The following is a 144,179-nucleotide window of genomic DNA, read 5'->3' as shown; positions in this document are numbered from 1 at the left end:
TACAGGGTGAAATACCACAGTGTTCCATCACAGCAGCAAGATTTGTGACCTGTTGCCACAAGAAAAGGTCAACCAGTGAAGAACAAACACCATTGTAAATACAACCCATAATTGTTTATTTATTTTCCCTTATGTTCTTTAACTATTTGCACATCGTTACAACACTGAATATAGACATAATATGACATTTGAAATGTCTTTATTCCTTTGGAACCTTTGTTTACTGTTAATTTGTATTGTTTATTTCACTTTTGTTTATTATCTATTTCACTTTGGCAATGTCAACATATGTTTCCCATTACAATAAACCCCTTTGAATTGAATGGTGTACCAGCAGCAGGGCTACAGTACCAGCAAGGCTACAGTACCAGCAGGGCTACAGTACCAGCAGGGCTACCAGCAAGGCTACAGTACCAGCAGGGCTACAGTACCAGCAAGGCTACAGTACCAGCAGGGCTACAGTACCAGCAGGGCTACCAGCAGGGCTACAGTACCAGCAGGGCTACCAGCAGGGCTACAGTACCAGCAGGGCTACCAGCAGGGCTACAGTACCAGCAGGGCTACCAGCAGGGCTACAGTACCAGCAAGGCTACAGTACCAGCAGGGCTACAGTACCAGCAGGGCTACCAGCAGGGCTACAGTACCAGCAGGGCTACCAGCAGGGCTACAGTACCAGCAGGACTACAGTACCAGCAGGGCTACAGTACCAGCAGGGCTACCAGCAGGGCTACCAGCAGGGCTACAGTACCAGCAGGGCTACAGTACCAGCAGGGCTACCAGCAGGGCTACAGTACCAGCAGGGCTACCAGCAGGGCTACAGTACCAGCAGGGCTACCAGCAGGGCTACCGTACCAGCAGGGCTACCAGCAGGGCTACCAGCAGGGCTACAGTACCAGCAGGACTACAGTACCAGCAGGGCTACAGTACCAGCAGGGCTACAGTACCAGCAGGGCTACCAGCAGGGCTACAGTACCAGCAGGGCTACCGTACCAGCAGGGCTACCGTACCAGCAGGGCTACCGTACCAGCAGGACTACAGTACCAGCAGGGCTACCAGCAGGGCTACAGTACCAGCAGGGCTACCAGCAGGGCTACAGTGCCAGCAGGGCTACCAGCAGGGCTACCAGCAGTGCTACCAGCAGGGCTACAGTACCAGCAGGGCTACCAGCAGGGCTACAGTACGAGCAGGGCTACCAGCAGGGCTACAGTACCAGCAGGGCTACCAGCAAGGCTACCAGTAAGGCTACAGTACCAGCAGGACTACCAGCAGGGCTACAATACCAGCAGGGCTACAGTACCAGCAGGGCTACCAGCAGGGCTACCGTACCAGCAGGGCTGCAGTACCAGCAGGGCTGCAGTACCAGCAGGGCTACCAGCAGGGCAACCAGCAGGGCTACAATACCATCAGGGCTACCAGCAGGGCTACAGTACCAGCAGGGCTACAGTACCAGCAGGGCTACAGTACCAGCAGGGCTACCAGCAGGGCTGCCAGCAGGGCTACAGTACCAGCAAGGCTACAGTACTAGCAGGGCTACAGTACCAGCAGGGCTACCAACAGGGCTACAGTACCAGCAGGGCTAGAGTACCAGCAGGGCTACCAGCAGGGCTACCAGCAGGGCTAAAGTACCATCAGGGCTACCAGCAGAGCTACAGTACCAGCAGGGCTACAGTACCAGCAGGGCTACAGTACCAGCAGGGCTACCAGCAGGGCTACAGTACCAGCAGGGCTACAGTACTAGCAGGGTTACAGTACCAGCAGGGCTACCAGCAGGGCTACAGTACCAGCAGGGCTACAGTACTAGCAGGGCTACAGTACCAGCAGGGCTACCAGTAGGGCTACAGTACCAGCAGGGCTACCAGCAGGGCTACAGTACCAGCAGGGCTACAGTACTAGCAGGGTTACAGTACCAGCAGGGCTACAAGCAGGGCTACCGTACCAGCAGGGCTACAGTACCAGCAGGGCTACAGTACCAGCAGGGCTACCAGCAGGGCTACAGTATGAGCAGGGCTACCAGCAGGGCTACAGTACCAGCAGGGCTACCAGCAAGGCTACAGTACCAGCAGGGCTACCAGCAGGGCTACAGTACCTGCAGGGCTACCAGCAGGACTACCAGCAGGGCTACAGTACCAGCAGGGCTACAGTACCAGCAGGGCTACCAGCAGGGCTACAGTACTAGCAGGGCTACCAGCAGGGCTACCAGCAGGGCTACCGTACCAGCAGGGCTACCGTACCAGCAGGGCTGCAGTACCAGCAGGGCTACAGTACCAGCAGGGCTACCAGCAGGGCTACCAGCAGGGCAACCAGCAGGGCTACCAGCAGGGCTACAGTACCAGCAGGGCTACCGTACCAGCAGGGCTACCGTACCAGCAGGGCTACCGTACCAGCAGGGCTACCGTAAGAGCAGGGCTACCAGCAGGGCTACAGTACCAGCAGGGCTACCAGCAGGGCTACAGTACCAGCAGGGCTACCAGCAGGGCTACAGTACCAGCAGGGCTACCAGCAGGTCTACAGTACCAGCAGGGCTACCAGCAAAGCTACAGTACCAGCAGGGCTACCAGCAGGGCTACTGTACCAGCAAGGCTACAGTACTAGCAGAGCTACAGTACCAGCAGGGCTACCAACAGGGCTACAGTACCAGCAGGGCTACAGTACCAGCAGGGCTACCAGCAGGGCTACCAGCAGGGCTACCAGCAGGGCTACAGTACCATCAGGGCTACCAGCAGAGCTACAGTACCAGCAGGGCTACAGTACCAGCAGGGCTACCAGCAGGGCTACCAGCAGGGCTACAGTACCATCAGGGCTACCAGCAAGGCTACAGTACCAGCAGGGCTACCAGCACGGCTACAGTACCAGCAGGGCTACCAGCAGGGCTACCAGCAGGGCTACATTACCAGCAGGGCTACAGTACTAGCAGGGCTACAGTACCAGCAGGGCTACCAACAGGGCTACAGTACCAGCAGGGCTACAGTACCAGCAGGGCTATAGTACCAGCAGGGCTACAGTACCAGCAGGGCTACCAGCAGGGCTACCAGCAGGGCTACAGTACCAGCAGGGCTACAGTACTAGCAGGGCTACAGTACCAGCAGGGCTACCAGCAGGGCTACAGTACCAGCAGGGCTACCAGCAGGGCTACCAGCAGGGCTACCAGCAGGGCTACAGTACCATCAGGGCTACCAGCAGAGCTACAGTACCAGCAGGGCTACAGTACCAGCAGGGCTACAGTACCAGCAGGGCTACCAGCAGGGCTACAGTACCAGCAGGGCTACCAGCAGGGCTACAGTACCAGCAGGGCTACCAGCAGAGCTACAGTACCAGCTGGGCTACCAGCAGGGCTACCAGCAGGGCTACAGTACCAGCAAGGCTACCAACAGGGCTACAGTACCAGCAGGGCTACAGTACCAGCAGGGCTACCAGCAGGGCTACAGTACCATCAGGGCTACCAGCAGAGCTACAGTACCAGCAGGGCTACAGTACCAGCAGGGCTACAGTACCAGCAGGGCTACAGTACCAGCAGGGCTACAGTACCACCAGGGCTACCAGCAGGGCTACAGTACCAGCAGGGCTACCAGCAGGGCTACAGTACCAGCAGGGCTACCAGCAGGGCTACCAGCAGGGCTACCTGCAGGGCTACAGTACCAGCAGGGCTACAGTACTAGCAGGGCTACAGTACCAGCAGGGCTACCAACAGGGCTACAGTACCAGCAGGGCTACAGTACCAGCAGGGCTACCAGCAGGGCTACCAGCAGGGCTACCAGCAGGGCTACAGTACCAGCAGGGCTACAGTACTAGCAGGGCTACAGTACCAGCAGGGCTACCAGCAGGGCTACAGTACAAGCAGGGCTACCAGCAGGGCTACCAGCAGGGCTACAGTACCATCAGGGCTACCAGCAGGGCTACAGTACCAGCAGGGCTACAAGCAGGGCTACCGTACCAGCAGGGCTACCGTACCAGCAGGGCTACAGTACCAGCAGGGCTACCAGCAGGGCTACCAGTAGGGCTACCAGCAGGGCTACATTACCAGCAGGGCTACCAGCAGGGCTACCAGCAGGGCTACAGTACCAGCAGGGCTACAGTACCAGCAGGGCTACCAGCAGGGCTACAGTACCAGCAGGGCTACAAGCAGGGCTACAGTACCAGCAGGGCTACAGTACCAGCAGGGCTACAGTACTAGCAGGGCTACAGTACCAGCAGGGCTACCAGCAGGGCTACAGTACGAGCAGGGCTACCAGCAGGGCTACCAGCAGGGCTACAGTACCAGCAAGGCTACCAGCAAGGCTACCAGTAAGGCTACAGTACCAGCAGGGCTACCAGCAGGGCTACAGTACCAGCAGGGCTACCAGCAGGGCTACCAGCAAGGCTACAGTACCAGCAAGGCTACCAGCAGGGCTACAGTACCAGCAAGGCTACCAACACAGCTATAGTACCAGCAGGGCTACCAGTAGGGCTACCAGCAGGGCTACAGTACCAGCAGGGCTACCAGCAGGGCTACCAGTAGGGCTACCAGTAGGGCTACAGTACCAGCAGGGCTACCAGCAGGGTGATGGAGGATACGCTGGCATGCCCCGGGGTGACAAGCTATTTCAGGATGATTGGTAGATGTGACAGGCAGGTTCAGGATGATTGGTAGATGTGCCTGTCTCTCCTCCGCTGATTACCCACCCAGCCTGCCTGTCTAACGTCCTCATCCACAGCCCGTCTCCCCTCCGCTGATTACCCACCCAGCGTGCCTGTCTAACGTCCTCATCCACAGCCCGTCTCCCCTCCGCTGATTACCCAGCCTGCCTGTCTATCGTTCTTACGTGACATGACCCACTTCCTGCCCTCTCCACCCCCTGGTGTATTGTGCTTCCTGGTAATTACTGTGGCTGGGAGAGCTAGTGGCCAATCAGACGGCCTAATGGAGGGAGGGTAAAGCACAGGCTGGTGGAGAACCTAATGCATTCAAACAGACAGCACAGGTTACAATAAATTACACCAGAAACCATTTGTGGTAGCTGGGACAAAGGTGGTGAATCAGGCAGCCTGGTAGAGGGAGATTTGTGGGTGCTGGGACTGGGACGGCACGAGGGACCAAGCAGTACAGGATACAATAAATTACACCAGAAACCATTTGTGGATGCTGGGACTGGGATGGCAAGAGGCACCAAGCAGTACAGGATACAATAAATGACAACACCACAGCAACTAGCACAGCTACAGCTAAAGCGATTACCCATCTTACACATGGCAGAAGAAGAATACATGATGACCAGAAAAAGACAAAGGAGATGGACTGTATATGACAGAGTTTAGTTACAGTTGAAGTCGGAAGTTTACATACATGAAGGGACGTCGCGTGCGCCATCCGTATGGTTAGTGAGAAAATCCATGTTGCAAATGTACCCTCCCTTACTAGACGTCCGACCACGTCCGATAAATCCGCGGACGGCGTCGGGCCGCTCGCGGGGGCCGGATCTTCCAGGAAGTCATCGAACGGAGTCTCTCGGACCTTCGGTTTCCGTTTAATTAAATTTTCAAATTTTGGTCATTTCCTTGCAGTCCCGGATTATTCCACGAGAGGGCGTATGGAATCATATTGCAAATGTAACATATATCACCAATCGCGACACGGCTTTTTCTCCTAAACGGAAGATAATTCGAAGACGAAACTCGGTCTGCGTGGGTTTGGCATAATGGGCAGTTGGCCCCGAACAGGATGGAGTCGAGGCCTCGACGCTTTTCGAGTTAAGGCTATTTTTCTGGGATTGAAAGTCAAAGAGGAAAATAGAGTGCTGATTTGACCGCTTCACATCAAACTACATGAGCCTACGGTGTCAGGAGAAAAGGAACCATGCATTTACCAATGTTCATTTCAGAGAAATTGTACAATGACACATTGGTGATATTCAACAACAAGAGGTTTTTTTTTCAAAAAAGTTACATATCCAGTTGCAGCGTGTTCAGATGAGTCCGTTAAGGCAGGTTTCGGAGCTCTGCGAGATTTCTGTGATTTTCTGTGATTTTCTGAAACAACACACACTTGTTCAACCCTCTGTAAATAAGTCAGTTCTTAACAGAAACACTTAAAACTCAATATTCTATAAGAGCCTAACGTTCAGATTCCTGTGTCAACCAGAAATGCCTTATAATGGTGTCATAGGGGCTGTTTTGAAGGGTTAAAAAGGTCAGATCTTTCCACAACTTCATATGTGTGACTAGGCAACCCTCATGAACTGTAAATCAGTCATTTATCCCATCAGATGTCAAAGAAAAGCTCTCTCAAACACACACACAGAGAGGACGGAGTGACACAGTGCGGTGCTTAAAGACACAAAGAGCCTGCAATGGCATTACCATTATCTCTAGGCTGAGACGAGTTCAATGAGACGCCCCGCTTGACCGTAGCTTGCTCGGTATGAGCGCAGCGACCGTGAGAAAACTAGGCCCAAAATGAGGCCTGCACCAATATGTCAAGTGCTTATGGGTGACAGTGAGAGAACCATTAGGGTTAGAAGCACAATTCAACCTCAGGAGCGTTCCTGAGGTCCTCCCGATCTGTGCAAGCCTAACCTTGACCCTGTGGCATTAACCCTTCACAGTGAAAAGAAGGTGTTTAGATCAAACTGTGTGCAATGACTTCTCTCCCCATAGGAATACATTGACAATTCTCCTAAATTCAACCTGAAGTCTATGTGGGTTATGAATGCCTTATGAACCTGTCTTCTATAACAATCCATCAGGCTACTGTGAGGTCTACCTGTGTCGATTCTAAGGTTCCTGGAGCAACCGGAAAATGTTAAAATCACCCTAGAGCTATTGTCATATAAGCAACCTGCAGATAGTGAAAATCACGCAACTCAACCATCTGTCATTCAGTCAATTCTTAAGGTAGAGACTTCATATTCAGGATTCTGTTTATGTCTACCCCAAAGACAACGTGTGTGAAGTAAGAGCTTCCTGTGACAACCGGAAGTTGTTAAAAACAGCCAAGAGCTATTGTCATATGGTCAACCTGCATATGGTGAAAATCACGCAACTCAACCATCTGTTATTCAGTCAATTCTTAAGGTAGAGACTTCATATTCAGGATTCTGTTTATGTCTAACCCAAAGACAACGTGTGTTGAGTAAGAGCTTCCTGTGACAACCGGAAGTGGTTAAAAACAGCCAAGAGCTATTGTCATATAACCTGCACATAGTGAAAATCACGCAACTCAACCCTATGTCATCCAGCCAATTCTTTAGGTAGAGACTTCATATTGAGGATTCTGTATATGCCTACCCCAAAGACAACGTGTGTCTATTCTTTTTGCAAAAAAAACAAAAACACACACACACAATTTGGCCATAGGGACATAGTGTGGGGCTTAGAGTCTTATACCGCCTTCAATAGTTACTTTCGTTCAAACGATTCAAGAACCGTCAGACCTAGAGCTCCGAAATTTTAGAAACCTGTTCTAGAGCTCAAGTCGATAGTGCACAGTGATTTATGGGGCTCTAGAAGGTTCTCTGACCGAGAAACCGCCTCGTACATTTGCAATATTTTCAATTCATTTTGAATATCACGTACATGGCGTCATGTAGAAATGTCCCAGAGTCACAAGACTAGGTGCATTGAAACCGCCTCGGCCCATAGAGGCGGACCCCAATGTCTCTGTCCGATAGCTCATTCAGGGACCCCGTAGTAACGCCCTGAAAAAGTGGATTTTCAGCACCAATTAAGGCCATTGCTCGAGCACCGAATGACCTATCGAGCCGAAACTTGGGATTCGGGGTCGCCTCACATAGGCCTACACATAATGTCAGAGCTGGACCCGCAGCTATAACGTAACTATGTGTTTTATGTTTTTTTATGGTTAAAATTGAAAGCACTGTGAATTATGGGCCTTCTCTGACATATGTGATAGTTGGCTTCTATACGAGTTGGAAAAAGTGGATTTGGTGTCAGATGCTATCAGTTTGGTGTCAGAATGACAACTAATTGACTGATGGACGCTGACTGCTGGGTGACGAGCAATGGAGATTAACCACAGTCACTGCCCGGCCATCCCGAGTTCATCGGGCCAGTCAATTATGCATTTCTGCAGGATTTTTGAGCATGCCTAAATTTGTAATGCTAAATGCCCATTAAATCATATTGCAAACGTAACGCGCTATATTGCAAACGTAACGTGCGTTTGCAATATGATTCAACAGCAGAAAATATCACCAAAGTTGACATGATGAAATCAACACAATGAGCGACAGAGAGGAACCACAGTCACTGCCCGGCCATCCCGAGTTCATCAGACCAGTCAATTATGCATTTCTGCAGTATTTTTGAGCATGCCTAAATTTGTGATGCTAAATGCCCATTAAATCATATTGCAAACGTAACGCGCTATATTGCAAACGTAACGTGCGTTTGCAATATGACTCAACAGCAAAAAATATCACCAATGTTGACATGATGAAATCAACACAATGAGCGATAGAGAGGAACCACAGTCACTGCCCGGCCATCCCCAGTTCATCGGGACAGTCAATTTTGCATATCTTTAGTGTTTTTGAGCATGCCAAATTCGTGATGTTGAGGCCCGTTGAATCATATTGCAAATGCGCATCCGTGCACATGGTGACCCGAAATGGGTTACCAGGAGTAATTTTTTAGAAGGGTTTTAAATGCCTTTAGGGTGGTGCAAGGGGTGCACGGTTGGGTAGGGAGCACCTTCCATCAGTGCCCATCCAGTATAAGGCGCCCCTAGTCATTTTGGACATTTTTCAAAAAATCGCTAAAAATCGACAGTCCCACTTCTCTCATGTCACCATCAAGCCATGGAGAGGAACCACAGTCACTGCCCGGCCATTCCCAGTTCATCGGGACAGTCAATTTTGCATATCTTTAGTGTTTTTGAGCATGCCAAATTCGTGATGTTGAGGCCCATTGAATCATATTGCAAATGCGCATCCGTGCACATGGTGACCCGAAATGGGTTACCAGGAGTAATTTTTTAGAATGGTTTTAAATGCCTTTAGGGTGGTGCAAGGGGTGCACGGTTGGGTAGGGAGAACCTTCTATCAGTGCACATCCAGTATGGGGCGCCCTTAGTCATTTTGGACATTTTTTTTTTTTAAATCGCTAAAAAACGACAATCCCACTTGTCTCATGTCACCATCAAGCCATGGAGAGGAACCACAGTCACTGCCCGGCCATCACCAGTTCATCGGGACAGTTAATTTTGCCTTTCTGCAGTGTTTTTGAGCATGCCAAATTCGTGATGTTGAGGCCCATTGAATCATATTGCAAATGCGCATCAGTGCACATGGTGACCCGAAATGGGTTACCAGGAGTAATTTTTTAGAAGGCTTTTAAATGCCTTTAGGGTGGTGCAAGGGGTCCACGGTTGGGTAGGGAGAACCTTCCATCAGTGCCCATCCAGTATGGGGCGCACCAAGTCATTTTGGACATTTTTCAAAAAAATCGCTAAAAAACGACAATCCCACTTGTCTCATGTCACCATCAAGCCATGGAGAGGAACCACAGTCACTGCCCGGCCATCACCAGTTCATCGGGACAGTTAATTTTGCATTTCTGCAGTGTTTTTGAGCATGCCAAATTCGTGATGTTGAGGCCCATTGAATCATATTGCAAATGCGCATCAGTGCACATGGTGACCCGAAATGGGTTACCAGGAGTAATTTTTTAGAAGGGTTTTAAATGCCTTTAGGGTGGTGCAAGGGGTCTACGGTTGGGTAGGGAGCACCTTCCATCAGTGCCCATCCAGTATGGGGCGCACCTAGTCATTTTGGACATTTTTCAAAAAATCTCAAAAAAAACTCACCATCAAGCCATGGAGAGGAACCACAGTCACTGCACAGCCATCCCCAGTTCATCGGGACAGTCAATTATGCATTTCTGCAGTGGTTTTGAGCATGCTAAAGTTGTGATGCTAAATGCCCATTGAATCATATTGCAAACGTAACACGCAATATTGCAAATGTAACGCGCATTTGCAACATGATTCAACAGCAAAAAATATCACCAAAGTTGACATGATGAAATCAACACAACGAGCGATCGAGAGGAACCACAGTCACTGCACGGCCATCCCCAGTTCATCGGGACAGTCAATTATGCATTTCTGCAGTGGTTTTGAGCATGCCACATTTGTGATGCTAAATGCCCATTGAATCATATTGCAAACGTAACATGGAATATTGCAAATGTAACGCGCATTTGCAACATGATTCAACAGCAAAAAACATCACCAAAGTTGACATGATGAAATCAACACAACGAGCGATGGAGAGGAACCACAGTCACTGCACGGCCATCCCCAGTTCATCGGGACAGTCAATTATGCATTTCTGCAGTGGTTTTGAGCATGCCAAAGTTGTGATGCTAAATGCCAATTGAATCATATTGCAAATGCGCATCCGTGTATTTGCAATATGATTCAACAGCAAAAAATATCAGCAAAGGTGACATGATGAAATCAACACAACGAGCGATGGAGAGGAACCAGGAGCGTTCCTGAGGTCCTCCCGATCTGTGCAAGCCAACCTTGACCCTGTGGCATTAACCCTTCACAGTGAAAAGAAGGTGTTTAGATCAAACTGTGTGCAATGACTTCTCTCCCCATAGGAACACATAGACTATTCTACAAAATTCAACCAGAAGCCTATGTGGGTTATGAATGCCTTATGAACCTGTCTTCTACAACAATCCATCAGGCTACTGTGAGGTCTACCTGTGTCGATTCTAAGGTTCCTGTGACAACTGGAAGTGGTTAAAAACACCCAAGAGCTATCGTCATATAACCTGCACATAGTGAAAATCACGCAACTCAACCATCTGTTACTCAGTCAATTCTTAAGGTAGAGACTTCATATTCAGGATTCTGTTTATGTCTACCCCAAAGACAACGTGTGTGAAGTAAGAGCTTCCTGTGACAACCGGAAGTTGTTAAAAACAGCCAAGAGCTATTGTCATATGGTCAACCTGCAGATAGTGAAAATCACGCAACTCAACCATCTGTTATTCAGTCAATTCTTAAGGTAGAGACTTCATATTCAGGATTCTGTTTATGTCTAACCCAAAGACAACGTGTGTTGAGTAAGAGCTTCCTGTGACAACCGGAAGTTGTTAAAAACAGCCAAGAGCTATTGTCATATGGTCAACCTGCAGATAGTGAAAATCACGCAACTCAACCATCTGTTATTCAGTCAATTCTTAAGGTAGAGACTTCATATTCAGGATTCCGTTTATGTCTACCCCAAAGACAACGTGTGTGAAGCAAGAGCTTCCTGTGACAACCGGAAGTGGTTAAAATCACCCAAGTGCTATTGTCATATTACGTGCGCATAGTGAAAATCATGCAACTCAACCATCTGTTACTCAGTCAATTCTTAAGGTAGAGACTTCTTATTCAGGATTCCGTTTATGTCTACCCCAAAGACAACGTGTGTGAAGCAAGAGCTTCCTGTGACAACCGGAAGTGGTTAAAATCACCCAAGTGCTATTGTCATATTACGTGCGCATAGTGAAAATCATGCAACTCAACCATCTGTTTCTCAGTCAATTCTTAAGGTAGAGACTTCTTATTCAGGATTCTGTTTATGTCTACCCCAAAGACAACGTGTGTTGAGTAAGAACTTCCTGTGACAACGGGAAGTGGTTAAAACAGCCTAGAGCTATTGTCATATTAAGTGCGCATAGTGAAAATTACGCAACTGAACCATCTCTTACTCAGTCAATTCTTAAGGTAGAGACTTCTTATTCAGGATTCTGTTTATGTCTACCCCAAAGACAACGTGTGTGAAGCAACAGCTTCCTGTGACAACCGGAAGTGGTTAAAAACACCCAAGAGCTATTGTCATATTGCCACCTGCAGATAGTGAAAATCACGCAACTCAACCATCTGTTTCTCAGTCAATTCTTAAGGTAGAGACTTCTTATTCAGGATTCTGTTTATGTCTACCCCAAAGACAACGTGTGTGAAGCAAGAGCTTCCTGTGACAACCGGAAGTGGTTAAAATCACCCACGAGCTATTGTCATATTACGTGCGCATAGTGAAAATCACGCAACTCAACCATCTGTTACTCAGTCAATTCTTAAGGTAGAGACTTCTTATTCAGGATTCTGTTTATGTATACCCCAAAGACAACGTGTGTGAAGCAAGAGCTTCCTGTGACAACCGGAAGTGTTTGAAATCACCCAAGAGCTATTGTCATATTACGTGCGCATAGTGAAAATCACGCAACTCAACCATCTGTTTCTCAGTCAATTCTTAAGGTAGAGACTTCTTATTCAGGATTCTGTTTATGTCTACCCCAAAGACAACGTGTGTGAAGCAAGAGCTTCCTGTGACAACCGGAAGTGGTTAAAAACACCCAAGAGCTATTGTCATATTGCCACCTGCAGATAGTGAAAATCACGCAACTCAACCATCTGTTATTCAGTCAATTCTTAAGGTAGAGACTTCTTATTCAGGATTCTGTTTATGTCTACCCCAAAGACAACGTGTGTTGAGTAAGAACTTCCTGTGACAAGGGGAAGTGGTTAAAACAGCCTAGAGCTATTGTCATATGGTCAACCTGCATATAGTGAAAATCACGCAACTCAACCATCTGTTACTCAGTCAATTCTTAAGGTAGAGACTTCTTATTCAGGATTCTGTTTATGTCTACCCCAAAGACAACGTGTGTGAAGCAAGAACTTCCTGTGACAACCGGAAGTGGGTAAAATCACCCAAGAGCTATTGTCATATTAAGTGCGCATAGTGAAAATCACGCAACTCAACCATCTGTTTCTCAGTCAATTCTTAAGGTAGAGACTTCTTATTCAGGATTCTGTTTATGTCTACCCCAAAGACAACGTGTGTGAAGCAACAGCTTCCTGTGAAAACCGGAAGTGGTTAAAAACACCCAAGAGCTATTGTCATATTGCCACCTGCAGATAGTGAAAATCACGCAACTCAACCATCTGTTACTCAGTCAATTTTTAAGGTAGAGACTTCTTATTCAGGATTATGTTTATGTCTACCCCAAAGACAACGTGTGTGAAGCAAGAACTTCCTGTGACAACCGGAAGTGGGTAAAATCACCCAAGAGCTATTGTCATATTAAGTGCGCATAGTGAAAATCACGCAACTCAACCATCTGTTTCTCAGTCAATTCTTAAGGTAGAGACTTCTTATTCAGGATTCTGTTTATGTCTACCCCAAAGACAACATGTGTGAAGCAACAGCTTCCTGTGACAACCGGAAGTGGTTAAAAACACCCAAGAGCTATTGTCATATTGCCACCTGCAGATAGTGAAAATCACGCAACTCAACCATCTGTTACTCAGTCAATTTTTAAGGTAGAGACTTCTTATTCAGGATTATGTTTATGTCTACCCCAAAGACAACGTGTGTGAAGCAAGAGCTTCCTGTGACAACCGGAAGTGGTTAAAAACACCCAAGAGCTATTGTCATATTACGTGCGCATAGTGAAAATCACGCAACTCAACCATCTGTTTCTCAGTCAATTCTTAAGGTAGAGACTTCTTATTCAGGATTCTGTTTATGTCTACCCCAAAGACAACGTGTGTTGAGTAAGAACTTCCTGTGACAACGGGAAGTGGTTAAAACAGCCTAGAGCTATTGTCATATGGACAACCTGCATATAGTGAAAATCACGCAACTCAACCATCTGTCATTCAGTCAATTCTTAAGGTAGAGACTTCTTATTCAGGATTCTGTTTATGTCTACCCCAAAGACAACGTGTGTTGAGTAAGAACTTCCTGTGACAAAGGGAAGTGGTTAAAACAGCCTAGAGCTATTGTCATATGGTCAACCTGCATATAGTGAAAATCACGCAACTCAACCATCTGTTACTCAGTCAATTCTTAAGGTAGAGACTTCTTATTCAGGATTCTGTTTATGTCTACCCCAAAGACAACGTGTGTGAAGCAAGAACTTCCTGTGACAACCGGAAGTGGGTAAAATCACCCAAGAGCTATTGTCATATTAAGTGCGCATAGTGAAAATCACGCAACTCAACCATCTGTTATTCAGTCAATTCTTAAGGTAGAGACTTCTTATTCAGGATTCTGTTTATGTCTACCCCAAAGACAACGTGTGTTGAGTAAGAACTACCTGTGACAAAGGGAAGTGGTTAAAACAGCCTAGAGCTATTGTCATATGGTCAACCTGCATATAGTGAAAATCACGCAACTCAACCATCTGTTACTCAGTCAATTCTTAAGGTAGAGACTTCTTATTCAGGATTCTGTTTATGTCTACCCCAAAGACAACGTGTGTGAAGCAAGAACTTCCTGTGACAACCGGAAGTGGGTAAAATCACCCAAGAGCTATTGTCATATTAATTGCGCATAGTGAAAATCACGCAACTCAACCATCTGTTTCTCAGTCAATTCTTAAGGTAGAGACTTCTTATTCAGGATTCTGTTTATGTCTACCCCAAAGACAACATGTGTGAAGCAACAGCTTCCTGTGACAACCGGAAGTGGTTAAAAACACCCAAGAGCTATTGTCATATTGCCACCTGCAGATAGTGAAAATCACGCAACTCAACCATCTGTTACTCAGTCAATTTTTAAGGTAGAGACTTCTTATTCAGGATTATGTTTATGTCTACCCCAAAGACAACGTGTGTGAAGCAAGAACTTCCTGTGACAACCGGAAGTGGGTAAAATCACCCAAGAGCTATTGTCATATTAATTGCGCATAGTGAAAATCACGCAACTCAACCATCTGTTTCTCAGTCAATTCTTAAGGTAGAGACTTCTTATTCAGGATTCTGTTTATGTCTACCCCAAAGACAACATGTGTGAAGCAACAGCTTCCTGTGACAACCGGAAGTGGTTAAAAACACCCAAGAGCTATTGTCATATTGCCACCTGCAGATAGTGAAAATCACGCAACTCAACCATCTGTTACTCAGTCAATTTTTAAGGTAGAGACTTCTTATTCAGGATTATGTTTATGTCTACCCCAAAGACAACGTGTGTGAAGCAAGAACTTCCTGTGACAACCGGAAGTGGGTAAAATCACCCAAGAGCTATTGTCATATTAAGTGCGCATAGTGAAAATCACGCAACTCAACCATCTGTTTCTCAGTCAATTCTTAAGGTAGAGACTTCTTATTCAGGATTCTGTTTATGTCTACCCCAAAGACAACATGTGTGAAGCAACAGCTTCCTGTGACAACCGGAAGTGGTTAAAAACACCCAAGAGCTATTGTCATATTGCCACCTGCAGATAGTGAAAATCACGCAACTCAACCATCTGTTACTCAGTCAATTTTTAAGGTAGAGACTTCTTATTCAGGATTATGTTTATGTCTACCCCAAAGACAACGTGTGTGAAGCAAGAGCTTCCTGTGACAACCGGAAGTGGTTAAAAACACCCAAGAGCTATTGTCATATTACGTGCGCATAGTGAAAATCAAGCAACTCAACCATCTGTTTCTCAGTCAATTCTTAAGGTAGAGACTTCTTATTCAGGATTCTGTTTATGTCTACCCCAAAGACAACGTGTGTTGAGTAAGAACTTCCTGTGACAACGGGAAGTGGTTAAAACAGCCTAGAGCTATTGTCATATGGACAACCTGCATATAGTGAAAATCACGCAACTCAACCATCTGTCATTCAGTCAATTCTTAAGGTAGAGACTTCTTATTCAGGATTCCGTTTATGTCTACCCCAAAGACAACGTGTGTGAAGCAAGAGCTTCCTGTGACAACGGGAAGTGGTTAAAATCACCCAAGAGCTATTGTCATATTACGTGCACATAGTGAAAATCACGCAACTCAACCATCTGTTTCTCAGTCAATTCTTAAGGTAGAGACTTCTTATTCAGGATTCCGTTTATGTCTACCCCAAAGACAACGTGTGTGAAGCAAGAGCTTCCTGTGACAACCGGAAGTGGTTAAAAATAGCCTAGAGCTATTGTCATATTGCCACCTGCAGATAGTGAAAATCACGCAACTCAACCATCTGTTATTCAGTCAATTCTTAAGGTAGAGACTTCTTATTCAGGATTCTGTTTATGTCTACCCCAAAGACAACGTGTGTGAAGCAACAGCTTCCTGTGACAACCGGAAGTGGTTAAAAACACCCAAGAGCTATTGTCATATTGCCACCTGCAGATAGTGAAAATCACGCAACTCAACCATCTGTTTCTCAGTCAATTCTTAAGGTAGAGACTTCTTATTCAGGATTCTGTTTATGTCTACCCCAAAGACAACGTGTGTGAAGCAAGAGCTTCCTGTGACAACCGGAAGTGGTTAAAATCACCCACGAGCTATTGTCATATTACGTGCGCATAGTGAAAATCACGCAACTCAACCATCTGTTACTCAGTCAATTCTTAAGGTAGAGACTTCTTATTCAGGATTCTGTTTATGTATACCCCAAAGACAACGTGTGTGAAGCAAGAGCTTCCTGTGACAACCGGAAGTGTTTGAAATCACCCAAGAGCTATTGTCATATTACGTGCGCATAGTGAAAATCACGCAACTCAACCATCTGTTTCTCAGTCAATTCTTAAGGTAGAGACTTCTTATTCAGGATTCTGTTTATGTCTACCCCAAAGACAACGTGTGTGAAGCAAGAGCTTCCTGTGACAACCGGAAGTGGTTAAAAACACCCAAGAGCTATTGTCATATTGCCACCTGCAGATAGTGAAAATCACGCAACTCAACCATCTGTTATTCAGTCAATTCTTAAGGTAGAGACTTCTTATTCAGGATTCTGTTTATGTCTACCCCAAAGACAACGTGTGTTGAGTAAGAACTTCCTGTGACAAAGGGAAGTGGTTAAAACAGCCTAGAGCTATTGTCATATGGTCAACCTGCATATAGTGAAAATCACGCAACTCAACCATCTGTTACTCAGTCAATTCTTAAGGTAGAGACTTCTTATTCAGGATTCTGTTTATGTCTACCCCAAAGACAACGTGTGTGAAGCAAGAACTTCCTGTGACAACCGGAAGTGGGTAAAATCACCCAAGAGCTATTGTCATATTAAGTGCGCATAGTGAAAATCACGCAACTCAACCATCTGTTTCTCAGTCAATTCTTAAGGTAGAGACTTCTTATTCAGGATTCTGTTTATGTCTACCCCAAAGACAACATGTGTGAAGCAACAGCTTCCTGTGACAACCGGAAGTGGTTAAAAACACCCAAGAGCTATTGTCATATTGCCACCTGCAGATAGTGAAAATCACGCAACTCAACCATCTGTTACTCAGTCAATTTTTAAGGTAGAGACTTCTTATTCAGGATTATGTTTATGTCTACCCCAAAGACAACGTGTGTGAAGCAAGAACTTCCTGTGACAACCAGAAGTGGGTAAAATCACCCAAGAGCTATTGTCATATTAAGTGCGCATAGTGAAAATCACGCAACTCAACCATCTGTTTCTCAGTCAATTCTTAAGGTAGAGACTTCTTATTCAGGATTCTGTTTATGTCTACCCCAAAGACAACATGTGTGAAGCAACAGCTTCCTGTGACAACCGGAAGTGGTTAAAAACACCCAAGAGCTATTGTCATATTGCCACCTGCAGATAGTGAAAATCACGCAACTCAACCATCTGTTACTCAGTCAATTTTTAAGGTAGAGACTTCTTATTCAGGATTATGTTTATGTATACCCCAAAGACAACGTGTGTGAAGCAAGAGCTTCCTGTGACAACCGGAAGTGGTTAAAAACACCCAAGAGCTATTGTCATATTACGTGCGCATAGTGAAAATCACGCAACTCAACCATCTGTTTCTCAGTCAATTCTTAAGGTAGAGACTTCTTATTCAGGATTCTGTTTATGTCTACCCCAAAGACAACGTGTGTTGAGTAAGAACTTCCTGTGACAACGGGAAGTGGTTAAAACAGCCTAGAGCTATTGTCATATGGACAACCTGCATATAGTGAAAATCACGCAACTCAACCATCTGTCATTCAGTCAATTCTTAAGGTAGAGACTTCTTATTCAGGATTCTGTTTATGTCTACCCCAAAGACAACGTGTGTTGAGTAAGAACTTCCTGTGACAAAGGGAAGTGGTTAAAACAGCCTAGAGCTATTGTCATATGGTCAACCTGCATATAGTGAAAATCACGCAACTCAACCATCTGTTTCTCAGTCAATTCTTAAGGTAGAGACTTCTTATTCAGGATTCTGTTTATGTCTACCCCAAAGACAACGTGTGTGAAGCAAGAACTTCCTGTGACAACCGGAAGTGGGTAAAATCACCCAAGAGCTATTGTCATATTAAGTGCGCATAGTGAAAATCACGCAACTCAACCATCTGTTATTCAGTCAATTCTTAAGGTAGAGACTTCTTATTCAGGATTCTGTTTATGTCTACCCCAAAGACAACGTGTGTTGAGTAAGAACTTCCTGTGACAAAGGGAAGTGGTTAAAACAGCCTAGAGCTATTGTCATATGGTCAACCTGCATATAGTGAAAATCACGCAACTCAACCATCTGTTTCTCAGTCAATTCTTAAGGTAGAGACTTCTTATTCAGGATTCTGTTTATGTCTACCCCAAAGACAACATGTGTGAAGCAACAGCTTCCTGTGACAACCGGAAGTGGTTAAAAACACCCAAGAGCTATTGTCATATTGCCACCTGCAGATAGTGAAAATCACGCAACTCAACCATCTGTTACTCAGTCAATTTTTAAGGTAGAGACTTCTTATTCAGGATTATGTTTATGTCTACCCCAAAGACAACGTGTGTGAAGCAAGAACTTCCTGTGACAACCGGAAGTGGGTAAAATCACCCAAGAGCTATTGTCATATTAAGTGCGCATAGTGAAAATCACGCAACTCAACCATCTGTTTCTCAGTCAATTCTTAAGGTAGAGACTTCTTATTCAGGATTCTGTTTATGTCTACCCCAAAGACAAAATGTGTGAAGCAAGAGCTTCCTGTGACAACCGGAAGTGGTTAAAAATAGCCTAGAGCTATTGTCATATTGCCACCTGCAGATAGTGAAAATCACGCAACTCAACCATCTGTTATTCAGTCAATTCTTAAGGTAGAGACTTCTTATTCAGGATTATGTTTATGTCTACCCCAAAGACAACGTGTGTGAAGCAAAAGCTTCCTGTGACAACCGGAAGTGGTTAAAATCACCCAAGAGCTATTGTCATATTACGTGCGCATAGTGAAATTCACGCAACTCAACCATCTGTTTCTCAGTCAATTCTTAAGGTAGAGACTTCTTATTCAGGATTCTGTTTATGTCTACCCCAAAGACAACGTGTGTGAAGCAAGAGCTTCCTGTGACAACCGGAAGTGGTTAAAAACACCCAAGAGCTATTGTCATATTACGTGCGCATAGTGAAAATCACGCAACTCAACCATCTGTTTCTCAGTCAATTCTTAAGGTAGAGACTTCTTATTCAGGATTCTGTTTATGTCTACCCCAAAGACAACGTGTGTGAAGCAAGAGCTTCCTGTGACAACCGGAAGTGGTTAAAAACACCCAAGAGCTATTGTCATATTGCCACCTGCAGATAGTGAAAATCACGCAACTCAACCATCTGTTACTCAGTCAATTCTTAAGGTAGAGACTTCATATTCAGGATTCTGTATATGCCTACCCCAAAGACAACGTGTGTCTATTCTGTTTGCAAAAAAAACAAAAGGTACATGGCCATAGGTACATAGTGTGGGGCTTAGAGGCTTATACCGCCTTCAATAGTTACTTTCGTTCAAACGATTCAAGAACCGTCAGACCTAGAGCTCCGAAATTTTAGAAACCTGTTCTAGAGCTCAGGTCGATAGTGCACGGTGATTTATGGGGCTCTAGAAGGTTCTCTGACCGAGAAACCGCCTCGTACATTTGCAATATTTTCAATTCATTTTGAATATCACGGACATGGCGACATGTAGAAATGTCCCAGAGTCGCAAGACTAGGTGCATTGAAACCGCCTCGGCCCATAGAGACGGACCCCAATGTCTCTGTCCGATAGCTCATTCAGGGACCCCGTAGTAACGCCCTGAAAAAGTGGATTTTCAGCACCAATTAGGCCATTGCTCGGGCACCGAATGACCTATCGAGCCGAAACTTGGGATTCGGGGTCGCCTCACATAGGCCTACACATAATGTCAGAGCTGGACCCGCAGCTATAACGTAACTATGTGTTTTAGGTTTTTTTATGGTTAAAATTGAAAGCACTGTGAATTATGGGCCTTCTCTGACATATGTGATAGTTGGCTTCTATACGAGTTGGAAAAAGTGGATTTGGTGTCAGATGCTATCAGTTTGGTGTCAAAATGACATCTAATTGACTGATGGACGCTGACTGCTGGGTGACGAGCAATGGAGAGGAACCACAGTCACTGCCCGGCCATCCCGAGTTCATCGAGCCAGTCAATAATGCATTTCTGCAGTATTTTTGAGCATGCCTAAATTTGTGATGCTAAATGCCCATTGAATCATATTGCAAACGTAACGCGCAATATTGCAAATGTAACGCGCATTTGCAAGATGATTCAACAGCAAAAAATATCACCAAAGTTGACATGATGAAATCAACACAACGAGCGATGGAGAGGAACCACAGTCACTGCACGGCCATCCCGAGATCATCGGGCCAGTCAATTATGCATTCTGAGCATGTCAAATTCGTTAAAAATGTTAAAAGCAACAGAGTCCCACTTCTCCCTCATCATACATGACAAGTAGACCATCTGCGTTGATTGATGGCTCAACATAGGGATATATATCATTTGGGCAGTATAAATGCCATTTGGACCATGGTTCACTGACTTTTGGGTTTGGAAACCGACTTCCTATGATCGTACATGGCAAACGGACAAACATACTGATTTGGCACATTCAATACTTTCATACATGTATAATTGACAAAAAAAGAATTGGACATTTCATTTGCACATTTCTAATGGCATTTGGCAAAAAATATAAATTTGTCACTTTTGACTTCCTATGAAATCATATTCCAAATGCACAAATCATATGCCTTATGCACAAGCAAATATGTCACTTTTGACTTCCTATGAAATCATATTCCAAATGCACAAAACATATGCCTTATGCACAAGCAAAAACAACCCAAAAAATTATGTCAATAAAATATGTCAAAAGTATGTCCATACAGCTCTTATACATGTGTAATTGACATAAAAATCAAAAAAATTTCGAAAAACGGTCCAGAAACCACTTTTTTAGGGTTGAAAAGTTTTCAAAAAATATGTCATTTTTTCAAAATTTGACACTTGGGACTTGAATTGTGTTACATTTGCAATATGAAAATTCACTGCGGAGAGCTCTAGCTATCTTTTGGATATTTGCTGTAATTTGGCACTTGCAATACTTCCACAAGTGACAAAAAAAAGCATTGGATATGTCATTTTGCAAAAAAAATGAAAAAAAAAAATGTCACTTTTTTCCTATGAAATCATATTCAAAATGCACAAATCATATGCCTTGCGCACAAGCAAAAGCAACCCAAAAAACGACATCAATAAAAAACGTCAGAAGCATGTTCATACAGCTCTTATACATGTGTAATTGACATAACAATCGAAAAAAAATCGAAAAACGGTCCAGAAACCACTTTTTTACAAGATGCTAAGTTTTCAAAAAAAATATCATTTTATCAAAATCTGAGACTTGGGTAAGAATTGGGTATCATTTGCTGTATGAAAAACCAAGGTGGAGCACGCTCGCCATCTAAAGGAAATTTGGGGTGTTACAATTGGCAATTGCCATCGGAAAATTGCCATATGATTGGCCCGGAGATGGGCCGCTTTGGGTGGTTTTTGCAATCGTGTGTATGATTCGTGCTATGCCAATATGTTGCCATGTTATTTTGTCCAAATCAGGGGGGTATTCCCTTACATACACTTAGGTTGGAGTCATTAAAACTTGTTTTTTAACCACCACAAATTTCTTGTTAACAAACTAGATTTTTGTCAAGTCGGTTAGGACATCTACTTTGTGCATGACACAAGTCATTTTTCCAACAATTGTTTACAGACAGATTATTTCACTGTATCACAATTCCAGTCGGTTTTACATATAATAAATTGACTGTGCCTTTAAACAGCTTGGAAAATTCCAGAAAATGATGTCATGGCTTTAGGAGCTTCTGATAGGCTTAGTGACATCATTTCAGTCAATTAGAGGTGTAGCTGTGGGTATTTCAAGGCCTACCTTCAAACTCAGTGCCTCTTTGCTTGACATCATGGGAAAATCAAAAGAAATCAGCCAAGACCTCAAAAAAAAATTGTAGACCTCCACAAGTCTGATTCATTCTTGGGAGCAATTTCCAAACGCCTGAAGGTACCACGTTCATCTGTATAAACAATAGTACACAAGTATACTGCTAAAAAAAATAAAGGGAACACAAACAAAATAATGTAACTCCAAGTCAATCACACTTCTGTGAAATCAAACTGTCCACTTAGGAAGCAACACTGATTGACAATAAATTTCACATGCTGTTGTGCAAAAGGAATAGACAACAGGTGGAAATTATAGGCAATTAGCAAGACACCCCCAATAAAGGAGTGGTTCTGCAGGTGGTAACCATAGACCACTTCTCAGTTCCTATGCTTCCTGGCTGATGTTTTGGTCACTTTTGAATGCTGGCGGTGCTTTCACTCTAGTGGTAGCATGAGACGGAGTCTACAACCCACACAAGTGGCTCAGGTAGTGTAGCTCATCCAGGATGGCACATCAATGCGAGCTGTGGCAAGAAGGTTTGCTGTGTCTGTCAGCGTAGTGTCCAGAGCATGGAGGCGCTATCAGGAGACAGGCCAGTACATCAGGAGACGTGGAGGAGGCCATAGGAGGGCAACAACCCAGCAGCAGGACAGCTACCTCCGCCTTTGTGCAAGGAGAAGCACTGCCAGAGCCCTGCAAAATGACCTCCTCCAGGCCACAAATGTGCATGTGTCTGCTCAAACGGTCAGGAACAGACTCCATGAGGGTGGTATGAGGGCCCGACGTCCACAGGTGGGGGTTGTGCTTACAGCCCAACACCGTGCAGGACGTTTGGCATTTGCCAGAGAACACCAAGATTGGAAAATTCGCCACTGGCGCCCTGTGCTCTTCACAGATGAAAGCAGGTTCACACTGAGCACGTGACAGACGTGACAGAGTCTGGAGACGCCGTGGAGAACGTTCTGCTGCCTGCAACATCCTCCAGCATGACCGGTTTGGCGGTGGGTCAGTCATGGTGTGGGGTGGCATTTCTTTGGGGGGCCGCACAGCCCTCCATGTGCTCGCCAGAGGTAGCCTGACTGCCATTAGGTACCGAGATGAGATCCTCAGACCCCTTGTGAGACCATATGCTGGTGCGGTTGGCCCTGGGTTCCTCCCAATGCAAGACAATGCTAGACCTCATGTGGCTGGAGTGTGTCAGCAGTTCCTGCAAGAGGAAGGCATTGATGCTATAGACTTGCCCCCCGTTCCCCAGACCTGAATCCAATTGAGCACATCTGGGACATCATGTCTCGCTCCATCCACCAACGCCACGTTGCACCACAGACTGTCCAGGAGTTGGAGGATGCTTTAGTCCAGGTCTGGGAGGAGACCCCTCAGGAGACCATCCACCACCTCATCAGGAGCATGCCCAGACGTTGTAGGGAGGTCATATAGGCATGTGGAGGCCACACACACTACTGAGCCTCATTTTGACTTGTTTTAAGGACATTACATCAAAGTTGGATCAGCCTGTAGTGTGGTTTTCCACTTTAATTTTGAGTGTAACTCCAAATCCAGACCTCCATGGGTTGATAAATTGGATTTCCATTGATTATTTTTGTGTGATTTTGTTGTCAGCACATTCAACTATGTAAAGATCAAAGTATTTAATAAGATTATTTCATTCATTCAGATCTAGGATGTGTTATTTTAGTGTTTTGAGCAGTGTATAAACACCATGGGACCACGCAGCCGTCATACCGCTCAGGAAGGAGACGCGTTCTGTCTCCTAGAGATTAACGTACTTTGGTGCGAAAAGTGCAAATCAATCCCAGAACAACAGCAAAAGACCTTGTGAAGATGCTGGAGGAAACAGGTACAAAAGTATCTATATCCACAGTAAAACCAGTCCTATATCGACATAACCTGAAAGGCCGCTCAGCAAGGAAGAAGCCACCGCTCAAAAACAGCCATCAAAAAGCCAGACTATGGTTTGCAACTGCACATGGGGACAAAGATCATACTTTTTGGAGAAATGTCCTCTGGTCTGATGAAACAAAAATATAACTGTTTGGCCATAATGACCATTGTTATGTTTGGAGCAAAAAGGGGGAGGCTTGCAAGCCGAACACCATCCCAACCGTGAAGCACGGGGGTGGCAGCATCATGTTGTGGGGGTGCTTTGCTGCAGGAGGGACTGGTGCACTTCACAAAATAGATGGCATCATGAGGGAGGAGAATTATGTGGATATATTGAAGCAACATCTCAAGACACAGTCAGGATGTTAAAGCTTGGTTGCAAATGGGTCTTCCAAATGGACAATGACCCCAAGCATACTTCCAAAGTTGTGGCAAAATGCCTTAAGGACAACAAAGTCAAGGTATTGGAGTGGCCATCACAAAGCCCTGACCTCAAACCTATAGAAAATTTGTGGGCAGAACTGAAAAAGCGTGTGCGAGTAAGGAGGCCTACAAACCTGACTCAGTTACACCAGCTCTGTCAGGAGGAATGGGCCAAAATTCACCCAACTGATTGTGGGAAGCTTGTGGAAGGCTACCCGAAATGTTTGTCCCAAGTTAAACAATTTAAAGGCAATGCTACCAAATACTAATTGAGTGTATGTAAACTTCTGACCCACTGGGAATGTGATGAAATAAATAAAAGCTGAAACAAATCATTCTCTCTACTATTATTCTGACATTTCACACTCTTATAATACAGTGGTGATCCTAACTGACCTAAGACAGGGAATTGTTACTAGGATTAAATGTCAGGAATTGTGAAAAACTGAGTTTAAATGTATTTGGCTGAGGTGTATGTCAACTTCCGACTTCAACTGTACCTTATTATCTATCCTGATGCCTAGTCACTACACCCTGCCTTCATGTACATATCTACCTCAAATGATATAGCTCCACATTGATCTGGCACTTCCCGTATATAGCTCCACATTGATCTGGCACTTCCTGTATATAGCTCCACATTGATCTGGTACTACCTGTATATAGCTCCACATTGATCTGGTACTTCCTGTATATAGCTCCACATTGATCTGGCACTTCCTGTATATAGCTCCACATTGATCTGGCACTTCCTGTATATAGCTCCACATTGATCTGGCACTTCCTGTATATAGCTCCACATTGATCTGGCACTTCCTGTATATAGCTCCACATTGATCTGGTACTTCCTGTATATAGCTCCACATTGATCTGGCACTTCCTGTATATAGCTCCACATACATACCACAAACACATTAGTTGGGGGAGGGGTATTATTTTATTGTAACATACAGTATTGATATTTACATTGAATAATAACATCTCAGGCTGTGAAGAAGACATCAGGAGGAATGTCACATTTTGTACCCACTTCATTACACACATTCTTTGTATATCGTTGAATTTTACATTTTTGAGACTGTCCCATCGAACAAGCTACAACAAAGATTCCTAAAATGCAAGGTTGGCATTATATATATAACTATTGTTAACTAAATGGTAACTATTGGTAACTCTAACACTGTGGTGGAGGTTAGGAGGGAGGGGTGGATGTACTTGTAAGGGTCTACCCAGGGATGGCTCTAGCCTTTTGAAAGCCCTAAGCGAGATTTGGTTGCCCCACCCTCGCAGGCAAAACATTTTGGTGCCCCCCCCTCCGCTCCCGACGGCGGAGAGAAAAACATACGTTTTAAAGTGAATTTCCTTAATTTCTACACATTTTGCCATGACTTACACTACCTGGTAATTCAAAGGTTTTTCTTTATTTTTACTATTTTCTACATTGTAGAATAATAGTGGAGACATCAAAACTATGAAATAACACATATGGAATCATGTAGTAACCATAAAAGTGTCAAACAAATCAAATAGCCACCCTTTGCCTTGATGACAGCTTTGCACACTCTTGGCATTCTCTCAACCAGCTCCATGAGGTAGTCACCTGGAATACATTTCAATTGACAGGTTCATTTGTGGAATTTGTTTCCTTCTTAATGTGTTTGAACCAATCAGTTGTGTTGTGACAAGGTAGGGGGAGTGTACAGAAGGTAGCCTTATTTGGTAAAATACCAAGTCCATATTATGGCAAGAACAGCTCAAATAAGCAAAGAGAAATGACAGTCCATCATTACTTTAAGACATGAAGGTCAGTCAATACAGAACATATCAAGAACTTTAAAAGTTTCTTCAAGTGCAGTCGCAAAAACCATCAAGCGCAATGATGAAACTGGCTCTCAGGAGGACCGCCACAGGAAAGGAAGACCCAGAGTTACCTCTGCTGCAGAGGATAAGTTCATTAGAGTTACCAGCCTCAGAAATTGCAGCCCAAATAAATGCTTCACAGAGTTCAAGTAACAGACACATCTCAACATCAACTGTTCAGAGGAGACTGTGTGAATCAGGCCTTTGTGGTCGAATTGCTGCAAAGAAACCACTACTAAAGGACACCAATAATAAGAAGAGACTTGCTTGGGCCAAGAAACACGAGCAATGAACATTAGACCGGTCGAAATTTGAGCTTTGGTCTGGAGTCCAAATTGGAGATTTTTGGTTCCAACCGCCGTGTCTTTGTGGGACGCAGTGTGGGTAAACCGATGATCTCCGCATCTGTATTTCCCACCGTGAAGCATGGAGGAGGTGGTGTTATGGTGTGGGGGTGCTTTGCTGGTGACACTGTCTGTGATTAATTTATAATTCAAGGCACACTTAACCAGCATGGCTACCCCAGCATTATGCAGTGATACGCCATCCTTCCTGGTTTGGGCTTAGGTGGACTATCATTTGTTTTTCAACAGGACAATGACCCAACACACCTCCAGGCTGTGTAAGGGCTATTTGACCAAGGAGAGTGATGGAGTGCTGCATCGGATGACCTGGCCTCCACAATCCCCCGACCTCAACCAAATTGAGATGGTTTGGGATGAGTCAGACCGGAGAGTGAAGGAAAAGCAGCCAACAAGTGCTCAGCATATGTGGGAAGTCCTAAGTGCTCAGCATATGTGGGAAGTCCTTCAAGACTGTTGGAAAAGCATTCCAGGTGAAGCTGGTTGAGAGAATGCCAAGAGTGTGCAAAGCTGTCATCAAGTCAAAGGGTGGCTATTTGAAGAATCTCAAATATAAAATATATTTGGATTTGTTTAACACTTTTTTGCTACTACACGATTCCATATGTGTTATCTCATAGTTTAGATGTCTTCACTACTATTCTACAATGTCGAAAATAGTACAAATAAAGAAAAACCCTTGAATGAGTAGGTGTTCTAAAACGTTTGACCGGTAGTGTATTATGCCATGTTAATGATATCTAAGTAAGAGTGACTAACAAAATCAATGGTCGATATTTGAACATGATTACTACAAGCTGGCTAGACTAACTTACCATTCTAAAAGTTGTTAGCTGACGGCTAATTGAGTGACTATCAGTGACTGACAAGAGAAAAACTGCTGATGCACAGCCACGTCTCTAACTTGCACCTGGTGTTACTATTCTAACTCTCCTTGTTGAGACCCTGACTGAGTTTATGTCACTTTATGCCTGGAGCCGGCCCTGGGTCTACCAGACAGATAGGGGTCTGATAGATCGATAGCAGATTAGTTATGGAGGGAGGGGGTCAACAATAGATCAATCCATCGATAGGAGACTAGTAATGGAGGGTAGAGATAAATCCATCGATAGGAGACTAGTTATGGAGGGTAGAGATCAATAATAGATCCATCCATCGATAGGAGACTAGTTATGGAGGGTAGAGATCAATAATAGATCAATCCATCGATAGGAGACTAGTAATGGAGGGTAGAGATCAATAATAGATCAATCCATCGATAGGAGACTAGTTATGGAGGGTAGAGATCAATAATAGATCCATCCATCGATAGGAGACTAGTAATGGAGGGTAGAGATAAATCCATCGATAGGAGACTAGTTATGGAGGGTAGAGATCAATAATAGATCCATCCATCGATAGGAGACTAGTAATGGAGGGTAGAGATAAATCCATCGATAGGAGACTAGTTATGGAGGGTAGAGATCAATAATAGATCCATCCATCGATAGGAGACTAGTTATGGAGGGTAGAGATCAATAATAGATCAATCCATCGATAGGAGACTAGTAATGGAGGGTAGAGATCAATAATAGATCAATCCATCGATAGGAGACTAGTTATGGAGGGTAGAGATCAATAATAGATCAATCCATCGATAGGAGACTAGTAATGGAGGGTAGAGATCAATAATAGATCAATCCATCGATAGGAGACTAGTTATGGAGGGTAGAGATCAACAATAGATCAATCCATCGATAGGAGACTAGTTATGGAGGGTAGAGATCAATAATAGCAGGAGGTATTGGGTAGGTTGATGAGGTGATGGTGTAACACACACAATAGTCTCTACACACTCATCATTGTCATCAACAACGATAAACAACCACTATGGGGTGGAAATGGGGGACTGAACCCTTCCATGTTAATAAAACAACCACTATGGGGTGGAAATGGGGACTGAACCCTTCCATGTTAATGAAACAACCACTATGGGGTGGAAATGGGGGACTGAACCCTTCCATGCAAATAAAACAACCACTATGGGGTGGAAATGGGGACTGAACCCTTCCATGTAAATAAAACAACCACTATGGGGTGGAAATGGGGACTGAACCCTTCCATGCAAACCACTATGGGGTGGAAATGGGGGACTGAACCCTTCCATGCAAATAAAACAACCACTATGGGGTGGAAATGGGGGACTGAACCCTTCCATGCAAATAAAACAACCACTATGGGGTGGAAATGGGGGACTGAACCCTTCCATGCAAATAAAACAACCACTATGGGGTGGAAATGGGGGACTGAACCCTTCCATGCAAATAAAACAACCACTATGGGGTGGAAATGGGGACTGAACCCTTCCATGTTAATAAAACAACCACTATGGGGTGGAAATGGGGGACTGAACCCTTCCATGCAAATAAAACAACCACTATGGGGTGGAAATGGGGGACTGAACCCTTCCATGCAAATAAAACAACCACTATGGGGTGGAAATGGGGACTGAACCCTTCCATGCAAATAAAACAACCACTATGGGGTGGAAATGGGGACTGAACCCTTCCATGTAAATAAAACAACCACTATGGGGTGGAAATGGGGACTGAACCCTTCCATGCAAACCACTATGGGGTGGAAATGGGGGACTGAACCCTTCCATGCAAATAAAACAACCACTATGGGGTGGAAATGGGGACTGAACCCTTCCATGCAAATAAAACAACCACTATGGGGTGGAAATGGGGGACTGAACCCTTCCATGCAAATAAAACAACCACTATGGGGTGGAAATGGGGACTGAACCCTTCCATGCAAATAAAACAACCACTATGGGGTGGAAATGGGGGACTGAACCCTTCCATGTTAATAAAACAACCACTATGGGGTGGAAATGGGGACTGAACCCTTCCATGCAAATAAAACAACCACTATGGGGTGGAAATGGGGGACTGAACCCTTCCATGTTAATAAAACAACCACTATGGGGTGGAAATGGGGACTGAACCCTTCCATGCAAATAAAACAACCACTATGGGGTGGAAATGGGGACTGAACCCTTCCATGCAAACCACTATGGGGTGGAAATGGGGACTGAACCCTTCCATGTTAATGAAACAACCACTATGGGGTGGAAATGGGGACTGAACCCTTCCATGCAAATAAAACAACCACTATGGGGTGGAAATGGGGACTGAACCCTTCCATGCAAACCACTATGGGGTGGAAATGGGGACTGAACCCTTCCATGCAAACCACTATGGGGTGGAAATGGGGACTGAACCCTTCCATGCAAATAAAAAGGAAAAGAGAATACGGATGGATCACTGAGTGTACTGCTGAGTGTACTACTAAGTGTACTACTGAGTGTACTACTGAGTGCATTACTAAGTGTACAAACTAAGTGTACTGCTGAGTGTAATGCTAAGTGTACTGCTAAGTGTACTGCTAAATGTACTACTAAGTGTACTACTAACTGTACTACTGAGTGTACTACTGAGTGTACTACTGAGTGTACTACTGAGTGTAATATGAAGTGTCCTCTATTCTCGAAGGAGCATGACAGATTCTGACAGGGAAAAACTGCCACTATGAATAAACAGTGTGATAGATAGAACACATTAGACTCTAATATGGATCTTCTCTGTGAGGGACTAGGTCCAGGCTTTGGTGTTGTCTGGATAACCCAAGCAGACCTGGGTTCAAATAGTATTTGTTTTCTTTACAAAAAAAGACAAGCTCAGGTCAAGCTCTCTTCTGATCCAAGGATGACCTAAAGCCAACTGCACCTCTGGGAATCATCACGAGCAACAACAATACCACCATGGGTGAAGGTAAACATGGATTAAAACAGGTTTTTGGGTCAACATGCTGTATGATCCATAGGCTATAGGAGAGAAGAGCACCACGCTAGCCTCACCGTGCCATTTAAAGACCCCACATTTTAATCATGAAAGCAACAACACGTTAATGACAAAGTCTTTTCAGAAATATTTAGTGCAGTGGTATCATGCAGGGTTGGTTCTGATCATAGGACAATATGAGGAAGAGGAGGGGTTGGTTCTGATCCTAGGACAATATGAGGAAGAGGAGGGGTTGGTTCTGATCCTAGGACAATATGAGGAAGAGGAGGGGTTGGTTCTGATCCTAGGACAATATCAGGAGGAGGGGTTTCGGGTTGGTTCAGATCCTAGGACAATATGAGGAGGAGGGAAAGTCCATCAGAAACACGTACTTAAGGTGGCAAAAAACGTTGGTCTTTCTGCAGGGCTGAGATGTAGAGGGGTCTATAAAGACTGGTCTTTCTGCAGGGCTGAGAAGTGGAGGTGTCTAGAAGGACTGGTCTTTCTGCAGGGCTGAGATGTGGAGGGGTCTAAAAGGACTGGTCTTTCTGCAGGGCTGAGATGTGGAGGGGTCTATAAGGTCTGGTCTTTCTGCAGGGCTGAGATGTGGAGGTGTCTATAAGGTCTGGTCTTTCTGCAGGGCTGAGATGTGGAGGGGTCTAGATCTGGTCTTTCTGCAGGGCTGAGATGTGGAGGGTTCTATAAGGACTGGTCTTTCTGCAGGGCTGAGATGTGGAGGGGTCTATAAGGACTGGTCTTTCTGCAGGGCTGAGATGTGGAGGGGTCTAGAAGGACTGGTCTTTCTGCAGGGCTGAGATGTGGAGGGGTCTAGAAGGACTGGTCTTTCTGCAGGGCTGAGATGTGGAGGGGTCTATAAGGTCTGGTCTTTCTGCAGGGCTGAGATGTGGAGGTGTCTATAAGGTCTGGTCTTTCTGCAGGGCTGAGATGTGGAGGGGTCTAGATCTGGTCTTTCTGCAGGGCTGAGATGTGGAGGGTTCTATAAGGACTGGTCTTTCTGCAGGGCTGAGATGTGGAGGGGTCTAGAAGGACTGGTCTTTCTGCAGGGCTGAGATGTGGAGGGGTCTATAAGGACTGGTCTTTCTGCAGGGCTGAGATGTGGAGGGGTCTATAAGGACTGGTCTTTCTGCAGGGCTGAGATGTGGAGGGGTCTATAAGGTCTGGTCTTTCTGCAGGGCTGAGATATGGAGAGGTGGAGGTGCTCGTCCACTCCACTCCCTCAGCTGTCCATCCTTGAAGATGAGGTTGAGAGCGGGCAGCGGAACACCAGACTCGGCCGGGGGCTGGCTGAGAGGACCAGACACTCCACTGTCAGGGTCGGGCTGACCCTGGCTGCCATCCTAAAGGACACACAGGTCAGGGGTCAAAGGTCATTTGTGTATAATACAGTACAGGGTCGTGTTCATTAGGCACCAAGCGGAAGAAAATGGATTGAAAGGGCAGGAATTGTCCAATACGAAATTCTAATTTAAATTTACAGTTGGGAAACATTTAATAACCTTTTCTGTTGTGTACCCAGGTACTTTGATGTTTATTTTTATATTGTTTTATTTAACATTTATTTAACTTGGCAAGTCAGTTAAGAACAAATTCTTAATTACAATGATGGCCTACCAAAAGGCAAAAGGCCTCCTGCAGGGACGGGGGCTGGGATTTAAAAAAAAGGACAAAACACACATCACGACAAGAGAGACAACACTACATAAAGAGAGACCTAAGACAACAACATAGCATGGCAGCAACACATGACAACGCAGCATGGTAGCAACACAACATGGTAGAAACACAACATGGTAGCAACACAACATGGTAGCAACACAACATGGTAGCAACACAACATGGTAGCAACACAACATGGTAGCAACACAACATGGTAGCAGCACAACATGGTAGCAACACAACATGGTAGCAACGCAGCATGGTAGCAGCACAACATGGTAGAAACACAACATGGTAGCAGAACAACATGGTAGCAACACAACATGGTAGAAACACAACATGGTAGCAACACAACATGGTAGCAGCACAACATGGTAGCAACACAACATGGTAGAAACACAACATGGTAGCAACACAACATGGTAGAAACACAACATGGTAGCAACACAACATGGTAGCAGCACAACATGGTAGCAACACAACATGGTAGCAGCACAACATGGTAGCAACACAACATGGTAGGAGAACAACATGGTAGCAACACAACATGGTAGCAGCACAACATGGTAGAAGAACAACATGGTAGCAACACAACATGGTAGCATGGTAGCAGCACAACATGGTAGCAACACAACATGGTAGCAACACAACATGGTAGCAACACAACATGGTAGCAACACAACATGGTAGCAACACAACATGGTAGAAACACAACATGGTAGCAACACAACATGGTAGCAACGCAGCATGGTAGCAGCACAACATGGTAGAAACACAACATGGTAGCAGAACAACATGGTAGCAACACAACATGGTAGAAACACAACATGGTAGCAACACAACATGGTAGCAGCACAACATGGTAGCAACACAACATGGTAGAAACACAACATGGTAGCAACACAACATGGTAGAAACACAACATGGTAGCAACACAACATGGTAGCAGCACAACATGGTAGCAGCACAACATGGTAGCAGCACAACATGGTAGCAACACAACATGGTAGGAGAACAACATGGTAGCAACACAACATGGTAGCAGCACAACATGGTAGAAGAACAACATGGTAGCAACACAACATGGTAGCAGCACAACATGGTAGAAGAACAACAGCACAAAGGGCAAGAAGGTAGAGACAACAATACATAACGTGAAGCAGCCACAACTGTCAGTAAGTGTCCATGATTGAGTCTTTGAATGAAGAGATGGAGATAAAACTGTCCAGTTTGAGTGTTTGTTGCAGCTCGTTCCAGTCGCTAGCTGCAGTGATCTGAAAAGAGGAGCGACCCAGGGATGTGTGCGCTTTGGGGACCTTTAACAGAATGTGACTGGCAGAACGGGTGTTGTATGTGAAGGATGAGGGCTGCAGTAGATATCTCAGATAGGGGGGAGTGAACGGGTGCTGTATGTGGAGGATGAGGGCTGCAGTAGATATCTCAGATATGGGGGAGTGAGGCCTAAGAGGGTTTTATAAATAAGCATCAACCAGTGGGTCTTGCGACGGGTATACAGAGACGGCCAGTTTACAGAGGAGTACAGAGTGCAGTGATGTGTCCTATAAGGAGCATTGGTGGCAAAGGTTAAGGGCAGAGAAAGCCTGTTGGACACTAAGAAACCTTTGTTGTAGAGCGTTTAACACAAAATCCGGGGAGGGGCCAGCTGAGTATAAAACTGTATCATCTGCATATAAATGGATGAGAGAGCTTCCTACTGCCTGAGCTATGTTGTTGATGTAAATTGAGAAGAGCGAGGGGCCTAGGATCGAGCCTTGGGGTACTCCCTTGGTGACAGGCAGTGGCTGAGACAGCAGATTTTCTGAATTTATACACTGCACTCTTTGAGAGAGGTAGTTAGCAAACCAGGCCAAAGACCCCTCAGAGACACCAATACTCCTTAGCCGGCCCACAAGAATGGAATGGTCTACCGTATCAAAAGCTTTGGCCAAGTCAATAAAAATAACAGCACAACATTGCTTAGAATCAAGGGCAATGGTGACATCATTGAGGACCTTTAAGGTTGCAGTGACACATCCAAAACCTGAGCGGAAACCAGATTGCATACAGAGAGAATACTATAGACATCAAGAAAGCCAGTCAGTTGATTATTGACAAGATTTTCCAACACTTTTGATAAACAGGGCAAAATAGAAATAGGCCTATAACAGTTAGTATCAGCTTGATCTCCCTCTTTAAATGAAGGATGAACCGTGGCTGCCTTCCAAGCAATGGGAACCTCCCCAGAGAGGAGAGACAGGTTAAAAAGCTCAGAGATAGGCTTGGCAAAGATAGGAGCAGCAACCTTAAAGAAGAAAGTGTATGTTTTCTACTTTATTTTGTTTGTTTATTAAAACCTCTTAAATGTAAAGTCTGCATATTTGGGCTCCCTATTTTTATTTATTTATCTGAGTATCTTGGCTGTTGATCTCAGACATACAGGGGACAACACCGACCTCTCTACAACATTATGGTGGTGTTGGGAGACATACAGGGGACAACACCAACCTCTCTACAACATTGTGGTGGTGTTGGGAGAACAGGGGACAACACCAACCTCTCTACAACATTATGGTGGTGTTGGGAAACATACAGGGGACAACACCAACCTCTCTACAACATTGTGGTGGTGTTGGGAGAACAGGGGACAACACCAACCTCTCTACAACATTGTGGTGGTGTTGGGAGAACAGGGGACAACACCAACCTCTCTACAACATTATGGTGGTGTTGGGAGACATACAGGGGACAACACCAACCTCTCTACAACATTGTGGTGGTGTTGGGAGAACAGGGGACAACACCAACCGCTCTACAACATTGTGGTGGTGTTGGGAGAAAAGTTACTTGTCATGCACAAAGTAGGTGTCCTAACCGACTTGCCAAAACTATAGTTTGTTAACAAGACATTTGTGGAGTGGTTGAAAAACAAGTTTTAATGACTCCAACCTAAGTGTAAGTAAACTTCTGACTTCAACTGTATGTCTCCTGACACCACCACAATGTTGTAGAGAGGTCGGTGTTGTCCCCTGTTCTCCCAACACCACCACAATGTTGTAGAGGTTGGTGTTGTCCCCTGTATGTCCCCCAACACCCCCACAATGTTGTAGAGAGGTTGGTGTTGTCCCCTGTTCTCCCAACACCACCACAATGTTGTAGAGAGGTTGGTGTTGTCCCCTGTTCTCCCAACACCACCACAATGTTGTAGAGAGGTTGGTGTTGTCCCCTGTATGTCTCCCAACACCACCACAATGTTGTAGAGAGGTTGGTGTTGTCCCCTGTTCTCCCAACACCCCCACAATGTTGTAGAGAGGTTGGTGTTGTCCCCTGTTCTCCCAACACAATGTTGTAGAGAGGTCGGTGTTGTCCCCTGTTCTCCCAACACCACCACAATGTTGTAGAGAGGTTGGTGTTGTCCCCTGTATGTCTCCCAACACCCCCACAATGTTGTAGAGAGGTTGGTGTTGTCCCCTGTTCTCCCAACACAATGTTGTAGAGAGGTTGGTGTTGTCCCCTGTATGTCTCCCAACACCACCACAATGTTGTAGAGAGGTTGGTGTTGTCCCCTGTATGTCTCCCAACACCACCACAATGTTGTAGAGAGGTTGGTGTTGTCCCCTGTTCTCCCAACACAATGTTGTAGAGAGGTTGGTGTGGTAGAAATTGTTTTTATGCTGAACAAATAGCATCTAGGGACGGCAAATATATAATAGCACTGGAATTATTTCATTTACAGACATCTGCCACTTTGGAGAGGTTTAGGGACACTTGGAAACGTCCCGTGACCACACCTGACACCACTTACTACAATATCTGCCCATTTCTAGTTGTTAGGTCTATCGGTCCCATTTCTAGTTGTTAGGTCTATCAATCCCATTTCTAGTTGTTAGGTCTATCAATCCCATTTCTAGTTGTCAGGTCTATCAATCCCATTTCTAGTTGTCAGGTCTATCAATCCCATTTCTAGTTGCTAGGTCTATCAATCCCATTTCTAGTTGTTAAGTCTATCGATCCCATTTCTAGTTGTTAGGTCTATCGATCCCATTTCTAGTTGTCAGGTCTATCAATCCCATTTCTAGTTGTCAGGTCTATCAATCCCATTTCTAGTTGTCAGGTCTATCGATCCCATTTCTAGTTGTCAGGTCTATCAATCCCATTTCTAGTTGTTAGGTCTATCAGTCCCATTTCTAGTTGTTAGGTCTATCAGTCCCATTTCTAGTTGTTAGGTCTATCAATACCATTTCTAGTTGTTAGGTCTATCAGTCCCATTTCTAGTTGTTAGGTCTATCAATCCCATTTCTAGTTGTTAGGTCTATCAATCCCATTTCTAGTTGTTAGGTCTATCAGTCCCATTTTCCCCCTGATATAGTTCACATGGTGTGGAAGCCATCTGATGTGTTTACAGTTCTAGACATCAATAATTCACTTATAACTTTTCAATGAAAGACGGCTTTCAAAATATAAAATACAGAAACTGTTATTTTGTGTGTGCTTGATCTTGTGTATTCTGAACTATGTAATTCCTATCAATCTTCTGATCATTTCCTCATAATCTCTTCTTTCCAAATATACCAAGTGTTTGCATGTCAGAATCATGTAATTGCACATGAACAGCAGTTACTTTGGAGTATGTCTGTTTAGACGGAAATCTACATTTTGCCATTAAATGTAATGTTAAGGTAGTATCCCTAATGGCACCCTATTTCCTAAATAGTGCACTACCTTGAACAGGCACCCTATTCCCTATATAGTGCACTACCTTGACCAGGCACCCTATTCCCTATATATAGTGCACTACCTTGACCAGGCACCCTATTCCCTATATAGTGCACTACCTTGACCAGGCACCCTATTCCCTATATATAGTGCACTACCTTGACCAGGCATCCTATTCCCTATATAGTGCACTACCTTGACTAGACACCCTATTCCCTACGTATATAGTGCACTACCTTGACCAGGCACACTATTCCCTATATAGTGCACTACCTTGACCAGGCACCCTATTCCCTATATATAGTGCACTACCTTGACCAGGCATCCTATTCCCTATATAGTGCACTACCTTGACTAGACACCCTATTCCCTACGTATATAGTGCACTACCTTGACTAGACACCCTATTCCCTACGTATATAGTGCACTACCTTTGAGCAGGGCCCATAGGGTGCCGTTAGGACAGCAGCCTATCAGGGCCCATAGGGTGCCGTTAGGACAGCAGCCTATCAGGGCCCATAGGGTGCCATTAGGACAGCAGCCTATGAATCTCATGTCTCTGGAATGGTTCCTATCTATCCTTCATATTAATACAGACCAGTCATATCATTACAGATCACTCTGATGGCCAGGACCGAATACAGACCAGTCATATCATTACAGATCACTCTGATGGCCAGGACCGAATACAGACCAGTCATATCATTACAGATCACTCTGATGGCCAGGCCCTAATACAGACCAGTCATATCATTACAGATCACTCTGATGGCCAGGCCCTAATACAGACCAGTCATATTAGGGTTATTGGCTGGGTGAGGTACAGAACATGGAAGTAATGAAACCAGCAATACTTTTTTTTTAATGTGAGGGATGTCTGTCTAGACTTGAGTGTTATTTCAAAGGGAAACAAAGTGTTCTGATTGTCATTATGCGACTGGCTGGTTTTGATAGGAGCGCTCTTCAAGTGGCAATGAGGCAGAATACAATAGTACAGAACACACAGAGAGACTTTTTACCTGGAATGACTGAACAAAACTCAGAACCTTTAACGATAGTTTCCGGCTGGAATGAAGTAAGTCTTGAAGGCTGAAACAACAAAGAATTACACCGTCAACTTACGTTCTTAAAACATAATAATACTAGTAAATAATAATAAAATATATGCCATTTAGCAGGCGGTTTTATCTTTAGCGACTTACAGTCGTGCGTGCATGTATTTTACGTATGAGTGGTCCAGGGAATCAAACCCACTACCCTGAAGTTAACATCACCATACTATACCAACTGAGCTACAAAGGACCGCTTATAAATGCTTATAAAACACTTTTTCCCTTTCCCACCCAAGACATAAAAACAAACTCAGTACCTGTCTTTGCTACAGAGGCCGTGAGAGGCGATCTTTCGGCATATTTTGCGGTTGAGCTCGGAGCTAAAGAGGGGCATCCCAAAGCACAGCTCTAGAGGGACCCACTCATCTTCTGTCAACGGCGCTGCAAGGGGGGGGGGGGTACAAAACATGACATCATCAAACGGGCAAGGGGAGCATAATGACGTCATCAAACGGGGACACAGAGGAGAGAGAAGTCATATAGAATGGAAAGCGAGAGAATAATAATATTTCAAATACAGCTTTATGGTCTATGCTAAGGATGGGAATCCCCATTTGACATAACCTCACAGTAACAGACGAGTGTGCAGTCGTGCTCTGCCCCATTTAAAAGAAATGGAATGGTGTCAGGAATAGGTTGGAAACTCCCTCCAGCCAAACTTGCATTAATCCAAGGCTTTTAAATGCACGAGTGCACACTTCTGGAGAAGGGTAGAGAATCAGAACACAGTCAAAATCTCTTCCAAAGAGACTAATATCCTCCTATCATAATACTCAGAATGGGGTATCCACACTATCATAGTACTCAGAATGGGGTATCCACACTATCACACTACTCAGAATAGGGTATCCACACTATCACACTACTCAGAATGGGGTATCCACACTATCACACTACTCAGAATAGGGTATCCACACTACCACTATCATACTACTCAGAATGGGGTATCAACACTATCATACTACTCAGAATGGGGTATCAACACTATCACTATCACACTACTCAGAATGGGGTATCCACACTATCACACTACTCAGAATGGGGTATCAACACTATCACACTACTCAGAATGGGGTATCCACACTATCACACTACTCAGAATGGGGTATCAACACTATCATACTACTCAGAATGGGGTATCAACACTATCACTATCACACTACTCAGAATGGGGTATCCACACTATCACACTACTCAGAATGGGGTATCAACACTATCACACTACTCAGAATGGGGTATCCACACTATCACACTACTCAGAATGGGGTATCAACACTATCACACTACTCAGAATAGGGTATCCACACTATCACACTACTCAGAATGGGGTATCCACACTACCACTATCACACTACTCAGAATGGGGTATCCACACTATCACACTACTCAGAATGGGGTATCCACACTACCACTATCACACTACTCAGAATGGGGTATCCACACTATCACACTACTCAGAATGGGGTATCCACACTATCACACTACTCAGAATGGGGTATCAACACTATCATACTACTCAGAATGGGGTATCCACACTATCACACTACTCAGAATGGGGTATCAACACTATCACACTACTCAGAATGGGGTATCATCACTATCACACTACTCAGAATGGGGTATCGACACTATCACACTACTCAGAATGGGGTATCAACACTATCACTATCACACTACTCAGAATGGGGTATCCACACTATCACACTACTCAGAATGGGGTATCGACACTATCACACTACTCAGAATGGGGTATCAACACTATCATACTACTCAGAATGGGGTATCCACACTATCATACTACTCAGAATGGGGTATCAACACTATCACACTACTCAGAATGGGGTATCATCACTATCATACTACTCAGAATGGGGTATCAACACTATCACTATCATACTACTCAGAATGGGGTATCATCACTATCACTATCATACTACTCAGAATGGGGTATCATCACTATCACTATCATACTACTCAGAATGGGGTATCAACACTATCACACTACTCAGAATGGGGTATCAACACTATCACTATCATACTACTCAGAATGGGGTATCAACACTATCACTATCATACTACTCAGAATGGGGTATCAACACTATCACACTACTCAGAATGGGGTATCAACACTATCACTATCATACTACTCAGAATGGGGTATCAACACTATCACTATCACACTACTCAGAATGGGGTATCAACACTATCATACTACTCAGAATGGGGTATCCACACTATCATACTACTCAGAATGGGGTATCAACACTATCATACTACTCAGAATGGGGTATCCACACTATCACACTACTCCGAATGGGGTATCAACACTATCACTATCATACTACTCCGAATGGGGTATCCACACTATCACTATCACACTACTCCGAATGGGGTATCAACACTATCACTATCACACTACTCCGAATGGGGTATCAACACTATCACTATCACACTACTCAGAATGGGGTATCCACACTATCACACTACTCAGAATGGGGTATCCACACTATCACACTACTCAGAATGGGGTATCCACACTATCACACAGAATGGGGTATCCAGCTAGCATACTACTCAGAATGGGGTATCAACACCATCACTATCATACTACTCAGAATGGGGTATCAACACTATCACACTACTCAGAATGGGGTATCAACACCATCACTATCATACTAAGAATGGGGTATCCACACTATCATACTACTCAGAATGGGGTATCCACGCTATCACACTACTCAGAATGGGGTATCCACACTATCACACTACTCAGAATGGGGTATCAACACTATCACACTACTCAGAATGGGGTATCCACACTACCACTATCACACTACTCAGAATAGGGTATCCACACTATCACTATCACACTACTCAGAATGGGGTATCCACACTATCACTATCACACTACTCAGAATGGGGTATCCACACTATCACACTACTCAGAATGGGGTATCCACACTATCACTATCATACTACTCAGAATGGGGTATCCACACTATCATACTACTCAGAATGGGGTATCATCACTATCATACTACTCAGAATGGGGTATCAACACTATCACACTACTCAGAATGGGGTATCCACACTATCACTATCACACTACTCAGAATGGGGTATCCACACTATCACTATCACACTACTCAGAATGGGGTATCCACACTATCACACTACTCAGAATGGGGTATCCACACTATCACACTACTCAGAATGGGGTATCCACACTATCACACTACTCAGAATGGGGTATCCACACTATCACACTACTCAGAATGGGGTATCCACACTATCACACTACTCAGAATGGGGTATCCACACTATCATACTACTCAGAATGGGGTATCCACACTATCACACTACTCAGAATGGGGTATCCACACTATCACACTACTCAGAATGGGGTATCAACACTATCACTATCACACTACTCAGAATGGGGTATCCACACTATCACACTACTCAGAATGGGGTATCCACACTATCATACTACTCAGAATGGGGTATCCACACTATCACTATCACACTACTCAGAATGGGGTATCCACACTATCACACTACTCAGAATAGGGTATTCACACTACCATATTACTCAGAGTGAGGCAATGGCTGAATCTCAGATGGCACCCTATTCCATACACTTGTGAATAGGCCTCTACGGGCCCTGTTCAAAGGTAGTGTCCTATGTAGGGAATATGTAGTGTCATTTGGAATACTGCCAAGTATTAGACCTGCATTCATAGTGGTATGCTAGCAGTATGAACGTTGGAACATAGATTTAAGGTGTTTCTCAGTATGCATACTACCGTGCTCCACTCTCTCATGCTCTGAGTGCATTCTCCCTCTACTGTATTACCTCACGCTGAGCAGTACTCCCCCTACTGTATTACCTCACGCTGAGCAGCACTCCCCCTACTGTATTACCTCACGCTGAGCAGTACTCCCCCTACTGTATTACCTCACGCTGAGCAGCACTCCCCGTACTGTATTACCTCACGCTGAGCAGCACTCCCCCTACTGTATTACCTCACGCTGAGCAGCACTCCCCCTACTGTATTACCTCACGCTGAGCAGCACTCCCCCTACTGCATTACCTCACGCTGAGCAGCACTCCCCCTACTGCATTACCTCACGCTGAGCAGCACTCCCCCTACTGTATTACCTCACGCTGAGCAGCACTCCCCCTACTGTATTACCTCACGCTGAGCAGCACTCCCCCTACTGTATTACCTCACGCTGAGCAGCACTCCCCCTACTGCATTGCCTCACGCTGAGCAGCACTCCCCCTACTGTATTACCTCACGCTGAGCAGCACTCCCCTTACTGTATTACCTCACGCTGAGCAGCACTCCCCCTACTGTATTACCTCACGCTGAGCAGCACTCCCCCTACTGTACTACCTCACGCTGAGCAGCACTCCCCCTACTGTATTACCTCACGCTGAGCAGTACTCCCCCTACTGTATTACCTCACGCTGAGCAGCACTCCCCCTACTGTATTACCTCACGCTGAGCAGCACTCCCCCTACTGTATTACCTCACGCTGAGCAGTACTCCCCTACTGTATTACCTCACGCTGAGCAGCACTCCCCCTACTGTATTACCTTACGCTGAGCAGCACTCCCCCTACTGTATTACCTCACGCTGAGCAGCACTCCCTCTACTGTATTACCTCACGCTGAGCAGCACCTCCCCCTACTGTATTACCTCACGCTGAGCAGCACTCCCCCTACTGCATTACCTCACGCTGAGCAGCACTCCCCCTACTGTATTACCTCACGCTGAGCAGCACTCCCCCTACTGTATTACCTCACGCTGAGCAGCACTCCCCCTACTGTATTACCTCACGCTGAGCAGCACTCCCCCTACTGTATTACCTCACGCTGAGCAGCACTCCCCCTACTGCATTACCTCACGCTGAGCAGCACTCCCCCTACTGTATTACCTCACGCTGAGCAGCACTCCCTCTACTGTATTACCTCACGCTGAGCAGCACTCCCCCTACTGTATTACCTCACGCTGAGCAGCACTCCCCCTACTGTATTACCTCACGCTGAGCAGCACTCCCCCTACTGTATTACCTCACGCTGAGCAGCACTCCCCCTACTGTATTACCTCACGCTGAGCAGCACTCCCTCTACTGTATTACCTCACGCTGAGCAGCACTCCCTCTACTGTATTACCTCACGCTGAGCAGCACTCCCTCTACTGTATTACCTCACGCTGAGCAGCACTCCCTCTACTGTATTACCTCACGCTGAGCAGCACTCCCCCTACTGTATTACCTCACGCTGAGCAGCACTCCCCTTACTGTATTACCTCACGCTGAGCAGCACTCCCTCTACTGTATTACCTCACGCTGAGCAGCACTCCCCCCTACTGTATTACCTCACGCTGAGCAGCACTCCCCCTACTGTATTACCTCACGCTGAGCAGCACTCCCCCTACTGTATTACCTCACGCCGAGCAGCACTCCCCCTACTGTATTACCTCACGCTGAGCAGCACTCCCCCCTACTGTATTACCTCACGCCGAGCAGCACTCCCCCCTACTGTATTACCTCATGCCGAGCAGCACTCCCCCTACTGTATTACCTCACGCTGAGCAGCACTCCCCCTACTGTATTACCTCACGCTGAGCAGCACTCCCCCTACTGTATTACCTCACGCTGAGCAGCACTCCCCTACTGTATTACCTCACGCTGAGCAGCACTCCCCCCTACTGTATTACCTCACGCTGAGCAGCACTCCCCCTACTGTATTACCTCACGCTGAGCAGCACTCCCCCTACTGTATTACCTCACGCTGAGCAGCACTCCCCCTACTGTATTACCTCACGCTGAGCAGCACTCCCCCTACTGTATTACCTCACGCTGAGCAGCACTCCCCCTACTGTATTACCTCACGCTGAGCAGCACTCCCCCTACTGTATTACCTCACGCTGAGCAGCACTCCCCCTACTGTATTACCTCCCGCTGCACCTCCCCATTCACTGACCCTTCTTCCAGCCAGGACAATGGCAACAATAAAGACGCAAAAAGATAAACACAAAGCAACCGTTTTACTTCATAACTATCAGCTAGATATATGTGAATCGTAATAATGTAGCTAACTAGATAGTTTAACAGGCAAAAATGACTTAACACTAATGTTAATGAAGGTAGATGTCAATTATTCGTGGGTAGCTAGCTGGAAATTCTTTGTGGCTATCTAGATGGCTAACAGTAGTAGCTAGCCAGTTAGCCCTATTGACTTACTGTGGGATTGCGATTTACGCACATTACTGTGGGTATTGTAGGCAGATAAACATAACAAAATTAACACAGCCTGTATTTATTAACGTATCAGGATAAAATATTGTAGACAGGCAACATACGTGATGTGAAAGGGCAAAATCGAATTCTTTAGTTGGACTTGATTTTTTTCTAGCTTCAGCTGAAATAATGGTGACCATTGGTTTCAATACATTTTGCATCGTTTTTTTACGCGGTTACGTCATATTTCTGTTCATACTTTCCGTTGAAGCTTTTCATTGATGCTTAAAAATATGTACTAACGGAGTACGCGTCCGTTTAATACACTCCGACCCTCCTGTGCTCCACTTTGCGTGCTCGGAGAACCGTAGCACGCATTTTGAGAAACACCCCTATTGTAATGTCCCTTCTGCTTCTTGCTTACCTTCACCTTCTCCAAAAGTAGTGCACTACATAGACAATAGGGTGCTAAATAGGGTGCTATTTCAGATCCTAGTTTGAGCAGGCTGTACTATACCTTCCGCTGTTTGCTTTCCTCCATTGTTGTCCTCTGTGACCAGCTCAAAGGACTCCGTGCTGCTGTTGGCCTCCAATCCACCACCCAGATGACTGTCTCCTGTATAGACAATAACAAATCATTATACACTGAGTCTACAAAACATTAGGAACACCTGGTCTTTCATGACATGGACAGACCAGGTGAATCCAGGTGAAGGCTACGATCCCTTATTGATGTCACCTGTTAAATCCACTATATTTAAGTGTCTTTGAACGAGTTATGGTAGTAGTGCTGCTGGGTTTTTCACGCTCAACAGTTTCCCGTGTGTATTAACAATGATCCAACGCCCTGGGCAGTCCCTAAACACACCCATTGTCACTTCCTGGTTTGAGTGGCAATAGGAAGCGGGTGTGTCCGAGGAGGGGCGTTTTGACAGGAGAGAGGTGGGAAAATAAAATGTTTGTTAGTTGGAAAGCCTAGTTTTCTTTGATACTGGACAGGTGAGACTTGAGTTACTAAGAAGAGGTTTACCTTCCTGTGTCTGACACCAGGAAAGAACAACGTTTTGGAAGGCTATTTCAACGGCCTGTTGATTCTTTTTGGGGTCTTTGGCTTCATGGATTTCCTTTGGATAAGACCTATCCATATTTCCCTTGGATAAGACCTATCCATATTTCCCTTGGATAAGACCTATCCATATTTCCCTTGGATAAGACCTATCCATATTTCCTTTGGATAAGACCTATCCATATTTCCTTTGGATAAGACCTATCCATATTTCCCTTTGGATAAGACCTATCCATATTTCCTTTGGATAAGACCTATCCATATTTTCCTTGGATAAGACCTATCCATATTTCCTTTGGATAAGACCTATCCATATTTCCCTTGGATAAGACCTATCCATATTTCCCTTGGATAAAACCTATCCATATTTCCTTTGGATAAGACCTATCCATATTTCCCTTGGATAAGACCTATCCATATTTCCCTTGGATAAGACCTATCCATATTTCCTTTGGATAAGACCTATCCATATTTCCCTTGGATAAGACCTATCCATATTCCCTTTGGATAAGACCTATCCATATTTCCTTTGGATAAGACCCATATTTTATAAATTTGGATTGTTTGGACTTCTTCCTTGGATTCAGAACTGAACTGAGTATTGACTTTTCTTTTTGAAGGCTAGAGACTTGGTCGGCTGTCTAACGTTGAGCTTTTCATTTGTGTTGGGGGGGTTGGTTTGATTTTGTATGCCATCTGTATGCCATCATGAAATACATGCCTCGTAGGGATCCAGTCAGAGATGCCACTGACAGTCTGAGCACACCATCTTGAAGAACATGCTTCTAATATAGAAAGCAGCTCTGACAATGTAGCGAATTCAAGGGGTAGCCCCAACCGAGAACTTGAACACGGGTAAAAAGCGTCTGTCAATAAAGAAGTGGCCAGTTCAGGCCCAGCTGAGGCTAGTTCAACCACAGAGACAGAAGGAAGTGATCCTCCTATCCCAAAAGGGGGAAGACACCCTGGCTTTAATGGCAGCCTTGTATGATTGCTATGACGACCTAGCGACAAGAACGACTTGTGTGGAGAATGACCTTGAGGCCTGTAAGGCCATCACTGATGATGATCTGAAAATCAAAATGGCTGCCATGTAACAATGACTCAATGGCTTCAGCTGTCACAGACATCAAGACACTTGATGCAAATGCCAAAAAAAAGTTACGCTACCAATTTGACAAGGCTTTGTCCAGACTTAAGGAGGATTTAGAGACTTCTATCAAGGATCTTGGTCAATCCATGGAGGACTGTCTGAAACGTAGAGACACCAGGTGGGAAGAAAAGCTGAAAGTTGCCAGGCTTCCTGGGAAAAACCTGTCCTTTTTTTACCATAGTACATCGCTGGATTTGAGTTTTAAAAAAGGGCGGTCTACAACTTCAAACCTCTTGCCAACCTTGAATTTCCATGTTTTGGAGACCAGGACAGTGAGTTAGACCCCCATCTGTTACATTGAGAAGTTTATTGCTGATGCTAGGGGTGAATTCCATGTTGACAGAGACTGCCAAGGTGGAAGGCAGAGCGCAAACATGTGAGGAGTTGGAAGCAGTTCAAGTCTGTCTTCATTAAATCATTCCTTTATGAAGACAATGAAGCTTAAGCTGAGAAGCGTATTCGAGAGAGGAAGCAAGGCCCTCAGGAAAGCTTCAGGGATTTCACTTTTCAACTCAGAGCTGTCTGTCTGTGGTGGCAATCTGAAGTACCAGGGAAGACCATACTCCAACACATCCTCAGAAATTGCAACCCAAGGTTGGCATGCCATCTTAGAAGAACATTACATACAGTGGATGAGCTGGTCAGAGTGAGAACTTTCATAGAAAGGGACTTGCAGGCCTCCAAGACATACTGGTCCCCAGCTAATAAGACTGAGCAGCAGAAGTATATTCCTCCCTCTTTCCCTCATTTAGGAGGGAGGAAGAAAGGCTCCAGGGAACATTAGCATTGTTCATCCTGCCAATGAAGGGACTGCGCTCTCCAATCCAATCACGCTTCCATTTCTGTTGAGGTCATTCCATTGCCATGCTCTCCTTGATATCGGATGTACGTAGTCCCTTGTACAGGAATCGTTGTGGAGACAGGTAAGACAGCCCAAAGAGTTGAAACCAGGCCTTGACTGTTCTTTTGTGTTAGCGAATTGCCAAGCCATGCAGAGATGGACTGTTCTCTCCATGGACAGCAATGTCCATGTCATGAGGGATGATCACCTGGTCTTTCTAGTTATTGTTGGGCTTGACTTTCTGTCGATGACTGGCCTCAGTCTTGACCTCAACAACTCATGTTATGTTCTATCATTAGCCACAAGACTTTCCTTCTTCCCTTTCTACCAGCAGGAATAACCAGCCAGCAGCCCACAGACCATGCATATGTACAGCGCATTCGGAAAGTATTCAGACCCCTTGATTTTTACATTACAGCCTTACTCTAAAATGGATGTTACCATTGTTTACCCCATAATGACAAAGCAAAAACGCTTTAAAAAAAATATTGTTTACAAATGTATAAAAAAAATATATGAATATCACATTTACATAAGTATTCAGACCCTTTACTCAGGACTTTGTTGAAGCAACTTTGGCAGTGATTACAGCCTCGAGTCTTCTTGGGTATGACACTACAAGCTTGGCACAGCTGTATTTGCAGAGTTTCTCCTGTTCTTCTCTGCAGATCCTCTCAAGCCCTGTCAGGTTGGATGGGGAGCGTTGCTGCACAGCTATTTTCAGGTCTCTCCAGAGATGTTCGAATGGGTTCAAGTCCGGGCTCTGGCTGGGCCACTCAAGGATATTCAGAGACTTGTCCCGAAGCCACTACTACATTGTCTTGGCTGTGTGCTTAGGGTCGTTGTCCTGTTGGAAGGTGAACCTTTGCTCCAGTCTGAGGTCCTGAGCGCTCTGGAGCAGGTTTTCATCAAGGATCTCTCTGTACTTTGCTCCGTTCATCTTTCCCTCGATCCTGACTAGTCTCTTAGTCTCTGCCGCTGAAAAACATCCCCACAGCATGATGTTGCCACCACCATGCTTCACCGTAGGGATGGTGCCAGGTTTCCTCCAGAAGTGACGCTTGGCATTCAGGCCAAAGAGTTCAATCATGGTTTCATCAGACCAGAGAACCTGTTTTTGCTTTGTCATTATGGGGTATTGTGTGTAGATATGCTGTTTTATTTTATTTAATCAATTTTAGAATAAGGCTGTAACGTGACAAAACGCGGAAAAAGGGAAGGGGTCTGAATACTATCCGAAGGCACTGTATGTGGCCATGCCAACACCATCGGGTAGTGCAGCTAAGGCTCTCTTAGGGGATCCAGAGAAGGAGACCAATGTCTCCTCCAACCCTAATACAGCAGCTGGTTAGTAGGGCGGACACAAGTCGCAGCTTGACAGCATGTTGCATGAGTGGTCCACTATTTGCACATATTCTGTTGGATGCACTACTCCTGCATCATAACAACTGATGAGGTCACCATAAAGAAGAAGGCTTCCCGAGTATGTTTGCCAAAGCAGGAGCTCATAGACGGACAGGTCAAAGACACGTTGAGCGACGGCAAGGTCAGACGATCTACATCCCCCTGGGCCTCAACTGTGGCGCTTGTGAAGAAAAAGGATGGAGGAACAAGGTTTTGCGTTGATTACAGAGTCTTCAATGCGAAGACCCCTCTTGACGACTACCCCATGCCTCAAATTGAGGAAATACTGGAGTCCTTACAACAGTGTTCAGCACTATCAACCTCAAGAGTGGATACTGTCCAGTGGCATGGACCCTGCCAGCGTCCTGAAGACACCATTTATTACTCCAGGGGCCTTATTGGAGTTTCTCATTCTTCACTTCGGTTTGAAAAATGCTGGAACATCGTTCCAAAGGCTCATGGGAATAGCCCTTGAAAATGTGAAGGGGGAGTGTTGCTTTGTGTACATTGATGACATTGTGGTGTACTCCTGCTCAAAGCAACAACACCTGGAAAACCTGACAGCTGTGTTCAGCAGGTTGCACAAAGCTCACGGTGAACCTGAAGAAGTGTAACCAGAGGAGCATTTCCTTCTTAGGCCATGTGGTGTCCACTGAGGGCATCGTGACACAGGTAAAAAAAAGGTTGAGGCTGTCCAGTATTTTCCAACACCTCAGTCAGTCAAGGACGTGGAGACGTTTGTAGGTATGACAGGATGGTATCATTGTTTCATCCCTCACTACGCAGACCACTCTGCTCCCCTCAATACTCTGAAGAAGAATGATGTGTCCTGGGCATCAGAATGCCAGAAGGCTTGAGGACTTGAAGGAGGGTTAGGGTTTGGGTTAAGCACCAGTGCTCCTCTCCCCCTAGACTTCTACCTGGCCTTTAAAGTACGAACAGATTCCAGTGACATCGGACTTGGTGCTGTTTTGACACAAGAGATTAATGGCGGTGAGTGAGTTAACGCCTCTGGATCAAGACTGCTGAACTATGCTGAGAAGAATTACTCTGTCTCTGAGCGAGAGTGCCTTGCAGGTAATTTGGGCGATGGAAAAGTGGCTGTCTTCCCTTGAAGGGAGGACGTTCGAGGTCATTACTGAACACTAAGCCCTGGTCTGGGTGTTCAACCATCCAATTCAAGACTGGTAAAATGGATGATCAGACTACAGGAGTATGACTTCCATATCACCGACAGAAAAGGACAGTGCAACACTGTTCCGGATGAGCTCTCCCGCACCCTGGTTGGGATACAGAAGCAAGCCACGGTCTACATCAACCAAGCATCCAGCAGTCACAAATGCTCACTCCCCGTGGACTGGTCTGACATAGCTTCAACTCAGCAGTACGATCCTGAGGTGTAGACCATAATGGAGGAAGTCCAGGGCGGAGGGCCAAGACATGGACGCATCAACTACAGCATTGAAAATGGGTATCTATACCGGGTCATCCCTGTTGGATAGGGAGGTCAGACGTCACCCTGCCCAATCCTTTGGATAGAGCCCCTCTCACCAATAACCACCATTAAATCTTAGCTACAGTATAATGACAAACTATAATGACTCGTCATCCTCTCCTAATCTGGCCACAACTCTGATTCATTTTACAGCAGGTTTGCAAGTCACAAAAATAAATACAATTAAAAGGTGCAAAATGCAGAAATCGCTCCTCAATTTCCTGGTTGTTAAAATTCGAATAGTTCGCCTAATTTCAGTTTGTGCGACAAGACAAGCTGTCATTGTGTAGAGAATCATTGTACCATCTAAACCGCTATGAAATATCATGACCGTAAACAATGTATTTGTATTGTCAGCTGTTTGAAGCTGGTGTACAAAACCTACAGTAAAAAAAACACAAAATCTAAACGGGAAGCATAGAAATTGAGCACATAAAACAAGTATACCGCTTCTTAAACTCGCTTTCCATGAGAATGACAGATCTATAACTCAACATTTCTATGTGAATTTTGTCGGGTCACCCAAAAAGTTACATATTGCAGCTTTAAATCCTTCATTCTCTCTCCCAAGCCAAACCCATCCCTCTCCACCTCCCCTCACAGTTTTCTCCCCCTTAACCCCACCCCAGCCAAGCTTGTCCCTACCTCCCATCCTTGTCCACCCTTACCCACTGGAGACAAGCTTGTCCCAACCTCCCATCCTTGCCCACCCCAGCCAAGCTTGTCCCAACCTCCCATCCTTGTCCACCCGTACCCACCGGAGCCAAGCTTGTCCCAACCTCCCATCCCTGCCCACCCCAGCCAAGCTTGTCCCAACCTCCCACCCTTGTCCACCCGTACCCACCCCAGCCAAGCTTGTCCCAACCTCCCACCCTTACCCACCCCAGCCAAGCTTGTCCCAACCTCCCATCCTTGCCCACTGGAGCCAAGCTTGTCCCTACCTCCCATCCTTGCCCACCCGTACCCACTAGAGCCAATCTTGTCCCAACCTCCCATCCTTGCCCAACAGAGCCAAGCCTGTCCCAACCTTGCCCACCCTCACCCACTGGAGCCAAGCTTGTCCCAACCTCCCATGTTTTCCTACCCTCCCTACCTCTCAGACACACTTCCATCCATCCATCGACTTTCTCATCCATTCCCGCCCATCATATACCCTACGCATCCACACACCCATTCTCTCCCACCCTACTACACATATTCACCATCCTTCACTCTTCCCTCACACTCCCATTCATATACACTCCCACACAAAAAGCTGGTCCTTTTGTGGCAGGGCTGAAATGCAGTGGAAATGTTTTTTTGGGGGATTCAGTTCATTTGCATGGCAAAGAGGGACTTTGCAATTCATTGCAATTCATCTGAACACTCTTCATAACATTCTGGAGTATATGCAAATTGCCATCATACAAACTGAGGCAGCAGACTGTGAAAATTAATATTTGTGTCATTCTCAAAACCTTTGGCCAAGACTGTAGTGCGCACATCATTGTTTCCTACTTCATCCTCTTCTCAGAGCATGGGGTTCTCCTCCTTCAACAGGGAAGATTTACTACTTCATCCTCTTCTCAAATCAGGGGGTTCTCCTTCAACAGGAAAGGTTTCTTGTAGCTTGATTAGAGCTTCATCGACACTTATGAATTACATCATGTGCGTTACCTTCCATACCCACAGCACTGCCGGGAAGCGGAGTTGAGACTTAATTCCTTTTTCCACCAGTGAATGTCTGATTGGAATGTATTCTTTGTGTCCCTCTCTCAGTTTAGCAGACAGGTCCTGGATGAATAGAATGGACCGGCCGTGGATTTTGATCTCCTTTCTACCCTGTGCCTTCATGTTTATTTTGATCTGATAGTTCCACAGTTTGAAGATTACCATGCGTGGGTATTTAGCGTTCCTCTGTTTCACCCCGATCCGATGGCATCGTTTCAGATCTTCTGGTGATATACCCACGTCAAGTTCCTCTGACATTAGTTTGACAACGTAGCTGGAAAGATCTACTTTTTGCTCGTCATCCGGTAAGGACAATATTCTCATGTTTCGTCTCATTCTTGCTGGTTGGTCCAATTCATCTTCTAAAGTTTGCAGCTTTGTTTTCAAAAGGTACATTTTGTTGTCTTGTTCATTCATGCACATGCCTTGTTTGTGCGTCTGACACAATAGCTTCTACCTTCTTTTTAATGAATCTACTTCTATAATAACAGTTTGTTTGTTTGGTGTGCATTGAGAGCATTTTAGCTATGTTTTCCTTGATAGTATTTAACTGTTCATTACTCTCGCTTGCATCTCCAAGTTGTTCCTTGTCTTTTCCGCTGAGGGAAGTCATGGCTTGTTAGATTTGTGTCGCCGCACCACTTTACTAACTGATTGGTTGGTTCGCTGTTGTACATAACTGATCGCTCACACTCTCCCAGCTGCTTGGGGATATGTTGGTCTGGTTTCTACATAGAACCACAGTTTGTCGGTCCAAAACGGAGCTACTGACACCCCATGCGTCCTACCGGTACACACATGCCCCTCTTATATAACCTATTCAGACAGTCAAATTAAAATTGGCAAATCACACAATTGTTAACTCATCCCTTTACAATTTTATAATACATTGTCACGCCCTGACCAGGTGAACTCTGCTATTTTGGTCAGGGTGTGGCATTTCTATGCTTTATTTTCTATGTTTTGGTTATAGCCTTTCTTTGTGTTTTATTTCTATGTTGGGCTCGGGGGTGATTTCCCAATCAGACAGCTGTCGCTTGTGAAGTCTGATTGGGAATCACATTTAAGTTCCTTTTCCCCCACGATGTTGGTGGGTTGTTGTCTCGTTATTTGAGCACGTAACGTATTGGCAGTTTTTCCTTGATTTTGTGTACATGTTTAATTCTAGTGTGTTAAATAAACATGTATTCGCTCCCAGCTGCGTTTTGGTCCGCTTCCTCGTCTCACGACGACAAACGTTACATACATATTTAACGCAATCTTTTGTAGGTAAGAGGAAGGAGGCTGTGGTGACATGTCTATTAGCAAAGATCATCATGATGATGAGAAAAACAATTAGCAACAGGAACGCTGCAATTAAACCAGACTGATGGCTATCGTTACCTCACTGGTACCTTAACACCATTAAACCAGACTGATGGCTATCGTTACCTCACTGGTACCTTAACACCATTAAACCAGACTGATGGCTGTCGTTACCTCACTGGTACCTTCACACCATTAAACCAGACTGATGGCTGTCGTTACCTCACTGGTACCTTAACACCATTAAACCAGACTGATGGCTATCGTTACCTCACTGGTACCTTAACACCATTAAACCAGACTGATGGCTGTCGTTACCTCACTGGTACCTTAACACCATTAAACCAGACTGATGGCTATCGTTACCTCACTGGTACCTTAACACCATTAAACCAGACTGATGGCTATCGTTACCTCACTGGTACCTTAACACCATTAAACCAGACTGATGGCTATCGTTACCTCACTGGTACCTCAACACCATTAAACCAGACTGATGGCTATCGTTACCTCACTGGTACCTCAACACCATTAAACCAGACTGATGGCTGTCGTTACCTCACTGGTACCTCAACACCATTAAACCAGACCGATGGCTGTTTTTTTGCATTGGATGCGCCGCATACGCCAATGTCGCACTTCTGGTGAAAGGTGGCAGAGCTAGAGTGGTGTTTGTCAGACCATGAGACATCCCGAAAATCGGTCTTCTCACTAAAACGTCTGTAGCGAACGAACGGTTTGGCCCCTCTATGGAAAGATGAGACTCTCGCTAACACGACGGTGTTCTCTATTTTGCTCTATGACCCCCACAAGTGTCCTGGGACTCGTCGGAAGTCTACACAGCTGATCTGCCAACTTCTGTCTGTAGCGTCCCATCAGTGTGGGCAGCACACTAATGTGGAAAGGTGAGACTTGCACGAACACGTTAAACGTTTTGCGGTAGGATGCCCGCAAGAATCACAAGACTCATCTGAAGGTCCCCCGGTACCAGTTTAAAAAATGAAGGGAAGTATATATTAAGATAGTTCAGTGCCCATAATATCTGTTATCCAATGCATTTGTATGGGCTAATAGACAAAATTCAATTTTTCATAAAATATTTTTTGTTATACTTCGAGGGCTCTTAAAATTCTTAATAAAATGGCTAAATGATCCTGGGTTTGACATTCTTAAAATAATTCCATATAGCTTAGTAGAACTCCTGGTCTAAAGTAGTGCACTATATAGGGAACAGGGAAGTGCACTATATAGGGAATAGAGTGCCATTTGAAACGTGCCAGTGAGCCAGAGGAAGGTTGTCCATTTGTAGCTTTGTTGTCATTCTGTCTCTGCTTTGTCCAAGAAGCTCCATGTTGGCTGCAGACAGAGTTGGCTGGAGCAGAACCCAGGATACCAACCAGACTGCCCTCCTCATTAGTTCTGGGTCTCCAGCTCAGGGAGCAGAACCCAGGATACCAACCAGACTGCCCTCCTCATTAGTTCTGGGTCTCCAGCTCAGGGAGCAGAACCCAGGATACCAACCAGACTGCCCTCCTCATTAGTTCTGGGTCTCCAGCTCAGGGAGCAGAACCCAGGATACCAACCAGACTGCCCTCCTCATTAGTTCTGGGTCTCCAGCTCAGGGAGCAGAACCCAGAATACCAACCAGACTGCCCTCCTCATTAGTTCTGGGTCTCCAGCTCAGGGAGCAGAACCCCAACCAGACTGCCCTCCTCATTAGTTCTGGGTCTCCAGCTCAGGGAGCAGAACCCAGGATACCAACCAGACTGCCCCCCTCATTAGTTCTGGGTCTCCAGCTCAGGGAGCAGAACCCAGGATACCAACCAGACTGCCCTCCTCATTAGTTCTGGGTCTCCAGCTCAGGGAGCAGAACCCAGGATACCAACCAGACTGCCCTCCTCATTAGTTCTGGGTCTCCAGCTCAGGGAGCAGAACCCAGGATACCAACCAGACTGCCCTCCTCATTAGTTCTGGGTCTCCAGCTCAGGGAGCAGAACCCCAACCAGACTGCCCTCCTCATTAGTTCTGGGTCTCCAGCTCAGGGAGCAGAACCCAGGATACCAACCAGACTGCCCTCCTCATTAGTTCTGGGTCTCCAGCTCAGGGAGCAGAACCCAGGATACCAACCAGACTGCCCTCCTCATTAGTTATGGGTCTCCAGCTTAGGGAGCAGAACCCAGGATACCAACCAGACTGCCCTCCTCATTAGTTCTGGGTCTCCTGCTTCTTCAGGGCCAGGAGTCTTTCCCATCCACCTGAGTTTTTCCTGGCCAGGTGCTGCTTAGCAGATAGTTAGTGCATCAACACCTTGGTAAATGTCACTGAAAAGAGACAGTAACATTCCTCCTGTCCACACTACCCTGTCACTGTTACCCACCTGCCATCAGACCTACTCCCCCCCTGCACCACTACCCACCTCGCCCCGCTATCCTGCTACCCACCCCTGTCGTCTGATCCTACCCCCACCCCGGTCCTCTACTCCACTCACCCCTGCCGTCGGAGCTCTCGCTGGCCCTCCTGCGGTGCCTGTTGTTGGGGTTGAGCATGGTGATGTAGCCACACTGGTGCTCCAGATCCACCTTCTCCCTCAGCAGCAGCAGGGCCTTGTGGACACACATGTTGGAGGAGGAGAACTCTGGGAGGAGGAGGCAGAAAGGGTTAAATTAGGTTTACGCAGAAAGATTTGTATATCAACTCTTACATGTGATACTTCTAACGTGTCACTTCTTGTAGTCAACCAAATTCAAAAGAAGAGAGGGCTCGAGAAAGCAACAGGTCTCTGACTTGATTATCTGAAACTATCGTCAGTTCTGCAGGCTCAGATAGATAACAGCGCATCAAATACAGCAGCTAAAGAACCAGTTACCTCCTTTGAGATCCTCCTGGTCAAACGGGAAGGGGACGTGAACGGTCTCTCCATGACCCTGCAGCCCATGGCCCTGTGGACCCAGAGAGACTTACGTTAGAGTGTGTTTAAATTATATATTTTTTTATTTATTTAACCTTTATTTAACTAGGCAAGTCAGTGAAGAACAAATGTTTATTTACAATCACTGCCTACACCTACCAAACCCGGACAACGCTGGGCCGCCCTATGGGACTCCCGATCACGGCCGGTTGTGATACAGCCTGGAATCGAACCAGGGTGTCTGTAGTGACGCCTCTAGCACTGAGATGCAGTGCCTTATACAGCTGCGCCACTCGTGTGTGTGTGTGTGTGTGTGTGTGTGTGTATGTGTGTGTGTGTGTGTCTCTTACCTGTATGAGTACAGCGGAGTGTGTGAGGGCGTCATTGAGCATGGCCAGCACGTTAGACGAAGGTACCACACCTGGGTCGTGACCCCAGGAAGTGATCAGCAACCTGTCATAGACCTGGAACCCATACAACATAATTCATCAACAGGGATCCTCACAACCAGAGAAACTGTATTTTGATGCAATAATTGGTTTACTGGAGTTTGTCTTTCTGATGACAGGTAGTAGCTCGAAGGCTAAACAGCAAGGACCAGCGGTTTCCCAGATAAAGCCAAGTCCTAGACTAAGACGGAAGTCCTCCATTGAATTATATTTTTAGTCCAAGACAAAGATTAATGTCTGTCTGTGATACCAGTCCACAGAATATTGGACAGTTAAAACTGACCTGGAAGACGTCCGGTAGTTTCTATAGACTGACCTGGAAGATGTCCGGTAGTTTTTACAGACTGACCTGGAAGATGTCCGGTAGTTTCTACAGACTGACCTGGAAGATGTCCGGTAGTTTCTACAGACTGACCTGGAAGATGTCCGGTAGTTTCTACAGACTGACCTGGAAGATGTCCGGTAGTTTCTACAGACTGACCTGGAAGATGTCCGGTAGTTTTCTACAGACTGACCTGGAAGATGTCCGGTAGTTTCTACAGACTGACCTGGAAGATGTCCGGTAGTTTCTACAGACTGACCTGGAAGATGTCCGGTAGTTTCTACAGACTGACCTGGAAGATGTCCGGTAGTTTCTATAGACTGACCTGGAAGACGTCCGGTAGTTTCTATAGACTGACCTGGAAGACGTCCGGTAGTTTCTACAGACTGACCTGGAAGACGTCCGGTAGTTTCTACAGACTGACCTGGAAGACGTCCGGTAGTTTCTACAAACTGACCTGGAAGACGTCCGGTAGTTTCTACAGACTGACCTGGAAGACGTCCGGTAGTTTCTACAGACTGACCTGGAAGACGTCTGGTAGTTTCTACAGACTGACCTGGAAGATGTCCGGTAGTTTCTACAAACTGACCTGGAAGATGTCCGGTAGTTTCTACAAACTGACCTGGAAGATGTCCGGTAGTTTCTACAGACTGACCTGGAAGATGTCCGGTAGTTTCTATAGACTGACCTGGAAGATGTCCGGTAGTTTCTATAGACTGACCTGGAAGATGTCCGGTAGTTTCTATAGACTGACCTGGAAGACGTCCGGTAGTTTCTACAGACTGACCTGGAAGACGTCCGGTAGTTTCTACAGACTGACCTGGAAGACGTCCGGTAGTTTCTACAGACTGACCTGGAAGATGTCCGGTAGTTTCTACAGACTGACCTGGAAGATGTCCGGTAGTTTCTATAGACTGACCTGGAAGATGTCCGGTAGTTTCTACAGACTGACCTGGAAGATGTCCGGTAGTTTCTACAGACTGACCTGGAAGACGTCCGGTAGTTTCTACAGACTGACCTGGAAGATGTCCGGTAGTTTCTACAGACTGACCTGGAAGACGTCCGGTAGTTTCTACAGACTGACCTGGAAGATGTCCGGTAGTTTCTATAGACTGACCTGGAAGATGTCCGGTAGTTTCTACAAACTGACCTGGAAGATGTCCGGTAGTTTCTACAGACTGACCTGGAAGATGTCCGGTAGTTTCTACAGACTGACCTGGAAGATGTCCGGTAGTTTCTACAGACTGACCTGGAAGATGTCCGGTAGTTTCTACAGACTGACCTGGAAGATGTCCGGTAGTTTCTACAAACTGACCTGGAAGATGTCCGGTAGTTTCTACAGACTGACCTGGAAGATGTCCGGTAGTTTCTACAGACTGACCTGGAAGATGTCCGGTAGTTTCCGGAGCCTGGAGCCCTTGGACAGCAGCAGGGAGGGAGGACCCTGGCCGGTCACATGGTACAGGTAGAGCTTGAACCAGATGGAGCTCACCTCTGGGATGGCTGGCCCAATGTGCTGCAGGGGGAACAACAATAACATTTATTTATTAATGAATGTATGGTTGATTTGAATGGGGACAGACAAAAGCACATACTACTTTATGTACCATTCCATCAGTCTGATTAGCTGGATCCCAGCCAAGGATGGGGTCAACTCAGTGTTCAATTCAATCCATCAACCAACAAAGTTTATTGAATTTACAAGAATTTTTAAATCCTGATAGAAAACAGCCTGATCCACTCCCCTGACCGCAGCTGATCCCCCCTCCTGACTGGTGCTGATCCACCCCGACTGGTGCTGATCCACCCCCTGACTGCGGCTGATCCCCCCCTCCTGACTGCGGCTGATCCACCCTCCTGACCGCGGCTGAACCACCCTCCTGACGACGGCTGATCCACCCTCCTGACTGCGGCTGATCCACCCTCCTGACCGCGGCTGATCCACCCTCCTGACCGCGGCTGATCCACCCTCCTGACCGCGGCTGATCCACCCTCCTGACCATGGCTGATCCACCCTCCTGACCGCGGCTGAGCCACCCTCCTGACCGCGGCTGATCCACCCTCCTGACTGCGGCTGATCCACCCTCCTGACCGCGGCTGATCCACCCTCCTGACCGCGGCTGATCCACCCTCCTGACTGGTGCTGATCCACCCCGACTGGTGCTGATCCACCCCCTGACTGCGGCTGATTCCCCCCTCCTGACTGGTGCTGATCCACCCTCCTGACCGCGGCTGATCCACCCTCCTGACGGCGGCTGATCCACCCTCCTGACTGCGGCTGATCCACCCTCCTGACCATGGCTGATCCACCCTCCTGACCGCGGCTGATCCACCCTCCTGACCGCGGCTGATCCACCCTCCTGACCATGGCTGATCCACCCTCCTGACCATGGCTGATCCACCCTCCTGACCGCGGCTGAGCCACCCTCCTGACCGCGGCTGATCCACCCTCCTGACTGCGGCTGATCCACCCTCCTGACCGCGGCTGATCCACCCTCCTGACCGCGGCTGATCCACCCTCCTGACTGGTGCTGATCCACCCTCCTGACTGCGGCTGATCCACCCTCCTGACTGGTGCTGATCCACCCTCCTGACCAGTGCTGATCCACCCCCTGACCGCGGCTGATCGACCCTCCTGGCTGCGGATGATCCACCCTCCTGACATGTCCTGTTAGTCAGAGAGAGGCTTGGTAACACAACACCATGAATGAACAGAAAAACAAGTTAGCCTGTTTTTCTCTGTGCGCGTGCACTGAGATTGATCCAACCCAGACTACAGGGCTAGGGAGAGAGGCAGACAACACAAGTCAGCCTGTAGTTGTATAATTGTATAGGACACACACACACACACACACACAAACATATTATTTTTTGTTGTTGTATTGTTTGTATATTGTTGTATTTAAAATGTATGTGACTGTACTTGTCTCTTAGTGTTTTGTTACTTGTTATGTGTTGTGTTTTGTGTGGACCCCAGGACAAGTAGCTGCTGCTTCAGAATGAGCTAATGAGGATCCAACTAAATATATCTAGTTGTATAGTTCTCTGTTCTCCCTGTCAGTCAGACCCCAGCCTGGAGACGAAGACTGGAGTCTGTCCAGGACAAATAGCTTTCCAGTTGCTTTCAAGTTTCCACTTGTTGTGGGGTCTGGAGCAGTCTTAGAGCATGGTGAGTTGTGCAAACACACACACACACACACATTACATACACACTCTCAACAGGCTCTAGTCAGAGACAGATGGGGTGGTGAGAGGAGGGGCTGTGAAGGGGGACCAGTGTGTACCTGAGGTGTGCAGCTGCTGATAGGCCGTATCTCGTTGCTGAGCGGTGCCATGGAGACCAGTAGTTTGTAGTTCTTGTTGAGGACACGGCTGCAGGTGGCCTGGTCTAGACCCAGCAGACTCTCACAGCGGAGCATGTCCAGGGGGAGGCCTGGGTGGGATCAATTACACATGGATCAATCAGATTCGGCAGCATCGATGGCCATGGTCGTAATGCCTCCTAAAAACAATCCATGCCTTGCGGCCAAAGTGGCCATTGTCCCTTGGGCTGAATATAAAAATGTAATTCCCTTCTCCCGGTGGACAATCGCCCTGCGCCGAAGCACCTCCCTCATACGGCTCTCTCAGATATCTCACTTCTTATTAGCCAATCGCCCTGCGCCGAAGCACCTCCCTCATACGGCTCTCTCAGATTTCTCAATTCTTATTAGCCAATCGCCCTGCGCCGAAGCACCTCCCTCATACGGCTCTCTCAGATTTCTCAATTCTTATTAGCCAATCGCCCGTCAAATGATCGGGTCCTTCTAACAGCCTACTAGCGAAGGCCGACACATCGGGGAGGCAACGGAGCACGTCAAGCTTATCGTCTTCCGAGGCGCATATTGAATATGTTAGAAGAACTGTCCACATTAACTTTTCGTCGGCCAACAAGATGAGTAACGAACAGCAAAAAGAACTAGACTATGTTCTAATAATTGTCAACATATAACATCACATTAAGGTGTGGGACGTTCACTGTATTACACAAAATGGTGCCAACAGAAAAGGGCTGCCTCGCTTCTAGCTCTTAGATAACTGCAGTATTTAGTTTTTTTATGTATTATTTCTTACATTGTTAGCCCAGAAAATATTTGGTTTATTTATTATTATTTATTTATTTATTACATACACCCGGAAAGAACTATTGGATATCAGAGCTGTGGTAAATCACCAGCATTAAAAGCATTATGACCAGGAATACGACTTTCCCGGAGCGGGTCCTTTGTTCGTACCCCCCGGGGCAATTGAACTGAAGCCAACCCAAAACAACGGCGGCGGAGGAGAGGTACTCGGAGTGGTCTTCATGTACGACTTCGGAGGCACGCGCAACACCCATCGCTTCCGAGGATATTACTCGCTAATGTTCAGTCTCTGGATAATAAAGTTGACAAGCTCAGGGTTTCTTTCCAGGGAGACATCAGGGATTGTAACACACTCTGTTTCACAGAAACATGGCTCTCTCGGGATATACTGTCTGAGTCGGTCCAACCAGTTGGGTTCTCAGTTCATTGCGCTGACAGGAATAAAGAACTCTCCGGGAAGAAGAATGGCGGGGGTGTATGTTTCATAATTAACAACTCATGGTGTAATTGTGATAACATACAGGAACTCATGCCATTTTGTTCACCCGGCCTAAAATACCTCACAATCAAATGCCGGCCTTATTATCTCCCAAGATAATTTTCTTCTGGTATAGTCACGGCTGTGTATATTCCCTCCTCAAGCCGATACCACGACGGCCCTCAAGGAACTACACTGGACTTTATGCAAACTGGAAACCACATATCCTGAGGCTATATATTGTAGCTAGGGATTTAAACAAAGCACATTTTTGGAAAAGGATCCCGAATTTCTATCAACATATCGACTGTAGTACTCACACTGCTAAAACACTGGACCACTGCTACTCCAACTTCCGGGATGCCTACAAGGCCCTCCCCTGCCCTCCTTTTGGCAAATCTGACCACGACTCCATTTTGCTCCTCCCTTCCTATGGGCAGAAACTCAAACAGGAAGGACCTGTGCTAAGGGCTATTCAACGCTGGTCTGATCAATTGGAATCCACGGTTCAAGATTGTTTTGATCACGCGGACTGGGATATGTTCCGGGTAGCTTCAGAGAATAATATTGACCAATATACTGATACGGTGACTGAGTTTATCAGGAAGTGTATAGATTTTGTACCCACTGTGACTATTAAAACCTACCCTAATCGGAAACAGTGGATAGAAGGCAGTACTCACGCAAAACTGAAAGCACGAACCACCGCATTTAACCATGGCAAGGTGACTGGGAATATGGCTGAAACAGTGTAGTTATTCCCTCCGTAAGGCAATCAAACAGGCAAAACGTCAGCATAAAGACAAAGGGGAGTCGCAATTCAATGGCTCAGACACGAGGCGTATGTGGCAGGGTCTACAGACAATCACGGATTACAAAAGGAAAACCAGCCACAACACCGACGTCTTGGCCCGGACAAGCTAAACAACTTCTTTGCACGCTTTGAGGATAACACAGTGCCACCGACGCGGCTACTTACAGACAGGATGTTAAAGCTACTAACTACTTAGACAGGATGTTAAAGCTACTAACTACTTAGACAGGATGTTAAAGCTACCAACTACTTAGACAGGATGTTAAAGCTACCAACTACTTAGACAGGATGTTAAAGCTACTAACTACTTAGACAGGATGTTAAAGCTACCAACTACTTAGACAGGATGTTAAAGCTACCAACTACTTAGACAGGATGTTAAAGCTACTAACTACTTAGACAGGATGTTAAAGAAACCAACTACTTAGACAGGATGTTAAAGCTACTAACTACTTAGACAGGATGTTAAAGCTACTAACTACTTAGACAGGATGTTAAAGCTACTAACTACTTAGACAGGATGTTAAAGCTACCAACTACTTAGACAGGATGTTAAAGCTACCAACTACTTAGACAGGATGTTAAAGCTACTAACTACTTAGACAGGATGTTAAAGCTACTAACTACTTAGACAGGATGTTAAAGCTACTAACTACTTAGACAGGATGTTAAAGCTACCAACTACTTTACACACTGAATATCAATATCTCACAACTTTTAACTACAACTTTCATTTTTAATTCCAACTACTTTTAATAATAATATGAATTCTTTCTTCCTAACTAAAGGAAGAGGCTGTAAGTTGTGTTGTTAGTTACCGTTGTTAGGCAGGTCAGGGCCCTGGTCGGTGGTCAGTTCCTTGTTGTAGCGGAGAAACAGGATGGTGTTCCTGAGGGTCAGAGCGTGGTCAAAATACCTCTGGGCCTCGCCCTCCGCTGTGCTCTCTACCTGATGGAGAGAGAGAGAGGGATCAGAGCGTGGTCAAAATACCTCTGGGCCTCGCCCTCCGCCGTGCTCTCTACCTGATGGAGAGAGAGAGAGGGGTCAGTAACATCTCTACCTGAGGGAGGGGGGAGACAGAGAGAGGTTAGAACCTGGGCTCTCTACCTGAGGGAGGGGGGAGAGAGAGAGAGAGGTTAGAACCTGGGCTCTCTACCTGAGGGAGGGGAGAGACAGAGAGAGAGAGAGAGAGGTTAGAACCTGGGCTCTCTACCTGAGGGAGGGGGGAGAGAGACAGAGAGAGGTTAGAACCTGGGCTCTCTACCTGAGGGAGGGGAGAGAGAGAGAGAGGTTAGAACCTGGGCTCTCTACCTGAGGGAGGGGAGAGACAGAGAGAGAGGTTAGAACCTGGGCTCTCTACCTGAGGGAGGGGAGAGAGAGAGAGAGAGAGAGAGAGGTTAGAACCTGGGCTCTCTACCTGAGGGAGGGGGGAGACAGAGAGAGAGGTTAGAACCTGGGCTCTCTACCTGAGGGAGGGGGGAGAGAGAGAGAGGTTAGAACCTGGGCTCTCTACCTGAGGGAGGGGGGAGAGAGGTTAGAACCTGGGCTCTCTACCTGAGGGAGGGGGGAGAGAGAGAGAGGTTAGAACCTGGGCTCTCTACCTGAGGGAGGGGGGAGAGAGAGAGAGGTTAGAACCTGGGCTCTCTACCTGAGGGAGGGGGGAGAGACAGAGAGGTTAGAACCTGGGCTCTCTACCTGAGGGAGGGGGGAGAGAGAGAGGTTAGAACCTGGGCTCTCTACCTGAGGGAGGGGGGAGAGAGAGAGGTTAGAACCTGGGCTCTCTACCTGAGGGGGGAGAGAGAGAGAGGTTAGAACCTGGGCTCTCTACCTGAGGGAGGGGGGAGAGAGAGAGGTTAGAACCTGGGCTCTCTACCTGAGGGAGGGGGGAGAGAGAGAGAGGTTAGAACCTGGGCTCTCTACCTGAGGGAGGGGGGAGAGACAGAGAGGTTAGAACCTGGGCTCTCTACCTGAGGGAGGGGAGAGAGAGAGAGAGGTTAGAACCTGGGCTCTCTACCTGAGGGAGGGGGGAGACAGAGAGAGAGAGAGAGAGGTTAGAACCTGGGCTCTCTACCTGAGGGAGGGGAGAGAGAGAGAGAGGTTAGAACCTGGGCTCTCTACCTGAGGGAGGGGGGAGACAGAGAGAGAGAGAGACAGAGAGAGGTTAGAACCTGGGCTCTCTACCTGAGGGAGGGGAGACAGAGAGAGGTTAGAACCTGGGCTCTCTACCTGAGGGAGGGGGGAGACAGAGAGAGGTTAGAACCTGGGCTCTCTACCTGAGGGAGGGGAGACAGAGAGAGGTTAGAACCTGGGCTCTCTACCTGAGGGAGGGGAGACAGAGAGAGGTTAGAACCTGGGCTCCCTACCTGAGGGGGGAGAGAGAGAGGTTAGAACCTGGGCTCTCTACCTGAGGGAGGGGGGAGAGAGAGAGAGGTTAGAACCTGGGCTCTCTACCTGAGGGAGGGGAGAGACAGAGAGGTTAGAACCTGGGCTCTCTACCTGAGGGAGGGGGGAGACAGAGAGGTTAGAACCTGGGCTCTCTACCTGAGGGAGGGGGGGGGAGAGAGAGGTTAGAACCTGGGCTCTCTACCTGAGGGAGGGGGGAGAGAGGTTAGAACCTGGGCTCTCTACCTGAGGGAGGGGGGAGAGAGAGAGAGAGGTTAGAACCTGGGCTCTCTCCCTGAGGTAGGGGGGAGAGAGGTTAGAACCTGGGCTCTCTACCTGAGGGAGGGGGGAGACAGAGAGAGGTTAGAACCTGGGCTCTCTACCTGAGGGAGGGGAGAGACGGAGAGAGGTTAGAACCTGGGCTCTCTACCTGAGGGAGGGGAGAGACAGAGAGAGAGGTTAGAACCTGGGCTCTCTACCTGAGGGAGGGGAGAGACAGAGAGAGAGGTTAGAACCTGGGCTCTCTACCTGAGGGAGGGGGGAGAGAGAGAGGTTAGAACCTGGGCTCTCTACCTGAGGGAGGGGGGGAGAGAGAGAGGTTAGAACCTGGGCTCTCTACCTGAGGGAGGGGAGAGAGAGAGAGGTTAGAACCTGGGCTCTCTACCTGAGGGAGGGGAGAGACGGAGAGAGAGGTTAGAACCTGGGCTCTCTACCTGAGGGAGGGGGGAGAGAGAGAGGTTAGAACCTGGGCTCTCTACCTGAGGGAGGGGGGAGAGAGAGAGGTTAGAACCTGGGCTCTCTACCTGAGGGAGGGGGGAGACAGAGAGAGAGGTTAGAACCTGGGCTCTCTACCTGAGGGAGGGGGGAGACAGAGAGAGGTTAGAACCTGGGCTCTCTACCTGAGGGAGGGGAGACAGAGAGAGGTTAGAACCTGGGCTCTCTACCTGAGGGAGGGGAGACAGAGAGAGGTTAGAACCTGGGCTCTCTACCCGAGGGGGGAGAGAGAGAGGTTAGAACCTGGGCTCTCTACCTGAGGGAGGGGGGAGAGAGAGAGAGGTTAGAACCTGGGCTCTCTACCTGAGGGAGGGGAGAGACAGAGAGGTTAGAACCTGGGCTCTCTACCTGAGGGAGGGGGGAGACAGAGAGGTTAGAACCTGGGCTCTCTACCTGAGGGAGGGGGGGGGGAGAGAGAGGTTAGAACCTGGGCTCTCTACCTGAGGGAGGGGGGAGAGAGGTTAGAACCTGGGCTCTCTACCTGAGGGAGGGGGGAGAGAGAGAGAGAGGTTAGAACCTGGGCTCTCTCCCTGAGGGAGAGGGGAGAGAGGTTAGAACCTGGGCTCTCTACCTGAGGGAGGGGGGAGACAGAGAGAGGTTAGAACCTGGGCTCTCTACCTGAGGGAGGGGAGAGACGGAGAGAGGTTAGAACCTGGGCTCTCTACCTGAGGGAGGGGGGAGAGAGAGAGGTTAGAACCTGGGCTCTCTACCTGAGGGAGGGGAGAGACAGAGAGAGAGGTTAGAACCTGGGCTCTCTACCTGAGGGAGGGGGGAGAGAGAGAGGTTAGAACCTGGGCTCTCTACCTGAGGGAGGGGGGAGAGAGAGAGGTTAGAACCTGGGCTCTCTACCTGAGGGAGGGGAGAGAGAGAGAGGTTAGAACCTGGGCTCTCTACCTGAGGGAGGGGAGAGACGGAGAGAGAGGTTAGAACCTGGGCTCTCTACCTGAGGGAGGGGGGAGAGAGAGAGGTTAGAACCTGGGCTCTCTACCTGAGGGAGGGGGGAGAGAGAGAGGTTAGAACCTGGGCTCTCTACCTGAGGGAGGGGGGAGACAGAGAGAGAGGTTAGAACCTGGGCTCTCTACCTGAGGGAGGGGAGAGAGAGAGAGGTTAGAACCTGGGCTCTCTACCTGAGGGAGGGGGGAGACAGAGAGGTTAGAACCTGGGCTCTCTACCTGAGGGAGGGGAGAGACAGAGAGAGGTTAGAACCTGGGCTCTCTACCTGAGGGAGGGGAGAGACAGAGAGAGGTTAGAACCTGGGCTCTCTACCTGAGGGAGGGGGGAGAGAGACAGAGAGGTTAGAACCTGGGCTCTCTACCTGAGGGAGGGGGGAGACAGAGAGAGGTTAGAACCTGGGCTCTCTACCTGAGGGAGGGGGGAGAGAGAGGTTAGAACCTGGGCTCTCTACCTGAGGGAGGGGGGAGACAGAGAGAGAGGTTAGAACCTGGTCTCTCTACCTGAGGGAGGGGAGAGAGACAGAGAGAGAGGTTAGAACCTGGTCTCTCTACCTGAGGGAGGGGAGAGAGACAGAGAGAGAGGTTAGAACCTGGGCTCTCTACCTGAGGGAGGGGAGAGAGAGAGAGGTTAGAACCTGGGCTCTCTACCTGAGGGAGGGGGGAGAGAGAGAGGTTAGAACCTGGTCTCTCTACCTGAGGGAGGGGGGAGAGACAGAGAGAGAGAGGTTAGAACCTTGGCTCTCTACCTGAGGGAGGGGGGAGAGACAGAGAGAGAGAGGTTAGAACCTGGGCTCTCTACCTGAGGGAGGGGGGGGGGGGGGAGAGAGGTTAGAACCTGGGCTCTCTACCTGAGGGAGGGGGGAGAGACAGAGAGAGGTTAGAACCTGGGCTCTCTACCTGATTGACAACAACAAAACTCTCAACAACAACCCTGTCAACAGATTGGACTGGTGTGTGTGTGTGTGTGTGTGTGTGTGTGTGTGTGTGTGTGTGTGTGTGTGTGTGTGTGTGTGTGTGTGTGTGTGTGTGTGTGTGTGTGTTCCTGTGTATGTGTTCCTGTGTATGTGTTCCTGTGTATGTGTTCCTGTGTATGTGTTCCTGTGTATGTGTTCCTGTGTATGTGTTCCTGTGTATGTGTTCCTGTGTATGTGTTGTGTATTTGAGGCTGCCATGTTACCTTGTCTCCCGCTCTACAGCCCCTCTGTTAGTTCCCATGAAGCCTATTAAGACACACACAGACACACAGCTTACTTTCTCCAGCTCCATCAGAAAGCTGTCCAGGGTCTCGTCTGACAGCTTCCCCACCTCAAACATGGTGACAGCATGGCTCTTCAGGTTCTGAGGGAGAGAACAGAGACATGGTTTATTAGCCTCAAACATGGTGACGGCATGGCTCTTCAGGTTCTGAGGGAGAGAACAGAGACATGGTTTATTAGCCTCAAACATGGTGACGGCATGGCTCTTCAGGTTCTGAGGAGGAGAACAGAGACATGGTTTATTAGCCTCAAACATGGTGACGGCATGGCTCTTCAGGTTCTGAGGGAGAGAACAGAGACATGGTTTATTAGCCTCAAACATGGTGACGGCATGGCTCTTCAGGTTCTGAGGGAGAGAACAGAGACATGGTTTATTAGCCTCAAACATGGTGACGGCATGGCTCTTCAGGTTCTGAGGAGAGAACAGAGACATGGTTTATTAGCCTCAAACATGGTGACGGCATGGCTCTTCAGGTTCTGAGGAGGAGAACAGAGACATGGTTTATTAGCCTCAAACATGGTGACGGCATGGCTCTTCAGGTTCTGAGGGAGAGAACAGAGACATGGTTTATTAGCCTCAAACATGGTGACCGCATGGCTCTTCAGGTTCTGAGGAGGAGAACAGAGACATGGTTTATTAGCCTCAAACATGGTGACGGCATGGCTCTTCAGGTTCTGAGGGGAGAGAACAGAGACATGGTTTATTAGCCTCAAACATGGTGACGGCATGGCTCTTCAGGTTCTGAGGAGAGAACAGAGACATGGTTTATTAGCCTCAAACATGGTGACGGCATGGCTCTTCAGGTTCTGAGGAGAGAACAGAGACATGGTTTATTAGCCTCAAACTCAACTCTGGACCTTGAAGCCAGTTCCACTGCTGTTTTCATCGTTTCCCTCTAATCAGGGACTGATTTAGACCTGGGACACCAGCTGGGTGATTCCCCTCTAATCAGGGACTGATTTAGACCTGGGACACCAGGTGGGTGATTCCCCTCTGAACAGGGACTGATTTAGACCTGGGACACCAGGTGGGTGATTCCCCTCGAATCAGGGACTGATGGGACACCAGGTGGGTGTCCCAGCACCCCTCCCCAGGCCCCCTGGGAAGAGGTGCTCCATAGAGCAAAGAGGCCCCCTGGGGAGAGGTGCTCCATAGAGCAGAGAGGCCCCCTGGGGAGGGGTGCTCCATAGAGCAGAGAGGCCCCCTGGGGAGGGGTGCTCCATAGAGCAGAGAGGCCCCCTGGGGAGGGGTGCTCCATAGAGCAGAGAGGCCCCCTGGGGAGGGGTGCTCCATAGAGCAGAGAGGCCCCCTGGGGAGGGGTGCTCCATAGAGCAGAGAGGCCCCCTGGGGAGAGGTGCTCCATAGAGCAGAGAGGCCCCCTGGGGAGGGGTGCTCCATAGAGCAGAGAGGCCCCCTGGGGAGGGGTGCTCCATAGAGCAGAGAGGCCCCCTGGGGAGGGGTGCTCCATAGAGCAGAGAGGCCCCCTGGGGAGGGGTGCTCCATAGAGCAGAGAAGCCCCCTGGGGAGGGGTGCTCCATAGAGCAGAGAGACCCCCTGGGGAGGGGTGCAAAATAGGGGCAGAGACCAGAGGCATTGCAGCGGGAGGTGAGTTACAAGTGGATCGGGAATTCAGTGAGGCCTTCGGGAAGAAAGGTTTACATTTTGCGCACTTAAACGTCCGACGCCTACTATGGAAGATCGATGAGATACACCTGTTGGTTTGTTCAAATCAGAGGTGACTAATGTTTAACAGAGACATTGTTGGATTAATCTGTTTGTGACTCAGAAACTGAGCTAGGCAATTACTCTGTTGTCAGGAAGGATCGGAATCAGAACGGTGGAGGGGATATGTGCGTTTGTAAGATCGAACATTGCATACAACGTGAGGTCGGATTTAATCTCTGATCTGGAGATTGTCTGGCTGGATATCTGCCTTCCCAAAACCAAAACCGATTTGTTGGGGGTGTGTTACAAGCCGCCCAATCAGAATGCATTCTGTGAAGGTCTTGAAATTGTGTTGTCAAACTGTAATGATTCTCTGGTGAAGGAAATAATTTTGTTAGGAGACTTCAATACTGATGTCTGCAAAAGAGTCGAGTAATAGTCTATGGAATCAGTGATCATTTTATTACATTTTGCTGAAAGAAGATTTTTAAAGATATATTGAAGTCACACAACTGTTAGAATCAGAGGACTCGCTGGAGAGAATTCCCCATAATAAAAAATAATACAAATCATGAGGAAGGCGGTGAGGGTTAAGGGTCAGAACCGTAGAGAGGTTCCCCATCATGAGGAAGGCGGTGAGGGTTAAGGGTCAGAGGTTAGGGTACGTACCGTAGAGAGGTTCCCCATCATGAGGAAGGTGGTGAGGGTTAAGGGTCAGAGGTTAGGGTACGTACCGTAGAGAGGTTCCCCATCATGAGGAAGGTGGTGAGGGTTAAGGGTCAGAGGTTCCCCATCATGAGGAAGGCGGTGAGGGTTAAAGGTCAGAGGTTAGGGTACGTACCGGAGAGAGGTTCCCCATCATGAGGAAGGCAGTGAGGGTGGAGTCAAACAGGAAGGCGATCCTCTTGGTGGGCGGGGCAGCAGGACCAGGGTTACTCAGGCTGCTCACACTGGCGTTGTCTAACACACAGAGAGAGAAGAACATCCCATAATGCTATGGGTTGGAATGGATTGTTTTGCAAGACAACAACCTTAATACAGCACAGGCTACAGCCGCCCTACGCAGGGGGACACTACGCTGGGGGTTACGACACAAAGGTTACTTTGGGCAGCCTGGGACAGAGCCAGGGCTTGTGGTGTATTCTGGGTGGTAATAGTGGAGAATCTCACCTTGGTCCTCCAGGCTGGTGGTGTCTGTGTCTGTAGCCGAAGATCCAGCCTCCATCACAGGACTCCCCTGTTCCCACGACAGCAGCATCTGTTTGGGATCCACTGTGCTCCTGGGACACGGGGTGGGAAACCCCACACATACATTACACTGGGGCTGTGTGTGTGTGTGTGTCTTATAGTGTGGATGTGATTTATTAACGTGCTTTACATGTACTGTAATCTGGTTTTGTATTGTGTATTGCTTTATTTCCCCGATGGCTTGGAGCTGCTTCCCTTTCACTCAGTCAACTGCAGTACAACATACAATGGGCAAAAGTACTCTCGCGACTTCTGTTGAACGATCTACAATCACACCCGACAAGGCAAATGAAATCCACGCCTCGCTGGAAGCCCCCGCCCTTCCACAGGTGATAACCCAGCTGGTACATAACGTTCTGAGAACCATATGTTCCTTAGAGCTTGGTGAGAACGTGGCATGCAACCTTCCCACAACGTTCTGGGAATGGTGCAGGATACCCAGCTAGCACTTAACGTTCTGAGAACCATATGTTCCTTAGAGCTTGGTGAGAACGTGGCATGCAACCTTCCCGCAACGTTCTGGGAATGGTGCAGGATACCCAGCTAGCACTTAACGTTCTGAGAACCATATGTTCCTTAGAGCTTGGTGAGAACGTGGCATGCAACCTTCCCGCAACGTTCTGGGAATGGTGCAGGATACCCAGCTAGCACTTAACGTTCTGAGAACCATATGTTCCTTAGAGCTTGGTGAGAACGTGGCATGCAACCTTCCCGCAACGTTCTGGGAATGGTGCAGGATACCCAGCTAGCACTTAACGTTCTGAGAACCATATGTTCCTTAGAGCTTGGTGAGAACGTGGCATGCAACCTTCCCGCAACGTTCTGGGAATGGTGCAGGATACCCAGCTAGCACTTAACGTTCTGAGAACCATGCTTCTTAGGTGGGAAGTTCAGTACTCCAGCGTAACGTTTTCTACAGGTTTCCTCATGGTTCTATTTAAAGTCATGTTCTCAGTACATTAAGAAAACGTTCCATAAAAACCACAAGAAATCATTACTAACTTTCAAAGAACATTATAAGAATGTTATTTCAAAACATATACACCGAGTATATAAAACATTAACACCTGCTCTTTCCATGACAGACTGACCAGGTGAATCCAGGTGAAAGCTATGATCCCTTATTGACGTCACCTGTTAAATCCACTTCAATCAGTGTAGATGTGTCACGTCCTGACCAGTAAAAGGAGTCGTTTGTTATTGTAGTTTGGTCAGGGCGTGGCAGGGGGTGTTTGTTTAGGGTGTTTCGTTTTTTTTTTGGTTAATGTTCTATGTTAGTGTATTTCTATGGTCGTTCTAGGTTTTCTATTTCTATGTCTAGTTTATTGGGTTGACCTTCAATTGGAGGCAGCTGTTCCTCCTTGCCTCTAATTGAAGGTCCTATTTAATAGGGGTGTTTTTCAATGGGATTTGTGGGTAGTTGTTTCTCTGTATACTCATTTTGTCCTTACGAGACTGTTTTTTGGTGATCCTAACTGACCTAAAACGGGGAATTTTTACTAGGATTAAATGTCAGGAATTGTGAAAAACTGAGTTTAAATGTAGTAGTGTAGTGATATAGTGATATAATGGTGTAGTGATATAGTCTTATAGTAGTATAGTGATATAGCACACTGCTCAAAAAAATAAAGGGAACACTTAAACAACACAATGTAACTCCAAGTCAATCACACTTCAGTGAAATCAAACTGTCCACTTAGGAAGCAACACTGATTGACAATAAATTTCACATGCTGTTGTGCAAATGGAATAGACAACAGGTGGAAATTATAGGCAATAAGCAAGACACCCCCAATAAAGGAGTGGTTCTGCAGGTGGGGACCACAGACCACTTCTCATTTCCTATGCTTCCTGGCTGATGCTTTGGTCACTTTTGAATGCTGGCGGTGCTTTCACTCTAGTGGTAGTGTCATGACTGTCCTGATCAGGTCAGGGTACAGGAGACAACCACCCTACAGATTATCTCCCAAACCCCCAACAGAGGAGGAGAGATCTAGGGGTCTGAAGATGTGGGGGTTTTATGACACCTCACGCCCATAATAAACCTTAGGCCACAGAGAAATTCCTTTGTCCTAACAATGGAGAACTGGCCTCAGAACATTAAACATGCAATAAAGGGACTTTGGAACAATGGTTTCCGTCAGCCACAATGGTGGTCATGACGAGAGGTGGAATATTAAAATGTATGTAACTTTTGTATTGTTTTTAAAGGTTAAGAGATGACGTTATTATGAAAACATTGTACCTTTAAGAGTTTTCCCAGTATATGCCTGATGTTTATACATTGTACGTTGTGTGGAAAATATCCAAATCAAACAGAATGTCTTGGTAAAGATGAAATGTGAAGTTAGTGTCTAAAATTGGATTTTTAGTCAAATCTAGGCCTTGCCCCTTTACTTGGTCCGCCCAGAGAATTGCCCTAAAGGCGGTTACACCCACTTCTGACCCGAGGGTATAAGACAGGCAAGTGAAGAATTAACATATGAGACTAATTGACCCCAACCTGCAGCGAAGGTCTAACAAAGTCGACGAACCCCAAAACGAAACACAAGGTTGAAGACAAAGAAATCTTTTTCTACACGAGCTACGGACGAGTAGCTGTGTCTAAGCGGGTGAATTCAAGCCGAACCACCCAGTCTCCACTCTCCATCAAATCGTGGTATCTTCACCGTTCGAGTCCGACGCTGTGAGCTCTGAGCTACAGAGCTGTCTGTCCTCAGAAGACCGCGAGGGATCAGACCACTAAGCCAAGAAGGACACTGACATCGTGAGGACAACCAGAGAGTTGCGCCAGAGAAGTGCGTCATTGAGAAGCCTAAACGACCCACGCGGAGCTTCCCACCTGAGACCTCCAACACGTAATTACATCATTATATTCTGACCCATAAGAGCGGCAGTTCGGGGCAAGGCTAGGTTTTAAATAAGCATAGCTGACAAATGAACCCAAATGTATATTTCTCTCGTATACTTCCTTTGTTTCTCTCTCTTTTAAATCCCCATTTTGGGTAACACGCGCCATAGTGTGTTGGCCCGTTATACTAAGTCCTAATCAATAGCTAGACTGTGTTTTGTGTATGTGTATTTTTATCATCATTTTAGTTTGCTAGTAAATAAATAATCAACTAAGATTGGTGTGGTAAATTCATTGGTGAAGCCCGGGTCCGTGTAGATTCCCGGATTATGCGACGTTCAGAATGAGACTGTAGAGGAAATTGATTAATTTAGCGACTGTTGTAAAATCGATATTCTGATATCCTTTGAGTTAATTTGGGAAATAGAAACTCAATCAAAACAATGTTCCCATGGTGCCCCAGGTTAATGAGTTAATAATTGCTTAATTCATTGCTTAATTCATTTAATCACGCAATTATAAACCGTTAATCATTCGATGAGCAACAGTCGTCACATTAACTAATACAACGTCACGACAGTAGCATGAGACGGAGTCTACAACCCACACAAGTGGCTCAGGTAGTGCAGCTCATCCAGGATGGCACATCAATGCGAGCTGTGGCAAGAAGGTTTGCTGTGTCTGTCAGCGTAGTGTCCAGAGCATGGAGGCGCTACCAGGAGACAGGCCAGTACATCAGGAGACGTGGAGGAGGCTGTAGGAGGGCAACAACCCAGCAGCAGGACCGCTACTTCCGCCTTTGTGCAAGGAGGAGCGGGAGGAGCACTGCCAGAGCCCTGCAAAATGACCTCCAGCAGGCCACAAATGTGCATGTGTCTGCTCAAACGGTCAGAAACAGACTCCATGAGGGCCCGACGTCCACAGGTGGGGGTTGTGCTTACAGCCCAACACCGTGCAGGACGTTTGGCATTTGCCAGAGAACACCAAGATTGGCAAATTCGCCACTGGCGCCCTGTGCTCTTCACAGATGAAAGCAGGTTCACACTGAGCACGTGACAGAGTCTGGAGACGCCGTGGAGAACGTTCTGCTGCCTGCAACATCCTCCAGCATGACCGGTTTGGCGGTGGGTCAGTCATGGTGTGGGGTGGCATTTCTTTGGGGGGCCGCACAGCCCTCCATGTGCTCGGCAGAGGTAGCCTGACTGCCATTAGGAACGGAGATGAGATCCTCAGACCCCTTGTGAGACCATATGCTGGTGCGGTTGGCCCTGGGTTCCTCCTAATGCAAGACAATGCTAGACCTCATGTGGCTGGAGTGTGTCAGCAGTTCCTGCAAGAGGAAGGCGTTGATGCTATGGACTGGCCCGCCCGTTCCCCAGACCTGAATCCAATTGAGCACATCTGGGACATCATGTCTCGCTCCATCCACCAACGCCACGTTGCACCACAGACTGTCCAGGAGTTGGCGGATGCTTTAGTCCAGGTCTGGGAGGAGATCCCTCAGGAGACCATCCGCCACCTCATCAGGAGCATGCCCAGGCATTGTAGGGAGGTCATACAGGCACGTGGAGGCCACACACACTACTGAGCCTCATTTTGACTTGTTTTAAGGACATTACATCAAAGTTGGATCAGCCTGTAGTGTGGTTTTCCACTTTAATTTTGAGTGTGACTCCAAATCCAGACCTTCATGGGTTGATAAATTGGATTTCCATTGATTATTTTTGTGTGATTTTGTTGTCAGCACATTCAACTATGTAAAGAAAAAAGTATTTAATAAGATTATTTCATTCATTCAGATCTAGGATGTGTTGTTTAAGTGTTCCCTTTTTTTTTTGAGCAGTGTAGTATAGTGATATAGTAGTGTAGAGATATAGTAGTGTAGTGACATAGTCTTATAGTAGTGTAGTGATATATAGTAGTGTAGGGATATAGTAGTATAGTGATATAGTAGTATAGTGATATATAGTAGTATAGTGATATAGTCTTATAGTAGTGTAGTGATATAGTAGTATAGTGATATAGTAGTATAGTGATATAGTAGTATAGTGATATATAGTAGTATAGTGATATATAGTAGTATAGTGATATATAGTAGTATAGTGATATATAGTAGTGTAGTGATATAGTAGTGTAGTGATATAGTAGTATAGTGATATAGTAGTATAGTGATATAGTAGTATAGTGATATATAGTAGTATAGTGATATATAGTAGTGTAGTGATATAGTAGTATAGTAATATATAGTAGTGTAGTGATATAGTAGTATAGTGATATAGTAGTGTAGTGATATAGTAGTATAGTGAAATATAGTAGTATAGTGATATATAGTAGTGTAGTGATATAGTAGTGTAGTGATATAGTAGTGTAGTGATATAGTAGTGTAGTGATATAGTAGTATAGTGATATATAGTAGTGTAGTAGTGTAGTGATATAGTAGTGGTATAGTAGTATAGTGGTATAGTAGTATAGTGATATATAGTAGTGTAGTGATATATAGTAGTATAGTGATATATAGTAGTGTAGTGATATAGTAGTGTAGTGATATAGTAGTGTAGTGATATAGTGGTATAGTAGTATAGTAGTGTAGTGATATATAGTAGTATAGTGATATATAGTAGTGTAGTGATATAGTGGTATAGTAGGATAGTAGTGTAGTGATATATAGTAGTATAGTGATATATAGTAGTGTAGTGATATAGTGATATAGTGGTATAGTAGTGTAGTAATATATAGTAATGTAGTGATATAGTAGTATAGTGATATATAGTAGTGTAGTAGTGTAGTGATATAGTAGTGGTATAGTAGTATAGTGGTATAGTAGTATAGTGATATAGTAGTGTAGTGATATATAGTAGTATAGTGATATATAGTAGTGTAGTAGTGTAGTGATATAGTAGTGGTATAGTAGTATAGTGATATATAGTAGTGTAGTGATATATAGTAGTGTAGTGATATATAGTAGTATAGTGATATATAGTAGTGTAGTAGTGTAGTGATATAGTAGTGGTATAGTAGTATAGTGATATATAGTAGTGTAGTGCTATATAGTAGTGTAGTGATATATAGTAGTATAGTGATATATAGTAGTGTAGTGATATAGTAGTATAGTGATATAGTGATATAGTGGTATAGTAGTGTAGTGATATATAGTAGTATAGTGATATATAGTAGTGTAGTGATATAGTAGTGTAGTGATATAGTGGTATAGTAGTGTAGTGATATATAGTAGTGTAGTGATATATAGTAGTGTAGTGATATAGTAGTATAGTGATATAGTGATATAGTGGTATAGTAGTGTAGTGATATAGTAGTGTAGTGATATAGTCTTATAGTAGTGTAGTGATATAGTAGTATAGTGGTGTAGTGATATATTAGTGTAGTGATATAGTGATATTGTGTTGTATTAGTATAGTGATATTGCAGTATAGTGATATAGTGATATTGTAGTATAGTGGGACAGTGATATAGTTGTAAAGTGGTATAGTGATATAGTAGTATAGTGATATAGTGTTATAGTAGTATAGTAGTATATTGTTATAGTAGTATAGTGATATGGTGTTATAGTAGTATAGTGGCATAGTACTATAGTGTTATAGTAGTATAGTGGTATATTGGTATAGTGATATAGTGTTATAGTAGTATAGTAGTATATTGGTATAGTAGTATAGTGGTATAGTACTATAGTGTTATAGTATTATAGGGGTATATTGGTATAGTGATATAGTAGTATAGTAGTATAGTGATATAGTTGTATAGTGGTATAGCAGTACCGTGTTATAGTGATATATAGTGTATAGTAGTATAGTTGTATAGTAGTATAGTGGTATAGTATTATAGTGATACAGTAGTATAGTGATATAGTGGTATAGTAGTATAGTGTTATAGTGATATAGTAGTATAGTGTTATAGTGCTATATAGTGATATAGTGGTATAGTAGTATAGTGATATAGTGGTATAGTAGCATGGTGCTATATATTGACATAGTAGTATAGTAGTATAGTGAAATAGTGGTGTAGTAGTATAGTGTTATAGTGCTATATAGTGATATAGTGGTATATTAGTATAGTGTTATAGTGATACAGTAGTATAGTGGTATAGTAGTATAGTGAGATATAGTGATATAGTGGTATAGTAGTATAGTGTTATAGTGGTATAGTAGTATAGTGATATGGTGGTATAGTAGTATAGTGTTATAGTGATACAGTAGTATAGTGATATAGTGGTATAGTAGCATGGTGCTATATATTGATATAGTAATATAGTAGTATAGTGAAATAGTCGTGTAGTAGTATAGTGTTATAGTGGTATAGTAGTATAGTGATATATAGTGATATAGTAGTATAGTGTTATAGTGGTATAGTAGTATAGTGATATATAGCGATATTGCAGTATAGTGATATGTAGCAATATAGTAGTATAGTGATATATAGTGATATAGTAGTATAGTGATATAGTGGTATAGCAGTATAGTGATATAGTGGTCTAGTAGTATAGTGATATAGTGGTATAGTGATATAGTGGTATAGTAGTATGGTGTTATAGTGGTATAGTGATATAATGGTATAGTAGTGTAGTAGTATAGTGATATAGTGGTATAGTAGTATAGTGTTATAGTGGTATAGTAGTATAGTGGTATAGTAGTATAGTGGTATAGTGGTATAGTAGTGTAGCGTTATAGTGGTATAGCAGTATAGTGATATATAGTAGTGTAGTGATATAGTAGTATAGTGATATATAGTAGTATAGTGGTGATATATAGTAGTATAGTGATATATAGTAGTGTAGTGATATTGCAATATAGTAGTATAGTGATATATAGTAGTATAGTTATATAGCGATATAGTAGTATAGTGATATATAGTAATAGTAGTGTAGTGATATAGCGATATAGTAGTATAGTGATATATAGCGATATAGTAGTATAGTGATATATAGTAGTATAGTGGTATAGTGATATAGTAGTATAGTGATATATAGTAGTATAGTGATATAGCGATATAGTAGTATAGTGATATATAGTAGTATAGTGGTATAGTGATATAGTGGTATAGTAGTATAGTGATATATAGTGATATAGTAGTATAGTGTTATAGTGGTATAGTAGTATAGTGATATATAGTAATAGTAGTGTAGTGATATAGCGATATAGTAGTATAGTGATATATAGTAGTATAGTGATATAGCGATATAGTAGTATTGTGATATATAGTAGTATAGTGGTATAGTGATATAGTAGTGTAGTGATATATATTAGTATCGTGATATACAGTAGTGTAGTGATATAGTAGTATAGTTATATATAGTAGTGTCGTGATATAGCAGTATAGCTATATATAGTAGTGTAGTGGTATAGTAGTATAGTGATATATAGTTGTGTAGTGGTATAGTGATATATAGTAGTGTAGTGATATATAGTAGTATAGTAGTATAGCGATATATAGTAGTGTAGTGGTATAGTGATATATAGTGATATAGTGGTATAGTAGTATAGTGATATGCAGTAGTGTAGTAATATAGTGATATAGTGATATATAGTAGTGTAGTAATATAGTGGTATAGTGATATACAGTAGTGTAGTAATATAGTGATATACAGTAGTGTAGTATTATAGTGATATAGTGATATATAGTAGTGTAGTAATATAGTGGTATAGAAATATACAGTAGTGTAGTGATATAGTGATATATAGTAGTGTAGTAATATAGTAGTATTGTGATATACAGTAGTGTAATGATATACAGTAGTGTAGTGATATAGTGGTATAGTGATATACAGTAGTGTAGTGATATAGTGGTATAGTAATATACAGTAGTGTAGTGATATACAGTAGTGTAGTAATATAGTGGTATAGTGATATACAGTAGTGTAGTAATATAGTGGTATAGTGATATACAGTAGTGTAGTAATATAGTGGTATAGTAATATACAGTAGTGTAGTGATATAGTGATATACAGTAGTGTAGTAATATAATGGTATAGTAATATACAGTAATATAGTGGTATAGTGATATACAGTAGTGTAGTAATATAGTGGTATAGTGATATACAGTAGTGTAGTTATATAGTGGTATAGTGATATACAGTAGTGTAGTAATATAATGGTATAGTAATATACAGTAATATAGTGATATAGTGATATATAGTAGTGCAGTGATATATAGTAGTGTAGTGATATATAGTAGTGTAGTGATATAGTAGTATAGTGATATAGTGATATAGTGGTATAGTAGTATAGTGATATAGTAGTATAGTGATATAGTGGTATAGTGATATATAGTAGTGTAGTGATATAGTAGTATAGTGATATATAGTAGTGTAGTGATATAGTATTATAGTGATATATAGTAGTGTAGTGATATATAGTAGTGTAGTGATATATAGTAGTGTAGTGATATATAGTAGTGTAGTGATATATAGTAGTGTAGTAATGTAGTAGTATAGTGATATATAGTAGTGTAGTGATATAGTGATATACGGTCGTGATATAGTGGTATAGTAATATACAGTAATATAGTGGTATAGTGATATACAGTAGTGTAGTGATATAGTGATATAGTGGTATATAGTAGTGTAGTGATATAGTAGTATAGTGATATATAGTAGTGTAGTGATATAGTAGTATAGTGATATATAGTACTGTAGTGATATAGTGGTATATAGTAGTATAGTGATATATAGTAGTGTAGTGATATAGTAGTATAGTGATATATAGTAGTGTAGTGATATATAGTAGTATAGTGATATATAGTAGTGTAGTGTTATATGTAGTGTAGTGGTATAGTATTGTAGTGATATATGTAATGTAGTGGTATAGTGATATAGTGGTATAGTAGTATAGTGATATATAGTAGTATAGTGATGTAGTGGTATTGAAGACCTACTTCAGTCTGTTGACAGAGGGAGCAGTCTTCCATGTGGGGTGGAGCTGCTCTGAGCTGAACGAGCCTCCTTTCTTCAGGGCAAAACCCAGGCGACAATACATAGACACAGCATTCTGAGAGAGGGAGGGGAGGGAGCGTGGGTGAGAGAGAGGGGGAGAGGAAGAGGGGATAGAAAGAAAGATAGACAGAAAGAGGGAGAGAGAGAGAGAACATAACATAGTGCACAGCCAGAAGCAGCCTTTTCCTAATCAATGGTATGCCAAGAGGGTCAAACAGAACATTGTCAGACAAGTTAGAATCCATGGGCTGCTACTCTGTTCTGCTCCTCCGACTGACCTCTCAATGTGCACTGAAGACAATCTCCTGGTCGGTCAGACCACCTTCACACCAACAAATCATTATCAAGCACTGCAGCAATTTATTGTGAATCACTCTACATCATTATGGTCACACAGAAAAAAATAAAAGCTGTGGAGAAAGTTTCCTGCAGCTAACAACTAAGAGCGAGAGAGAGAGCGAGAGACAGAGCGAGAGAGAGAGCGAGAGACAGAGCGAGAGACAGAGCGAGAGACAGAGCGAGAGACAGAGCGAGAGACAGAGCGAGAGACAGAGCGAGAGACAGAGCGAGAGACAGAGCGAGAGACAGAGCGAGAGACAGAGCGAGAGACAGAGCGAGAGAGAGCGAGAGACAGAGAGATACTGAGGGAGAGAGAGAGCGAGAGAGAGATACTGAGGGAGAGCGATACTGAGGGAGCGAGAGAGATATTGAGGGAGAGAGAGAGGGCGATATTGAGGGAGAGAGAGAGGGAGATATTGAGGGAGAGAGTGAAAATAGCAGCCCTAGGAAATTAGGCCAGACTTAGTGACTCGAGCACTAATTCAACTCCAGACAGTTTGGTGTCTGTCTGTGGCTGTGCCATGGGATGCAGTCAACTGATCTTACAGTGTGTGTGTCTATATGTGTGTGTGTGTGTGTGTGTGTGTGTGTGTGTGTGTGTGTGTGTGTGTGTGTGTGTGTGTGTGTGTGTGTTTAATACCGTTGACCTGCATCCCAGGACTTCCTGAACAAGCTCCTTCCTCGTTTCCCAAGAAAAATGAAGATGGGTCCCGTGGACCAATAATATACAGATTATATGCTGCACTAATGCAAAACATGCACGTGTGAATAGCTGCATGAAACAGACATATCAACTCTCTGGCTTCATTCATACATTAGGACCATCACAACGCTAGCAGCCTCCCGTATTCAGCCGACTCCACGTAAATTCCCCAACAGAAAACATCCCTTACTGACATGACTACTAGAAATTGCATTGCTGACATCATGTGTAGGCTACACACAACCTCTCAAACCATCTCACATTCACCCATCTTTGTGGCACTGGCAGAGGCTCAAAATATAAACTGCAGCAACTCACTGTTCACAAAATGGCTGGTACATTGTGTCCACAAACGTACTCGAGGAAATAGACATTTGCAACATTGTTCCATATGTAACAATAACAAAAGCAAGTACACAGGCTTGTCTTGTCAGAAAGCAGGTTGCTGCTTCTCCACTACTACCCACGGTGCCTCATCTCCACTACTACCCACGGGGCTGTATCTCTACCACTACCCACGGTGCCTCATCTCCACTACTACCCACGGTGCCTCATCTCCACTACTACCCACGGTGCCTCATCTCCACTACTACCCACGGTGCCTCATCTCCACTACTACCCACGGGGCTGTATCTCTACCACTACCCACGGTGCCTCATCTCCACTATTACCCACGGTGCCTCATCGCCACTAGTACCCACGGTGCCTCATCTCCACTACTACCCACGGTGCCTCATCTCCACTACTACCCATGGTGCCTCATCTCCACCACTACCCACGGTGCCTCATCTCCACCACTACCCACGGTGCCTCATCTCCACTACTACCCACGGTGCCTCATCTCCACTACTACCCACGGTGCCTCATCTCCACTACTACCCACGTTGCTGCATCTCCACTACTACCCACGGTGCCTCATCTCCACCACTACCCACGGTGCCTCATCTCCACTACTACCCACGGTGCCTCATCTCCACTACTACCCACGGTGCCTCATCTCCACTACTACCCACGGTGCCCCCTCCACCACCACTATCCACGGTGCCTCATCTCCACCACTACCCACGTTGCTGCATCTCCACCACTACCCACGGGGCCTCATCTCCACTACTACCCACGGTGCCTCATCTCCACTACTACCCACAGTGCCTCATCTCCACTACTACCCACGGGGCTGTATCTCTACCACTACCCACGGTGCCTCATCTCCACTACTACCCACAGTGCCTCATCTCCACTACTACCCACGGTGCCTCATCTCCACTACTACCCATGGTGCCTCATCTCCACCACTACCCACTGTGCCTCATCTCCACCACTACCCACGGTGCCTCATCTCCACTACTACCCACGGTGCTGCATCTCCACTACTACCACAATAATAACCAAAAGGTCAGCAGTGTCTGTGTCGAAATACAACATTGAAAGTAAAAAATGTACCTTTCAAATCATCTGATATCCTCATATAAATTACATATATGATGACTACAAATCAATATCAAATCAATAATCATGTTCAATGAAGAACAGGGACATTATCCTTTTAACTGACTACATAACGGCATATATTGAACCATCAGGTTATTTGTTATTTCGTCAGTAAATGAAATGTAAGGCTGTACTGAGGAATATGGCCTCCCAAATATATAGTGCACTACTTGGCACCCTATTCCCTATATAGTGCACTACTTGGCACCCAATTCCCTATATAGTGCACTACTTGGCACCCTATTCCCTATATAGTGCACTACTTGGCACCCTATTCCTTATATAGTGCACTACTTGGCACCCAATTCCCTATAGTGCACTACATGGCGCCCTAATCCCTATATAGTGCACTACTTGGCACCCAATTCCCTATAGTGCACTACATGGCGCCCTAATCCCTATATAGTGCACTACTTGGCACCCTATTCCCTATATAGTGCACTACATGGCACCCTATTCCCTATATAGTGCACTATGTAAGTGAATATGATGCCATGATGCCATTTGGGATGCAGAGATGGTTGATTTCCCCTTCAGTGTGAGCACAGTTAAAGCTATGTTCCCAGCTAGCAGTATCCAGCAGCACCAGGTGCTGACAGGACCATCCATTAATAAACCCATCAGAACTACAGCAAGGTGCTGACAGGACCATCCATTAATAAACCCATCAGAACTACAGCAAGGTGCTGACAGGACCACCCATTAATAAACCCATCAGAACTACAGCAAGGTGCTGACAGGACCACCCATTAATAAACCCATCAGAACTACAGCAAGGTGCTGACAGGACCACCCATTAATAAACCCATCAGAACTACAGCAAGGTGCTGACAGGACCATCCATTAATAAACCCATCAGAACTACAGCAAGGTGCTGACAGGACCATCCATTAATAAACCCATCAGAACTACAGCAAGGTGCTGACAGGACCACCCATTAATAAACCCATCAGAACTACAGCAAGGTGCTGACAGGACCATCCATTAATAAACCCATCAGAACTACAGCAAGGTGCTGACAGGACCATCCATTAATAAACCCATCAGAACTACAGCAAGGTGCTGACAGGACCATCCATTAATAAACCCATCAGAACTACAGCAAGGTGCTGACAGGACCATCCATTAATAAACCCATCAGAACTACAGCAAGGTGCTGACAGGACCATCCATTAATAAACCCATCAGAACTACAGCAAGGTGCTGACAGGACCATCCATTAATAAACCCATGAGAACTACAGCAAGGTGCTGACAGGACCACCCATTAATAAACCCATCAGAACTACAGCAAGGTGCTGACAGGACCATCCATTAATAAACCCATCAGAACTACAGCAAGGTGCTGACAGGACCACCCATTAATAAACCCATCAGAACTACAGCAAGGTGCTGACAGGACCATCCATTAATAAACCCATCAGAACTACAGCAAGGTGCTGACAGGACCATCCATTAATAAACCCATCAGAACTACAGCAAGGTGCTGACAGGACCACCCATTAATAAACCCATCAGAACTACAGCAAGGTGCTGACAGGACCACCCATTAATAAACCCATCAGAACTACAGCAAGGTGCTGACAGGACCATCCATTAATAAAACCATCAGAACTACAGCAAGGTGCTGACAGGACCATCCATTAATAAACCCATCAGAACTACAGCAAGGTGCTGACAGGACCATCCATTAATAAACCCATCAGAACTACAGCAAGGTGCTGACAGGACCATCCATTAATAAACCCATCAGAACTACAGCAAGGTGCTGACAGGACCACCCATTAATAAACCCATCAGAACTACAGCAAGGTGCTGACAGGACCACCCATTAATAAACCCATCAGAACTACAGCAAGGTGCTGACAGGACCACCCATTAATAAACCCATCAGAACTACAGCAAGGTGCTGACAGGACCACCCATTAATAAACCCATCAGAACTACAGCAAGGTGCTGACAGGACCACCCATTAATAAACCCATCAAAACTACAGCAAGGTGCTGACAGGACCATCCATTAATAAACCCATCAGAACTACAGCAAGGTGCTGACAGGACCATCCATTAATAAACCCATCAGAACTACAGCAAGGTGCTGAACCTATAATTTCTAAGGGGTGTAGAGCCTAACTGCCATACATAAGCAGCGTGTGAGTTTCAAGTTTGGGGAAGATCATTTTCACCATAAAAATGCACCTTTATAATAAAAGCATTACATTCATAAACCGCATTTGCGGTCACATTTGAGAATGGTGTTTTCCAGCTAATGGAAGATTCATGTTTATAGCCTACAACCATGGACACATTGCTGCACTTATAATGTGAAGAAATAGCCTAATAGTTGAGCAACATTTTAAACTAAAAGTTCTGATCGGTTGCATCAGCCACATTGCTTAAAAAAACGTAGTTTTTTTATGTTAGTGGTTGTATTAATTTGGGATCTATCGCATCCTACAACTGTCCCAGAGTATGTTTGGAATATTTATTTATAAGTTAACTTTTGTACTATGGGGGGGTAGTAGATTGACATAGGCTTGTGCTTTTTCTGTTCGTTAGACCTACTCGTCTTGTTGGCTGACGAAAAGTAAATGTGGACAGTTCTTCCAATATGTTCAACATGCAGCTTGGAATTTATTTTTTAGGGTACAATACGGCCACACAAAGGGGAGGCCGCAGTGAAATTGTAGGCATTATCAAGTGCTTGTCAAATTGTGAATGAGAGACTGATGAAGTGTGTACAGCCTGAAACAACAAAGCAGAGCTCATGCCTTTCATGCAACTAGTCGCATCAGGCAGCCTTGGAATGTATTAAACATCAAAACATATAGCCCAACGTTTGTAGAACAACTAAAGTCACATTAATAACTCTACATTAAGCATATAGGAGGACCTGTTTCTTTGTTAACCGCTTAACACAGAATAGCCACATGTGTTCACTCCCTCAAATCATTTGGATACATAAACTTTCTATTTTATTCAGCTTTGTTCAATTCTATTCTTTATACTATTAAATAATTCCATGGAATGCTCAGCAAATCTTGTCTGCTAAATGAACTAGTGTAGCCCACAACCATATGGCCTAGAAAGATCAGGACCTGCTAAATGAACTAGTGTAGCCCACAGCCATATGGCCTAGACAGATCAGGACCTGCTAAATGAACTAGTTTCGCCCCACAGCCACATCAGGACCTGCTAAATTAACTAGTGTAGCCCACAGCCACATCAGGACCTGCTAAATGAACTAGTGTAGCCCACAGCCACATCAGGACCTGCTAAATGAACTAGTGTAGCCCACAGCCACATCAGGACCTGCTAAATGAACTAGTGTAGCCCACAGCCACATCAGGACCTGCTAAATTAACTAGTGTCGCCCACAGCAACATCAGGACCTGCTAAATGAATTAGTGTAGCCCCACAGCCACATCAGGACCTGCTAAATGAACTAGTGTAGTCCACAGCCACATCAGGACCTGCTAAATGAACTAGTGTCGCCCACAGCCACATCAGGACCTGCTAAATGAACTAGTGTAGCCCCACAGCCACATCAGGACCTGCTAAATGAACTAGTGTAGTCCACAGCCACATCAGGACCTGCTAAATGAACTAGTGTCGCCCACAGCCACATCAGGACCTGCTAAATGAACTAGTGTAGCCCACAGCCATATGGCACAGCCACATCAGGACCTGCTAAATGAACTAGTGTCGCCCCACAGCCACATCAGGACCTGCTAAATGAACTAGTGTCGCCCACAGCCACATCAGGACCTGCTAAATGAACTAGTGTCGCCCCACAGCCACATCAGGACCTGCTAAATGAACTAGTGTAGACCACAGCCACATCAGGACCTGCTAAATGAACTAGTGTAGCCCACAGCCACATCAGGACCTGCTAAATGAACTAGTGTAGCCCACAGCCATATGGCACAGCCACATCAGGACCTGCTAAATGAACTAGTGTCGCCCACAGCCACATCAGGACCTGCTAAATGAACTAGTGTCGCCCACAGCCAGATCAGGACCTGCTAAATGAACTAGTGTAGCCCACAGCCACATCAGGACCTGCTAAATGAACTAGTGTAGCCCACAGCCACATCAGGACCTGCTAAATGAACTAGTGTAGCCCACAGCCATATGGCACAGCCACATCAGGACCTGCTAAATGAACTAGTGTCGCCCACAGCCACATCAGGACCTGCTAAATGAACTAGTGTAGCCCACAGCCAGATCAGGACCTGCTAAATGAACTAGTGTAGCCCACAGCCAGATCAGGACCTGCTAAATGAACTAGCGTAGCCCACAGCCATATGGCCTAGACAGATCAGGACCTGCTAAATGAACTAGTGTCGCCCCACAGCCACATCAGGACCTGCTAAATGAACTAGTGTAGTCCACAGCCACATCAGGACCTGCTAAATGAACTAGTGTCGCCCACAGCCACATCAGGACCTGCTAAATGAACTAGTGTAGCCCACAGCCATATGGCACAGCCACATCAGGACATGCTAAATGAACTAGTGTCGCCGCACAGCCACATCAGGACCTGCTAAATGAACTAGTGTCGCCACACAGCCACATCAGGACCTGCTAAATGAACTAGTGTAGCCCACAGCCACATCAGGACCTGCTAAATTAACTAGTGTCGCCCACAGCAACATCAGGACCTGCTAAATGAATTAGTGTAGCCCCACAGCCACATCAGGACCTGCTAAATGAACTAGTGTAGTCCACAGCCACATCAGGACCTGCTAAATGAACTAGTGTCGCCCACAGCCACATCAGGACCTGCTAAATGAACTAGTGTAGCCCCACAGCCACATCAGGACCTGCTAAATGAACTAGTGTAGTCCACAGCCACATCAGGACCTGCTAAATGAACTAGTGTCGCCCACAGCCACATCAGGACCTGCTAAATGAACTAGTGTAGCCCACAGCCATATGGCACAGCCACATCAGGACCTGCTAAATGAACTAGTGTCGCCCCACAGCCACATCAGGACCTGCTAAATGAACTAGTGTCGCCCACAGCCACATCAGGACCTGCTAAATGAACTAGTGTCGCCCCACAGCCACATCAGGACCTGGTAAATGAACTAGTGTAGACCACAGCCACATCAGGACCTGCTAAATGAACTAGTGTAGCCCACAGCCACATCAGGACCTGCTAAATGAACTAGTGTAGCCCACAGCCATATGGCACAGCCACATCAGGACCTGCTAAATGAACTAGTGTCGCCCACAGCCACATCAGGACCTGCTAAATGAACTAGTGTCGCCCACAGCCAGATCAGGACCTGCTAAATGAACTAGTGTAGCCCACAGCCACATCAGGACCTGCTAAATGAACTAGTGTAGCCCACAGCCACATCAGGACCTGCTAAATGAACTAGTGTAGCCCACAGCCATATGGCACAGCCACATCAGGACCTGCTAAATGAACTAGTGTCGCCCACAGCCACATCAGGACCTGCTAAATGAACTAGTGTAGCCCACAGCCATATGGCACAGCCACATCAGGACCTGCTAAATGAACTAGTGTCGCCCCACAGCCACATCAGGACCTGCTAAATGAACTAGTGTCGCCCACAGCCACATCAGGACCTGCTAAATGAACTAGTGTCGCCCCACAGCCACATCAGGACCTGCTAAATGAACTAGTGTCGCCCCACAGCCACATCAGGACCTGCAAAATGAACTAGTGTAGCCCACAGCCATATGGCACAGCCACATCAGGACCTGCTAAATGAACTAGTGTCGCCCACAGCCACATCAGGACCTGCTAAATGAACTAGTGTCGCCCACAGCCAGATCAGGACCTGCTAAATGAACTAGTGTAGCCCACAGCCACATCAGGACCTGCTAAATGAACTAGTGTAGCCCACAGCCACATCAGGACCTGCTAAATGAACTAGTGTAGCCCACAGCCATATGGCACAGCCACATCAGGACCTGCTAAATGAACTAGTGTCGCCCACAGCCACATCAGGACCTGCTAAATGAACTAGTGTAGCCCACAGCCAGATCAGGACCTGCTAAATGAACTAGTGTAGCCCACAGCCAGATCAGGACCTGCTAAATGAACTAGCGTAGCCCACAGCCATATGGCCTAGACAGATCAGGACCTGCTAAATGAACTAGTGTCGCCCCACAGCCACATCAGGACCTGCTAAATGAACTAGTGTAGTCCACAGCCACATCAGGACCTGCTAAATGAACTAGTGTCGCCCACAGCCACATCAGGACCTGCTAAATGAACTAGTGTAGCCCACAGCCATATGGCACAGCCACATCAGGACATGCTAAATGAACTAGTGTCGCCGCACAGCCACATCAGGACCTGCTAAATGAACTAGTGTCGCCACACAGCCACATCAGGACCTGCTAAATGAACTAGTGTCGCCCACAGCCACATCAGGACCTGCTAAATGAACTAGTGTTGCCCCACAGCCACATCAGGACCTGCTAAATGAACTAGTGTAGCCCACAGCCACATCAGGACCTGCTAAATGAACTAGTGTAGCCCACAGCCACATCAGGACCTGCTAAATGAACTAGTGTAGCCCACAGCCATATGGCACAGCCACATCAGGACCTGCTAAATGAACTAGTGTCGCCCACAGCCACATCAGGACCTGCTAAATGAACTAGTGTAGCCCACAGCCAGATCAGGACCTGCTAAATGAACTAGTGTAGCCCCACAGCCAGATCAGGACCTGCTAAATGAACTAGCGTAGCCCACAGCCATATGGCCTAGACAGATCAGGACCTGCTAAATGAACTAGTGTCGCCCCACAGCCACATCAGGACCTGCAAAATTAACTAGTGTAGCCCACAGCCACATCAGGACCTGCTAAATGAACTAGTGTAGCCCACAGCCACATCAGGACCTGCTAAATGAACTAGTGTAGCCCACAGCCACATCAGGACCTGCTAAATTAACTAGTGTAGCCCACAGCCACATCAGGACCTGCTAAATGAACTAGTGTAGCCCACAGCCACATCAGGACCTGCTAAATGAACTAGTGTAGCCCACAGCCACATCAGGACCTGCTAAATTAACTAGTGTAGCCCACAGCCACATCAGGACCTGCTAAATGAACTAGTGTAGCCCACAGCCACATCAGGACCTGCTAAATGAACTAGTGTCGCCCACAGCCACATCAGGACCTGCTAAATGAACTAGTGTCGCCCACAGCCACATCAGGACCTGCTAAATGAACTAGTGTCGCCCACAGCCACATCAGGACCTGCTAAATGAACTAGTGTCGCACCACAGCCACATCAGGACCTGCTAAATGAACTAGTGTCGCCCACAGCCACATCAGGACCTGCTAAATGAACTAGTGTCGCCCCACAGCCACATCAGGACCTGCTAAATGAACTAGTGTCGCCCACAGCAACATCAGGACCTGCTAAATGAATTAGTGTAGCCCCACAGCCACATCAGGACCTGCTAAATGAACTAGTGTCGCCCACAGCAACATCAGGACCTGCTAAATGAACTAGTGTCGCCCACAGCCACATCAGGACCTGTTAAATGAACTAGTGTAGCCCCACAGCCACATCAGGACCTGTTAAATGAACTAGTGTAGCCCCACAGCCACATCAGGACCTGCTAAATGAACTAGTGTCGCCCACAGCCACATCAGGACCTGCTAAATGAACTAGTGTCGCCCACAGCCACATCAGGACCTGTTAAATGAACTAGTGTAGCCCCACAGCCACATCAGGACCTGCTAAATGAACTAGTGTAGTCCACAGCCACATCAGGACCTGCTAAATTAACTAGTGTCGCCCACAGCAACATCAGGACCTGCTAAATGAACTAGTGTCGCCCCACAGCCACATCAGGACCTGCTAAATGAACTAGTGTCGCCCACAGCCACATCAGGACCTGCTAAATGAACTAGTGTCGCCCACAGCCACATCAGGACCTGCTAAATGAACTAGTGTAGCCCACAGCCAGATCAGGACCTGCTAAATGAACTAGTGTAGCCCCACAGCCAGATCAGGACCTGCTAAATGAACTAGTGTCGCCCACAGCCACATCAGGACCTGCTAAATGAACTAGTGTAGCCCACAGCCACATCAGGACCTGCTAAATGAACTAGTGTAGTCCACAGCCACATCAGGACCTGCTAAATGAACTAGTGTAGTCCACAGCCATATGGCACAGCCACATCAGGACCTGCTAAATGAACTAGTGTAGCCCACAGCCACATCAGGACCTGCTAAATGAACTAGTGTAGCCCACAGCCACATCAGGACCTGCTAAATGAACTAGTGTAGCCCACAGCCACATCAGGACCTGCTAAATGAACTAGTGTCGCCCCACAGCCAGATCAGGACCTGCTAAATGAACTAGTGTCGCCCCACAGCCACATCAGGACCTGCTAAATGAACTAGTGTAGCCCCACAGCCACATCAGGACCTGCTAAATGAACTAGTGTCGCCCCACAGCCACATCAGGACCTGCTAAATGAACTAGTGTAACCCACAGCCACATCAGGACCTGCTAAATGAACTAGTGTAGCCCCACAGCCACATCAGGACCTGCTAAATTAACTAGTGTAGTCCACAGCCACATCAGGACCTGCTAAATGAACTAGTGTCGCCCACAGCCACATCAGGACCTGCTAAATTAACTAGTGTCGCCCAAAGCCATATGGCACAGCCACATCAGGACCTGCTAAATGAACTAGTGTCGCCCCACAGCCACATCAGGACCTGCTAAATGAACTAGTGTAGCCCACAGCCACATCAGGACCTGCTAAATGAACTAGTGTCGCCCACAGCCACATCAGGACTTGCTAAATGAACTAGTGTAGCCCACAGCCATATGGCACAGCCACATCAGGACCTGCTAAATGAACTAGTGTCGCCCACAGCCATATGGCACAGCCACATCAGGACCTGCTAAATGAACTAGTGTAGCCCACAGCCATATGGCACAGCCACATCAGGACTTGCTAAATGAACTAGTGTAGCCCACAGCCATATGGCACAGCCACATCAGGACCTGCTAAATGAACTAGTGTAGCCCACAGCCATATGGCACAGACACATCAGGACCTGCTAAATGAACTAGTGTAGCCCACAGCCACATCAGGACCTGCTAAATGAACTAGTGTCGCCCCACAGCCACATCAGGACCTGCTAAATGAACTAGTGTCGCCCCACAGCCACATCAGGACCTGCTAAATGAACTAGTGTAGCCCCACAGCCACATCAGGACCTGCTAAATGAACTAGTGTAGCCCACAGCCACATCAGGACCTGCTAAATGAACTAGTGTAGCCCCACAGCCACATCAGGACCTGCTAAATGAACTAGTGTCGCCCTCAGCCACATCAGGACCTGCTAAATGAACTACTGTAGCCCCACAGCCACATCAGGACCTGCTAAATGAACTAGTGTCGCCCCACAGCCACATCAGGACCTGCTAAATGAACTAGTGTAGCCCACAGCCACATCAGGACCTGCTAAATGAACTAGTGTCGCCCACAGCCACATCAGGACTTGCTAAATGAACTAGTGTAGCCCACAGCCATATGGCACAGCCACATCAGGACCTGCTAAATGAACTAGTATAGCCCCACAGCCACATCAGGACCTGCTAAATGAACTAGTATAGCCCCACAGCCACATCAGGACCTGCTAAATGAACTAGTGTCGCCCACAGCCATATGGCACAGCCACATCAGGACCTGCTAAATGAACTAGTGTAGCCCACAGCCATATGGCACAGCCACATCAGGACTTGCTAAATGAACTAGTGTAGCCCACAGCCATATGGCACAGCCACATCAGGACCTGCTAAATGAACTAGTGTCGCCCCACAGCCACATCAGGACCTGCTAAATGAACTAGTGTAGCCCACAGCCACATCAGGACATGCTAAATGAACTAGTGTAGCCCACAGCCATATGGCACAGACACATCAGGACCTGCTAAATGAACTAGTGTAGCCCACAGCCACATCAGGACCTGCTAAATGAACTAGTGTCGCCCCACAGCCACATCAGGACCTGCTAAATGAACTAGTGTCGCCCCACAGCCACATCAGGACCTGCAAAATGAACTAGTGTAGCCCCACAGCCACATCAGGACCTGCTAAATGAACTAGTGTAGCCCACAGCCACATCAGGACCTGCTAAATGAACTAGTGTAGCCCCACAGCCACATCAGGACCTGCTAAATGAACTAGTGTCGCCCACAGCCACATCAGGACCTGCTAAATGAACTAGTGTAGCCCATAGCCACATCAGGACCTGCTGAATGAACTAGTGTCGCCCCACAGCCAGATCAGGACCTGCTAAATGAACTAGTGTCGCCCAACAGCCACATCAGGACCTGCTAAATGAACTAGTGTAGTCCACAACCACATCAGGACCTGCTAAATGAACTAGTGTCGCCCACAGCCACATCAGGACCTGCTAAATTAACTAGTGTCGCCCACAGCCATATGGCACAGCCACATCAGGACCTGCTAAATGAACTAGTGTCGCCCCACAGCCACATCAGGACCTGCTAAATGAACTAGTGTAGCCCACAGCCACATCAGGACCTGCTAAATGAACTAGTGTCGCCCACAGCCACATCAGGACTTGCTAAATGAACTAGTGTAGCCCACAGCCATATGGCACAGCCACATCAGGACCTGCTAAATGAACTAGTGTCGCTCACAGCCATATGGCACAGCCACATCAGGACCTGCTAAATGAACTAGTGTAGCCCACAGCCATATGGCACAGCCACATCAAGACTTGCTAAATGAACTAGTGTAGCCCACAGCCATATGGCACAGCCACATCAGGACCTGCTAAATGAACTAGTGTCGCCCCACAGCCACATCAGGACCTGCTAAATGAACTAGTGTCACCCACAGCCACATCAGGACCTGCTAAATGAACTAGTGTAGCCCACAGCCACATCAGGACCTGCTAAATGAAGTAGTGTCACCCACAGCCACATCAGGACCTGCTAAATGAACTAGTATCGCCCCACAGCCACATCAGGACCTGCTAAATGAACTAGTGTAGCCCCACAGCCACATCAGGACCTGCTAAATGAACTAGTATAGCCCACATCCACATCAGGACCTGCTAAATGAACTAGTGTAGCCCACAGCCACATCAGGACCTGCTAAATGAACTAGTGTAGCCCCACAGCCACATCAGGACCTGCTAAATGAACTAGTGTAGCCCACAGCCATATGGCACAGCCACATCAGGACCTGCTAAATGAACTAGTGTCGCCCACAGCCACATCAGGACTTGCTAAATGAACTAGTGTAGCCCACAGCCATATGGCACAGCCACATCAGGACCTGCTAAATGAACTAGTGTCGCCCACAGCCATATGGCACAGCCACATCAGGACCTGCTAAATGAACTAGTGTAGCCCACAGCCATATGGCACAGCCACATCAGGACCTGCTAAATGAACTAGTGTCGCCCACAGCCATATGGCACAGCCACATCAGGACCTGCTAAATGAACTAGTGTCGCCCCACAGCCACATCAGGACCTGCTAAATGAACTAGTGTCACCCACAGCCACATCAGGACCTGCTAAATGAACTAGTGTAGCCCACAGCCACATCAGGACCTGCTAAATGAACTAGTGTCGCCCCACAGCCACATCAGGACCTGCTAAATGAACTAGTGTCACCCACAGCCACATCAGGACCTGCTAAATGAACTAGTGTAGCCCACAGCCACATCAGGACCTGCTAAATGAACTAGTATCGCCCCACAGCCACATCAGGACCTGCTAAATGAACTAGTGTCGCCCACAGCCACATCAGGACCTGCTAAATGAACTAGTGTAGCCCACAGCCACATCAGGACCTGCTAAATGAACTAGTGTCACCCACAGCCACATCAGGACCTGCTAAATGAACTAGTATAGCCCCACAGCCACATCAGGACCTGCTAAATGAACTAGTGTCGCCCACAGCCATATGGCACAGCCACATCAGGACCTGCTAAATGAACTAGTGTCGCCCCACAGCCACATCAGGACCTGCTAAATGAACTAGTGTCACCCACAGCCACATCAGGACCTGCTAAATGAACTAGTGTAGCCCACAGCCACATCAGGACCTGCTAAATGAACTAGTGTAGCCCCACAGCCACATCAGGACCTGCTAAATGAACTAGTGTCGCCCACAGCCACATCAGGACCTGCTAAATGAACTAGTGTAGCCCACAGCCACATCAGGACCTGCTAAATGAACTAGTGTCACCCACAGCCACATCAGGACCTGCTAAATGAACTAGTATAGCCCCACAGCCACATCAGGACCTGCTAAATGAACTAGTGTAGCCCCACAGCCACATCAGGACCTGCTAAATGAACTAGTGTCGCCCACAGCCACATCAGGACCTGCTAAATGAACTAGTGTCGCCCACAGCCACATCAGGACCTGCTAAATGAACTAGTGTAGCCCACAGCCACATCAGGACCTGCTAAATGAACTAGTGTCACCCACAGCCATATGGCACAGCCACATCAGGACCTGCTAAATGAACTAGTATAGCCCCACAGCCACATCAGGACCTGCTAAATGAACTAGTATAGCCCCACAGCCACATCAGGACCTGCTAAATGAACTAGTGTCGCCCACAGCCATATGGCACAGCCACATCAGGACCTGCTAAATGAACTAGTGTAGCCCACAGCCATATGGCACAGCCACATCAGGACTTGCTAAATGAACTAGTGTAGCCCACAGCCATATGGCACAGCCACATCAGGACCTGCTAAATGAACTAGTGTCGCCCCACAGCCACATCAGGACCTGCTAAATGAACTAGTGTAGCCCACAGCCACATCAGGACATGCTAAATGAACTAGTGTAGCCCACAGCCATATGGCACAGACACATCAGGACCTGCTAAATGAACTAGTGTAGCCCACAGCCACATCAGGACCTGCTAAATGAACTAGTGTCGCCCCACAGCCACATCAGGACCTGCTAAATGAACTAGTGTCGCCCCACAGCCACATCAGGACCTGCAAAATGAACTAGTGTAGCCCCACAGCCACATCAGGACCTGCTAAATGAACTAGTGTAGCCCACAGCCACATCAGGACCTGCTAAATGAACTAGTGTAGCCCCACAGCCACATCAGGACCTGCTAAATGAACTAGTGTCGCCCACAGCCACATCAGGACCTGCTAAATGAACTAGTGTAGCCCATAGCCACATCAGGACCTGCTGAATGAACTAGTGTCGCCCCACAGCCAGATCAGGACCTGCTAAATGAACTAGTGTCGCCCAACAGCCACATCAGGACCTGCTAAATGAACTAGTGTAGTCCACAACCACATCAGGACCTGCTAAATGAACTAGTGTCGCCCACAGCCACATCAGGACCTGCTAAATTAACTAGTGTCGCCCACAGCCATATGGCACAGCCACATCAGGACCTGCTAAATGAACTAGTGTCGCCCCACAGCCACATCAGGACCTGCTAAATGAACTAGTGTAGCCCACAGCCACATCAGGACCTGCTAAATGAACTAGTGTCGCCCACAGCCACATCAGGACTTGCTAAATGAACTAGTGTAGCCCACAGCCATATGGCACAGCCACATCAGGACCTGCTAAATGAACTAGTGTCGCTCACAGCCATATGGCACAGCCACATCAGGACCTGCTAAATGAACTAGTGTAGCCCACAGCCATATGGCACAGCCACATCAAGACTTGCTAAATGAACTAGTGTCGCCCCACAGCCACATCAGGACCTGCTAAATGAACTAGTGTCACCCACAGCCACATCAGGACCTGCTAAATGAACTAGTGTAGCCCACAGCCACATCAGGACCTGCTAAATGAAGTAGTGTCACCCACAGCCACATCAGGACCTGCTAAATGAACTAGTATCGCCCCACAGCCACATCAGGACCTGCTAAATGAACTAGTGTAGCCCCACAGCCACATCAGGACCTGCTAAATGAACTAGTATAGCCCACATCCACATCAGGACCTGCTAAATGAACTAGTGTAGCCCACAGCCACATCAGGACCTGCTAAATGAACTAGTGTAGCCCCACAGCCACATCAGGACCTGCTAAATGAACTAGTGTAGCCCACAGCCATATGGCACAGCCACATCAGGACCTGCTAAATGAACTAGTGTCGCCCACAGCCACATCAGGACTTGCTAAATGAACTAGTGTAGCCCACAGCCATATGGCACAGCCACATCAGGACCTGCTAAATGAACTAGTGTCGCCCACAGCCATATGGCACAGCCACATCAGGACCTGCTAAATGAACTAGTGTAGCCCACAGCCATATGGCACAGCCACATCAGGACCTGCTAAATGAACTAGTGTCGCCCACAGCCATATGGCACAGCCACATCAGGACCTGCTAAATGAACTAGTGTCGCCCCACAGCCACATCAGGACCTGCTAAATGAACTAGTGTCACCCACAGCCACATCAGGACCTGCTAAATGAACTAGTGTAGCCCACAGCCACATCAGGACCTGCTAAATGAACTAGTGTCGCCCCACAGCCACATCAGGACCTGCTAAATGAACTAGTGTCACCCACAGCCACATCAGGACCTGCTAAATGAACTAGTGTAGCCCACAGCCACATCAGGACCTGCTAAATGAACTAGTATCGCCCCACAGCCACATCAGGACCTGCTAAATGAACTAGTGTCGCCCACAGCCACATCAGGACCTGCTAAATGAACTAGTGTAGCCCACAGCCACATCAGGACCTGCTAAATGAACTAGTGTCACCCACAGCCACATCAGGACCTGCTAAATGAACTAGTATAGCCCCACAGCCACATCAGGACCTGCTAAATGAACTAGTGTCGCCCACAGCCATATGGCACAGCCACATCAGGACCTGCTAAATGAACTAGTGTCGCCCCACAGCCACATCAGGACCTGCTAAATGAACTAGTGTCACCCACAGCCACATCAGGACCTGCTAAATGAACTAGTGTAGCCCACAGCCACATCAGGACCTGCTAAATGAACTAGTGTAGCCCCACAGCCACATCAGGACCTGCTAAATGAACTAGTGTCGCCCACAGCCACATCAGGACCTGCTAAATGAACTAGTGTAGCCCACAGCCACATCAGGACCTGCTAAATGAACTAGTGTCACCCACAGCCACATCAGGACCTGCTAAATGAACTAGTATAGCCCCACAGCCACATCAGGACCTGCTAAATGAACTAGTGTAGCCCCACAGCCACATCAGGACCTGCTAAATGAACTAGTGTCGCCCACAGCCACATCAGGACCTGCTAAATGAACTAGTGTCGCCCACAGCCACATCAGGACCTGCTAAATGAACTAGTGTAGCCCACAGCCACATCAGGACCTGCTAAATGAACTAGTGTCACCCACAGCCATATGGCACAGCCACATCAGGACCTGCTAAATGAACTAGTATAGCCCCACAGCCACATCAGGACCTGCTAAATGAACTAGTATAGCCCCACAGCCACATCAGGACCTGCTAAATGAACTAGTGTCGCCCACAGCCATATGGCACAGCCACATCAGGACCTGCTAAATGAACTAGTGTAGCCCACAGCCATATGGCACAGCCACATCAGGACTTGCTAAATGAACTAGTGTAGCCCACAGCCATATGGCACAGCCACATCAGGACCTGCTAAATGAACTAGTGTCGCCCCACAGCCACATCAGGACCTGCTAAATGAACTAGTGTAGCCCACAGCCACATCAGGACATGCTAAATGAACTAGTGTAGCCCACAGCCATATGGCACAGACACATCAGGACCTGCTAAATGAACTAGTGTAGCCCACAGCCACATCAGGACCTGCTAAATGAACTAGTGTCGCCCCACAGCCACATCAGGACCTGCTAAATGAACTAGTGTCGCCCCACAGCCACATCAGGACCTGCAAAATGAACTAGTGTAGCCCCACAGCCACATCAGGACCTGCTAAATGAACTAGTGTAGCCCACAGCCACATCAGGACCTGCTAAATGAACTAGTGTAGCCCCACAGCCACATCAGGACCTGCTAAATGAACTAGTGTCGCCCACAGCCACATCAGGACCTGCTAAATGAACTAGTGTAGCCCATAGCCACATCAGGACCTGCTGAATGAACTAGTGTCGCCCCACAGCCAGATCAGGACCTGCTAAATGAACTAGTGTCGCCCAACAGCCACATCAGGACCTGCTAAATGAACTAGTGTAGTCCACAACCACATCAGGACCTGCTAAATGAACTAGTGTCGCCCACAGCCACATCAGGACCTGCTAAATTAACTAGTGTCGCCCACAGCCATATGGCACAGCCACATCAGGACCTGCTAAATGAACTAGTGTCGCCCCACAGCCACATCAGGACCTGCTAAATGAACTAGTGTAGCCCACAGCCACATCAGGACCTGCTAAATGAACTAGTGTCGCCCACAGCCACATCAGGACTTGCTAAATGAACTAGTGTAGCCCACAGCCATATGGCACAGCCACATCAGGACCTGCTAAATGAACTAGTGTCGCTCACAGCCATATGGCACAGCCACATCAGGACCTGCTAAATGAACTAGTGTAGCCCACAGCCATATGGCACAGCCACATCAAGACTTGCTAAATGAACTAGTGTAGCCCACAGCCATATGGCACAGCCACATCAGGACCTGCTAAATGAACTAGTGTCGCCCCACAGCCACATCAGGACCTGCTAAATGAACTAGTGTCACCCACAGCCACATCAGGACCTGCTAAATGAACTAGTGTAGCCCACAGCCACATCAGGACCTGCTAAATGAAGTAGTGTCACCCACAGCCACATCAGGACCTGCTAAATGAACTAGTATCGCCCCACAGCCACATCAGGACCTGCTAAATGAACTAGTGTAGCCCCACAGCCACATCAGGACCTGCTAAATGAACTAGTATAGCCCACATCCACATCAGGACCTGCTAAATGAACTAGTGTAGCCCACAGCCACATCAGGACCTGCTAAATGAACTAGTGTAGCCCCACAGCCACATCAGGACCTGCTAAATGAACTAGTGTAGCCCACAGCCATATGGCACAGCCACATCAGGACCTGCTAAATGAACTAGTGTCGCCCACAGCCACATCAGGACTTGCTAAATGAACTAGTGTAGCCCACAGCCATATGGCACAGCCACATCAGGACCTGCTAAATGAACTAGTGTCGCCCACAGCCATATGGCACAGCCACATCAGGACCTGCTAAATGAACTAGTGTAGCCCACAGCCATATGGCACAGCCACATCAGGACCTGCTAAATGAACTAGTGTCGCCCACAGCCATATGGCACAGCCACATCAGGACCTGCTAAATGAACTAGTGTCGCCCCACAGCCACATCAGGACCTGCTAAATGAACTAGTGTCACCCACAGCCACATCAGGACCTGCTAAATGAACTAGTGTAGCCCACAGCCACATCAGGACCTGCTAAATGAACTAGTGTCGCCCCACAGCCACATCAGGACCTGCTAAATGAACTAGTGTCACCCACAGCCACATCAGGACCTGCTAAATGAACTAGTGTAGCCCACAGCCACATCAGGACCTGCTAAATGAACTAGTATCGCCCCACAGCCACATCAGGACCTGCTAAATGAACTAGTGTCGCCCACAGCCACATCAGGACCTGCTAAATGAACTAGTGTAGCCCACAGCCACATCAGGACCTGCTAAATGAACTAGTGTCACCCACAGCCACATCAGGACCTGCTAAATGAACTAGTATAGCCCCACAGCCACATCAGGACCTGCTAAATGAACTAGTGTCGCCCACAGCCATATGGCACAGCCACATCAGGACCTGCTAAATGAACTAGTGTCGCCCCACAGCCACATCAGGACCTGCTAAATGAACTAGTGTCACCCACAGCCACATCAGGACCTGCTAAATGAACTAGTGTAGCCCACAGCCACATCAGGACCTGCTAAATGAACTAGTGTAGCCCCACAGCCACATCAGGACCTGCTAAATGAACTAGTGTCGCCCACAGCCACATCAGGACCTGCTAAATGAACTAGTGTAGCCCACAGCCACATCAGGACCTGCTAAATGAACTAGTGTCACCCACAGCCACATCAGGACCTGCTAAATGAACTAGTATAGCCCCACAGCCACATCAGGACCTGCTAAATGAACTAGTGTAGCCCCACAGCCACATCAGGACCTGCTAAATGAACTAGTGTCGCCCACAGCCACATCAGGACCTGCTAAATGAACTAGTGTCGCCCACAGCCACATCAGGACCTGCTAAATGAACTAGTGTAGCCCACAGCCACATCAGGACCTGCTAAATGAACTAGTGTCACCCACAGCCACATCAGGACCTGCTAAATGAACTAGTGTAGCCCCACAGCCACATCAGGACCTGCTAAATGAACTAGTGTCGCCCACAGCCACATCAGGACCTGCTAAATGAACTAGTGTCGCCCACAGCCACATCAGGACCTGCTAAATGAACTAGTGTAGCCCACAGCCACATCAGGACCTGCTAAATGAACTAGTGTAGCCCACAAGACAACTGGGAACTCGGAAATCTCAGACTTCAGTGCGTTCAAGACAACTGGGAACTCTGCAAAATACGAGATCAGACTGGGAAAAAATGTTTTGAACGAACGGTCATTCCACTCGGGATTCCAAGTCAGACTGGGGCATCTAGCCAATATGCTGTGATAATGTATTAGACCAGCCAATATGCTGTGATAATGTATTAGACCAGCCAATATGCTGTGATAATGTATTAGACCAGGCATATAGCCAATATGCTGTGATAATGTATTAGACCAGACAATATGCTGTGATAATGTATTGGACCAGGCATATAGCCAATATGCTGTGATAATGTATTAGACCAGGCATATAGCCAATATGCTGTGATAATATATTAGACCAGGCATATAGCCAATATGCTGTGATAATGTATTAGACCAGCCAATATGCTGTGATAATGTATTAGACCAGGCATATAGCCAGTATGCTGTGATAATGTATTAGACCAGGCATATAGCCAATATGCTGTGATAATATATTAGACCAGGCATATAGCCAATATGCTGTGATAATGTATTAGACCAGGCATATAGCCACTATGCTGTGATAATGTATTAGACCAGGCATATAGCCACTATGCTGTGATAATGTATTAGACCAGGCATATAGCCACTATGCTGTGATAATGTATTAGACCAGGCATATAGCCAATATGCTGTGATAATGTATTAGACCAGGCATATAGCCAATATGCTGTGATAATATATTAGACCAGGCATATAGCCAATATGCTGTGATAATATATTAGACCAGGCATATAGCCACTATGCTGTGATAATGTATCAGGGCTACTACACAAACCTCATTCTTCCAAAATTGTTTTTATTAAGTTAATGTTATATTTTTTTAAGTCATGTTTTAAAAAGATTCTGAGCGGTAGATCTCAGCTTGCTTCTTGACTGTGAAAGTGGTCTTGACTCAGAAAAGGTTGGTGACCGCCGCCATGGACAATATAACAGTGTGTGATCTATATCTCCGTAGATACATACCTTCACCAGGCCCAAGTCAATCTCCAGAACATTAGCCAGCTGGAACAGAACGACCAGAGGAAGAGGATCAAGACTAAATGGGACTGAAATCACTTTAATAAAGTCCATAAGAAAACACACCAATAAACAACATTGTTAAATAATTCTGGTTAATATTTCATTAGCTTCGTTTGAGCATCCTGCGAGCTCCTACTGTATGAAACAGAATGTGATGAAGACCAGGATGGTCCAACGACGCCAAGACATTATATTATCTCACCTACCTCTGACACGTTAGTCTGCTCGTCGATGGAAACAAATATTTTGTACAAAAGGGTTTCAAAGTAGTCTCCCTGGACCCTGTTCATCACGAAGCCTTCCAGAGGGGGCACTGGGAAACACAGTAATATATTAATTAATAGATCATATATAATATAAAATAATATAATAAAATAATCACAAAGACTTGCGGGGGGGCGGGGGGGCGGGGATAACTGGGAGAGAGATGGAGCGCAACAAAAATACACAAAGGGTTGTCAATGGCAACCGAGCAGCAAATGAACAGCCAACACTCAGCCAGTTATAAATGTTAATGTTGTGGGGCCTCTTCACAGCCCTCAGCCAGTTATAGATGGTAATGTTGTGGGGCCTCTTCACAGCCCTCAGCCAGTTATAGATGGTAATGTTGTGGGGCCTCTTCACTGCCCTCAGCCAGTTATAGATGGTAATGTTGTGGGGCCCCTTCACAGCCCTCAGCCAGTTATAGATGGTAATGTTGTGGGGCCTCTTCACAGCCCTCAGCCAGTTATAGATGGTAATGTTGTGGGGCCTCTTCACAGCCCTCAGCCAGTTATAGATGGTAATGTTGTGGGGCCTCTTCACAGCCCTCAGCCAGTTATAGATGGTAATGTTGTGGGGCCCCTTCACAGCCCTCAGCCCTCAGCCAGTTATAAATGTTAATGTTGTGGGGCCTCTTCACAGCCCTCAGCCAGTTATAGATGGTAATGTTGTGGGGCCTCTTCACAGCCCTCAGCCAGTTATAGATGGTAATGTCGTGGGGCCTCTTCACAGCCCTCAGCCAGTTATAGATGGTAATGTTGTGGGGCCCCTTCACAGCCCTCAGCCCTCAGCCAGTTATAAATGTTAATGTTGTGGGGCCTCTTCACAGCCCTCAGCCAGTTATAGATGGTAATGTTGTGGGGCCTCTTCACAGCCCTCAGCCAGTTATAGATGGTAATGTTGTGGGGCCTCTTCACAGCCCTCAGCCAGTTATAGATGGTAATGTCGTGGGGCCTCTTCACAGCCCTCAGCCAGTTATAGATGGTAATGTTGTGGGGCCCCTTCACAGCCCTCAGCCCTCAGCCAGTTATAGATGGTAATGTTGTGGGGCCTCTTCACAGCCCTCAGCCAGTTATAGATGGTAATGTTGTGGGGCCTCTTGACAGCCCTCAGCCAGTTATAGATGGTAATGTTGTGGGGCCTCTTCACAGCCCTCAGCCAGTTATAGATGGTAATGTTGTGGGGCCTCTTCCCAGCCCTCAGCCCTCAGCCAGTTATAGATGATAATGTTGTGAGGCCTCTTCACAGCCCTCAGCCAGTTATAGATGGTAATGTTGTGGGGCCTCTTCACAGCCCTCAGCCAGTTATAGATGGTAATGTTGTGGGGCCTCTTCACAGCCCTCAGCCAGTTATAGATGGTAATGTTGTGGGGCCTCTTCACAGCCCTCAGCCAGTTATAGATGGTAATGTTGTGGGGCCTCTTCACAGCCCCCAGTTTCTTCTACGCATTTTCGTTTTATCTAGTTACATTTGACATTTTAGTCATTTAGCAGATGCTCTTATCCAGAGCGACTTACAGTAGTGAATGCATACATTTCATACATTTTTTCTCCGTACTGGTCCCCCGTGGGAATCGAACCCACAACCTTGGCGTTGCAAACACCATGCTCTACCAACTGAGCCACACGGGACTTACAGTTTCTATACCATCCATTAACACCAACCATTCACTCTAAAATATGTATTTATTAACAAAAAAGCTTACTACAAATGGGGCAAAAATAAGTAGGCCTAAAACTGCAATGCCTTAATGAACTTCCAAATGGTGGGGTGGGTAGTGCCAAGATTCACCAAGTCCTGCAGGACAGAATTGTAGCAGTTTCTGGGGGGGGATGGCCCTAGCCCTCACCCTCCGATCCAACAGGTCCCAGACGTGCTCAATGGGATTGAGATCCGGGCTCTTCGCTGGCCATGGCAGAACACTGACATTCCTGTCTTGCAGGAAATCACACACAGCACGAGTAGTATGGCTGGTGGTATTGTCACGCTGGAGGGTCATGTCAGGATGAGCCTGTAGGAAGGGTACCACATGAGGGAGGAGGATGTCTTCCCTGTAACGCACAGCGTTGAGATTGCCTGCAATGACAACAAGCTCAGTGCGATGATGCTGTGATACACCGCCCCAGACCATGACGGACCCTCCACCTCCAAATCGATCCCGCTCTAGAGTACAGGCCTCGGTGTTACGCTCATTCCTTTGACGATAAACACAAATCCGACCATCACCCCTGGTGAGACAAAACCGCGACTCGTCAGTGAAGAGCACTTTTTGTCAGTCCTGTCTGGTCCAGCGATGGTGGGTTTGTGCCCATAGGCGACGTTGTTGCCGTTGATGTCTGGTGAGGACCTGCCTTATAACAGGCCTACAAGCCCTCAGTCCAGCCTCTCTCAGCCTATTGCGGACAGTCTGAGCACTGGAGGGATTGTGCGTTCCTGGTGTAACTCAAGCAGTTGTTGCCATCCTGTACCTGTCCCACAGATGTGATGTTCAGATGTACCGATCCTGTGCAGGTGTTGTTACACATGGTCTGCCACTGCGAGGACGATCAGCTGTCCGTCCTGTCTCTCTGTAGCGCTGTCTTAGGCGTCTCACAGTACGAACATTGCAATGTATTGCCCTGGCCACATCTGCAGTCCTCATGCCTCCTTGCAGCATGCCTAAGGCACACTCACGCAGATGAGCAGAGACCCTGGGCATCTTTCTTTTGGTGTTTTTCAGAGTCAGTAGAAAGGCCTCTTTAGTGTCCTAAGTTTTCATAACTGTGACCTTAATTGCCTACCGTCTGTAAGCTGTTAGTGTCTAAATCGTTCCACCGGTGCATGTTCATTCATTGTTTATGGTTCATTGAACAAGCATTATTTTTTTGTTGAGTTTATCTATGGGAAAAAAGTTATTTCTTCCAATGCCTGTGACCTTCTCCCCCATCCCATGTTGCCTGAAAATATGTCAGGACCTCCTCCAGTTGATTTTCGGAGGCTGAAAGAACCATGTATCCAGGATCATTTGGAGAGTTATGAGACCTCGAAAGCATCATATTCGGTTCACTTCCAGAATAAGTTACTCGTGGTCTGTCGTTCCCGTCTGTAGGTGTAGCCTTCATGCAACAGGATAGGTTTCTGAAGCACAGAGAGTATAAATTGGGTTTCCATTGCATGTCAGGGACGTCACCAGGACCTTGGATTAGTGAGTGCCACTGGAAGGTTGGTGAACAACAATTTCCTCCTCATATTGTAGACGTACAATCTGTGCATACAGTTTTTGAATTGGCCTAAGCTATTGGTTGAATTTAACACATGGGTTGTTCATTTTATACATCTCAAATATGTGAATGTCAGAGTCTCTCATCATTTTGGTCATTCGTGTGGTTTAAAAAATATATTATTGTAATGTCTCCAGTCATGTAAAATGACACAGAATTGCAGGATTTTTTTTTTTTTTTTTTCTCAGACCAGCAAAATACGCTGATTTGCAGGTCCCTGTCAGCCCCTGGTATTCGGGTCTGAGGCCCTGGTTCTGAAACTCCGGTGAGGTCCCTGTCAGCCCCTGGTATTCGGGTCTGAGGCCCTGGTTCTGTAACTCCGGTGAGGTCCCTGTTGCTTGTTCTGACCTCTAAGAATAATGCATGCTGGGGGAAGCACTGCAAGATCTTTTTAGGCAGAATATTTTTAGCATGTGAACGACTTGTAATTCAATCGCTGGGAAATGGAAGCCATCCATCCAAACCATTTATTCAGATCTGGCAGGTCAAACGTCTATAGTCATGTGACAGTCTTTTTTCAATTTAAACATCCAAATGTTACCAGATATTTATTATAATATATTATCTATTTATTCTCTCACATAGCATGTTCTATGATCATAAGGGATCAGATTTCAGTCTGCTATAGTATACAGATGGTCATAAATCAGTCTGCTATAGTATACAGATGGTCATAAATCAGTCTTCTATAGCATACAGATGGTTATAAATCAGTCTGCTATAGTATACAGATGGTCATAAATCAGTCTGCTATAGTATACAGATGGTCATAAATCAGTCTGCTATAGTATACAGATGGTCATAAATCAGTCTGCTATAGCATACAGATGGTCAGAACTCAGTCTGCTATAGTATACAGATGGTCAGAATTCAGTCTGCTATAGTATACAGATGGTCAGAACTCAGTCTGCTATAGTATACAGATGGTCATAAATCAGTCTGCTATAGCATACAGATGGTCAGAATTCAGTCTGCTATAGTATACAGATGGTCAGAATTCAGTCTGCTATAGTATACAGATGGTCAGAACTCAGTCTGCTATAGTATACAGATGGTCATAAATCAGTCTGCTATAGTATACAGATGGTCGTAAATCAGTCTGCTATAGTATACAGATGGTAAGAATTCAGTCTGCTATAGCATACAGATGGCAAGAATTCAGTCTGCTATAGTATACAGATGGCCAGAAATCAGTCTGCTATAGTATACAGATGGTCAGAACTCAGTCTGCTATAGCATACAGATGGCAAGAATTCAGTCTGCTATAGTATACAGATGGTCATAAATCAGTCTGCTATAGCATACAGATGGTCACAACTCAGTCTGCTATAGTATACAGATGGACAGAATTCAGTCTGCTATAGTATACAGATGGTCATAAATCCGTCTGCTATAGCATACAGATGGTCAGAATTCAGTCTGCTATAGTATACAGATGGTCAGAATTCAGTCTGCTATAGCATACAGATGGTCAGAACTCAGTCTGCTATAGTATACAGATGGTCATAAATCAGTCTGCTATAGTATACAGATGGTCATAAATCAGTCTGCTATAGCATACAGATGGTTATAAATCAGTCTGCTATAGTATACAGGTGGTCATAAATCAGTCTGCTATAGTATACAGATGGTCAGAATTCAGTCTGCTATAGTATACAGATGGTAGGAAATCAGTCTGCTATAGCATACAGATGGTCAGAACTCAGTCTGCTATAGCATACAGATGGCCAGAATTCAGTCTGCTATAGTATACAGATGGTCATAAATCAGTCTGCTATAGTATACAGATGGTCATAAATCAGTCTGCTATAGTATACAGATGGTCATAAATCAGTCTTCTATAGCATACAGATGGTCAGAATTCAGTCTGCTATAGTATACAGATGGTCATAAATCAGTCTGCTATAGTATACAGATGGTCATAAATCAGTCTGCTATAGTATACAGATGGTCATAAATCAGTCTGCTATAGCATACAGATGGTCAGAACTAAGTCTGCTATAGTATACAGATGGTCAGAATTCAGTCTGCTATAGTATACAGATGGTCAGAACTCAGTCTGCTATAGTATACAGATGGTAGGAAATCAGTCTGCTATAGCATACAGATGGTCAGAACTCAGTCTGCTATAGCATACAGATGGTCAGAACTCAGTCTGCTATAGCATACAGATGGCCAGAAGTCAGTCTGCTATAGTATACAGATGGTCATAAATCAGTCTGCTATAGTATACAGATGGTCATAAATCAGTCTGCTATAGTATACAGATGGTCATAACTCAGTCTGCTATAGTATACAGATGGTCATAAATCAGTCTGCTATAGTATACAGATGGTCATAAATCAGTCTGCTATAGCATACAGATGGTTATAAATCAGTCTGCTATAGTATACAGATGGTAATAAATCAGTCTGCTATAGTATACAGATGGTCATAAATCAGTCTGCTATAGTATACAGATGGTCATAAATCAGTCTGCTATAGCATACAGATGGTCATAAATCAGTCTGCTATAGCATACAGATGGTTATAAATCAGTCTGCTATAGTATACAGATGGTCATAAATCAGTCTGCTATAGTATACAGATGGTCATAAATCAGTCTGCTATAGTATACAGATGGTCATAAATCAGTCTGCTATAGCATACAGATGGTAGGAAATCAGTCTGCTATAGTATACAGATGGTCAAAAATCAGTCTGCTATAGTATACAGATGGTCATAAATCAGTCTGCTATAGCATACAGATAGTTATAAATCAGTCTGCTATAGTATACAGATGGTCATAAATCAGTCTGCTATAGCATACAGATGGTCAGAACTCAGTCTGCTATAGTATACAGATGGTCATAAATCAGTCTGCTATAGTATACAGATGGTCATAAATCAGTCTGCTATAGCATACAGATGGTTATAAATCAGTCTGCTATAGTATACAGATGGTCATAAATCAGTCTGCTATAGTATACAGATGGTCATAAATCAGTCTGCTATAGTATACAGACGGTCATAAATCAGTCTGCTATAGCATACAGATGGTAGGAAATCAGTCTGCTATAGTATACAGATGGTCAGAAATCAGTCTGCTATAGTATACAGATGGTCAGAACTCAGTCTGCTATGGCATACAGATGATATTGTGAAAGTATGAACCCATTTTAGGCCATGTGAAGAACAGCTATGCGAGATGTCATGAAAAGCAGCATACAGACCTATTTTCACATTCTTTAATAAGACTCCAACAGAAACGGGCAATAGGATATAAAGCAGGCTTCACAGTTCCCCCTGCCAAATAGGCCCTACAAAGGAAACTCGACATATCTCGACGACGCTTAGCGCGCGAGGCGGTCTGCGCGGAGTGTTAAACCTTCCACAAAGACACGTCAGCAATATGCTGTACCACAGCTTTCAGCCAATCACCATGAAGGGCTAGGAAGCACTCAGTTCAGAAGGTAGGTACCTGACATACAGCTGTCATCAGAGATGGGCACGTCTAGATAGATGAATCCCCTGTTGTACAGACCTGAAGGAGAGAGAAGAAGAAGACATTCATTAACGATGTTATGATCAGATTAACATATTCATCTGAATACATTGATGAAAAAGCGCAAACAAAGTATTAACGTTAAGGAAACAATTAGAACGTATCGCACCACAATAAGTTCTGTTATGGCACAGCAGCTTCTGCACCCCCCTACCCAACATCTTTCACATGTTCTCCAGGCTCCCATCTTACTGGTCACTCCACCCTCCTCACTGATACTCCACCCTCCTCACTGATACTCCACCCTCCACCCAGACACTCCACCCTCCACCCAGACACTCCCCCCTCCACCCAGACACTCCACCCTCCACCCAGACATTCCACCCTCCACCCTGACACTCCACCCTCCACCCTGACACTCCACCCTCCACCCAGACACTCCACCCTCCACCCAGACACTCCACCCAGACACTCCACCCTCCACCCAGACACTCCACCCTCCACCCAGACACTCCACCCTCCACCCAGACACTCCACCCTCCACCCAGACACTCCACCCTCCACCCTGACACTCCACCCTCCACCCAGACACTCCACCCAGACACTCCACCCTCCACCCAGACACTCCACCCTCCACCCAGACACTCCACCCTCCACCCAGACACTCCACCCAGACACTCCACCCTCCACCCAGACACTCCACCCTCCACCCAGACACTCCACCCTCCACCCAGACACTCCACCCTCCACCCAGATACTCCACCCTCCTCACTGATACTCCACCCTCCTCACTGATACTCCACCCTCCTCACTGATACTCCACCCTCCTCACTGATACTCCACCCTCCTCACTGATACTCCACCCTCCTCACTGATACTCCACCCTCCTCACTGATACTCCACCCAGACACTCCACCCTCCACCCAGACACTCCACCCTCCACCCAGACACTCCACCCTCCACCCTGCCCCTCCACCCAGACACTCCACCCTGTCACTGATATTCCACCCTCCTCACTGATACTCCACCCTCCACCCAGACACTTCACCCTCCACCCAGACACTTCACCCTCCACCCAGACACTTCACCCTCCACCCAGACACTCCACCCTCCACCCAGACACTTCACCCTCCACCCAGACACTTCACCCTCCACCCAGACACTTCACCCTCCACCCAGACACTTCACCCTCCACCCAGACACTTCACCCTCCACCCAGACACTCCACCCTCCACCCAGACACTCCACTCTCCACCCAGACACTTCACCCTCCACCCAGACACTCCACCTAGACACTCCACCCTCCACCCAGACACTCCACCCTCCACCCAGACACTCCACCCTCCACCCAGACACTCCACCCTCCACCCTGACACTCCACCCAGACACTCCACCCTCCACCCACACTCCACTCTGACACTCCACCCAGACACTCCACCCAGACACTCCACCCAGACACTTCACCCTCCACCCAGACACTCCACCCTCCACCCAGACACTCCACCCTGACACTCCACCCTGACACTCCACCCTGACACTCCACCATCCTATCATTTATTCTAACATATTTCACTACCATCCTAGCTGTCGCTCTCCCCATGATAGCTGTCGCTCTCCCCATCCTAGCTGTCGCTCTCCCCATCCTAGCTGTCGCTCTCCCTTCCTAGCTGTCGCTCTCCCTATCCTAGCTGTCGCTCTCCCCATCCTAGCTGTCGCTCTCCCCATCCTAGCTGTCGCTCTCCCCATCCTAGCTGTCGCTCTCCCCATCCTAGCTGTCGCTCTCCCCATCCTAGCTGTCGCTCTCCCCATCCTAGCTGTCGCTCTCCCATCCTAGCTGTCGCTCTCCCCATCCTAGCTGTCGCTCTCCCAATCCTAGCTGTCGCTCTCCCCATCCTAGCTGTCGCTCTCCCCATCCTAGCTGTCGCTCTCCCATCCTAGCTGTCGCTCTCCCCATCCTAGCTGTTGCTCTCCCATCCTAGCTGTCGCTCTCCCCATCCTAGCTGTCGCTCTCCCATCCTAGCTGTCGCTCTCCCCATCCTAGCTGTCGCTCTCCCCATCCTAGCTGTCGCTCTACCATCCTAGCTGTCGCTCTCCCCATCCTAGCTGTCGCTCTCCCCTCCTAGCTGTCGCTCTCCCCTCCTAGCTGTCGCTCTCCCCTCCTAGCTGTCGCTCTCCCCATCCTAGCTGTCGCTCTCCCATCCTAGCTGTCGCTCTCCCCATCCTAGCTGTCGCTCTCCCCATCCTAGCTGTCGCTCTCCCCATCCTAGCTGTCGCTCTCCCCATACTAGCTGTCGCTCTCCCATACTACCTGTCGCTCTCCCCATCCTAGCTGTCGCTCTCCCATCCTAGCTGTCGCTCTCAATCATCCTACCTGCTGCTCTCTACCATCCTACCTGCTGCTCTCTACCATCCTACCTGCTGCTCTCTACCATCCTACCTGCTACTCTCTACCATCCTACCTGCTACTCTCTACCATCCTACCTGCTACTCTCTACCATCCTACCTGCTACTCTCTACCATCCTACCTGCTACTCTCTACCATCCTACCTGCTACTCTCTACCATCCTACCTGCTACTCTCTACCATCCTACCTGCTACTCTCTACCATCCTACCTGCTACTCTCTACCATCCTACCTGCTACTCTCTACCATCCTACCTGCTACTCTCTACCATCCTACCTGCTACTCTCTACCATCCTACCTGCTACTCTCTACCATCCTACCTGGTACTCTCTACCATCCTACCTGGTACTCTCTACCATCCTACCTGTTAACCTACCATCAGAGCCACAATAGGCCGTAATGACAGGGAAGGCATCTCATGACACTAAACTGTTTTCCAATTCACCCCAGACGAAACACCCTGATGGCCAGCGACTACCATTTATCCAGACCACTGGGCCATTTAGCAGTGAGCTGGGAAGAACATACACACAGAGACAGACACACTAGAATACATTCCACTCACTCAGCACCACATTGTACTCCATTGATCCGGCAAGCTGGGGTCCTGAATCGATCATCTTATCAATCGCCTTCCTCTCTGCCACCGAGCAGATCTGAAATCAGACAGGAGAGGGAGGACACAGACAGACGTTAGCTGGGTGGAGGGAGAGAGAAAGAAGGAGAGGAGGAAAGAGGCGATTGGAGAGAGGAGGAGGAGAGGAGGAAAGAGGCGATTGGAGAGAGGAGGAGGAGGAGGAGGAAAGAGGTAAGGAGGGGGAAACCACACACTTCATCTACCAGAAGAGAAAGAAACAACTGAAATGAACACAGCACGGGAACTTCAGGTTGGAGATCAGTCTAGCTAGCTGAATCTTTTTTCTTTTTGTTGTGTGGTGTAACAATTTGACATTTCTGGTTACACACAAAGTCAGTGTGTAACTTCTAGCTAGATAGGTAGTGTCTAGTATCAGATGTAGATAGGTAGTGTCCTGGGTCAGATATAGATAGGTAGTGTCCTGGGTCAGATGTAGATAGGTAGTGTCCTGAGTCAGATATAGATAGGTAGTGTCCTGAGTCAGATATAGATAGGTAGTGTCCTGGGTCAGATGTAGATAGGTAGTGTCCTGAGGCAGATATAGATAGGTAGTGTCCTGGGTCAGATGTAGATAGGTAGTGTCCTGGGTCAGATGTAGATAGGTAGTGTCCTGAGTCAGATATAGATAGGTAGTGTCCTGAGTCAGATATAGATAGGTAGTGTCCTGAGTCAGATATAGATAGGTAGTGTCCTGAGTCAGATATAGATAGGTAGTGTCTAGTATCAGATATAGATAGGTAGTGTCCTGAGTCAGATATAGATAGGTAGTGTCCTGGGTCAGATGTAGATAGGTAGTGTCTAGTATCAAATATAGATAGGTTGTGTCCTGGGTCAGATGTAGATAGGTAGTGTCCTGGGTCAGATGTAGATAGGTAGTGTCCTGGGTCAGATGTAGATAGGTAGTGTCCTGGGTCAGATGTAGATAGGTAGTGTCCTGGGTCAGATGTAGATAGGTAGTGTCCTGAGTCAGATATAGATAGGTAGTGTCCTGGGTCAGATATAGATAGGTAGTGTCCTGGGTCAGATACAGATAGGTAGTGTCCTGGGTCAGATGTAGATAGGTAGTGTCCTGGGTCAGATGTAGATAGGTAGTGTCTAGTATCAGATGTAGATAGGTAGTGTCCTGGGTCAGATGTAGATAGGGTCAGATGTAGATAGGTAGTGTCCTGGGTCAGATATAGATAGGTAGTGTCCTGGGTCAGATATAGATAGGTAGTGTCCTGGGTCAGATATAGATAGGCAGCGTCCTGGGTCAGATGTAGATAGGTAGTGTCCTGGGTCAGATATATATAGGTAGTGTCCTGGGTCAGATATAGATAGGTAGTGTCTAGTATCAGATGGAGATAGGTAGTGTCCTGGGTCAGATATAGATAGGTAGTGTCCTGGGTCAGATGTAGATAGCTAGTGTCCTGGGTCAGATGTAGATAGCTAGTGTCCTGGGTCAGATGTAGATAGATAGTGTCCTGGGTCAGATGTAGATAGGTAGTGTCCTGAGTCAGATATAGATAGGTAGTGTCCTGAGTCAGATATAGATAGGTAGTGTCCTGGGTCAGATGTAGATAGGTAGTGTCCTGAGTCAGATATAGATAGGTAGTGTCTAGTATCAAATATAGATAGTGTCCTGAGTCAGATATAGATAGGTAGTGTCCTGGGTCAGATGTAGATAGGTAGTGTCCTGAGTCAGATATAGATAGGTAGTGTCTAGTATCAAATATAGATAGGTAGTGTCCTGGGTCAGATGTAGATAGGTAGTGTCCTGGGTCAGATGTAGATAGGTAGTGTCCTGGGTCAGATATAGATAGGTAGTGTCCTGGGTCAGATGTAGATAGGTAGTGTCCTGAGTCAGATATAGATAGGTAGTGTCCTGGGTCAGATACAGATAGGTAGTGTCCTGGGTCAGATGTAGATAGGTAGTGTCCTGGGTCAGATGTAGATAGGTAGTGTCTAGTATCAGATGTAGATAGGTAGTGTCCTGGGTCAGATGTAGATAGGTAGTGTCCTGGGTCAGATTTAGATAGGTAGTGTCCTGGGTCAGATGTAGATAGGCAGCGTCCTGGGTCAGATGTAGATAGGTAGTGTCCTGGGTCAGATATAGATAGGTAGTGTCCTGGGTCAGATATAGATAGGTAGTGTCTAGTATCAGATGTAGATAGGTAGTGTCCTGGGTCAGATATAGATAGGTAGTGTCCTGAGTCAGATATAGATAGGTAGTGTCCTGAGTCAGATATAGATAGGTAGTGTCCTGGGTCAGATGTAGATAGGTAGTGTCCTGAGTCAGATATAGATAGGTAGTGTCTAGTATCAAATATAGATAGGTAGTGTCCTGGGTCAGATGTAGATAGGTAGTGTCCTGGGTCAGATGTAGATAGGTAGTGTCCTGGGTCAGATGTAGATAGGTAGTGTCCTGAGTCAGATATAGATAGGTAGTGTCCTGGGTCAGATACAGATAGGTAGTGTCCTGGGTCAGATGTAGATAGGTAGTGTCCTGGGTCAGATGTAGATAGGTAGTGTCTAGTATCAGATATAGATAGGTAGTGTCTAGTATCAGATGTAGATAGGTAGTGTCCTGGGTCAGATATAGATAGGTAGTGTCCTGGGTCAGATGTAGATAGGTAGTGTCCTGGGTCAGATATAGATAGGTAGTGTTCTGGGTCAGATATAGGTAGTGTCCTGGGTCAGATAGGTAGTGTCCTGGGTCAGATGTAGATAGGTAGTGTCCTGGATCAGATATAGATAGGCAGTGTCCTGGGTCAGATGTAGATAGGTAGTGTCCTGGGTCAGATACAGATAGGTAGTGTCCTGGGTCAGATACAGATAGGTAGTGTCTACTATCAGATGTAGATAGGTAGTGTCTAGTATCAGATGTAGATAGGTAGTGTCCTGGGTCAGATGTAGCTAGGTAGTGTCTAGTATCAGATGTAGATAGGTAGTGTCCTGGGTCAGATGTAGATAGGTAGTGTTCTGGGTCAGATGTAGATAGGTAGTGTCCTGAGTCAGATGTAGATAGGTAGTGTCCTGGGTCAGATGTAGATAGGTAGTGTCCTGGGTCAGATAGGTAGTGTCCTGGGTCAGATATAGATAGGTAGTGTCCTGGGTCAGACATAGATAGGTAGTGTCCTGGGTCAGATGTAGATAGGTAGTGTCCTGGGTCAGATGTAGATAGGTAGTGTCCTGGGTCAGACGTAGATAGGTAGTGTCCTGGGTCAGATGTAGATAGGTAGTGTCCTGGGTCAGACATAGATAGGTAGTGTCCTGGGTCAGATATAGATAGGTAGTGTCCTGGGTCAGATATAGATAGGTAGTGTCCTGGGTCAGATGTAGATAGGTAGTGTCTAGTATCAGATGTAGATAGGTAGTGTCCTGGGTCAGATGTAGATAGGTAGTGTCCTGGGTCAGATATAGATAGCTAGTGTCCTGGGTCAGATATAGATAGGTAGTGTCCTGGGTCAGATATAGATAGGCAGCGTCCTGCGTCAGATGTAGATAGGTAGTGTCCTGGGTCAGATATAGATAGGTAGTGTCCTGGGTCAGATATAGATAGGTAGTGTCTAGTATCAGATGTAGATAGGTAGTGTCCTGGGTCAGATATAGATAGGTAGTGTCCTGGGTCAGATGTAGATAGGTAGTGTCCTGGGTCAGATGTAGATAGGTAGTGTCCTGAGTCAGATATAGATAGGTAGTGTCCTGAGTCAGATATAGATAGGTAGTGTCCTGGGTCAGATGTAGATAGGTAGTGTCCTGAGTCAGATATAGATAGGTAGTGTCTAGTATCAAATATAGATAGGTAGTGTCCTGGGTCAGATGTAGATAGGTAGTGTCCTGGGTCAGATGTAGATAGGTAGTGTCCTGAGTCAGATATAGATAGGTAGTGTCCTGGGTCAGATACAGATAGGTAGTGTCCTGGGTCAGATGTAGATAGGTAGTGTCCTGGGTCAGATGTAGATAGTTAGTGTCTAGTATCAGATGTAGATAGGTAGTGTCCTGGGTCAGATATAGATAGGTAGTGTCCTGGGTCAGATATAGATAGGTAGTGTCCTGGGTCAGATGTAGATAGGCAGCGTCCTGGGTCAGATGTAGATAGGTAGTTTCCTGGGTCAGATAGGTAGTGTCCTGGGTCAGATATAGATAGGTAGTGTTCTGGGTCAGATATAGGTAGTGTCCTGGGTCAGATAGGTAGTGTCCTGGGTCAGATGTAGATAGGTAGTGTCCTGGGTCAGATATAGATAGGCAGTGTCCTGGGTCAGATGTAGATAGGTAGTGTCCTGGGTCAGATACAGATAGGTAGTGTCCTGGGTCAGATACAGATAGGTAGTGTCTAGTATCAGATGTAGATAGGTAGTGTCTAGTATCAGATGTAGATAGGTAGTGTCCTGGGTCAGATGTAGATAGGTAGTGTCTAGTATCAGATGTAGATAGGTAGTGTCCTGGGTCAGATATAGATAGGTAGTGTTCTGGGTCAGATGTAGATAGGTAGTGTCCTGAGTCAGATACAGACAGGTAGTGTCCTGGGTCAGATGTAGATAGGTAGTGTCCTGGGTCAGATACAGATAGGTAGTGTCCTGGGTCAGATATAGATAGGTAGTGTCTAGTATCAGATGTAGATAGGTAGTGTCCTGGGTCAGATGTAGATAGGTAGTGTCCTGTGTCAGATACAGATAGGTAGTGTCTAGTATCAGATATAGATAGGTAGTGTCCTGGGTCAGATATAGATAGGTAGTGTCTAGTATCAGATGTAGATATGTAGTGTCCTGGGTCATATGTAGATAGGTAGTGTCCTGAGTCAGATATAGATAGGTAGTGTCCTGGGTCAGATATAGATAGGTAGTGTCCTGGGTCAGATACAGATAGGTAGTGTCCTGGGTCAGATACAGATAGGTAGTGTCTAGTATCAGATATAGATAGGTAGTGTCCTGGGTCAGATATAGATAGGTAGTGTCTAGTATCAGATGTAGATATGTAGTGTCCTGGGTCATATGTAGATAGGTAGTGTCCTGAGTCAGATATAGATAGGTAGTGTCCTGGGTCAGATACAGATAGGTAGTGTCCTGGGTCAGATACAGATAGGTAGTGTCCTGGGTCAGATACAGATAGGTAGTGTCCTGGGTCAGATACAGATAGGTAGTGTCCTGGGTCAGATACAGATAGGTAGTGTCCTGGGTCAGATGTAGATAGGTAGTGTCCTGAGTCAGATATAGATAGGTAGTGTTCTGGGTCAGATGTAGATAGGTAGTGTCTAGTATCAGATATAGATAGGTAGTGTCTAGTATCAGATATAGATAGGTAGTGTCTAGTATCAGATATAGATAGGTAGTGTCCTGAGTCAGATAGGTAGTGTCCTGAGTCAGATATAGATAGGTAGTGTCCTGGGTCAGATGTAGATAGGTAGTGTCTAGTATCAGATATAGATAGGTAGTGTCTAGTATCAGATATAGATAGGTAGTGTCTAGTATCAGATATAGATAGGTAGTGTCCTGGGTCAGATAGGTAGTGTCCTGGGTCAGATATAGATAGGTAGTGTCCTGGGTCAGATGTAGATAGTGTTCTGGGTCAGATGTAGATAGGTAGTGTCCTGGGTCAGATACAGATAGGTAGTGTCTAGTATCAGATGTAGATAGGTAGTGTCCTGGGTCAGATGTAGATAGGTAGTGTCCTGGGTCAGATGTAGATAGGTAGTGTCCTGGGTCAGATAGGTAGTGTCCTGGGTCAGATGTAGATAGGTAGTGTCCTGGGTCAGATATAGATAGCTAGTGTCCTGGGTCAGATATAGATAGGTAGTGTCCTGGGTCAGATGTAGATAGGCAGCGTCCTGCGTCAGATGTAGATAGGTAGTGTCCTGGGTCAGATATAGATAGGTAGTGTCCTGGGTCAGATATAGATAGGTAGTGTCTAGTATCAGATGTAGATAGGTAGTGTCCTGGGTCAGATATAGATAGGTAGTGTCCTGGGTCAGATGTAGATAGGTAGTGTCCTGGGTCAGATGTAGATAGGTAGTGTCCTGAGTCAGATATAGATAGGTAGTGTCCTGAGTCAGATATAGATAGGTAGTGTCCTGGGTCAGATATAGATAGGTAGTGTCCTGGGTCAGATATAGATAGGTAGTGTCTAGTATCAGATGTAGATAGGTAGTGTCCTGGGTCAGATATAGATAGGTAGTGTCCTGAGTCAGATATAGATAGGTAGTGTCCTGAGTCAGATATAGATAGGTAGTGTCCTGGGTCAGATGTAGATAGGTAGTGTCCTGAGTCAGATATAGATAGGTAGTGTCTAGTATCAAATATAGATAGGTAGTGTCCTGGGTCAGATGTAGATAGGTAGTGTCCTGGGTCAGATGTAGATAGGTAGTGTCCTGGGTCAGATGTAGATAGGTAGTGTCCTGAGTCAGATATAGATAGGTAGTGTCCTGGGTCAGATACAGATAGGTAGTGTCCTGGGTCAGATGTAGATAGGTAGTGTCCTGGGTCAGATGTAGATAGGTAGTGTCTAGTATCAGATGTAGATAGGTAGTGTCCTGGGTCAGATATAGATAGGTAGTGTCCTGGGTCAGATATAGATAGGTAGTGTCCTGGGTCAGATGTAGATAGGCAGCGTCCTGGGTCAGATGTAGATAGGTAGTTTCCTGGGTCAGATAGGTAGTGTCCTGGGTCAGATATAGATAGGTAGTGTTCTGGGTCAGATATAGGTAGTGTCCTGGGTCAGATACAGATAGGTAGTGTCCTGGGTCAGATACAGATAGGTAGTGTCTAGTATCAGATGTAGATAGGTAGTGTCTAGTATCAGATGTAGATAGGTAGTGTCCTGGGTCAGATGTAGATAGGTAGTGTCTAGTATCAGATGTAGATAGGTAGTGTCCTGGGTCAGATATAGATAGGTAGTGTTCTGGGTCAGATGTAGATAGGTAGTGTCCTGAGTCAGATACAGACAGGTAGTGTCCTGGGCCAGATGTAGATAGGTAGTGTCCTGGGTCAGATACAGATAGGTAGTGTCCTGGGTCAGATATAGATAGGTAGTGTCTAGTATCAGATGTAGATAGGTAGTGTCCTGGGTCAGATGTAGATAGGTAGTGTCCTGTGTCAGATACAGATAGGTAGTGTCTAGTATCAGATATAGATAGGTAGTGTCCTGGGTCAGATATAGATAGGTAGTGTCTAGTATCAGATGTAGATATGTAGTGTCCTGGGTCATATGTAGATAGGTAGTGTCCTGAGTCAGATATAGATAGGTAGTGTCCTGGGTCAGATATAGATAGGTAGTGTCCTGGGTCAGATACAGATAGGTAGTGTCCTGGGTCAGATATAGATAGGTAGTGTCTAGTATCAGATGTAGATAGGTAGTGTCCTGGGTCAGATGTAGATAGGTAGTGTCCTGGGTCAGATACAGATAGGTAGTGTCTAGTATCAGATATAGATAGGTAGTGTCCTGGGTCAGATATAGATAGGTAGTGTCTAGTATCAGATGTAGATATGTAGTGTCCTGGGTCAGATGTAGATAGGTAGTGTCCTGTGTCAGATACAGATAGGTAGTGTCTAGTATCAGATATAGATAGGTAGTGTCCTGGGTCAGATATAGATAGGTAGTGTCTAGTATCAGATGTAGATATGTAGTGTCCTGGGTCATATGTAGATAGGTAGTGTCCTGAGTCAGATATAGATAGGTAGTGTCCTGGGTCAGATACAGATAGGTAGTGTCCTGGGTCAGATACAGATAGGTAGTGTCCTGGGTCAGATATAGATAGGTAGTGTCTAGTATCAGATGTAGATAGGTAGTGTCCTGGGTCAGATGTAGATAGGTAGTGTCCTGGGTCAGATACAGATAGGTAGTGTCTAGTATCAGATATAGATAGGTAGTGTCCTGGGTCAGATATAGATAGGTAGTGTCTAGTATCAGATGTAGATATGTAGTGTCCTGGGTCATATGTAGATAGGTAGTGTCCTGAGTCAGATATAGATAGGCAGTGTCCTGGGTCAGATACAGATAGGTAGTGTCCTGGGTCAGATACAGATAGGTAGTGTCCTGGGTCAGATACAGATAGGTAGTGTCCTGGGTCAGATACAGATAGGTAGTGTCCTGGGTCAGATACAGATAGGTAGTGTCCTGGGTCAGATGTAGATAGGTAGTGTCTAGTATCAGATGTAGATAGGTAGTGTCTAGTATCAGATGTAGATAGGTAGTGTTCTGGGTCAGATGTAGATAGGTAGTGTCCTGGGTCAGATACAGATAGGTAGTGTCCTGGGTCAGATACAGATAGGTAGTGTCCTGGGTCAGATGTAGATAGGTAGTGTCTAGTATCAGATGTAGATAGGTAGTGTCCTGGGTCAGATGTAGATAGGTAGTGTCCTGAGTCAGATATAGATAGGTAGTATCCTGGGTCAGATAGGTAGTGTACTGGGTCAGATGTAGATAGGTAGTGTCCTGGGTCAGATGTAGATAGGTAGTGTCCTGGGTCAGATACAGATAGGTAGTGTCCTGGGTCAGATACAGATAGGTAGTGTCCTGGGTCAGATGTAGATAGGTAGTGTCCTGAGTCAGATATAGATAGGTAGTGTTCTGGGTCAGATGTAGATAGGTAGTGTCCTGAGTCAGATAGGTAGTGTCCTGAGTCAGATATAGATAGGTAGTGTCCTGGGTCAGATCTAGATAGGTAGTGTCTAGTATCAGATGTAGATAGGTAGTGTCTAGTATCAGATATAGATAGGTAGTGTCTAGTATCAGATATAGATAGGTAGTGTCTAGTATCAGATATAGATAGGTAGTGTCCTGGGTCAGATAGGTAGTGTCCTGGGTCAGATATAGATAGGTAGTGTCCTGGGTCAGATGTAGATAGATAGTGTTCTGGGTCAGATGTAGATAGGTAGTGTCCTGGGTCAGATACAGATAGGTAGTGTCTAGTATCAGATGTAGATAGGTAGTGTCCTGGGTCAGATGTAGATAGGTAGTGTCCTGGGTCAGATGTAGATAGGTAGTGTCCTGGGTCAGATAGGTAGTGTCCTGGGTCAGATGTAGATAGGTAGTGTCCTGGGTCAGATAGGTAGTGTCCTGGGTCAGATGTAGATAGGTAGTGTCCTGGGTCAGATATAGATAGGTAGTGTCCTGGGTCAGACATAGATAGGTAGTGTCCTGGGTCAGATATAGATAGGTAGTGTCCTGGGTCAGACATAGATAGGTAGTGTCCTGGGTCAGATGTAGATAGGTAGTGTCCTGGGTCAGATGTAGATAGGTAGTGTCCTGGGTCAGATAGGTAGTGTCCTGGGTCAGATATAGATAGGTAGTGTCCTGGGTCAGATATAGATAGGTAGTGTCCTGGGTCAGACATAGATAGGTAGTGTCCTGGGTCAGATATAGATAGGTAGTGTCCTGGGTCAGATATAGATAGGTAGTGTCCTGGGTCAGATGTAGATAGGTAGTGTCCTGGGTCAGATGTAGATAGGTAGTGTCCTGGGTCAGATATAGATAGGTAGTGTCCTGGGTCAGATATAGATAGGTAGTGTCTAGTATCAGATATACAGTGCATTCAGGAAGTATTCAGACCTCTTCCCTTTTTCAACATTTTGTTACATTACAGCCTTATTCTAAAATGGATTCAAATTGCCATCCTATGTAGAAGAATCGAGGCTATAAAAAACAATGTAATCCAATTGAGAATAAGGCTGTGACGTAACAACATTTGGAAAAAGTCCAGGGATACTTTCCGAATGCGCTGTACATACATTCTACAGAGCCTGCTGGGCATTCCCTACAATACACTACTGCTGCACCCAAAACAGTTACTGATCTAAGCCAATCCGGGGTAGGCCGTCACTGTAAACAATACTTTTTTCTTAACCGACTTGCCTAGTTAAATAAAAATAAAATACCCATCTTCCCATTTAGAGTTTCTGGCGCAGCACAAAAAGGTTGTTGACCAAATGGTGGGACAATGGCATTTCCTAACAGACCTGGTAACTTTCTTTGTTGTTACTTTAAGGTTGGAACCAACATGCAGTACCTCCAGCAGGAAGAGAGGTAAGAACCATTGGTCCACCAGCTCAGGGTCAAGCTACACTATTGTAATGGCATTGCTGGACTTTTATAAACAAAATAAATAAACATTAAAGACATGTCTAAACCATTTCCTTTTATTTGTACATGTTTTAAAACAATACAAATACAGTACCAGTCAAAAGTTTGGACACACCTACTCATTCAAGGGTTTTTCTATATTTTACATTGTAGAATAATAGTGAAGACATCAAAACTATGAAATAACATCTATGGAATCATGTGGTAACCAAACAAGTTTCAAACAAATTAAAATATATTTCATATTTCAGATTCTTCAAACCAGCCACTCGTTGCCTTGATGACATGATTACATAGATGTTATTTAATGGTTTTGATGGCTTCACTATTATTCTACAATGTAGAAATAAAGAAAAATTCTTGAATGAGTAGGTGTGTCCAAACAGTAGACTGGTACTGTATTTGTATTGTTTAAAACATGTACAAATAAAAGGAAATGTATAGTTTAAACATATCTTTAATGTTTATTTGTTTTAGCTGTTAGTGATAATTCTCTAAGACTTAATACATGTGTTAATACATAAGCCTTTATGTAGACTATATATACAAAAGTATGTGGACACCCCTTCAAATGAGTGTATTTGGCTATTTCAGCCCCACCCGAGCACACAGCCATGCAATCTCCATAGACAAACATTGGCAGTAGAATGGCCTTACTGAAGAGCTCAGTGACTTTCAACGTGGCACTGTCATAGGATTCTAGAGCTGTGCCGGTCAACTGTAAGTGCTGTTATTGTGAAGTGGAAACGTCTAAGAGCAACAACGGCTCAACCATGAGGTGGTAGGCCACACAAGCTCCCAGAACAGGATCGCTGAGTGCTGAACACGGAACAATAGTCTGTCCTCAGTTGCAACACTCACTACTGAGTTCCAAAATGCCTCTGGAAGCAACTGCAGCACAGGAACTGTTCGCCGGGAGCTTCATGAAATTGGTTTCCATGGCCGAGCAGCCGCACACAAGACTAAGATCACCATGCGCAATGCCAAGAGTCGGCTGGAGTGGTGTAGCGCTCGCCGCCATTGGACTCTGGAGCAGTGGAAATGTGTTCTCTGGAGTGATGAATCATGCTTCACCATCTGGCAGTCCGACGGACGAATCTGGGTTTGGCGGATGCCAGGAGAACGCTTCCTGCCCCAATGCATAGTGCCAACTGTAAAGTTTGGTGGAGGAGGAATAATGGTCTGTGGCTGTTTTCCATGGTTTGGGCCCCTTAGTTCCAGTGAAGTGAAATCTTAACACTGCAGCATACAATGACATTCTAGATGTTTCTGTGCTTCCAACTTTGTGCCAACAGTTTGGGGAAGGCCCTTTCCTGTTTCAGCATGACAATGCCCCGTGCACAAAGTGAGGTCCATACAGAAATGGTTTGACTAGATCGAGTGTGGAAGAACTCGACTGGCCTGCACAGAACCCTGACCTCAACCCCATCAAACACCTTGATGTAACTCCGCAGGGGACGGTTGGCATAGTGACAGGAAAACCAATCTGTTGGTGTTTGGCTGTGTGTTTATGCTATGTTGTCTCGTCTGAATAAAGAAACAAAAACATTGAATTGCCGTAAGCGTTCAAGGGTGACCATGCGGTTCTCACCCTGATGTCATCCTCTGTGATGTATCCGGTCTGAGCCACCCACCAGGGCTCTACAGAGACTCACCCTGACGTCATCCTCTACAGAGACTCACCCTGACGTCATCCTCTACAGAGACTCACCCTGACTTCATCCTCTACAGAGACTCACCCTGACGTCATTTCCTCTACAGAGACTCACCCTGATGTCATCCTCTGTGATGTATCCGGTCTGAGCCACCCACCAGGGCTCAACAGAGATCTCTACTGGCTTGGAGGGCAGCAGGTCTCGCGCTGTTTTCCTACGGAAGAATTTCTGACAAGAGACGACACACAATTTTTACATCAGCGGACATCTAGTCAGCAGCGTTGGCCGATGTTCAGTGAAAGTCTGTCTCCACAGCCAGACAAGTGTATTCAATTAAAAGAGGAACTGAATATTTTCCGGAAGCTCACTGCAATGTTTAGTCACTAGAAAACATCTAGAATTAAAAGTAATCTGTGTGTTGTTGTTGTAATAACCAGAGTATCGTCAAAGTATTTCATCACTTAGAGTACATGTTGACAAACATAAATAAGGATATTATTTAATTATGTTTAAGTTGCTCTTACCTTGGAAGACCTGCACTGGTTCATCAAGTCTATATACTGGTTCCTCCCGATGCCCAGCAGCCTTAGACCTAGAAAATAGACGGGAGACATTAAAATCACTGGTTCATCAAGTCTATATACTGGTTCCTCCCGATCAGTGGCGATCCGTCGTTCAGGGCAGTTGTGGGGGGCTTGCCTTTTTTGCACGTTATTTTGGCATTAATACATATCAGTTTGCAAACAATGTAAAACATAGTTTTTTAAACGTCATTGAGTTAATAAAGCTGCATACAAACATGGTCTCTTTTTGGTTTTCTTGAGTAAAGCAGCTCCAAAATGCAGGTGTTTCAGCCCAGCTCAGTGCTTTCTGTGGTGGTGTGGCTAGCCAGCAGAAAATACAGAGCATTGCGCCTGATTGGTTCATTTTTCTGTCACGATTGGCTCAGTTTTCTGTCACTCATGGGACAGTAGTCATCCCCAAGTCTAAGGTTAGAATGTTAGCCCCTTGTGTTCTGTGACATCAATTGATACAATGACATCAATTCACGTTATATAAGTAACTTTGATTGGACTGATCATGTCAACATCATTCTTTCAAAATATTAGCTATCAGTCATCATCAGTTGTCATCAAGTCGACAATCTACTGGCAAATCCTTTTTAATCCTTGTCATATGAAGAGACATAATGCTAAGAAATTATAGATAAAACTTATCGGTGCTCATCGGCCATTGGACATAAACATTACACAACAAGTTGGAAATCGCTAATTCAACAATGAGTGGTTTGGAAGGAATCAGTGGCTAACCCACTAACGTTGGTTTCTTTGCCAGACTACGATGACAAAGTTTGATGACAAAATTTGCACACAAAGGACCTCTGCACCAACTTCCCAAGGTGAGTCCAAAAATGTATTGTATGCTGCTGCATACATTATGTAATATGCCTGGGAGATGTGTAGCTAAGAAAGTAATACTAAGTGTAGGTTGTGTAGCATCCCAGGGATGTGTGTTGCTTTGGGGACCTTGAACAGAATGTGACTGGCAGAATGGGTGTTGTATGTGGAGGATGAGGGCTGCAGTAGATATCTCAGATAGGGGGGAGTGACCGGGTGTTGTATGTGGAGGATGAGGGCTGCAGTAGATATCTCAGATAGGGGGGAGTGAGCGGGTGTTGTATGTGGAGGATGAGGGCTGCAGTAGATATCTCAGATAGGGGGGAGTGAACGGGTGTTGTATGTGGAGGATGAGGGCTGCAGTAAATATCTCAGATAGGGGGGAGTGACCGGGTGTTGTATGTGGAGGATGAGGGCTGCAGTAGATATCTCAGATAGGGGGGAGTGAGCGGGTGTTGTATGTGGAGGATGAGGGCTGCAGTAGATATCTCAGATAGGGGGGAGTGAACGGGTGTTGTATGTGGAGGATGAGGGCTGCAGTAGATATCTCAGATAGGGGGGAGTGAGCGGGTGTTGTATGTGGAGGATGAGGGCTGCAGTAGATATCTCAGATAGGGGGGAGTGAACGGGTGCTGTATGTGGAGGATGAGGGCTGCAGTAGATATCTCAGATAGGGGGGAGTGAACGGGTGCTGTATGTGGAGGATGAGGGCTGCAGTAGATATCTCAGATAGGGGGGAGTGAGCGGGTGTTGTATGTGGAGGATGAGGGCTGCAGTAGATATCTCAGATAGGGGGGAGTGACCGGGTGTTGTATGTGGAGGATGAGGGCTGCAGTAGATATCTCAGATAGGGGGGAGTGAACGGGTGTTGTATGTGGAGGATGAGGGCTGCAGTAGATATCTCAGATAGGGGGGAATGAGGCCCAAGAGGGTTTTATAAATAAGCATCAACCAGTGGGTCTTGCGACGGGTATACAGATATGACCAGTTTACAGAGGATTATAGAGGGCAGTGATGTGTCCTATAAGGAGCAATGGTGGCAAATTTGATGGCCGAATGGTAAAGAACATCTAGCTGCTCGAGAGCACCCTTACCTGCCGATCTATAAATCACGTCTCCGTAATATAGCATGGGTAGGATGGTCATCTGAATCAGGGTTAGTTTGGCAGCTGGGGTGAAAGAGGAGCGATTACGATAGAAGAAACCAAGTCTAGATTTAACTTTAGCCTGCAGCTTTGATATGTGCTGAGAGAAGGACAGTGTACTGTCTAGCCATACTCCCAAGTACTTGTATGAGGTGACTACCTCAAGCTCTAAACCCTCAGAGGTAGTAATAACACCTGTGGGAAGAGAGGCATTCTTCTTACCAAACCACATGACCTTTGTTTTGGAGGTGTTCAGAACAGGGTTAAGGGTAGAGAAAGCTTGTTGGACACTAAGAAAGCTTTGTTGTAGAGCATTTAACACAAAATCCGGGGAGGGGCCAGCTGAGTATAAAACTGTATAATCTGCATATAAATGGATGAGAGAGCTTCCTACCGGCTGAGCTATGTTGTTGATGTAAATTGAGAAGAGCGTGGGGCCTAGGATCGAGCCTTGGGGTACTCCCTTGGTGACAGGCGGTGGCTGAGACAGCAGATGTTCTGACTTTCTACACTGCACTCTTTGAGAGAGGTAGTTCACAAACCAGGCCAAAGACCCCTCAGAGACACCAATACTCCTTAGCCGGCCCACAAGAATGGAATGGTCTACCGTATCAAAAGCGTTGGCCAAGTCAATAAAAATAGCAGCACAACATTGCTTAGAATCAAGAGCAAATGGTGACATCATTGAGGACCTTTAAGGTTGCAGTGACACATCCATAACCTGAGGGGAAACCAGATTGCATACCAGAGAGAATACTATAGACATCAAGAAAACCAGTCAGTTGATAATTGACACATTTTTCCAACACTTTTGATAAACAGGGCAAAATAGAAATAGGCCTATAACAGTTAGGATCAGCTTGATCTCCCCCTTTAAATGAAGGACGAACCGTGGCTGCCTTCTAAGCAATGGGAACCTCACCAGAGAGGGGAGACGGGTTAAAAAGGTCAGAGATAGGCTTGGCGATGATAAGGGCAGCAACCTTAACCTCTTGACGGTCGCCTAGGATAGGGAAAAAAAAGGCCCTAAAGATTTATGTTATACAACGTTTGAACGAACCTAAATAAGAAAAAAATGCATTTTGTTGAAAGAATAGTCCCGCGGCCACGGAGCTTTTGGTGCAGCCTTCAGAACGCGCTAACAACAACAAGCTAATGGAACATAAGGATGAACTTTTTCGAACGAAAATACATTTGTTGTGGACCTGGGATTCCTGGAAGTGCCTAAGGATGAAGATAATCAAAGGTAAGGGATTATTGACAATAGTATACAAGACTAGATTTGATATGCGATTGTTCCAAGATGGCGCTGACCTGTAACGTAGCCTATTGTTCTGAGTATCGCATCCCCTTTTATCGCAAAGTGTGATTACCCAGTAAAGTTATTTTTAAATCTGGCATTACAGGTGCTTTCAAGAGATATTCATCTATAAATCTTAGAATGACAATATTACATTTTAAAAATGTTTTCGAATAGTAATTTAGTAAATTGTAGCGCTGTTTCATCGGATGCATTTGAGGGAAAATTGTTAGTCAACGTTACGCACCGATGTAAAATGCTGTTTTTATATATAAATATGAACTTTATCGAAGAAAAGAATGCATGTATTGTGTAACATGATGTCCTAGGTGTGTCATCTGATGAAGATTGTCAAAGGTTAGTGCTGCATTTAGCTGTTTTTTGGTTATTTGTGATGCATGTGGTTGGTCGGAAAATGGCTATGTGGCTACTTTTACGATATACTCCTCTAACATAATCTAATGTTTTGCTTTTGCTGTAAAGCCCTTTTGAAATCGGACAACGTGGTTCGATTCAGGAGAGGTGTATCTATAAAACTATATAATTTGAAAAAAAAGATTATTACACTTTGTTATGCTAATGAAGATAGGATATTTCACTGGATGTCGAGGCCGCACAGGGGTTAAAGAAGAAAGGGTCTAAACCATCTGTCCCAGATGTTTTTTAGGAGTCAAGTTTAAGGAGCTCCTTTAGCACCTCGGACTTAGTGACTGCCTGCAGGGAGAAACTTTGTAGCGGGGCAGGGGAAAAAGAGGGAGGAGCATCTGGGATAGTCGCATTAGAAGGGGTGGGAGATGAGGAAATGTTGGACGGGCAAGGAAGCATGGATGAGCCAAATAGGAATCCTGACTTAATAAAGTGGTGATTAAAGAACTCAGCCATGTGCTTCTTGTCAGTAACAACCACATCATCAACATTCAGGGATATGGGCAGCTGTGAGGAGGAGGGTTTATTCTCCAGGTCTTTAACCATTTTCTAGAACTTCTTGGGGTTAGAACCACAGAGAGAGAACTGCTCTTTAAAGTAATTAACTTTGGCCTTCCGGATAGCCTGAGTGCACTTATTTCTCATTTGCCTGAACGACAGCCAGTCAGTATGTGTGTGCCGAGCATTTCACCAAAAGCAATTCTTGAGGTGGAGTAACTCTGCAAAATCACGGTCGAACCAGGGGCTGTACCTGTTTTTAATTCTAATTTTCTTTATGGGGGCGTGTTTGTTAACAATATTCCTGAAAATATATAGAAAAGAAGGCGTCTTCGACAGAGGGGATCAAGCTGATTCTGTACCATTTCACAGAGGGGATCAAGCTGATTCTATACCATTTAACAGAGGGGATCAAGCTGATTCTATACCATTTAACAGAGGGGATCAAGCTGATTCTATACCATTTAACAGAGGGGATCAAGCTGATTCTATACCATTTATCAGAGGGGATCAAGCTGATTGTATACCATTTCACAGAGGGGATCAAGCAGATTCTGTACCATTTACCATTGCCCTCGCTAGAACTGGTTTTCCCTGTAATCCATTATTGCCTGAAGTCCGTGACACGTGCATGTCGTTTTGTAAAGTCGTTTTGCCTCTGATGGACGTAGCTGATCTCTTTGAACTCGTCCAAGTTCCCAGTCTCCATCCCGTTGTTAAATGCTGCCATCTATCCACGGTTTCTGGTTTGGATATGCTGACTAGGGGCTAGAGGTCGACCTCTACTAGGGGCCTGCTCTGCCAAACCCTCTACTTTTCACCCACTAATAAACCCACCTAGTCTGAGGCAGGAAGTCATGGAGCCATCCTGCTTCTGGCTAGTCTGACAGCAGGAAGTCATGGAGCCATCCTGCTTCTGGCCAGTCTGACAGCAGGAAGTCATGGAGCCATCCTGCTTCTGGCCAGTCTGACAGCAGAAAGTCATGGAGCATCCTGCTTCTGGCCAGTCTGACAGCAGAAAATCATGGAGCCATGCTGCTTCTGGCCAGTCTGACAGCAGAAAGTCAAGTAGCCATCCTGCTTCTGGCCAGTCTCTCAGCAGGAAGTCATGGAGCATCCTGCTTCTGGCCAGTCTCTCAACAGATAGTCATGGATCCATCCTGCTTCTGGCCAGTCTGACAGAAGGAAGTAATGGAGCCATCCTGCTTCTGGCCAGTCTGACAGCAGAAAGTCATGGAGCCATCCTGCTTCTGGCCAGTCTGACAGAAGGAAGTAATGGAGCCATCCTGCTTCTGGCCAGTCTGACAGCAGAAAGTCATGGAGCCATCCTGCTTCTGACCAGTCTGACAGCAGAAAGTCATGGAGCCATCCTGCTTCTGGCCAGTCTGACAGCAGAAAATCATGGAGCCATCCTGCTTCTGGCCAGTCTCTCAGCAGAAAGTCATGGAGCCATCCTGCTTCTGGCCAGTCTCTCAGCAGAAAGTCATGGAGCTTCCTGCTTCTGGCCAGTCTGACAGCAGAAAGTCATGGAGCCAACCTGCTTCTGGCCAGTCTGACAGCAGAAAGTCATGGAGCCATCCTGCTTCTGGCCAGTCTCTCAGCAGAAAGTCATGGAGCCATCCTGCTTCTGGCCAGTCTGACAGCAGAAAGTCATGGAGCCATCCTGCTTCTGGCCAGTCTCTCAGCAGAAAGTCATGGAGCCATCCTGCTTCTGGCCAGTCTGACAGCAGAAAGTCATGGAGGTATCCTGCTTCTGGCCAGTCTGACAGCAGGAAGTCATGGAGCATCCTGCTTCTGGCCAGTCTCTCAGCAGAAAGTCATGGAGCCATCCTGCTTCTGGCCAGTCTGACAACAGGAAGTCAGGCAGCCATCCTGCTTCTGGCCAGTCTGACAGCAGAAAGTCATGGAGCCATCCTGCTTCTGGCCAGTCTCTCAGCAGAAAGTCATGGAGCCATCCTGCTTCTGGCCAGTCTGACAGCAGGAAGTCATGGAGCCATCCTGCTTCTGGCCAGTCTGACAGCAGAAAATCATGGAGCCATCCTGCTTCTGGCCAGTCTCTCAGCAGAAAGTCATGGAGCCATCCTGCTTCTGGCCAGTCTCTCAGCAGAAAGTCATGGAGCCATCCTGCTTCTGGCCAGTCTGACAGCAGGAAGTCATGGAGCATCCTGCTTCTGGCCAGTCTCTCAGCAGAAAGTCATGGAGCCATCCTGCTTCTGGCCAGTCTCTCAGTAGAAAGTCATGGAGCCATCCTGCTTCTGGCCAGTCTGACAGCAGGAAGTCATGGAGCATCCTGCTTCTGGCCAGTCTCTCAGCAGAAAGACATGGAGCCATCCTGCTTCTGGCCAGTCTGACAACAGGAAGTCAGGCAGCCATCCTGCTTCTGGCCAGTCTGACAGCAGAAAGTCATGGAGCCGTCCAGCTTCATACATTTGATTTGACGTTTTTAACACGGTGGGGTTTCGCAATAATTGTTAAATCAGTTAGTGAGTTCCTCAAAAGTATTTTTTGTAATTCCTATTTAGAGGAATAACACACAGAACTGAGAAGAATTCAAAATCAGGTCAAAGATCAAACAAGACCAAGCGAACAAAAGATACCAAGATAGCAAAAGACACCAAATGAACAAAACTGGACCTTCAAGACAAAGATGTTGCCATTAAATTCTTATTACAATGGGTATAACGTTCTAGCAACATTTTCAAGTCAATCTGGTGTTTGAGAAAGGCAGAGGTTTGTGGGAAATGTGGTTTTACAATCCAGTTATGTTCCCACCTGATTCTACCCTTTTGTGTGGTTTTAATGACAGGTGCAGTGGTTTAGTGTCTGCAACAGAGAGGATGTACAGTGAGGTACAGTAAAGAAAAATATAAACGCAACATGTAAAGTGTTGGTCCCATGTTCAATGAGCTGAAATAAAAGATACCTGAAATTTTACATAGGCACAAAACCCTTTTTTTTTTTTTATAGTTTTTTTCTGTGACAATTTCTCCTTTGCCAAGATAATCCATCACCCTGACAGGTGTGGCATATCAAGAAGCTGATTAAACAGTATGATCATTACACAGGTGCACCTTGTGCAGTTTTGTCACACAATCCAATCCCACAAACGTCTCAAGTTTTGAGGGAGCGTAAAATTAGCATTCTGACTGCAGGAATGTCCACCAGAGCTGTTGCCAGAGAATTGAATGTTCATTTCTCTACCATAAGCCGCCTCCAACATTGTTTTTAGAGAATTTGGCAGTACGTCAAACCGGCCTCACAACCGCAGAACACATGTAACCAGGCCAATCCAGGCACTCCACATCCAGCTTCTTCACCTGCGGGATTTTCTGAGACCAGCCATCTGGACAGCTGATGAAACTGTGGGTTTGCACAAACCAAAGAATTTCTGCACAAACTGTCAGAAACCGTCTAAGGGAAGCTCATCTGCATGCTCGTGGTCCTCACCAGGGTCTTGACCTTCAGTGGGCAAATGCTCACCTTCGATGGCCACTGGCTGGAGAAGTGTGCTCTTCACGGATGAATCCCGGTTTCAACTGTACCGGGCAGATGGCAGACAGCGTATGGAATCACGTGCGCGAGCGGTTTGTTGATGTCAACGTTGGTAACAGAGCGCCCCATGGTGGCGGTGGGGTTAAGGTATGGGCAGGAATAAACTACGGACAACAAACACAATTGCATTTTATCGATGGCAATTTTAATGAACAGAGATACCGTGACGAGATCCTGAGGCCCATTGTCGTGCCATTTATCCGCCGACATCACCTCATGTTTCAGCATGATAATGCACTGCCCAATGTCACAAGGACCTGTACATAATTCCTGGAAGCTGAAAATGTCCCAGTTCTTCCATGAACTGCATACTCACCAGACCTGTCACCCATTGAGCATGTTTGGGATGCTCTGGATCGACGTGTACAACCACATGTTCCAGTTTCCGCCAATATCCAGCAACTTCACACAGCCATTGAAGAGGAGTGGAACAACATTCCACAATCAACAGCCTGATCAACTCTATGTGAAGGAGATGTGCGCTGCATGAGGCAAATGGTGGTCACACCAGATACTGACTGGTTTTCTGATCCACACCCCTACCTTTTTTGTATCTGTGATAAACAGATGTACATCTGTATTCCCAGTCACGTGAAATTCATAGATTAGGGACTAATGAATTCATTTAAATTTACTGATTTCCTTATATGAATTTATATGTAACTAAGTAAAATAATTTCAAACTGTTGCATTTATATTATATATATTATATTTTTGTGTATTGGGGGTGGCAAGTAGCTTAGTGATTAGAGCGTTGGGCCAGCAACTGGGTCCTGAACTTCCTGAGGGGTCGCCCCCAAGGGGTGAAGGTAGGAAACAACATCTCCACTTCACAGATCCTCAACACTGGGGCCCCACAAGGGTGCGTTCTCAGCCATAAGACTGCTGAACAATTAATAAAATCGCCACCGGACAATTTATATTGACCCCCCCCTTCCTTTTGTTCACTGCTGTTACTCACAGTTTATTATCAATGCATAGTCACTTCACCTCTACCAACATGAACAAATTACCTCAACTAGCCTGTACCCAGCACATTGACTCTGTACCGGTACCCCCTGTATATAGCCTCCACATTGACTCTGTACCGGTACCCCCTGTATATAGCCTCCACATTGACTCTGTACCGGTACCCCCTGTATATAGCCTCCACATTGACTCTGTACCATAATACCCTGTATATAGCCTCCACATTGACTCTGTACCGGTACCCCCCTGTATATAGCCTCCACATTGACTCTGTACCGGTACCCCCTGTATATAGCCTCCACATTGACTCTGTACCGGTACCCCTGTATATAGCCTCCACATTGACTCTGTACCGGTACCCCCTTTATATAGCCTCCACATTGACTCTGTACCGGTACCCCCTGTATATAGCCTCCACATTGACTCTGTACCGGTACCCCCTGTATATAGCCTCCACATTGACTCTGTACCTGTACCCCCTGTATATAGCCTCCACATTGACTCTGTACCTGTACCCCCTGTATATAGCCTCCACATTGACTCTGTACCGGTACCCCCTGTATATAGCCTCCACATTGACTCTGTACCGGTACCCCCCTGTATATAGCCTCCACATTGACTCTGTACCTGTACCCCCTGTATATAGCCTCCACATTGACTCTGTACCTGTACCCCCTGTATATAGCCTCCACATTGACTCTGTACCTGTACCCCCTGTATATAGCCTCCACATTGACTCTGTACCTGTACCCCCTGTATATAGCCTCCACATTGACTCTGTACCTGTACCCCCTGTATATAGCCTCCACATTGACTCTGTACCATAATACCCTGTATATAGCCTCCACATTGACTCTGTACCGGTACCCCCCTGTATATAGCCTCCACATTGACTCTGTACCGGTACCCCCTGTATATAGCCTCCACATTGACTCTGTACCGGTACCCCCTGTATATAGCCTCCACATTGACTCTGTACCTGTACCCCCTGTATATAGCCTCCACATTGACTCTGTACCTGTACCCCCTGTATATAGCCTCCACATTGACTCTGTACCTGTACCCCCTGTATATAGCCTCCACATTGACTCTGTACCTGTACCCCCTGTATGTAACCTTGTTAATGTTATTCTTATTGTGTTACTTTTTATTTTTGTCTACTTTATAAATATTTTCTTCTTCTTGAACTGCACTGTTGGTTAAGGGCTTGTAAGTAAGCATTTCATGGTGAAGTCTACACTTGTATTCAGCGCATGTGACAAATAAAGTTTGATTTGATTTACAATACTACTAATAGTCAACAGTTTTTGGAGGCAATATTGCCAGGCAACACACACACACACACACACAGCTCAGAAAAAGTACAGCAACAGTTCTACTTACAGTCAGCAGCAGTGAAGTTGGGCAGCGAGTCGTAACTCTTCTCTACGTTCATTATGTCCTAGAGGAGGAGAGAGGGAAGAGAAGGAAAAGACGGAGGGAAGAGAGGGAAGAGAGGGGGGAAGAGGAGGAAGGGAGGGGGGAAGAGAAGAGAAGGGTGGAGAAATTAACGAGGGAAAGGGGAGCAGCAAATTAAAACCTATTTCTCTTCCTACACCATTCCTTCCTTCCCTGAGCCTTCATTAATCACCAAAAATGTCCCAAATGGCGCCCTATTCCCCATTTAGTGCACTACTTTTGACCAGGGCCCTATGGGGGAATAGAGTGCCATTTGGGACATAGTAGCAACTGTTTCTGAAGACGAGAACCACTGTGTTCATTTCTTCTTCCCCAGTTTATATTAAACACATAAACAGGATTATTAGAGGGACACAGTCATGATATTTACAGGTCAGGTATGAAGTTAGTGCCATGAAATGCTGGCTCAGAATGTAATAAAAAAAACATAGTTAACGATATCATGATCAGTGAAGACTAGTTATTCATGACATTAGTCTGTGTATAGTAGGAGAAATGTCCTCTGGTCTGATGAAACAAAAATAGAACTGTTTGGCCATAATGATCATCGTTATGTTAGGAAGAAAAAGGGGGGAAAATAGATGGCATCATGTGGCAGAAAAATTATGTTTATATATTGAAGCAACATCTCAAGAAATCAGTCAGGAAGTTAAAGCTTGGTGGCAAATGGGTCTTCCAAATGGACAATGACCCCCAAGGATACTTCCAAAGTTGTGGCAAAATGGCTTAAGGACAACAAAGTCAAGGTATTGGAGTGGCCATCACAAAGCCCTGACCTCAATCCTATAGAAAATGTGTGTGCAGAACTGAAAAAGCGTGTGCGAGCAAGGAGGCCTACAAACCTGACTCAGTTACACCAGCTCTGTCAGGAGGAATGGGCCAAAATTCACCCAACTTATTGTGGGAAGCTTGTGGAAGGCTACCCGAAACGTTTGACCCAAGTTAAACAATTTAAAGGCAATGCTACCAAATACTAATTGAGTGTATGTAAACTTCTGACCCACTGGGAATGTGATGAAAGAAATAAAAGCTGAAATAAATCATTCTCTCTACTATTATTCTGACATTTCACATTCTTAAAATTAAGTGGTGATCCTAACTGACCTAAGACGGGGAATTTTAACTAGGATTAAATGTCAGGAATTGTGAAAAACTGAGTTTAAATGTATTTGGCTAGGGTGTATGTAAACTTCCGACTTCAACTGTATATTATTACTGTACCCCCATGAGAAGGGGTGACTACAGTGGATATATTATATATAGTAATAGTATATAGTATTACTGTACCTCCATGATACTGATATAGTAGGAGAAGGGGTGTCTACAGTTGATATATTATAAATAGTAATAGTATATAGTATTACTGTACCTCCATGATACTGATATAGTAGGAGAAGGGGTGACTACAGTTGATATATTATATATAGTAATAGTATATAGTAGTACTGTACCTCCATGATACTGATATAGTAGGAGAAGGGGTGACTACAGTTGATATATTATATATAGTGATAGTATATAGTAGTACTGTACCTCCATGATACTGATATAGTAGGAGAAGGGGGTGACTACAGTTGATATATTATATATAGTAATAGTATATAGTAGTACTGAACCTCCATGATACTGATATAGTAGGAGAAGGGGGTGACTACAGTGGATATATTATATATAGTAATAGTATATAGTAGTACTGTACCTCCATGATACTGATATAGTAGGAGAAGGGGTGACTACAGTTGATATATTATATATAGTAATAGTATATAGTAGTACTGTACCTCCATGATACTGATATAGTAGGAGAAGGGGTGACTACAGTTGATATATTATATATAGTAATAGTATATAGTAGTACTGTACCTCCATGATACTGATATAGTAGGAGAAGGGGTGACTACAGTTGATATATTATATATAGTAATAGTATATAGTATTACTGTACCTCCATGATACTGATATAGTAGGAGAAGGGGTGACTACAGTTGATATATTATATATAGTAATAGTATTACTGTACCTCCATGATACTGATATAGTAGGAGAAGGGGTGACTACAGTTGATATATTATATATAGTAATAGTATTACTGTACCTCCATGATACTGATATAGTAGGAGAAGGGGGTGATGCGAAGGCCTTTGACCATGATGTCTGACAGGTGGTAGGGGTAGAGCATCAGGTGATCTCGGCTGTACTTCAGCAGCTCCTCATAGTACTTCCTCTCATCCTTCCTCACGTGTCTCACTGGACAGACAGGGGGGAGAGAACAGAGACACTTAGATCAGATAGGGACAGGGGGGAGAGGACAGAGACACTCAGATCAGATAGGGGGAGAGGACAGAGACACTCAGATCAGATAGGGACAGGGGGGAGAGGACAGAGACACTCAGATCAGATAGGGACAGGGGGGAGAGGACAGAGACACTAAGATCAGATAGGGGGGAGAGGACAGAGACACTCAGATCAGATAGGGGGGAGAGGACAGAGACACAGATCAGATAGGGACAGGGGGGAGAGGACAGAGACACTAAGATCAGATAGGGGGGAGAGGACAGAGACAGATCAGATAGGGACAGGGGGGAGAGGACAGACACACTCAGATCAGATAGGGACAGGGGGAGAGGACAGAGACACTCAGATCAGATAGGGACAGGGGAGAGAGGACAGAGACACTAAGATCAGATAGGGACAGGGGAGAGAGGACAGAGACACTCAGATCAGATAGGGACAGGGGGAGAGGACAGACACACTCAGATCAGATAGGGACAGGGGGAGAGGACAGAGACACTCAGATCAGATAGGGACAGGGGAGAGAGGACAGAGACACTAAGATCAGATAGGGACAGGGGAGAGAGGACAGAGACACTCAGATCAGATAGGGACAGGGGGGAGAGGACAGAGACACTCAGATCAGATAGGGGGGAGAGGACAGAGACACTCAGATCAGATAGGGGGGAGAGGACAGAGACACTCAGATCAGATAGGGGGGAGAGGACAGAGACACTCAGATCAGATAGGGGGGAGAGGACAGAGACACTCAGATCAGATAGGGGGGAGAGGACAGAGACACTCAGATCAGATAGGGACAGGGGGGAGAGGACAGAGACAGATCAGAAATGGACAGGGGGGAGAGGACAGAGACACTCAGATCAGATAGGGACAGGGAGAGAGGACAGAGACACTCAGATCAGATAGGGACAGGGGGCGAGGACAGAGACACTCAGATCAGATAGGGGGGAGAGGACAGAGACACTCAGATCAGATAGGGACAGGGGGGAGAGGACAGAGACACTCAGATCAGATAGGGACAGGGGGGAGAGGACAGAGGCACTTATATATAGTAATAGTATATAGTAGTACTGTACCTCCATGATACTGATATAGTAGGAGAAGGGGTGACTACAGTTGATATATTATATATAGTGATAGTATATAGTATTACTGTACCTCCATTATACTGATATAGTAGGAGAAGGGGTGTCTACAGTTGATATATTATATATAGTAATAGTATATAGTATTACTGTACCTCCATGATACTGATATAGTAGGAGAAGGGGTGACTACAGTGGATATATTATATATAGTAATAGTATATAGTAGTACTGTACCTCCATGATACTGATATAGTAGGAGAAGGGGTGACACTCAGATCAGATAGGGACAGGGGGGAGAGGACAGAGACACTCAGATCAGATAGGGACAGGGGGGAGAGGACAGAGACACTCAGATCAGATAGGGGGGAGAGGACAGAGACACTCAGATCAGATAGGGACAGGGGTAGAGGACAGAGACACTCAGATCAGATAGGGGGAGAGGACAGAGACACTCAGATCAGATAGGGGGAGAGGACAGAGACACTCAGATAGGGACAGGGGGGAGAGGACAGACACACTCAGATCAGATAGGGACAGGGGGGAGAGGACAGAGAAACTCAGATCAGATAGGGACAGGGGGAGAGGACAGAGACACTCAGATCAGATAGGGACAGGGTAGGACAGGACAGAGATACTCAGATCAGATAGGGACAGGGTAGGACAGAGACACTCAGATCAGATAGGGACAGGGGGGAGAGGACAGACACACTCAGATCAGATAGGGACAGGGGGGAGAGGACAGAGACACTCAGATCAGATAGGGGGGAGAGGACAGACACACTCAGATCAGATAGGGACAGGGGGGAGAGGACAGAGACACTCAGATCAGATGGGGGGAGAGGACAGAGACACTCAGATCAGATAGACAGGGAAGAATAGACACTCAGATCAGATAGACAGGGTAGGACAGACACTCATATCAGATAGACAGGGTAGGACAGACACTCATATCAGATAGGGAAGAATGGACACTCAGATCAGAGATCGGATAGGCAGTAGTGTTTCACCTGTTTCCCTGCAACTGCAAAAGATATGATTAAAATGGTTTAGAAAAACATTTTCGGAATGGTAAAAGGTTACGAACGATCACCAAAAATGAAAACTAGATAAGCAGGAAGAAACGTCATGGAATGGTCTCCATTGGTTTAGTTATAATGTTTTAGTCACTCAGGAAGCATAAGCCATGGCAGAATGTGTGGAATTGCAGGTAATTAGCTGTACAACTGCACATTTCTCCTGTCAGCCCCATAACAATATGTGTGGAATTGCACTGCTGCAATGGGCAGGGTAGGAAAGCTGGGATTTAGAAAGAACAGACCACGTAATCAAGCATCTCAGAGCAGGAGTGTTGATCTTATTGACTCTGATCTAAAAGGCACAACTGATCTTAAATCAGCACTTCCAACTCCACAGATTCAGGTGTGTCCCACTCAGTCTATCTGAATTACCCCTGTTCCTTTAAAGTACTACACAAGTCATGTCAAAAAAGTACAAGACTCATCAAGTGCTCCAGTTACATTTTTGGAAGGGATCCAATGCAGTGAAGTATATTTTACTGTAATCAACCCTGTATTCTAGTCCTGGTTCATCCTATATAACTACTGCTGTCCACTTCATATGTATATACTGTATTCTATATAACTACTGCTGTCCACTTCATATGTATATACTGTATTCTATATAACTACTGCTGTCCACTTCATATGTATATACTGTATTCTAGTCCTGGTTCATCCTATATAACTACTGCTGTCCACTTCATATGTATATACTGTATTCTAGTCATGGTTCATCATATATAACTACTGCTGTCCACTTCATATCTATATACTGTATTCTACGTCCTGGTTCATCCTATATAACTACTGCTGTCCACTTCATATGTATATACTGTATTCTAGTCCTGGTTCATCCTATATAACTACTGCTGTCTACTTCATATGTATATACTGTATTCTACGTCCTGGTTCATTCTATATAACTACTGCTGTCCACTTCATATGTATATACTGTATTCTACGTCCTGGTTCATCCTATATAACTACTGCTGTCCACTTCATATGTATATGCTGTATTCTAGTCCTGGTTCATCCTATATAACTACTGCTGTCTACTTCATATGTATATACTGTATTCTAGTCCTGGTTCATCCCATATAACTACTGTTGTACACACCTGTTCTATCTATATACTGTCCATACTGTCTATGCACAGCATTATATATATGCTATACACACACAGTGCATTCGGAAAGTATTCATACCCCTTGACTTTTTCCACATTTTGTTAGGTTACAGCCTTATTCTAAAATAGATTATTTTAAATTCCCTCATCAATTTAGACACAATTCCTCATAATGACACAGAAAAAAGTTTCTAGAAATCTTTGCTAAGTTATTAGAAATAAAAAAGGGAAATAACACATTTACATAAGTATTAAGTCCCTTTACACAGTACTGTGTTAAAGCACGTTAGGCAGCGATTACAGCCTTGAGTTTTCTTAGGTATGACGCTACAAGCTTGGCACAGTCTCTGAATGTCGTTGAGTGGCCCAGCCAGACCACGGACTTGACCCCGATCAAACATCTCTGGAGAGACGTGAAAATAGCTGTGCAGCGAAGCTCCCCATCCAACCTGACAGAGCTTGAGAGGATCTGCAGAGAAGAATGGGAGAAACTCCCCAAATACAGATGTGACAAGCTTGTAGCGTCATACCCAAGAAGACTCGAGGCTGTAATCGCTGCCAAAGGTGATTCAACAAAGTACTGAGTAAAAGGTCTGAATACTTGTCTTTGACAATGCTCGTTATATTTCTTCATTTCTTTTCTATATAGATATAGATATATATATATCTATATATTCTGGATTATGTGTGTTTTCTATATATATATATGTATTATATTCTGTATTATGTGTGTAATGGTTTTTGTTATTGCTATAGGTATAGGTATTACTGCACTGTTGCTGCTAGAAACACAAGAATTTCGATGCTCCGGCGATAACAATTGCAAAACTGTGTACGCGACCAATAACCTTCGATTTGAGACCTGGGTCTATGGACCGTTAGTATTGGCCTACCAGACAATAAGAGATGATTTCAGATACATGTCAACATAATAATGCATTTATACCGAGCAATAAATGATTTATGATTGGTTATCATTGAATGGATATAAGTGACTGGGATATGAGCCTGCGCTCGCCCTGAAAAAGGGGGTGGAAATTATAGCCTACAGCATTGTTATTCTGACAAGCCTGAGATTCCCACACTGAACCCTCCCACGCTGACTCCTCCCACGCTGACTCCTCCCACGCTGACTCCTCCCACGCTGACTCACCTAGGTTATTGCGGAACCTCAGCTGGTTGCGGATACTGTACAGCTGCACGTGTTTCTCATATTCACGCTGCGAGTTCCCAACACTCTGTAAATGAAAACAGGACATTGAGATGAATTAATATACAGTAACATATACAGTAACTCAGTAAGCATGATTGCATACAGTAAGTATTATGCCACAGATGTCTCAAGTTTTGAGGGAGCGTGCTGTTGGCATGCTGATTGCAGGAATGTCCACCCGAGCTGTTGCCAGAGAAGGTAACGTTCATTTCTCTACCATAAGCCATCTGTCGTTTTACAGAATTTGGCATTACCAACTGGCCTCACAACCTCAGACCACGTGTAACCACGGCAGCCCAGGACCTCATCATGTTGCGTTTATATTTTTGTTTAGTAGTTACTCCACTCCTTTATAGGATGAATCATCCCACACGGACCTATTTCCATGTTACAGCGCGTGTTTAACAGGAAAACTGACGGAAGACAGAGTGGACTACCTGTGCTAATTAGCAGGGTTGGGGAGTAACGGATTACAAAAAAAAACGGTAACTGTAATCTGTTAGCAGCAATAATATTGTAATCAGATTACAGATACTTTTAAAAAACGAGATGATTACTTTGAGGATTAATTTATTTTTAAAACCAGTGGACAAAATGTGCTCTTCTAACACCTGCATAGTGTGGATCCCAGCCTATGGAATAACAGTGGGGCTTTTATTGCTCAATCTAGTTCATGCTGATAAAAACATCCATCCATAGGCCTAATGGACACATGCTCAGACCCACCCACTTTTCATAGATTTAAAGGGGAAATCTGTAGTTGCTACATCAATTTTTGGACTTCTAAATTATATATATTAATGTAAAGATATCATTTAATCATATTACTATATGGAGTAGAAAGCGATGGGTTATAAGAAGCCTACATAACCAACACAAAGTAAAATTTAACATCCATATGTCCAGCGATGTAAACTTTAACATTGCTTTATCCTGCAATAGATGTGGTTCAATTGGTAACTTACTTTTATATTACTTTCCCATTAAGAGGCATTAGAAGAAGAATTAAATGTAACTGAATTTAATCAGATCACGTTACTGAGTTTGGGCTAATCCAAAAGTTACGTTACTGATTACAATGTTGGACATGTCACTAAAAATACTGTCTGCTGCAATGGAGTTCAAAACAATGTACAGTAAGTGTATTATTTTACATTTGTGAAATTATTTTGATGTGATATGAAAGTAAAGGGATTTCTGTTTTTAGAATTATATTGTAATTGATTCACTTTTAGATGGAGTATTTGGCTGTTTTGGCTTCCAGAAGCAAACAGCCCTTTAAACAGAACATGTAAGGTCCTTGGACTAAGGAGTAAGGTTATTGTGCTAAGTACTAAGGTCCTTGGACTAAGTACTAAGGTCCTTGGACTAAGGACTAAGGTTATTGGGCTAAGGACTAAGGTTATTGGGCTAAGGACTAAGGTTATTGGGCTAAGGACTAAGGTTATTGGACTAAGAACTAAGGTTATTGGGCTAAGGACTAAGGTTATTGTGCTAGCCAGCTACCTAGCTAATGGAGCTGTGTTTTAGTGATGCTTTCAGGTTATTCACAAAAATCACTGTTGTTGCAGATGTGCCGGAAGACTGATCAGCTATTTCTAAACGCACCGGAGAACGTTAACGGACAGATGTAGCTAGCCAGCTGTGGAAAAACCGGTTAGCTAGATCACATACCTGTTTGACATTTGCTGGTAGCTTGTTCCACGGATAATTCTGCCTGATGTGGAATTCAACGTCTGTGTTCATTGCTTGAGTGAATATGGATCCACGATACGATAACTATAGTCCAAGATAAATATATCCCCGAAACATCAAAAACATTCACTTGATAATTCAAATGTTTCCTATCTGAAGAAAACTAATTTTTCCTTTTTAATAAATATCCACTTCCTTGTTGTATTTTCGTCAGGTTTTTTGGCTAAATTCGTCACTTCCGTCCAAGACGTGACCAGCGGATGTTGAATGATCGATGAGGGACGGCAGTAGAAATGAACACTGATAAAATGATTATTGCATCAAACTCAATGTAAATGTTTGTGTCAATTAAGAAAATCATAAGGTTGGCTCCCTTCCAGCAATGTGTACTCGACCTTGTAAAGTAAATGTCCATAATTATTTCTAACGTCGAGCATAATGGTCATATAATATAAACGGTCTGGCTGGTGGCTAATAATGTCAAACTATCGCACACATCCACATGAAACTGGTCCAACAAAGTCTAATTGAGAAATGTTCAAATGTTTTCAAACTTATTAGATATAAATAAATAACCTCCAGTTAGTCTGATATGGCATGCTTTTTGCATTTGACCACAT

General features: G+C 45.7%; 1 protein-coding gene across 4 annotated transcripts; it reads right to left on the bottom strand.

The window, feature by feature from the left end:
• Window positions 1–29,020: 29,020 nt before the first annotated feature.
• Window positions 29,021–143,840, bottom strand: LOC115190951 (protein FAM91A1). Of its 4 annotated transcripts, XM_029748993.1 has the most exons (24): window positions 143,539–143,840; window positions 141,805–141,889; window positions 137,183–137,334; window positions 135,013–135,070; window positions 124,867–124,934; window positions 124,457–124,570; window positions 112,560–112,650; window positions 109,568–109,630; window positions 102,793–102,899; window positions 102,530–102,568; window positions 80,377–80,489; window positions 70,563–70,672; window positions 70,234–70,352; window positions 67,722–67,808; window positions 63,180–63,309; window positions 60,230–60,378; window positions 58,327–58,461; window positions 56,525–56,638; window positions 56,133–56,205; window positions 55,755–55,901; window positions 44,810–44,908; window positions 38,298–38,421; window positions 37,948–38,017; window positions 29,021–31,896 (listed from the first exon to the last, which is right to left on the bottom strand). In XM_029748993.1, exons 1-24 carry the CDS (start codon window positions 143,608–143,610, stop codon window positions 31,708–31,710), a joined length of 2,508 nt encoding a protein of 835 aa, XP_029604853.1. In that variant the 5' UTR covers window positions 143,611–143,840; the 3' UTR covers window positions 29,021–31,707. The 4 variants fall into 4 exon arrangements, with proteins under 4 accessions (XP_029604853.1, XP_029604855.1, XP_029604854.1 ...); XM_029748995.1 differs by lacking the exons at window positions 137,183–137,334; window positions 141,805–141,889; window positions 143,539–143,840 and adding an exon at window positions 138,702–138,715; XM_029748994.1 differs by lacking the exons at window positions 137,183–137,334; window positions 141,805–141,889; window positions 143,539–143,840 and adding an exon at window positions 136,704–136,749.
• Between the last annotated feature and the right edge of the window lie 339 nt (window positions 143,841–144,179).

The sequence above is a fragment of the Salmo trutta genome, unplaced genomic scaffold (assembly GCF_901001165.1).
Source record: "Salmo trutta unplaced genomic scaffold, fSalTru1.1, whole genome shotgun sequence".
NCBI lineage: Eukaryota > Metazoa > Chordata > Actinopteri > Salmoniformes > Salmonidae > Salmo > Salmo trutta.
This window is presented reverse-complemented; position numbering and strand designations above follow the sequence as displayed.

What these genes read in the sequence shown, in the direction of transcription:
- LOC115190951 (XM_029748993.1), bottom strand. Translation starts at nt 143,610, where the DNA reads ATGAACACAGACGTTGAATTCCACATCAGGCAGAATTATCCGTGGAAC. An exon ending in CAACTTCACTGCTGCTGACT is followed by an intron (nt 124,935 to 135,012) that starts GTAAGTAGAACT and finishes TCTATTTTCTAG; the next exon opens with GTCTAAGGCTGCTGGGCATC. An exon ending in ACCAGTGCAGGTCTTCCAAG is followed by an intron (nt 124,571 to 124,866) that starts GTAAGAGCAACT and finishes GTCTCTTGTCAG; the next exon opens with AAATTCTTCCGTAGGAAAAC.